Source organism: Pseudorasbora parva, chromosome 4 (genome assembly GCF_024679245.1).
Source record: "Pseudorasbora parva isolate DD20220531a chromosome 4, ASM2467924v1, whole genome shotgun sequence".
Lineage (NCBI taxonomy): Eukaryota > Metazoa > Chordata > Actinopteri > Cypriniformes > Gobionidae > Pseudorasbora > Pseudorasbora parva.
The window spans coordinates 20,240,527-20,384,705 of record NC_090175.1 but is presented as its reverse complement, the minus strand read 5'-3'; the positions used below and the strand labels follow the sequence as shown (position 1 = coordinate 20,384,705).

Sequence of the window (144,179 nt, the reverse complement as noted above, 5' to 3'; positions counted from 1 at the left end):
TTCAAATTAAGATCTAGCATCTTTTTTAACATGACATCATGACTTTGCGTAAACATACACGTCACTTTCTAAAGCCAAGTGGCGTGTTATCTGTGCGCATTTTGAGCTATCCGCGTGCATATCTACACCGTGTGATTCCACGTGAATCTCTACGCCCTAAACGAACCATTATGTGTGTGTGTCCACACAATGTAAATGGATTTATTAACGTACTAAATGATGTTTTTTGAAAATGTAAAAATGCAATTTCATATCTGCACAGTTGTCCATTACCGCATTTTACTGGATTTGTAATGAGCGTTTGTAAACATATTTTCCACCAAAATAAATGCTCGACTGCAGTTTACATCAAAATAAAAGATCACTCATTTATTTCCGGTGCAATCGTTTTACAATATATTGCTAAAACTCTCATAGGATTTATATTATAACTATTATTATTTTTACTATTATGGAGTGTAAGAGTCCCTTTAAAGTTGAGGTTTAAGTCAAAAAAGTTGAGACTTTTTCTTTGCTCAATTTGCACACTGAATATGGGTTTGAGCTCTGAATTTTGAACTCTTAAAGTGCAACAAATTAATGAATTTAACATTAAAATGCACAACATTTTAGCCTAGAAATCTAGACGCACCCTAGTGGCAATAAATCTAATCTGCCCGCGAGTGTCGTCTAGCAACTCTCAATACACTTCTGAGCTGTAAACGCCAAACTCTGGTCGGGCCAATCACATCGTGTATAGAGTTGGTGGTTTAACATAGTGACGGCGAGTTGCGCTAGCATGATACTAGTAAACACAGAAACTGGCGAACGGCGGTCTTTCGAATCAGCTTTGACCGCGACTCTGGAAGACTTTGGAGTTAAGCTTTTCTCTGAGAAAAGAATAAAGAACGGCACTGAAGTCATTCTTAAAAAGGGAAGATGGGTTCTGAGTTTTGCCGACCGGATACGGCGAAAGTTTCATCTGTCAACGAGTTCTGCTTCACCTTCGTTGCTCTGGTTGGTTGCTTTGCGTAAACATATATGCCACTTTCTAAAGCCAAGTGCTGTGTTATCTGTACGCATTTTGAGCTATCCGCGTGTAACGTTATGTCTACACCGTGTGATTCCGCGTGAATGTCTATGCCGAAACGAACCATCATCTCCGTCGGCGTATGTGTACGCCGTGTGATTCCGCCAACCTGATCTCAGAGAATTAATATTTATAGCCTAATTTTATATTTTGGAGCAACTAACTCCACTCCTACCCTAAACCTACCCACTCTCAACAATATAAAACGCGTAACAGGCAGATAAATGTACAGTCACATGTATTTATTGCAAAAACGGACCAAAAAACAGTATAAAAGTGTTAACTCATGTTGCATTCCAAGTCTTCTGAAGTCATACGATATCTTCATGTGAAGAACAGAGTTGATCTTAACTTTTTAGTCACTGAAATGATGATCGCGCCTCTTTGTGAACTGAACACACACACACTCGTTAATATTTCTGATTCAAATGATACACACAAGTTTAGAATGACTCGATCGGTCACGAGACACATGAGAGCCAATGGCATTTTACAATCAAAGCTGAAGTTATGACGCAGTTGGTCACAAGACACACGACAGCCAATGCTGTCAAACCTGACCTGACGTTTCTTCCGGCGGCAATATTTAAAATATATTATTAATCTTTGGCGGATGGACTCTATCGCTTTTGGGGATTTTCTTCACGCAAATCAATCGTTTGGCCTCGGAGCACTTGGAATATTTGTACCTTCTGAATAAATTATGCCTGCAGTCGTATCTGCCTGTTATATCCTGTTTTTTATAATACACAAATGGGTAGGTTTAGGGAAGGGTTTGAGTTAAGTGTTCAAAACGGGTCTAAATATCTGTGTGTGTGTCCACAAGGTAAATGGATTTATAAACATACTAAATTGTGTATTTTTGAAAATGTAAAAATGCAGAATGTTTCTTGTGATGGGTAGGTTTAGGGGCTGTGTGTGTGTGTGTGTGTGTGTGTGTGTGTGTGTGTGTGTGTGTGTGTGTTATGGGTAGGTTTAGGGGTAGGGGCAGTGTAGGGGGGGGGGCAGAATGAAAAGGAGTTGATAAACATGCTAAAAAGCGATTATGCGTCTTCATAGCACGCCAAAATGGCATACGAATTGGCGTGTCATACATACACCATTTCATGAGATCAGTCTGATCCCGCCCCTCGGAATGAGCCTTGTCAATCGTGAGTTTACAGACCAAACAAGTTTCAGTAAATCCTATGGGAAATACTGAGTATGTAAAAGATACTTAGATCTATAATTTTTTATAAATAAGTTTATAAATAAGAAATAATATTAATATTTCTATACGTTTACATCCCCCAGTACTTGTTGCAGTGTACGAATACTGGGTTAAGCAAAAGTAAACGTGTATAGTGCATTGTGTGACACTTCTTGCTTTCACAAAAAATAATAATAATGAGGGGCCTGTGCCCTGGTAGAGCTTAATGACTAGCAACGCCCCTGTGTCAATACATAACATAATTTACCTTGTCCCATTATTCTAAAGAACTGTAAATTGTATGTCATTGCAGAAGCATCTTCAGTTAGGTTGTTTAGTGTGTAAAAAGCTAATGTTGTCATCATACCTGCACAAATAGCAGCTGCAAGGAGGGTCCACGCACTCAGCATCTGTTTGAGAAATTATCTATTAGTATTGCAGATAGCTTCTAAAAAAAAACACACACAATACATTAAAACATTTACACAAACATATCGCTTCCTTCACTTCAAAAGGCTTTTATTAACCTCCTGGAGTCACATGAAGTACTTTTATAATGGATGGATGCACTTTTTTTTGGTGGGCTTCAAATTTTGGGCTGCCATTGACTGCAATTATAATGCTTGGATTAGCCAGGACATTTTTTAATATAACTCCGATTGTATTTGTCTGAAAGAAGAATGTCATATACACCTAGAATGGTTTGACGGAGAGTAAATCATAGGGTAATTTTCATTTTTGGGTGGACTATCACTATAAAACATAAAACAAATTATCAACATGATCAAATCTTTGCTGAAAAACCTGTTGTAGCCTACACAATCTTCTACATGCCTTCTGCCCTCTGAATGATAGGTTATAGTTTTTAGAAAGTAAAAAGCTTTATAGTATAATTTCAAAATTATATGTATACATATACACTGCCGTTCAAAGGGTTTTGATAAGATTTTTAATGTTTTTACAAGAAGTATCTAGAATAACTCTTCCAACTTTCTATTCAGCAAAGAATCCAAAAAAAAAAAAAACGTTTTACACAACTGTTTTCAACTTTTAGAATAATCATAAACATTTTCTTGAGGAGCAAATCAGCTCAAAAGAAACATGTGACCCTGAAGACTGGAGTACTCCAGTCTTCAAGGTTAAACAAATCTTCAATGATAAAAGTACATGTAAAAATAACATTTAAATTATTATTAATATTTCCGATCAGCATGTACTAGACTGTACATTTAAAAAAAAAAAAAAAAAAGTTGTTCAAATGTATGAAATTTGATACAACAAGCATTTGAAGAACATAATTATCTCTCGATCATTGCATTGCATTATGTTTTGCCCCACCCCACAAATAAAACTACAGAGCTTTGATCATAAAACTAAGCATTTAAAAACCCTCTTAGACGTACTATTGGGCAATATAGTGATTTTTAAATGCATTTTATGTAATATGTTATACCGTAAAAAAAACTATATAAAAAAAAACGAATTTCATCATATAAATAACAAATTGAGCCAAATTGAGAGCATTCTTCTGCAATACGGGAACATTTTAATCACAGTACAATTTATACCGTGTATATTAATTAAAATGCCTGGACAGAGTACAAAAGCTTCTCCTTTAGTGCACAGAGATTAGGTCCAGCCCACACAAATGGCTGCTAATGGTCTGCTTCTCATAAGGGCGTTAGTTTGAATGATTGGACCAGATCCTCAATTACATCAATGTTACGCGCGAATGCACGAAATATATTTAATGATGTCGAGTAACCTAAATTAAACATTTAACTTAGGTGTAACTTCATACTCGTGTAAGAGACGCAATTTGTCTTAATGTGATTGTACGATTTTGCTTTCATCATTAACAAGTGCTTCGAATCAAATATAAACCAAGAGCAGCGGGAAATGTTTATAAACACAGACTATCGATAGTCATCTTATAGGCGCCTGGTAAAAAAAAAAAAAAACGACTTTATAGCTATACGAGATCAAGCATTCAATTCTTGCGTTAGATTAGTTCAAAAAAATGTAGCGATTATAAACTACACGGAAAAAGATCAAAGCGTAGGCTACTTACAATTTCTTCAATATGATGGATGTTTCCGTTGTAAATGTCGAATTTAACCGTGTGCAGGGCTGGGAATGATGTTGTTGGCGTCGGTAGGTGTGTCCTGTAGTCGTGTAGAGTTTAACTCAACCCATCTGCTTTGTGGTCGTGCATACAAACCGCTCCGGGCACATTCCTGCTCTTTTGTCAAGATGTAGCCTAGATAGATGTGCGTGAGAAGGGTTTTGGATGGGTAGTTTATATGAATATAGGAAATGTCAATTATGGCAAGTAGCATGCTCATGCATGCTTTTAGAGAAATATAATCCGCAGCTTAACGTCGCGGAGTGCCGAACCCAACCTTTTTGTTCTCTTGTGTGGTCTGTGATATTTAATGACCGTTTCCTTTCTTTACTATGTTTGAATGGTTAAACTAATCGTTTTCTTATTGAGCTTTTGCACTCATCACTTAATTTTGTTTGTTTTTTAATTATTAAAAGCAGTACACCGATTAATTTTATTCTTTAAACCAAACTTATGCTCCCAAATATGGAGAAGAAATGCGGACCATCTATATTAGTGCTCCAGCCAGCTGTTCCTTCTATATTTTCCTCATGCAGGCTATCCCATTCAAAGCCTTTACGAAGAGCCTGGCAAGTCTGCATAAACAAACGCAACAGGAATACACCTCAGAGGCGTGGTTATGGGACCTCTCCCATCCCAGCATGCATCAGTCTTAGCTAGAGCTCATGCTCATATGAGTGCTTTGTGGAAGGGTTAGTCTGCACTGAGTGACCTTGTTGGAATACAAATTATATTTTGATAGTCAAGAAAGTAGTTTAGCCTACATGAAATGGTAAACTGCTTCTAATTTTGCGGAATATTGAAACTTTGAATAGTAAATCCCTGGTCCTTTTGGAGAGAAGGATTATTATTTTGCTCTCAGATCACTGCTGAATTTAAATTGCCATGCTATAGGCCAAGTCTCCCTTGTCTATCTGTATGACTTTCTCAACAACCCTTATTATTTTGCATAACTTCATACAGATAAAAGTAAGACTCAGAACAAATGTGCTTATTTGTTGTATCTCAAAACATATCTTTTGGGGGGACTTGCTATATTTATCCAATACACCAGCTGTTCTTATTAATATTTTTATATTGTTTATCACTGTTTACACATTGCAAGCATCCCTGGCAATGTCTCCCTGGACCTTTAATAACTTCTGCATATTTTTAAAATAATCTTAACAAAGTAGTCTTAAAAGAGATGTACGTCTTTCAGTATTGAAGTGATAATGACAATGACCAAGATTTACTGATAAGATTAAGGTAAACATTTGAATAATATAATCATCTGCAGGGTACACAATACCGAACAACCTTTTTGACTTTAACGCTGGTACTGTTCCATCATATATATATATATATATATATATATATATATATATATATATATATATATATATATATATATATATATATATATATATATATATATATATATATATATATATACAGGTCCTTCTAAAAAAAATAGCATATTGTGATAAAGTTCATTATTTTCCATAATGTAATGATAAAAATTTAACTTTCATATATTTTAGATTCATTGCACAACAACTGAAAAATTTCAGGTCTTTTATTGTTTTAATACTGATGATTTTGGCATACAGCTCATGAAAACTGTGGTGAGATCTGGTATTTACCTCATCTCCTGAGTAACCCTTAGAATACAATATTGATAATTGCAACTAAGTAGCCTTGTGCTGTCAGGTCAGAATTAGGTCTTAACCTACACTGGCTTGTTTTAATTATACCAGTGATCTAGGTGAACGACCTTCTATCATTATTTAAACAAAAGATAAAAATACTGGTTACACAATGATCAATATATTAGCAAAATATCAAAAGGTTACAGATTAAAAATCTTCAGCTATTCCCATCTCAACAGGGCAGTCCTGTATGAGTGGACGAATATAAAGGCTAATTACCTTGTTTGCAGTTCCAAGCAATAGATGTAAAAAAATAACTTGTTCTCATCAGAGCAATTCAAGTTAAAATAATACAGCAGAGCAATTTGAGCAAATACTCGTAGAGAACCAATTTCTCCACAAGGATACACCTATCAATCAAATCAAAAGATGCACACCGAACAGACAAAGAACAGTGATATTTATATAGAATCCTCTGCATTGATCTCTATGCAGTTCCTTCCGGGGGGGTTTTCAGCGGAACTAGGGCTGCTAGAGCTGTCAGGTGACTTGTGTTGGCAGATGGCGGTTTCTTCAGGTTTTGCCATTTTTGGACATTGTTCCTTCCCTTCCTTCCTCTTGGCTTTGGGTTGTGTCTCATATATCATATTGGGTTGTGTCTCATATATATATTTCACGAGTTCACACTTACAAATAATTCAGATAGAATAAATGGTATGCGTATTTGGCGTGCTGTCCGAGGAGAGGGCTCCGAGCTCGGTATTTGGCCCGAACCCAGAGTACTCCCCCCGTATTTCTGGTTAGGAAAGTTAACCAGGTGCGTGTGAGGTAGAAGGGGTGGTGGAGGGATGCTGCAAACTTTGTCAAGGAACGTTGGTGAGTTGACTGGGTATTTATGTGATCCTCCACTTGAGCTGATTGGTAGACATGTTGATTACTGATTGTTGACAGCTGGTTGGAATGACATTATGATTAGGTAGATCATTTGAACGTGCTATTCCCGAACTTAGTTTTTTAAGAAACATCATTTCACGAGTTCACACTTACAAATAATTCAGATAGAATAAATGGTATGCGTATTTGGCGTGCTGTCCGAGGAGAGGGCTCCGAGCTCGGTATTTGGCCCGAACCCAGAGTACTCCCCCAAAAAATTGCTACTAACATAGGACAGCAGCCAGTAAATGATGTTGATGCCCCCCAAAAGTTGCAGAGCATGAACTGGTGCTGTGCCAATCGAAGGGGGGGATAGTCACTGGATCGGGAGATCTTGTTCATTATTGTCTGAGGTTTGTATGGTCGTGATATCAGAAAGGTGAACCTCGTTGGTAGTCAGCTGGGGTGGTTGCGTGTAGGCGAGAGGAGATAGCAGTGCTGTGGCAGTGGAGACGAGCTGTTTCAGCATACTTTCAGACGTATCCAATGAGCTGGCTGTACAATGAATTAGGCTCCTGTAGGAGTTGAGAAGATGACACTGCTGTGGGGGTGGGACAAGTTTGGATGGAGGAACAGAACTCCTGCGGGAGTGAGGTTGGTGATACTGCTGTGGCAGTGGAGATGAGCCCTTTTAAATCTGCTTTCCAAACTATCCGAAGACCCAGTTGTACAGAGAATTGGGCTCCTGTGGGGTGGAGAAGGTGAGACTGCTGAGACAGTGAAACAGGTTTTGAAAAGACGTATCAGAGCTCCTGCGGGAGCGAAATTGACTATAACTGCTGCAGCAGAGGATACGAGACGTTTCAACTTGCTTTCCAACTATCCAAACGAACAATTTGCACGGATGATTGGGCTCCTGTGGGAATGGAGATGACGACATTGCTGTGGTATTGAAAAAAGTTTCAATGGAGTATCGGGCTTTGCGAGAGCTGAGCTGTCGATACTGCTGCAGCCGTGGAGACGAGCCATTTTAACTTGTTTTTCGAAACCAGTGAGCCGGGTTGGACGTAGAACTGACACTCCTGCGGAAATATGGAGAAATCACTGCTGCGGCAGTACAAGCAAGTTGAATGGAAAAACGGAACTCTTGCGGGAGCTGAGGCGGTATCACTGCTGTGGCAGTGGAGGCCTTTGGGTGGAGAAACTGGCTTCTGTTGGAGCGGAGGAGATGACACTTTTGCAGTAAAGTCGGTTGGAGAAACTGGGCTTCTGCTGGAGCGAATGAGATAACACTGCTGCGGCAGTGAGAACTAGCTGGATGGAAAAGCTTAGCTTCTGTTAGAACGGAGGAGATACTGCTGCGGCAGTGAGAGCCAGCTGGATGGGGAATGCTGAGCTTCTATTGGAGCGAAGGAGATAACACTGCTGCGGCAGTGAGATCCAGCTGGATGGGGAATACTGAGCTTCTAATGGAGCGAAGGAGATAACACTGCTGCGGCAGTGAGAGCCAGCTGGATGGAGAATCCTGAACTTTTGTTAGAGCGGGGGAGATACTGCTGCGGCAGTGAGAGCCAGCTGGATGGAGAATCCTGAGATTCTTTTAGAGCGGAGGAGATAACACTGCCCTGCGGCAGTGAGAGCCAGCTGGATGGAGAATCCTGAGATTCTTTTAGAGCGGAGGAGATAACACTGCCCTGCGGCAGTGAGAGCCAGCTGGATGGAGAATCCTGAACTTTTGTTAGAGCGGAGGAGATAACACTGCCCTGCGGCAGTGAGAGCCAGCTGGATGGAGAATCCTGAACTTTTGTTAGAGCGGAGGTGATAACACTGCTGCGCCAGTGAGAGCCAGCTGGATGGAGAATTCTGAACTTTCGTTAGAGCGGAGGAGATAACACTGCTGCGGCAGTGAGAGCCAGCTGGATGGAGAATTCTGAACTTTTGTTAGAGCGGAGGAGATAACACTGCCCTGCGGCAGTGAGAGCCAGCTGGATGGAGAATTCTGAACTTTTGTTAGAGCGGAGGAGATAACACTGCCCTGCGGCAGTGAGAGCCAGCTGGATGGAGAATCCTGAACTTTTGTTAGAGCGGAGGTGATAACACTGCTGCGCCAGTGAGAGCCGGCTGGATGGAGAATCCTGAACTTTTGTTAGAGCGGAGGAGATAACACTGCTGCGGCAGTGAAAGCCAGCTGGACGGGGAATCCTGAGCTTCTGTTAGAGCGGAGGAGATAACACTGCTGCGGCAGTGAAAGCCAGCTGGATGGAGAATCCTGAGCTTTTGTAAGAGCGGAGGAGATAACACTGCTGCGGCAGTGAAAGCCAGCTGGATGGGGAATCCTGAGCTTCTGTTAGAGCGGAGGAGATAACACTGCTGCGGCAGTGAAAGCCAGCTGGATGGAGAATCCTGAACTTTTGTTAGAGCGGAGGAGATAACACTGCTGCGGCAGTGAAAGCCAGCTGGATGGGGAATCCTGAGCTTCTGTTAGAGCGGAGGAGATAACACTGCTGCGGCAGTGAGAGCCAGCTGGATGGAGAATCCTGAGCTTCTGTTAGAGCGGGGGAGATACTGCTGCGGCAGTGACAGCCAGCTGGATGGAGAATCCTGAGCTTCTGTTAGAGCGGAGGAGATAACACTGCTGCGGCAGTGAGAGCCAGCTGGATGGAGAATCCTGAGCTTCTGTTAGAGTGGAGGAGATAACACTGCTGCAGTGAAAAATTTGAGGTGGGTTCCTGCGGGAGTGACTGGAGAGATGCTGCTACGGCAGTGAATATTATTGATTCATTTAGTGAATTTGGTGATGTTGAATTGGAGCGGATGTGGTGATCCTGTAGGATTGAGTGTATGGAAACAAGCTGAAGCTGAAACAATTTTAGCTGATGAGGGTCTGTTGGGCTTCTTTGATGTGGGAGCGATTGGAGCGGATGTAGCTCTTGAAAGCCTCTGACGACCAGCGACCAAGTTTTTGGATCTGGTGCTGGGAGAGACCTTTTTGAGCAGTTGTGGTTGCTGCACCTATGCGGAATGAATGGCTAGAAAAGTTGTCTGCCGAGATGCCGGATAGAATCAGTATAGACTTGAGGTGTTTTTGGAACCAGAAACGTGTGACAGGGCGGTTAGCATCGTCTGTGAAGAGTGGTTCAGATAAAAGTTTAGTCTGCAAACTTCTGAAATGTAGGTTGGCTAAAATGGATTGATACGGCTGGATTGGTGATGGAAGGTTGAAAATGTAAATGGATTGCCCTTTTTTCATTTGATCCGTCTTGCTTTGTTTGATGAAGTAAGAGATTGTTTCGTCATCTAGCACTGCTAGGTCTGAAATTATAGGATGAAGCTTTGGGTTGAATGTGGACGTGATGGTAATTTCTGAGCTTCTGAGAAAACCGGAGCAAGCCAATATGAACATTGCATCCAGAGTGTGGGCAGTATTGGTGGAGTGGTAGCCTTGGCGGAGGGTCAAGATACATTTGGTAAGCATGTCTAGAGTTATTGGTTGTCTGGGTGGGTGGGTTGAGTTTTTTGGATGCCTTTGATGAGCATGGATGTTTGTGAATTGGTTATTTCTGGAGAGGGCAGACCAAACACAAGTTTGTTGAATTCAGCTTAGATGACCCTTGATGGAGCTGACTTGGAGGTTCTTGATGCTGTTGAGATTAGATATGAATGAAGTGATGGTAAGCAAAGAATAATCTGGAAAATTCAGCTTGTATATGGAGTGAAAAGACTTGAAACAATTCCATGCAGTTAGGTAGGATTGAAGGGTTCTGGGGGAAACAGCTTGAAGGATGGAATTGAGAGAAGGGTCATTGAGGGGTCTCAATGGGTGGTTTATGGGAATATTAGCTCTCAATACTTTGGTACTGGGGTTGGGAATGGGAATGGGTCCGCCTCTGACGCCAACAGCCTGAATTTCTGTGAGGATCTGTGCTCTAATGTTGCTGGCGACAGGGGGCAGTTCCAAGGCTGTAGCATTCGGCGGGAAGGGCATCTGTGTTGCAGAAAACAGAGTGAATGGAGCACTAGTTTGGGAAAAAGTGTTAGGCGGATAGAAACCAGGGGCCGAAACCGCTTGCGGAGGCAACCTCTCGTTTCGGTCGGTCCCCGACAAAGGAGGAATGGGAAAAAAAAAAGGGGAAAGAGGAAAGCTAAGGAGGACAAAAAGCAGCTGGGCCTGCACCGCTAGCGGATGCAGCCTCGTGCTAGAGTTTGATGGTGGGGCTGCAGGCCAAGGGAAGGGGTTAGAGAAAGTGACAGGAAAAGGCTGTGATACAAAGCTTGAGCTGCTGGCGGAAGCGTACTTACGCTTAAAGGATTGCCTGGGGCAGAGGAAACTGGTATTGTAACCTGAGGTGCAATGCTGGAAACACCCACGGTCTCTGGCTCGGCGAAGCAGAGAGATGAGTTGGGCTGGGTGGCGGCGGCGATGGCAGCGGTGGCTGGAACTGGGGCGCGGCCCGGGCTAGCTGAGGGCCTGCTGCAGTGGCCTGGTGCTCGAGGAAGAACCAGTTCTGTGGGAGAAGGGGTCTTTTGAGAGTGTGAGTTCGGATCCTTTTGTTTCCTTGACCTGTTTGTAGTTTTTGAAGGTGGAGTGGATTTTGGAGATGGAGAAGCTGCTTGAAGTGACACGTACAGGTTGTATAATTTGGCTTTATTAATTCTTCTGGAAAAATTATCATCGGCACTGATTAAAACTTGTCTTAACCCAATCATAGGTTGTACTGAGGAGTAGGAGGAAGCTGGAGATGGTGGATGTCTTGAAGGTGGAGGCGATGGCAAGCCTCTGCGTCTCGGTGTACGGGATGTGGCTCGGCTGGGCCGACGGCCACGCTGTGTTGCTGGAGATTCAGTCACGGTGTCTTGTTGGGTTGTGGTGCTCCTTGCAACTGTGGGATGCTGTAGAGGATCTTCGTCAGATGGATAAAGTTCATTCTCAGACATTGCAATGGGTAGGACCAAATGCTGATTTTCTTCAGCTCCTGCGGAAGCATAAAGAACAACACTGCTTTGGCAGTGGAGAAACGGTTAGCCAGAGAAACCGAGCTACTGTGGGAGCAGAGGGAACAGCACTGCTGCAGCAGTGGAGAAACGGTTAGCCAGAGAAACCGAGCTCCTGTGGGAGCAGAGGGAACAGCACTGCTGCAGCAGTGGAGAAACGGTTAGCCAGAAAAAACTGAGCTCCTGTGGGAGCAGAGGGAACAGCACTGCTGCAGCAGTGGAGAAACGGTTAGCCAGAAAAACTGAGCTCCTGTGGGAGCAGTGGAAAAACGGTTAGCCAGAAAAACTGAGCTCCTGTGGGACCAGAGGGAACAACAACTGCTTTGGCGGTGGAGAAATTTGCCAGAGAAACTGAGCTCCTGCGGGAGCAGAGGGAACAGCACTGCTACAGCAGTGGAGAAGAGATTAGCCCGAAAAACTGAGCTCCTGTGGGAGCAGAAGGAAACACACTGTTATGGACACTGGATGAATTAGCCAGAGAAACTGAGCTCCTGTGGGAGCAAAAGGAAACACACTGTTATGGACACTGGAGAAATTAGCCAGAGAAACTGGGCTTCTGTGGGAGCAGAAAGAACAGCACTGCTGTGGCAGAGGAGAAAAATAGCCGGAGAAACTGAGCTCCTGCGGGAGCAGAGAAAACAGAGCTGCTGTGGCGCAGAGGAGAAAAAGATTAGCCAGAAACTGAGCTCCTGTGGGAGCAGAGAGAATAGCACTGTTATGGCAGAGGAGAAATTAGCCAGAGAAACTGAGCTCCTGTGGGAGAAGAAGGAACATCACTGCTGCTGTGGTGGAGAAAAAGTTAGATGGAACAAAATGGAAACGCATGTTTGTAATACCATAATGGGACTCTTATTTTGAAAGAGACCCATTTGGGTCCAACTCTTATTAAATTTAGCATACAACATTACAATATAATCACAATAAAGAAAACAGTCCTGGTTCATAAGAACTTGGCGCCATACATTGATTGTAAACGCTCTGAAACTGTAATATTCTGAACGCAACACGGCGCCACATTCAAAAGTTTAATCACAATTAGGAAGATGTGATGTATGTTTCTGTCTCCAAAATATAAGATGGCTTAAATAATCATTATGCTGTATTGTCAACATTTAAGTTACTTAGCCTCACGATACAATCATTCGCTTTGCGAGCGAGTAAATTTATTGTTCATCACCACGGCAAATGCACTTTGTGTGTGACAAGTTTCTGTCTGTTGTACACAGAGGCAGCAAGATCACAACAAAACTTGATGCGTGCCAGAACTATGTTATTTAAGATACATTTCTATTTCTTGGGACAGGAGCTGTTGTAGCTGTCCTGCTGCAAGTCTGTGCAGTGTGCACTCTTTACAGTGTCTGAGCGCTGCTCAGACAATTGACTCCTCATTGATTGAATTGTGGCAAAGACCATATTACACTTTGGAAAAAACAGGAATTCTTTTACCGTGATGTTGAGGAGCCATTGGTTTGAAATAATGCTGATGAAAAGCAGCCAAAATGGGCTTTAGGTAGCTTAGGAATTTGTAAGGAAAGTTTTTAGCATTGTAGCATAGCTTCGAGCAGCGTGTGGAGCCATGTTGACAGCGTGGGTAAAAAAAAGTGACCTGCCAGAATGCTGCAAACTTTGTCAAGGAACGTTGGTGAGTTGACTGGGTATTTATGTGATCCTCCACTTGAGCTGATTGGTAGACATGTTGATTACTGATTGTTGACAGCTGGTTGGAATGACATTATGATTAGGTAGATCATTTGAACGTGCTTCTCCCGAACTTAGTTTTTTAAGAAACATCATATATGTGTGTATGTATCTGGAAGTGTATTTATAAGTTCACAATACCTCTTAATATTTATTTTATGATCTTCCCTTACACCCCCTCTTGAACTGAAAAAAAACCCACTTTCATTTCCATTATTGTTATATTACTTTCTAGGGTATATTACATCCAATTTATCCATTTTAATGTTAAAAACATAGGCAGTCGTAATTACATAATCCAGACAACACTCATGAAATCGATACCTAGTAAAATTCTCTTTACAGAAGAACCCGATCAAAAGATTCCAGTACTGTGCCGACAGGGTCTTTGCCGTCTCCTGATGCCATGCCCTGCACACGGGCATCCAGAAGGAATAAGTTCCTTCTCCTTGGGGCCTGATCCATTGCCTTGAGGAGATAAAGCCAACTCGGCACAACTCTCGGCACCACTCGGCACCAAGCATTCGTCCATCATTCTCATCACCCATCAGGTCTGAGACAGACTCTGAAAACAGGGCTGTAGGATCCAGGACATAAACAAAGATTTTGGCCGTGACTTCGCGCCAATTTTGAAAACCCCCCAGAACTATCATTCCTGTCTCCCGCTGCGTCATAAAACGTAATATTTCTTATTTCAGCCATGTAATAACCCTTTTTTATGATACAATGCACAACATTTTTTGTATATACAAACATTTCATATATGTACTTAAATTTTCAATGGATAACGAAAACATGAACATTCATGTCATAATCTTTGTTTTAATCCTCCATTACGCTCTGTCCATTTTTCAACAGGCACCTAGGCTATTATATTACAAGATCATATCCAATAAAAGAAAATAAATCAATTGTCAAAAAATGAAAAATTTAAGTTAATTTGATTGTAAAGAAAATCAAAATGACATCATATTTTAAAATCACCAATGATCACTTATTTTCAAAATCAGTACGTCATCTATTGCTGCTTATGGCAATCACACTTATACTAATATAAAATGAAACAAATTTATGGTAATTTCGTAAAAAACAATAAAAAAATAAAATATTAAATAATGAAATTATAGAGAGAAAAGAAAAATGAGAGGAGAAAGAGAAAAAAATGTAATAAATTCTTTTTTCTTTTTTTCAATCCTTCATCTCTATCAATGTGGTCTATTTATGTTATCTTAAAATCACCAAAATTTTAATTTGCCCATAAACTTTTATAATCTGCTATAGTCATTTACGCCCACAATAAGTGAGAGCATAAATAACTCTATAGCTCCTCTATATGATGAGAACTGGCTGCCATAACAATCACTAGAAAATACAACACAGCTTTCTCACAAGAGGTCCTAATATGTATTTTCTCTGATAACTTAATGTGATCAGAAAAATATACGTCAGGATAGCAATTACTATTCCTACGTATTTTACCCAATTAATGGTAATGTGACATTTTGTAAAATTGTATACAAAGATGGCATTGGCAAAAATCTTTACTGCAAAAATGCCTCTTTGGCCAAATAATTTAACATATCTAGCACTATGCAACAGCTGCGATACTAAAATTAGAACTAAAGAACAATCGTTCAATATGTTGAAACGACTTATGTCTAGACTCAAACACATTAGAATTAATTGTTTGCGGTGATTATAGAAAAATTCAGAGAGCCAATCCATAATCAACTAGCCTAATAATCAACCATATATTAATACAAATTACACTCACTAAATTCATGTTCCCGTTAGCACCGAATACCCAGTAAGATCAAATGTTTGAGGAATTGAAAGCCATTGTTTTTTATAATGGCTGCTGTTGGAATTTGGAGTTGGTAAGGTTAGTCAAGACTTTGTTAGTACAGACACACAAGAGTTTCTTGCACCTTCAATTTTGTGGTAAGGTCTTACTTAACTTGTCACTTCTTATATGATATCTGGGGCCTCTCGTATAGCGGAAACTACAGTTTCAGGCCTCTTCATCTGATTTTTATTTGCTTGATGAGAGAAGTGTTTTCCGGTCTTTTACTGACCTATTCACTTTTGAAAGTCGGCTACAGACCAAGCTTAATTTGGAAAATTTGATAATCATAATTATGACTGTTATCACGAAGATAACAGCGAGGTAAATTATGACTATCTTAAAGGACAACTCCGGTGCGAAATGAACCTAGGGGTAATTAACAGATGGTTACCGAGTAGATTGTTCTCTGGGATGCGTTTTAATGAAAATCGAATGTAAAGAGTTTTATCTCTAAAAACAGATTAGCTTATAACGCTAGTCTATGCGGCACAGGGTAGACACAGGGTGGTACAATTAAATCACTAGTTAATACCACTAACAAGGCACAAAATAGCCTCACACTAACACGGTAGCATAATGAGGGTCCCTACATGCAAACCGAAGCATTGAGAACTTTGTAAGTCTACAAACAGTTTAATAAGAAGATACTTTATAAACATAGTGCCTTACGCGTTCACGGACAGGCGCCATCTTGGAAAACAGTCTCGACGAATCGAGCCACGAGCGCTGTTCTAAGTGAGCTGGTCGATAGGAATTAAGTTTGTGAAATGTAATAACATGGACATTTTTAGTTTTATTTATTTATTTTCTCTGTTGTGTTCAGTGTTTTCTTCTGGAAACAATGGACCATATGAGATTCCAAGTCACAGTTCATCACTTAGCAGAGCGCTCGTGGCTCGATGAGTCGAGACTGTTTTCCAAGATGGCGCCTGTCCGTGAACGCGTAATGTACTATGTTTTTAAAGTGTCTTTTTATTAAACTGTTTGTACTCTTACAAAGTTCTCAATGCTTCGGTTTGCATGTAGGGACCCTCATTATGCTACTGTGTTAGTGTGGGGCTATTTTGAGCCTTGTTAGTGGTATTAACTAGCGATTTAATTTCACTACTGTGAGCCCCATAGACTGGTGTTATAAGCTAATCTGTTTTTAAAGATAAAACTCTTTACATTCGATTTCCATGAAAACGCATCCCAGAGAACGATCTACTCTGTAACCATCTGTTAATTACCCCTAGGTTCATTTCTCACCGGAGTTGTCCTTTAATGAAGTACCAATGTTTCATTAACAAGTCCCATACAGAGACAGCTAACTCTTTAACATTATCGAGCACCCACAGAATAGCTTTTTCCTTCAGCCTCCAGTATATTGTAAACAAATTTCCTCCATATGGCCTTACCAATTGAGACGAAAAATCAGCAAAGAATACAAAACTAGGACCCAATGAAAGGCCTTCGAGGTAGTCATCGACTAAATTAAACATTCCTCCTTGTTCTTGTTGACTCTTTATTAAAGAAGAAAATGCACATTTCTTTGTTTGATTTTTTTGCTATATCATCACCAAAGGAGCCCCTGGTGCGATTGTACTAATCTCGCTACCTTGCTTTTCTTGTCCTATTTTCATTAAATCTTTAAATGTACAAAATAAATGTTCTTCTTTATGTAACCATGTTCGATTTGGGCTAAAAACTGCCCCAGGCGTTTTCACTGTCCAATGGTTGAACATATTAGGGTTACAGGTCTGCTCCTTTTTAAACCCACAAATATTTAGTTTTCTCATCTCTACTGAACTCAAACTTTCTAATCCCAAAATTCCAGAATTTTTGATTTCATTTTGTTTTTGTCCTTTCCATAATCATCAGGTCTTAAAGCTACACTGTGTAATATTTCCCCCCATCTAGCGGTGAAAAGGTATATGACCATCCAGTGAATATTAGTTTCTGTTCCTTTCAATTCCGATTTCGTTTTAACTCCTACGGTGGCCTATTTAGTCCAAGATTAACATGGCTTCCAGTTCGACCTCGTTCATGACTGCCATCGAGTGTTAAAACGCGAAAAGCGAAGCTTGATTTTACGGGTATGTCCCTCTTTGGCTAATGTACTTTCAAGATGGAGGGGCAACATGGCGACCAGCATTCGAACCCCTCACCCGTATGTATTTTCAATGGCATATTATAAACTTATGAAAATACTTTATTACTTGAAATAAGTAAATATACATTAATGAGCACATATATTTTTGAAAGAACTAAGTGTTTTTAGCTAAGAATAAACTAAAAAAGTTACACAGTGTAGCTTTAAACTATGCCTTCAGAAAGGACTTGATGTTCTAATATCAAAGTTATGATGATCAATCATTACTTTAAAATCTCTCCCCATGCTACCTCTATGATCGCTTAGTTTCATCATAGGTAAATAATATTTAGTACTCTAATATCCATGAGTTAACACTACCTTATTTAATCCTTAGTTTTTTCTATCTTTTCTATATTCGAAATTGAAATTGGGAATATGTCCTCGCTCTTACGGTTCTATCAAGACCCATTGCTACTGGAAATACATCCCAAGCTCGATACATTAAGTTTCAAAGTCCAATCCATCTTAATGTTTCCGTATACTTTCGTCATTATGATTTTTCCAGATTCCTAAATTTGTATGGGTCAAACGATGGGGCCTATTGATTTCCCTACCATAAAGAACCAGAGCAGATCAATATTGCTAGTCAGTTAAATAACATAATCCATAATACCTGACATATTTTCGAGCTCGAATAACAAATCCAGGCTAAATTGCAATATATGTCCAAATTTACCATAACTAATTTTCAGGCTTAGAGCTTAAAAACGTATTCTTAGTCAGATATTGACAATTTTTTTTTGCTTCCGCTCAACTCAAGTGGCAAAACCATATTTTCTCATGTCACCCAGTTTAATCCTTCATGGTCAGGTTTGGGTTTATTTTTGAATGCACACACATTTTTTACATATGATTTCAATCCTATAGGCCAATAACTCTTCTGCACTGGGTCGACCAGGTGTTTTTAGTAGTTTTTTTAATTTTTAATTTTATATCTAACATTTTTTTTCCTGCAGATCTAGCTTTACGCTTCTTTTTACTGCTTTTACTGTCTATATCCATAGAAATGGCCTTCTGTTATTGGTCTGTTATTGCCTTCCAGGTGTTCTGTATTACAGGAACAGCCTTTTTTGTCAAACAATCTCATTTTTCAAATTTTGATATTTTCAAAATAGGTATATTTCATATTTTAAACACCTGTAAGCTATAAGTTAGGTTAGTTATGTCCGAAAGATTATAAACCAAACCCTTCAATTTTACATGGGTCTGATTGAGGGCCTTTAGGCTCTTCCAATGTAACCTGGTGTTATTCTTTACTATTTTATCTCCATACAGAACTGGCCCTCTCATGGTACTAATATGTAGCCTGACAAGCCAGACCCAGATCAAGATGTTTGGTCTGGAAACTCACCATAGACAGGGCTCAATCCAAGGGGCGGGATAAACGGTTGTTAAACATTCACCGTATCTGGTCGGCAAAACTCAGAACACATCTTCCCTTTTTAAGAATGACTTCAGTGCCGTTCTTTGTTCTTTTCTCAGAGAAAAGCTTAACTCCAAGTCCTCCAGAGTTGCGGTCAGAGCTGATTCGAAAGACCGCCGTTCACCAGTTTCTGTGTTTACTAGAAGCACGCAAACGCAACTCGGCCGTCATTATGGCCCCGCCCACCAACTCTATACACGATGTGATTGGCCCAGCAAGAGTTAGGGGAATACAGCTCAGAAGTGTATTGAGAGTTGCTAGACGACACTCGCGGGCAGATTAGATTTGCTGCCGCTAGGGTGCGTCTAGATTTCTAGGCTAACTAATATGTTTTGTAACAAATCTAAAATGATTTGTCTATATTATTAATATTGCTCTTGAATATATCTCTTGTCCTACCTGGGCTATATATGTTACCCTTGAAAGTCACATTTTTTTCTATAACAAATTTTACTAACAACCTTTTCAATGTTAGAACAGGAAGCTACTCCTACTTCTCTGATTTGACTTTCAAGTGTTATGCCCAGGCTTACTATAATAATGACTATTATGGTAGACAATAATGCAGAAAACAGGAACAAACTTAAGGTTTTCCTTTCGTATCTCAATCTCCTGGGCTCCTTCCTCAGCGTACTTCTCTTTTCCCCATCTGGTCGCTGAAAACAGAGAATAGAGACACAAAATGACAAATAACCTAATCTCTCCCTAGTTTCTTTCTTAGCCAGTTAGACATTTTATTCAATGAGCTATGTTTAGGAATTACTGTTCTTTTGACTTTCTACCCCTCTATAGATCTTCCAATTAGTTAAAAAGTTATTAGTTAGTTAACAAACTAATTAGTTGAATAAGAAATTAGTTGTTAACGAGATCATAGCACACCCCTTTTGTCTGTTTTAACTTTTACTGTTTCAGAACCTGTAAATATTCTCTGAACTCGTGCTAGTATGGTCAAATTGGTTTCTCTGACATAGTAGCTATATTCTCTGGGTAAATATACAGGGAATACTTCCTGGAAAGACATTTCTTTTATCATATTTGTTATCAAATTATGTAACACTATTTCGCTATACTTTCCCTGCTCTTTACATTGTACCACACTTTCTCAGTCATCCAATGATTCTTTTACTACCTCCATCCAGAGCTCTAGGTAGATAATGTTCTGTCTAGAACTCCCCCTTTTCTGAATCTAATGGTAATTGTTCTCCACAATCGAACAGCCTATCCCATAAGAAAGGCTTTTCTTTGTCAGAGATTAAGGCTAATGGATTTACCTCCCATTTAGACATTTTTGTCTTTCATTAAATATAGTACCACTTTTGCCATACTCCTTTTTGACTGGTCACTATAATCCAGCATTTTGTTTTTTGTTTTTTGGAGCAATGCACACCTGATGCATTTAGTCAATGTCCTTGCTCATTTAAGAAACACTTGCATTCCTGGCCCCTAAGATTGTATTTTAACTTACAAACTACACAGTTTCCAGTGGTTAGTTCGTACTGCCAGACGATCCAATTTTGCGTTCGTTTCCTACATGCTCCACAGATTGTATTGTCTCCCAACGCACATGGGCCTACGGTCCTCTCATCATAGAACCACCTAGGCTCAATAGTCAACTTGGCTCTCACCCAAGCTTGACTTTGTCTGACTTCTCTGGGTCCCTCCCACAGGAAGTGGCAAACATCATGTCTGCCACAGATTACACAATCAGTTGGTTTTTGACGTGTAGAGTAAGAACCTTCTCTACACTCCTTAGGCCACGTCTTCACCAGAAAAGAATCACTAAAATCTTCACAGACTACTACTGCTCCTTCTCCTGGACATGTAATGTACTGTTGAATATACTCTGAGTTTGCTCATTTTAACCCTATAAAATGAATTAATAAATTAATATTAATCTTTTGCTACCCACAAGATTTCTGATTGACCAAATTCTGTTTGCCTCAAGTCTAACTGTAGTATTTGAGGTTATTTCGACCACTTTATGAAAACGTCCCTGTTTTTGTTTTAATACGATATAAACATTTTGGCCTACCTTAAACACAGTTTTGCTTGTGTCAGTCGGTTCAAAAAATTTGGCTAGGTTTTGAAACCCCATAATTTAAAAAAGAAAAATGGATGCATTCTGCAATTAGTAGTAAGACCCAGTCACCAAAACTTTGATTTTAGATAAACCAATTTTTTCACCTTTTTACACAACTCTCAGCTATTCCATTTGGCTGATACTTAACTGCCTTTATTAAGGTTATGTCCTGTTCCTTACAAAAATTTTCCACCATTAGGCCAGTTAAATTCTGTGCATTATCCCCACAGATTCGTTCTGGTGGACCTCTGTACTTTATCCATTTGTTTAAGCTATTTATTTTTTCTGAAAACTAGATTTTTGTTTGACTCTATTCCCCTTTGCTGGTCTATTTCTTTCTTGACCTGAGCTTTTTCTTATTCTTTGTCTTGTATTTGTTTCTCTGTCTTTATCTTGCTACAAATTTAGACAATTCTGTCCAGTCAGTTTCTGACCCCAAACTTGCTATCTCCCTGCAGCCTGCTAGGTCTACAACTATTTTTTTTAATTTGGCCAACATTTTTCTTCTGTCCAACCCTCTCTAGCTGTTTCAGAAAGATATATGGCCACAATCATGTGTTTTTTATAATCTCCAACTCTTTCCTATTTTCAGCTTCTTCATTTATCCCAATCACTTGTGAGTGATGGTCATTCAAGGTTTCCAGTCTTAAGAACAATCCATATTTAATCATTTGTTCAACAGGCTTTTGTTGACTTTCAATGTTCCCCTAATTCAGCTATAATTTTAGCTTTTATCATGTTATTATTATTTTGCCACTGGAAATCTCATAATCCGTAATTGTTTGGTTGAAGTAGTGCTGCTACTTTTGGCCTGTCTTGCAGGTCCCCACCTAGGCCTAGGAGTCCTAGCTTCCTCATCTGATTCTGAGTCTGCTCTTCCTCTTTCTCGCCTTGCAATGGCTGCCATAAGAGACATCTATTTGTGGCTAAAGAGAAAGCAATTTTTTGTTTCTTCTTTCCTCCTCACTGTCAGAATCTGTGTAACCAGATCTGGACACTCAGAAGATTCTTCTTCATCGTCTATTCTCTTTCTATAATTTTCCAATCTACTGTTGTCTTTACCATTTTTTCTTATTTCTTCTTTATTAATGTTTTGTTGTTTTCTAGGAGCTTTGCCTTTATTAGGCAGTGACTCCTGGTGAGTGGCCTCTCTCACTTTCCATATATAAATTTATTATTGGTTCCTTTCTGCCTTTTTGCTTTTCATTTAACATAAGGTAACACAATGATTTTTACATACAATCTAATTGTTCTGCTAACATATCTGTTTTTGCCTTTTGAGCTTGTTCCTGTCATATCCAAGATTTCATCTGCAGTAGGTCCACATGCTAGTTTTATTTTTATTTTTATTTTTTTTACCTGGTCCCTTAAAATTGGCTAGATGTTAATCTCTTGGTGATAGAACAAGACCAGAGCAGGTTAAAAACGTTCTGCCTCCCCCTGTGTCATGTTCTCTTTGGTGAGAGTTGCTTCGCCACTTTCGAGATTGGTTCATAGATTTCTTATAATTAATTCTCTTCCTACAAGTTATTTCCTCATCTTCCGTATATTCTGAATTTGATCTTTTGTCATATTCTTCCTCCACTTGTACTATGAACCTATCATTATTTTTTATTTTCAGTGGAGGTCGGATATGACCTAATTGCGTTTCCCACTTCCCATGATCCTCCCTCTCCCAAACTGTCACTGTCTCCAATGTGGTAACTATTTTACTTTCACTTATCTCCCCGACGATCTGGACTAATTTTCTTAAGCCTTTTGTTAGCATTTTAAAAATTATAATTATATTAAGGTGGTCAGTATTTACTCATTTCCCCCCTGACCTGCATCTTTTAGTCGCTTTGTCAATTTCTCTTGTGGGAGCAAAACGATTTTAGTTATCCTTTCCATAATTGTGTTTTTTGGTAATTCTCTTCATTGAGGTTTCTTGTTGGGTACTCTCTGGTCTCACAGCCATGCTCACAGCGCTGTCCTCGAGATTTTATTACCAGTTATTAACAAGAGAAATCTTTTTTCTCAGGCGTCCCCGAGATAGATTTCTAATGTTAAATGAGGAAGTCGCCTTCTCAGTGAAATTTCCTACCTTTGCTATAGAGCATGTAAACGAACGCTTTATTGATTTCGCTTTTTATTGTTCACTGGGATTCTTTAAGATCAAATTGCGCAATCCCGGACGAGCCCCCATGTGGTGAGATCTGGTATTTAACTCCTGAGTAACCCTTAGAAGTAGCCTTGTGCTGTCAGGTCAGAATTAGGTCTTAACCTACACTAGCTTGTTTAAGTTATACCAGTGATCTAGGTGAATAATCAGTCAACAACTCTTAAAATGAATTCATGCTTACCATTCCAGCAGATTCTCTTCCGGTAGGTTAGTTGGCCTTGTAAGATGCACTATAATGCTCTTTCTATTCTTACAGCACTGTCTTTATAAGCTGAAGTAAAAAACCTGAACAGTACTTTGTATTTATAAAAATAAAAATTTATTTAAACAAAAGATAAAAATACTGGTAACACAATGATCAATATATTAGCAAAATATCAAAAGGTTACAGATTAAAATACTTCAGCTATTCCCATCTCAACAGGGCAGCCCTGTATGAGTGGACGAATATAAAGGCTAATTACCTTGTTTGCAGTTCCAAGCAATAGATGTAAAAAAATAACTTGTTCTCATCAGAGCAATTCAAGTTAAAATAATAGAGCAGAGCAATTTGAGCAAATACTCGTAGAGAACCAATTTCTCCACAAGGATACACCTATCAATCAAATCAAAAGATGCACACCGAACAGACAAAGAACAGTGATATTTATATCCTCTGCATTGATCTCTATGCAGTTCCTTCAGGTTTTTTTCCAGAGGAACTAGGGCTGCTAGAGCTGTCAGGTGACTTGTGTTGGCAGATGGCGGTTTCTTCAGGTTTTGCCATTTTTGGACATTGTTCCTTCCCTTCCTTCCTCTTGGCTTTGGGTCGTGTCTCATATATATGTGTGTGTGTGTGTGTGTGTGTGTATCTGCAGTGTATTTGTAAGTTCACAATACCTCTTAATATTTATATTATGATCTTTCCTTACAAAACCCAAAATTCCTGTCTCAAAAAATTAGCATATCATGAAAAGGTTTTAACCTAATCATCTGAATCAACTAATTAACTCTAAACACCTGCAAAAGATTTCTGAGGCTTTTAAAAACTCCCAGCCTGGTTCATTACTCAAAACCGCAATCATGGGTAAGACTGCCGACCTGACTGCTGTCCAGAAGGCCATCATTGACACCCTCAAGCGAGAGGGTAAGAGACAGAAAGAAATTTCTGAACGAATAGGCTGTTCCCAGAGTGCTGTATCAAGGCACCTCAGTGGGAAGTCTGTGGGAAGGAAAAGTGTGGCAAAAAACACTGCACAACAAGAAGAGGTGACCGGACCCTGAGGAAGATTGTGGAGAAGGACCGATTCCACACCTTGGGGGACCTGCAGAAGCAGTGGACTGAGGCCCCGTCCACACGGAGACGCATTTAGATGTATACATATAAATTTTGTACCGTATCAGCGTTTCATCCACACGGATCCGGCGTTTTAGAAGCATGAATCCGAGATTTTTCGAAACCGGGTCCCAAAGTGGGTAAATCTGAAAACGATCATCTTCCGTCTTCGTGTGTACAGCGAATCCGTATATTTTCTGAAATGGTGATGTCATCACACTACGTCCGGCACGGTGAAAGAGTTTAGGGATACAACTACGGGCACTGGGCATGCGCACATCAATATTGCGTAATTTAATTAACGTATCTGCATTATTGTAAGGGTATGTTTTGGGTTGTGGTAGGTGTAGGCATTAATAAAACACATTTGTTAAGTAGCAAATGTATTTATTGTTATTTTATTGTGAGATTTTGCCTCACCTCCGACCACTGCTAATTGTTGCGAGATTCGACCCGGGACGAGCGCTGTGTGAACAAAAGCCGAAACTAATGCCGCAACGTGTACGTAGTTATCGTGCGACTCCTTGAGCTTGTTTTTTCAATAACACAACCCTGCAGTGCCAGAAGAGCTAGTCGGTGTTTTAAATGCAGAGAGTGTTCGTATACAAAATAAACTAAAATTAAACAAGCAGAAATGTGCGCAAACGACACAAGTTGAGACCATAGACCATAAAAAAAATAGACCACGGAGCTCCTTACTATCCGCGCTGAAAGCTGAGATCGCTCGCCGTTATACGTCACATCAGGATGTCATGTGTCAATTAGACCCGGGACCTTTATGGGTTGTGTGTGAAAAGCGCACATATTACGGTATTTTGCTGGCAGTGTGAATGGACAAAATCTAGCAGCCCGGGAACAAATGCCGGGTCGCATTATCCGTGTATTTGCCGGAATCGCAGTGTGACACCTGCCCAATTCTCAACCGATTCTCCTCTCACCACAACTCTATCTTTCTCCTCTGTCCATTTATACTTCCCCTTAACTCTTCCTGACCCCTCTCTCGCCTAGGCGGCTCGTAATTATACGGCAATAGCCCATCGTAAGAGTTGACATTTATCCCAATTGCAACCTCTTCGCTGTCTGACTCCATTACAAAGAGACGATGTTTACCGGCCGTTGCGTCACTTCCGATCAGAGCGTTTTTCACAACGGAAGTACATTTACTCACAATTTCTTTTAAAAAACTGTTTTAATGCACATTTATGATTAATTTCTTCACGCAAGTCGAGTTCCTATACTATTTATCTACACGTTCATTCACAGTGATCTTCAACTTGAAAGATGGGCTTTAAGGCCGCTATCGAAGCATCCTGGGCCTCCATAACACCTCAGCAGTGCCACAGGCTGATTGCCTTCATGCCATGCTGCATTGAAGCAGCCATTTCTGCAAAAGGATTGAGTGCATAACTGAACATTTGAAGGTTGATTTTTTTTTGTATTAAAAACACTTTTCTTTTATTGGTCGGATGAAATATGCATTTTTTTTTTAGATAGGAATTTTGGGTTTTCATGAGCTGTATGCCAAAATCATCAGTATTAAAACTATAAAAGACCTGAAATACTTCAGTTGGTGTGAAATGAATCTAAAATATATGAAAGTTTAATTTTTATCATGACATTATGGAAAATAATGAACTTTATCCCAATATGCAATTTTTTTTGAGAAGGTCCTGTGTGTGTATATATGTATACACACACTCACCTAAAGGATTATTAGGAACACCATACTTATACTGCTTTCGCCTTCAGAACTTCCTTAATTCTACGTGGCATTGATTCAACAAGGTGCTGAAAGCATTCTTTAGAAATGTTGGTCCATGTTGATAGGATAGCATCTTGCATTTGATGGAGATTGTGGGATGCACATCCAGGGCACGAAGCTCCCATTCCACCACATCCCAAAGATGGTAAATGGTAAATGGTAAATGGACTGCATTTATATAGCGCCTTTATCCAAAGCGCTTTACATTTTTGCCTCACATTCACCCATTCATACACCGACGGCGATGTCAGCCATGCAAGGCGCCATCCAGCTCATCGGGAGCATGCTGGGGTTAGGTGTCTTGCTCATGGACACTTCGACACTTGGTCAGGTGGAACCGGGGATCGAACCACCAACCTTTCGGTTTGTAGACAATCTACATGAACCACTGAGCCACTGCCGCCCCAAAGATGCTCTATTGGGTTGAGATCTGGTGACTGTGGGGGCCATTTTAGTACAGTCAACTCATTGTCATGTTCAAGAAACCAAATTGAAATTATTCCAGCTCTGGGACATGGTGCATTATCCTGTTGGAATTAACCATCAGAGGATGGGTACATGGTGGTCATAAAGGGATGGACATGGTCAGTATGCAAACGATGCTCAGTAGGCCGTGACATTTAAACGTTGCCCAATTAGCACTAAGGGGCCTAAAGTGTGCCAAGAAAACATCCCCCACACCATTACACCACCACCAGCAGCCTGCACAGTGGTAACAAGGCATGATGGATCCATGTTCTCATTCTGTTTATGCCAAATTCTGACTCCATCTGAAAGTCTCAACAGAAATCGAGACTCATCAGACCAGGCAACATTTTCCCAGTCTTCAACTGTCCAATTTTGGTGAGCTTGTGCACATTGTAGCCTCTTTTTCCTATTTGTAGTGGAGATGAGTGGTACCCGGTGGGGTCTTTTGCTGTTGTAGCCCATCTGCCTCAAGGTTGTGCATGTTGTGGCTTCACAAATGCTTTGCTGCATACCTTGGTTGTAATGAGTGGTTATTTCAGTCAAAGTTGCTTTTCTATCAGCTTGAATCAGTCGGCCCATTCTCCTCTGACCTCTAGCATCAACAAGGCATTTTCGCCCACAGGACTTTTCACACCATTCTTTGTAAACCCTATGGTTGTGCGTGAAAATCCAAGAAACTGAGCAGATTGTGAAATACTCAGACTGGGCTGTCTGGCTCCAACAAAAATGCCAGACTCAAAATTGCTTAAATCAACTTTCTTTTCCATTCTAACATTCAGTTTGGAGTTCAGGAGATTGCACACCGAATCTATCCATCCATCCATCCATCCATCCATCCATCCATCCATCCATCCATCCATCCATCCATCCATCCATAATATAATTTTTTAAAAACTTTTTTCTTTAACTTTTTTTATTTCTTCTGAATGTTACAAAACTTGGTGAAGTTTTTGGCACTTGATTTGTGAACGCACACACACACACACGGACATGATTCAAAAAGGTTAAACAGCCCTGACTCCGGAAAATTTTGTTTTGTATTGTTCGCAGTCATGACAGCAATGGAAATTAATAGGAGACAAATTTAATCTATTGGAAATGTTTGGTATCTGTGCACTACTGGACTTGTGATGAGTTTACCTGTTCGCCGTCATGATGTTTAATGTCCCTGATGGCTATCCCATTTAGTCACTTAGCAACTGTCTTTTCTTAGACAAGTAAAAGCTTCAACAAAAAATAAATAAGTTCCACTATTGAAAGACTGATTGAAAAGACACATTGTGTTATTGTCCATATATATATATATATATATATATATATATATATATATATATATATATATATATATATATATATAGTCAAGCCGTAATATCTACCTCTCCACACTCCTAGAGCTCAATGTGCTCTCACTTGCATTCTGACAGAACTTTAGAATCTGGAATTTGAATGAGTGAAGTCAACTTTCCTGTACTGTGACCACCCTTTTTTATATTTATAATAGATAACGTACTATCTACTAAATCTACAGCATTTAAAACTCGACTAAAGGTGATGACTTTTTCCAACACAAGAATATAAAGCATAGTTAAATTAAAGTTAGTGAGTTTAAAACAATCTTTTAATTGAATGTACATATTTACAGAATTCTTATATATATAACCAGACAAACAATAAATAAAACCAACTTTGATTGCAAAAGTTCTTTATTATCATTTTAAGGAAGAATTGTTTTTATTTAATTTTTTGATGCAGAGGAAATCATTTTATTCAGAAAGTTTTATGGGATGATACTCAGATAAAACTGCTCCATCTACTCCGGGTCTGCTTCCAGCATGTCATGACGTTTGAAGGCGCACATGTAGTTTTTCTTGGCATAACAATTGTCATCGTTCCACTTGCCAACCTCTGAAAATGTGACGGACAGTGAAATGAAGAGATTATTGGACCTTCATCTATCATTAGGTTTTTTCCAAACATCCATTGTCCTCACAGCATCAATCTCACTATAATACATCATTTAGCCAAATTACAAACTAAAATTCCATCCTTACCTTTCCAGTTCATCTCCACGCACTCCTCTTTGCTGGTGTACATGTTGTTTGGCTCACCACGTGTCCAAATTTGATAATTCCAGAAGGAACCATCAAGCCAAAAAAATTTACCAGACTGAGAAAGTGAGAAAGATGATTTAAGGTGCTTGGGTATAAACTAGTGGATGCATGTCAGTAAAGAACAGAAAATAAAACAGCAACCCAATCATTTTGCTTGGATCTTCCAATTTGTGAACCTCTTCATAGTTCTGTCTTTTTTACCTGAAAGAATTCAAAGCCTCCGAGCCAGAAGCGCAGGTTGTTTCGATTAAATTTTTTCACAATGCAGAGCAAGTAGTTATTATCCTTTCGACTATGCACTGACACCAGATGTGCACCAGGGACTTTGCGTCTGCAGCTAAACTGGATATGAAATAAGAAGAATATTTAATGACTGCTCATGGATTTTTTTTTTAATGGTGGAGTTAAAAATGTGAAGGATAACTTAAATGAAATCACTTTACTGTAGCAATAACAAAAACTAAAGAGTGCTACACCCTACTTCGGCTTGAGTGAAGTTGGCAGGTTTTTTGAAGTATTTGACACAGTAGCGGCCCACTTTAAACCAGTCATTGAAGCCATGCACATCACATTCTTCAGGCATACTGCACCATGTGACATTAGTATGGTCAACAGCAAAACCTAAAAACCAGAAACACACCCAGGACTAATTTACTACTTTTTTCTTTTTGAAGTGTAAACTTGTGATATCACTTTGTTTACTAATGCTGTCAAAACCAGAGGTGGACAGTTAGTGAAGTATTTTTACTTTTTACTCAAGTACATTTTTCAAGTATATGTACTTTATCAGAAAGGAAGCCCTGAACAGCCATGGATAATATTTTATTTTTCTGTCTAATGTCGTGATTGCTACTTACATTTCTTGTGATCTTGAGATAACAAAACTTGTTTTGTCATGATAACGACATAATCTTCTCTAAGTTACCCAACTGCACCAACTAACTGATGGGGTGCGGTATTGCCTTGTTGTATTGGTCCAGATTGAACGCATTGAAGACCTTTCGTGATCGTTATAATTTTTGCAGTACTGTGTGCATTAAGTAATTTAACAATTTTAAATGGTTTAATGTGACTATAGCAAGTGTTTGGTTTGAAACTGGTTGATAATGTATTTGGTCGATACATTTTGATGTCCCTGTATTCTGTTTGCACCTTATTGTGCGTCTTTAAATGCCATTTTAATCAGCAGCCTAAATAGCTGTTAGTCTGCCACATTGTGTCACTCAATGTAACCTATTGATAACAAATGTGATTTAAAGCCTATGTAAAGATGTATAGCAGCCTATAATTTAATTCATTGGTACTGTAAAACTATTGTATTTCTTTGTAACAAACCACACACATATACATAAACACTCTTCTTAACCAGCATGGATTAAACGTAAATTGTAATTTTACAAAGAGGAAAATAAAATGGGCTGAATCGAAACTTTAAGTTATTTTTAGAATGATTACAGAATAATCTGCCATCCTTTTGAAGGCACTCCCCCTGCTCCTTTGATAATTTAAACATGTTAATTACACAAATAAAATGTTTATTAAACAAAGCAAAGGTTTTGCTGAAAGATCCAGCACATGGTTTATCCGTCGATCAGACTCTGGGTGTAGTGCAGTAACAACTTTTGAAAATATAAAGTTGTGTTCACGAGAAAACAACTACTTTTGTAATCTCGAAATCACGTGAAAATTAAGTTGTGATCACGACATAAGACAATAAAAAAAAAAAAATCCATGGTCGTTTAGGGAATCCGTATCACGACTGTACTTGTTTGGAAAACTTTTACTTCACAAAATTCCAAAGTATTATGTCGTACTTTTTACTGTTTCATAATGAATATCATTTGATACTTAATTACATAAACCAATTTAGTGCTTTCTTACTTTTACTTACTTTTAAAAGTAAGTTTTACTTGAGTATACAAGTAAGAAAGTATTTTCTTAATGGCATTTAAGCCCACCAGCAACTATAGCTTCCACACATTCAAATTTCAAGAAAAAAAAAACCTGGGCAAAATAAATGCAGAACATGTTCACATAGGACACTATTAAACCATTCAGAAAAAAATTGGGCACAAATGGGTTAAAGTAAAAAAACAAAACAACAACTTGTATTTATGAAACATAGTGCAGTAAAAGTACGACATTATGCTTTAGAATGTTGCGAAGTAAAACTTTTCCAGAGAAAAACACTAATAAAGTACATACATGAAAAATGTACTTGATAAGAAAGTAAATATAATTCACTACTGTCTGCCTCATATCAGTGAGCATAGAAAATACTCCACTTACACAAAATGTATAGTGGTCACTTATTTTTTTTTAACAGTACAGTTTATTATTGGGGTAAGTTAAGAAATGGGGCTTATGTACACCCAATGGGGTTGATTTTAAAGAACTCTTTATGCCAAAAAGGTGCTGTATAAGGAGAGATGCCTTATATGATTGAGTAATACATTTGTGTTTTATAGGTTATATACTATATAACCTATAAAACATATATATATATATATATATATATATATATATATATATATATATATATATATATATATATATATATATATATATATATATATATATATATATATATATATATATATATAGAGGCTATATGAAACACCTGTCAGAATCTTTAGAAGCTAAAATTACAAAATCAATATATTGTTGAATTAAACATTACCTCTATCCATTGTTAAGAAGTTGCCACTCTCAAAGAGAAGAGTCAGCAACAGAACAAATCTTAAGGATCCTGATTTCGACTGTGGGGGGGAAAACAACATATATAACATCATACATAAATAATATATAAAATAGATACAAAGAGTGTGTTCATTCAAGAACATACTTACCATTGCAGTTCTTGCACTTTTTTCTTCTATCTGTCCTCACAGTAACCCTTACTCACTTTATTATATTCCATTCCATTCATTTTCACAACTCCTCCTCTTCTCTGAATTTAACCATCTTCAGTTTTTTTTATTCTTCATTACACAGGAAAGCATTTCACACATCTATACTGTAGTGCCTGAATTACAATTTACAGTGCATTGCTACTAAATTAACATTAATACTTCCATTATATCTTAATGTTAATCTTGAACAATAATATGTCTATGTTAAATATAATAATTAATTTTAAACACACTCAAAAGATACAGAAGAGACTGTAAAATATGTCACAATACTGTGTTAATATGAGAGAATTTTCCATGATTTTCAGTTTTTTTGTACCTGTATTTTGAATTACGCATTGTGTTGTGTTTTATAGGGTTAAAGAAAAATGTCAGTAAAAGATAAATTACCAGTACCTTTTCCATTTTTCTACGGATTTAAAAAAAATGTATTACAGAGATCAACATATGCATTCAAATTTCAGTGGATAAACATAATGCAGGGAATGAGAAGATTGCCGGAGAAGTTTCCCAATGGACTTAAACACTATTACAAAGTTTCGCTAAGACTTTCATTCACACCGGGTGTCAAAATTAGGGGTACAACAGCTGGGGAAGTACCCCTAAAAGGACATGTTTGTACCTTTATTACTCCACAAAAAAGTTCATATTAGTGCCTTAAGTAGAGGCAGACAGTAGTGGAGTATTTTTACTTTCCAAGTAGTTTTATTTTTCAAGAATATTTATCAGTGTTCTTCTTCAGAAAACTTTTACTGCTTCACAACATTCCAAAACATAATATTGTACTTTTTACTGCACTTTGCTTCATATTGAATATAATTTAATGCTTAATTACATAAAAATGTAGTGGTGTATACTTCTACTCAGGTAAAAGTAGCCTAATTAAAGTTTTACTTGAGTACAAGTAAGAAAGTACTATATTCTCTCTCTCTCTCTCTCTCTCTCTCTCTCTCTCTCTCTCTCTCTCTCTCTCTCTCTCTCTCTCTCTCTCTCTCTCTCTCTCTCTCTCTCTCTCTCTCTCTCTGTATAATATATATATATATATATATAAATTAAGAGTTAAAGGTAAAAAACAACAACTTTTATTTATGAAATGTAGTGCAGTAAAAAGTATAACATAATATATTAAGCTTTGGAATGTAGTGAAGTAAAAGTTTCCCCCCCAAAAAAACCCCACTTGAGTAGTATGTACTTAATACTTAGTATGTAAATAGATTTGAGAAGAAAGTAAAAATACCCCACTACTGTCCGCCTCTGACCTTAAGGTATGTATTTGTACTCTAGGGTACTAATATGCATATGTAGGAGTAAAAAAGGTACAAATGTGATCTTTTAAGGGTACTGGCCTAGTGACAAGCTGTTGTAAACCTTTTGTCTCTTGCTTTTGCACTAATGGTTCAAACCAAACAAGACAATACTGCAACTTATTCTGTAATTCATTTCCATGTCCCTTTTGCGATGTTTCTTTCTAACCCATACCGCCATTGTGCTTGGCTACACTATTTTTGACAGTGCCTTTGTCACACAGAGGCTTCTGATAAACAACCAATATCTGAAAGGCTACAACTTTACCAACCTAGAAAATAAAAAAACGCTAGATCTTTTGGTTGATAAGAGTTGTGAACTCTGTATCATCCTCCACTTTACACTGCCAGTTAAAGTTGCTGCATCTCACAGTCTGAATGCCTTTTTGTCTCTTAGGTCATAAAGGTCAAATAATTAAGTTGCATGATAAAGTTGGAAAATAATGATCCTGTACAGACATTCATTATTTCTTAACTTTGAATGTACGTTGCCATCACATTCACTGCGTTAAGTTTCTCTTCTATTAACTTTAGCATGATGTATTTGCATCTGTCACCTTATGTCAGGCACTTTGTATCTCTTTCATTTTTACAACCCCTCCATTTTCTCACATCTTGTTCTCAGTTATCACTCTTCATCACACATCAAAACCCCTTGAACAAAATGCAGCCTGATGATGAAGGGCTTGTATTAGAATGTAAATGCATTATTTTTTTGAAAATGTCAGTGACAGTGTCTTAAAAAAATAATTACATAACATTTTTCTTGTCAAATATATATCTTACATTATATAAACTAACATAAATAAATGCATGTTAACTGATTGCTAACACTTAAAGGCGTATATCCTAGGTGTATATGATATTCTTCTTTCAGATTAATGAAATCAGTTATATTAAAAATGTCCTGGCTCTTCCCAGCTTGGCAGTGAATTGTTGGGTCATTTTTGAAGTCCATAAAGGGGCTGAAAACTCATATACATTGAGTTAAATTAACTTATATTTTAGTGTTGTTTTAGTGTTAAAACTTATATTTTAGTGTTGTGTTGTTCAATTATTAAGAGTAAACTGAACTAAAAGATTTTAAGTTAATTTTATTAATTCAGTTTGAATTCAGGTAACAAATCTAACTAACTCTTAACAACTACATGGTTACTTAAATGGTTTTAGGAAACAGATTGCAGCAAATGGTTTAAGTTCATAAAACTCAAAGTGATTAAGTTACATAAGACTAAGCACGACCTAACATTGGTACAAAATGATGACAGAACAGGAGGGTATTTTTAAGTAATTTATTGAAATATAACATTTACTTCATAAATACAGTATGCCATATGTTCAAAAATATAACATTACAATTATCTTTTCAGACTTTTTCACCGAATAAAAAAGCACAAACATGTTTAAAAAAAAGTCATAACATTTAAATAACAAAACATATAAAATAAAAATGTTTTTATGTAAAAAGGTACATTTCCTCAAAAAGCAAAAGCACTGTATGCTCTTTAATGTACTCTAAGTGTATTGTACGGTGGCCGAGACAGCTCAACAAGCTGCAAATGAAGAAAGCACCAGCAAATAAAGTTAACATCTTCATCAGTTTGACAACACGTGCGCTGCAAAAGTTTACAACACATGCAAATTCAAAAACGCGCTGCAAATCCTCACAACACATGCAAATTCAAAAACGCGCTGCAAATCCTCACAACACATACAAATTCAAAAACGCGTTGCAAATCCTCACAACACATACAAATTCAAAAACGCGTTGCAAATCCTCACAACACATGCAAATTCAAAAACGCGCTGCAAATCCTCACAACACATGCAAATTCAAAAACGCGCTGCAAATCCTCACAACACATGCAAATTCAAAAACGCGCTGCAAATCCTCACAACACATACAAATTCAAAAACGCGTTGCAAATCCTCACAACACATACAAATTCAAAAACGCGCTGCAAATCCTCACAACACATGCAAATTCAAAAACGCGCTGCAAATCCTCACAACACATGCAAATTCAAAAACGCGCTGCAAATCCTCACAACACATGCAAATACAAAAACTGACCTGAAAGGTGAGGTTTTTTTGTTTACTTTTATATCATGATGGTATAATTGCGTTTGGATATTGTTGGCCTAAATATATTGTTACACTGTATAAAAAAGACCATGCAATCATACGTTCAGGATGTTTAAATAAACCACACTACGTCCATATTTTTTACAGTCTATGAAATAAACAAAACAAAAAAACTCAGAGTAAACAATAAGCAGGTAGGGGTTCGTCACTCAAAGGAGTCCCCTTAAAACATTTCCGTTGTGGTCTGTGTTATTTGCAGAACAAAGAATTTCACTGTTAGGTTTTACAGTGTATAATAAACCTTTTAGCTATACAGTTAGTTAAAACTGAATGCAACCGTCTTATAAACCGTTTGTTTTTTACACCAGTCCCATCTGCCCTTATATTTCCAGGCAGCTTATCTCCACACATTCCTCCTTATTGAAGATGTGGTTGGATTCACCAGGTGCACAAATTCAATGATCAAAGAAGGAACCATCAAGCCAAATTTACCAATCTGAAAGAGTTAGAAAGAGAAGAGAGGTTTTTCTTTTTTTTAAAAGAAGAATTAAGATGATGGATAGTGAGACACTACAGTGTATATGCAGCATGTCATTGAAAAACATTTTTATCTCTTCACTCCCTCCATTTCTAGGCCTATTTTTGGGTTTACTGAACTTGTAAAATATGAGGATTGCGTCTCACATTATTGGATAGAATTTTTCAAAATGTGCGTCCGCTCAGTGACTACTATGAGACACTTAAGTGTACAGTGCAGGTAAACATGTTGAGCTATATAGCAATGATTATTTTTCTGTCTGTATATATATTAAAACAGTTGTTTTCTTGTCTAATAAAACATATGATGTATTCAAGTGTCCATGTCCTGGTAAAGAAAAAAAAGGTAATCCAAAATTCTTACAAATTGTGCCTTTAACTTCATACTGTTGAGTAGGCCTATCTTGGTGATTGGAATAATGCAATAATGTAAGCCTAAATTGAAACTGTAGCCTATAAGGATTTCTATTTTTTTCTAGGCCTATTTTTGTGTGGTTGGTTATACAGGTCCTTCTCAAAAAATTAGCATATTGTGATAAAATTCATTATTTTCCATAATGTAATAATAAAAATTAAACTTTCTTACATTTAAGCTTCATTGCACACCAACTGAAATATTTCAGGTGTTTTATTGTTTTAATACTGACGATTTTGGCATACAGCTCATGAAAACCCAAAAATCCTATCTCAAAAAATTAGCATATCATGAAAAGGTTCTCTAAATGAGCTATTAACCTAATCATCTGAATCAACTAATTAACTCTAAACACCTGCAAAAGATTCCTGAGGCTTTTAAAAACTCCCAGCCTGGTTCATTACTCAAAACCGCAATCATGGGTAAGACTGCTGACCTGACTGCTGTCCAGAAGGCCATCATTGACACTCTCAAGCGAGAGGGTAAGACACAGAAAGAAATTTCTGAACGAATAGGCTGTTCCCAGAGTGCTGTATCAAGGCACCTCAGTGGGACGTCTGTGGGAAGGAAAAAGTGTGGCAAAAAACGCTGCACAACGAGAAGGTGACCGGACCCTGAGGAAGATTGTGGAGAAGGACCGATTCCAGACCTTGGGGGATCTGCGGAAGCAGTGGACTGAGTCTGGAGTAGAAACATCCAGAGCCACCGTGCACAGGCGTGTGCAGGAAATGGTCTACAGGTGCCGCATTCCCCAGGTCAAGCCACTTTTGAGCTACAGAGAAGTAGCACTGGACTGTTGCTCAGTGGTCCAAAGTGCTTATTTCGGATGAAAGCAAATTTTGCATGTCATTCGGAAATCAAGTTGCCAGAGTCTGGAGGAAGACTGGGGAGAAGGAAATGCCTGAAGTCCAGTGTCAAGTACCCACAGTCAGTGATGGTCTGGGGTGCCATGTCAGCTGCTGGTGTTGGTCCACTGTGTTTGATCAAGGGCAGGGTCAAGGCAGCTAGCTATCAGGAGATTTTGGAGCACTTCATGCTTCCATCTGCTGAAAAGCTTTATGGAGATGATTTCGTTTTTCAGCATGACCTGGCACCTGCTCACAGTGCCAAAACCACTGGTAAATGGTTTACTGACCATGGTATTACTGTGCTCAATTGGCCTGACAACTCTCCTGACCTGAACCCCATAGAGAATCTGTGGGATATTGTGAAGAGAAAGTTGAGAGACGCAAGACCCAACACTCTGGATGAGCTTAAAGCCGCTATCGAAGCATCCTGGGCCTCCATAACACCTCAGCAGTGCCACAGGCTGATTGCCTCCATGAAGCAGTCATTTCTGCAAAAGGATTCCCGACCAAGTATTGAGTGCACAACTGAACATAATTATTTGAAGGTTGACTTTTTTTTGGTATTAAAAACACTTTTCTTTTATTGGTCGGATTAAATATGTTAATTTTTTGAGATTTTTTTTTTTGGAATTTTGGGTTTTCATGAGCTGTATGCCAAAATCATCAGTATTAAAACAATAAAAGACCTGATATATTTCAGTTGGTGTGCAATGAATTATGAATCTAAAATATATGAAAGTTTAATTTTTATCATTAAATTTATTCCTTTCATATTGTATTTTTTTAATCAAAAGTAGGCTAAATCTTATGTGGAAACAAATAAACATTAGGAGATCATTTATTTGTTACTTTCAATATTTAATCATCATTCTATGCTGATTTCTATCATTATTTAGCTTCTCATTTGGTTTTAGAGATAAAATGGAGCATGTGCTCTTGGCTTGTGTGCGGTTGCAGCCTAATTCATTGGCTGAATCACATGGCAATGACTGGAGCTAAAGTAATGAGCGGCCACGAGCTCAAAGACCCGCTGTTTACATCGCAGAGCCTCAGAATAGAACCGACCATGAGATCAAATTGTGGATAATTCATTTTCCTAACATCGATCATCTCGGATTTATCGATTCTTGTCTCTCATATACGGTAAGATCGGCAGTTTAATGCGCATTTGAATTGAGCTTATGTTAAACAGAGCTCCTCATTGAAACCATAAATTGTAAATAGGGCATATTACATAAACGTATTCGAAGGCAAATGAATCGTTTGTTCAGTTCACAGTAATGTATTATGTTTTGTTTATGTTGTTACGCCATGTTGTTGCTGCAGTAACGGGACACTGCCGCTATTTTACTCTGCCCAACAAGACTGCATTAACGTTACGTCAAGAGCCTATTGATTATTCTACAGTTTCGAATAATTATCATAAAGACACACCATTTCGATTAAATATGCAAAATTATACATGTAAATACTCTCACCACTCTTTACACGGTCCTGGAAGACAATTAATGGGTCTCCTTGGCTTGTAAAGCTTTACTATCTGATAAATGCCTTGCTCCAATACCGTTTGTGGAGCTACTTGTTTATAAAGGGTGTGTAACTGTTTGAAAATCATCATTCAATGCTAAAAATCTTTATGAGCATTCATATTTTTATAGCATTTAGTATAGTTACATTTTAATTGCAGAAACAAATACTTTATTTAAATAGGACCCTGGTCCTATTAATAATCAGTATGAGATCCATATGATTCTCATGTGAAGTACTGATCACAGCATCTTAGATGAGTTTCAGATGACTCTTATTGAGGTTCTGTTTCTCTTTCATGAGCATATTCATCACGTGGGTCTGGGTGAATCCCCTATGAAGTCTTAATTAGATTACCAACTAACCACTGTCATATGCAACCCTTCAGTGCACAATCCTTTTTTGCATCAAAATTAGGAAAAGCACAAGCTACTAAATAAGTTGCGCTATGCCAAATAATGGCCTTTAATTTCATTGTCAAAATATATAGAAGCACACTTATCATTTGTTCTTAAATTTGTAAAATATGAATATGCTTATTACTTAGTTTTTGTACTGTAACATTGTATTGTTTATTGCTGAGATTTGTTCACATTATTTCAGGCTATCATGGGAAGCCTCTTCCGAAGTGAAGAGATGTGCCTGGTCCAGATTTTCCTGCAGGCAGGTTCAGCTTACAACTGTGTCAGTGAGCTCGGGGAGTTGGGCTTAGTCGAATTCAGAGACGTGAGTTAGTTTAATGGACACCACACCACTGAAAACAAATGTTGAGGTCTGTAAGATATTTTTATTTAATTAATCATTTTAATCAGCAGTGTAAATATTTCTAAAATGTAAATGCTGTTCTGTGGAGCTTTCATTTCCTCAAAGAATCAGAGTCAGTTTCCACAAAAATATTAAACCGTACAACTGTTAGATTTCACAATATTACAGTTTTTACTATATTTGTGATAAAATAATGTTTCCTTAACGTGCTATCGGAAATGTCCTAATTCCCACTTAATAATCGTGATTACAAGCTTGTTGCATTCAAGTGCTTTATTGTCGGAATAAACAGGAATCATAGAGGACACCAGGTTTATTATTGCCTATTTATTGGTAAAATCTTATTAAAACCAACATCATATGTAGTGTCTAATGCACTGACAGGCATATAAACCATCCAGATAGTCTGCTTTCTGCCGATTCTGTAATTTTGGTCAAATGCAGGCTATTTTTGCTATGTATCAAAAACATAAAATATGCTTCAAATGATTACTCGTATGTAATATGCACTACATTAATGTCAAGACAAGACGACCTAGCTGTTTTGGGGGGAAAACTAATAAATCATGTCTGTCACAACAGTAATTCACCCCGCCACCATGTTTAAAGTTTATGGCATGCCCATCTTGGGAATTTGGGTATGAAAATGATTTCCGAACGTCCCAGTGGTAAACACGTTCATGTGCAATTTTTACCTAGGAAACTCATATTTACAATAATTCCGATAGCATGTGAAGGTGAGCATAAAGAACTTTTTTTTTAATCTCACCAACCCTAAACCTTTGAACAGTAGTGCCAACAAAGAGAGCAAAGAGCCTAGACATTGGCCGGCCTTTCAAATATGAATTTTACAGATTAGAACAAAAATGTGTGCTCTAATCTGTATGTTTCCACTTGCTCTTTATCCCTCTTGTTCTGTCTCTCTTAAACTCAATTTTCTCAGTTGAATCCAAGTGTGAATGCCTTTCAAAGGAAGTTTGTTTCAGAAGTGAGAAGATGCGAGGAGCTGGAGAAAACCTTCAGTAAGTCTGCCTTTAAAACCAACCCCTATTATTAAGTAACCAGTAAATATTTACCTTTCAGTGACCAGCTATCCCTAGTTATTTCAGTCACTTTTTTATTTTCAGGCACTCTTTGACGCTTATCATCTGTCAAAGAGACCTAGCATAATCAGTGTTGCCTGGCTGTGCACATCCTCAACACGTTTCCCCTCCCCTTATTCCGTAGAATATCTGGAGCAAGAGATCAGTCGTTCTCTCTATCCTCCTCTGAAAGGGCTTCTTCCCACAGCAATGCCAATCCCATCAGCCCCACTGCCAAGAGAGCTGCTCTCCATTGAGGAGGAGAGCGAGAGACTTGCCAGAGAACTCAAAGAGGTGAGAGGAAGATAAGAGAAATAGGCTTAGAAATCATCCAGAAAGGAGATTGTGATAAACATGTAGTGCAAGTGGTGATCTTGACCCAGTTTGCATTTAGGTGTCAATGAACAGGGATAGTCTACGTAATCAGCTGATCCAGCTCAGCCAATACAGAGGGGTCCTGAAGCAGAGCATTTTACTACCAACCTCACAGGTTAAAAAAAAATCCAGTTCTTATCATGTTTACCTCCAAGAGGTGTCTCAGATGTTCACCAAACCTTCTCATAATGTCTTTAAAGCTTCCACCTCCAACTCTTGAGACCACAGCACTATTGGACAGCAGGCAAGATATTCGTTTGAGGTGAGGACAAGATTTGTCTAAAGGTGCAGTCACATTTACTGTTGCTCAGTGAAATCCATAGCCTAGAAATCTAGACGCACCCTAGCGGCAGCAAATCTAATCTGCCCGCGAGTGTTGTCTAGCAACTCTTAGTACCCTTCTGAGCTGTAATCGCCAAACTCTTGCCGAGCCAATCGCATTGTGTATAGAGTCGGTGGGCGGGGCCATAATGACGACGGCCGAGTTGCGTTTGCGTGCTTCTAGTAAACACAGAAACTTTCGAACGGCGGTCTTTCGAATCAGCTCTGACCGCGACTCTGGAAGACTTGGAGTTAAGCTTTTCTCTGAGAAAAGAACAAAGAACGGCACTGAAGTCATTCTTAAAAAGGGAAGATGTGTTCGGGGTTTTGTCGACCGGATACGGCGAATGTTTAATCTTTCAACAAGCTCTGTTTCACCTTCGTTGCTCTGGTTGGTTGTAGCGCTATCCTATCGCGTGCAGAGGGAGTTTGAAAGACAACCGTTTATCCCGCCCCTCGGATTGAGCCCTGTCTATGGTGAGTTTCCAGACCAAACATCTTGATGTGGGTCTGGCTTGTCAGGCTATGAAATCCAGTCATTTCAATAGGAATGCGCATGTTTGGGAATTTCACGCAAGGGTGAAAATTTCCCTGTTCAGATTTCACTCATGTTCAAGTTGGTCATGTGAACTTGCCATGTTGGCCAACTGAAAGCTGCTTGGTTTAAAAGTGACTTCTGTGTGAACTTTACACAAAGGACAATGGACCGTTTATATAAATATCACTAATGTGACCACACCTCAATAGAGAGAGGGCAGCTATCGTTTTAATAGTGATGCTTGCCTTAGCGATCTAGTGAAAGATGAAAATGTGAATGTTAACCCCCAGTTGGGTTTTTAGCAAACCGGATCTATATCTAATACACATAGATCTCTACCTGTCTTGATAATATAAAACTCCCAATATTAGAGTGACAATTACAGAATAAAATAAAGCATATTTTGCTAACTTTTGGAGCTTGGAAGGCTTCAGGAGTTTGAGCAAATTTTTACACCATATCACTGTCCTCTTCAGGGACTCAGAGCTCATTTCACAGTATGCATCTAGCTCATATTCATATTCTCAAATCTCAAAACTATAATTTTCAACAAATTCGATATTTTGATCGCTGACAGCTTTTGACCAGATTCACTATCAAGTAACACTGAAACTTATATTTGATTCACGTTCAGAATTTGCTCTGCAGTAAAACCCTGAGCCATTTCAAGTTTTGCTGATATTTTTCATTTAGCAAGTTTCAATGATACTTCAAATTCTTTTTTTCTTTTTTTTTACTGCCTGCTTGAAGGGTTACTTCAGCGATTAGCATATGGCTTTATATCATTAGAAACCCTGGAGTATATTCGAATGATTGTGCTCCGAATGATTGTCATGATTTTTGAAGATAAACGCGGTGGTGAGAAAGTGATCAGTGATTCAGTAGCAGTGGCTTTTGGAGTGGCCTCGCGGGGCAGCGAAGCATTCTGGGAATTGTTGTCTTTCATCCCCATGAGACAAAAATGCGTTTTCTGTCTTTTCTGTCTAGAAAGCACTAAATTAAAACAATATTTCACATTTCTACTACATCAATGACCCAGTTTAAATACAGATTAATCTTCCCAGCGATGAAGTACTCCTTTATCTATGAGTGTATCGTCACTTCATCATTGCGTATCAGACATTGCCACCTTGTGGAATATAGGTGAATTGCACATATTCAGTCATCAAAGATTCAGTTATTGGTGTGCAGAAAAATCTTTCACTGTTACACGCCTCGGGTCCTTAGTGACCCTATATTTTTTTTTGCACAAAAAATGAATGAAGGCAGTGCTTCCCAACCCTATTCCTGGAGGCACATTAAAAGTACACATTTTGGATGTCCCTTATCTGACCCATATATTTTTGGTCTTGGCATCTCCTTTAATGAGCTGATGAGTCAGATCAGTTGTTTGATGAGAAAGATTGGACAGCATGGCAAAGTTGGGAACTTTTTCCACCCTCAGAAGAAACCCCCAAACACATGGATTGCTCTTGAAATTACTGGTTTTCCCCTAGCACAATTTCACCAAACAACGGTAAATGTGACTGGCGTAAAGTGACATGACATTGGTGAAATTTTGTGGGCAAAAAAGGTCCGTTGTCAGTAATGTTTGAAGCACAGCTTGCACAGAAATTGCTTTCAAAACAAGTAGCTTTCTGTTGGTCAGTGTCGCAAATTTGTATGAACATGGGCAAAATCTGCACATGAAGTGTTTTTCGGGAAACTCCCGATCGCATGGAATTCCAATTGAAATGAGTTTGCCAGCAAAATTTTGCAGATCACGTAAATGTGAGCGCACCTTTTGGCAATAAGTTGTAATATTATTTTCACATTTCAAATGTGAACATTATATAACAAGACACTATTCATGTTATTGACATCTTTCCTACAAAGCTTTGTTGCTGGTGTGGTTCATCCATGGAAGGTCCCATCGTTTGAGAGGCTGCTATGGCGGGCCTGTCGTGGTTATATCATTGTAGACTTCTGGGAGATGGAGGAGAGGCTGGAAGTGCCAGACACAGTAAGAAAGTGTAACATTAAAATTAATCAGAAACTGATTTTGATTAAAAAGTCAATTGGTCATATTTTTCCTGCTCACAGGGAGAGATGATTCAGTGGACTGTCTTTCTGATCTCTTTTTGGGGAGAGCAGATTGGGCAGAAAGTAAAGAAGATCTGTGATTGGTACATTCATATCTTATTTAAATTTAATTATAGCTTACTATAGCACACTTTCATACTATCAAATTATTCCATTAATCCCACTCTGTCTTTTCCATGCATACATGAGTAATATATATTCTGCATATCTCTATTCATAGTTTCCACACTCATACCTTTGTGTATCCAGAGGGCTTGGAGGAGAGAGAAGTAATACTTCAGGGGCTGGAAAGCAGGATAGTTGATATCAAAACGGTGACCAAAATGTTCCCTTTATCCTTTTATTTTTTATAATTACAATCTCTTTGAAATAAGAGCTTACCGTGTATTTATATAGTTCGGACATACTTAAAATGTATGAATTTCATTACATTAGATAAGAATATCAAATGGCACTAATTTGAAAGAAAATTGTACAAGCACATTTTTTAAACAAATCATTGCACATTATGTTAACTTATTTTACTTTCATAATCTGATGTATTTACAAGTCTTACAGGTTATTCAACTAGAAAAATAATATTATACACTACCATTGAAATGTTTGATTTAAAAAAAAACTAAAAACTTTTACATTATTGCAAAAAAAAATTCAAATAAATTCTGTTCTTTTTTTACTTTGTATTATTCAAATAATTCTTGAAAAAATGTTTCATGGTTTTCATAAAAATATTAAGCAGCACAACTGTGTCCAACATATATATGTTTTTTGCATATTATAATTATTTTGTAATGATGAATTGATCTGTGTCATCACAGGAATAAATAGCATTTTAAAATAGTAAACATTTTTCAATCATTTTAATATTTCACAATATTACTGTTTTTGATCTAATAAATACAGTCTTACAAGAGACTTATTTCACAAAGATTAAATAATAGAGTATATTATTTGGAATAATGTGCACAAAAAGTGATATAATTTAGACTTTAGTAATAGTTTCAGGTCCACTCTTAAACTTGACTCTCGTCTGTCTGCAGGTGCTGTCTCAGACGGAGCAGTATATGCAGCAGCTGCTGTCTCGCTGTGTGTGTCAGATGCCACAGTGGAAGATACGAGTTCAGAAGTGTAAAGCTGTGCAGATGGTCCTTAACCTCTGCAGCCCTTCAGTGACAGACAAGTGTCTCATCGCAGAGGCTTGGTGCCCTGTGGCCAAATTGCTTCTGCTCCAGAGTGCTCTGATCGAAGGAACGGTGAGAAAAGGCCATTGTGGAAACTGTTTTTCATTAAATACATCACACAGATGTCAAATGATACTTTTAAAGAATTATTAAAGAAGATTTGTGGAGCATACACTTGATACTTTTTTAGATGGCTAAGTAATATAATAATGGACTGAAGGTCACTCATTTAAAGCAGAATTTAAAACAGTCAATCTCACAATAGCGTATTGTCTTTTTTCTATATCTTAGAGGAAAAGCGGTAGCAGTGTAGACTCCTTCTACAACCGTTTACCTGCACCCACATCTCCTCCAACACTCTTTAACACCAACACATTCACTTCCAGCTTCCAGAACATTGTGGATGCTTATGGTGTGGCCAGTTACAGAGAGGTTAATCCAGGTAACACACACACCATCACATGGACATAGTTACCTAAAGTTGCATTTAAAGGGATAGTTCCCCCAAAACTGAAATTCTATCATAATTTTCTCATCCCCATGTTGTTCTGAAGCCGTAAGACTTTCGTTCATCTTCAGAAAACAAAAGAAGATATTTTTGATAAAATCTAAGAGCTTTTTGTCCCTCCTTTGACAGCTACGCAACTACCTCTTTGTCTTTGATGCTTCAAACAGTTCATTAAGTTATGATAAAACTGAATACACTTTATACAGATACAGATATGATGAACAGATACTTTCAACTTTATACAGATATGATGAACAGATTTTATTTCTGCAGAAGCTCAAATGTCCTGTGCAGAGCCATAGAAAAAGAGAGTTGCAACACACTTTGATCTCGTGGTCACGTGATTCATAGAGCTCTCAATAGTTTCAAACAACTCCGCGCTGGCAATCTGTGTTAATAGGATTAAGCGGGATAGACAGTAGTTTCATTATATTTGCAGTAATTTCTGGCGAATATTAACACAATATGTGCATTGACTTCGACTAGGCTTTACAGTAGCATTTTATTCTGGGGAGAGAGAAAGAAATCATGAGAGTAACTGTTACATGATTTTTACAGCACTGAGTGTTGTAGCCAATCACAGGCATTTCTGTTGAAATAATGACCAATGATGTTTAATTTACCAAGAATGAGAATCCTCTCATTATCATTCAAAACAAGTTTTATACGGTCTCAAAATGCTGAATGAAATGTTTACATTTTTCACAAACTTCTCATTATCTACAAATCCTATCATCATAACAAATAAAGCACAGACATGATTTAAATAAAAATGTATTGTGAAGTTTAATCAGATGTTTTTGTTTTTCATTAGACTTTGTGATGTTCCCTACAATAAGCCTGTATTTAACACTTCATTACAAATAAAGTAACAAAAAATAGATATTTTAATGTTATAAAATGTAACGTTATATGTTGTTCCCTAAATGGGCGGACTTCATAGAAACACATTCGAGAGAATGATCTCAGAAAGACAAAGCTTTTGAAACATGACCGATAGCATCTGGATATAGTAGCTTTAGCAGTGCTTCTCACATTATCTAACTGCAGTTAAAATCTAGCGATCAATTATATAACAATAAACATCAGCTCTAAAGCACTTCATAAAATACATCTTCTATCAATATTCCTCAGAGGTCAACTAATGCCATAAAATATCAAAATATGAGTCATTTCGTCAATTTGCCAGCACGTGTGCTTGAGATACACAGAAATGGATGGGGTTCAATGCTGGAACTATTGGTTGTTTGCAACTATTGGTCGCTCCGTGACACGCTTTACTTCGGCATGGGAGTGTCTTAACTCTGTTCTTCAACGGCTCTGGTCCTGTGTAACACATGAGAACAAACCTCATTGGTTCTCGCACATCAAGAAAACATGCTTGAGCTTGCGTTTACCACTACAGATGTGTGAGTTGATGAATGTTTATATGTGAATAAAAGCCTAAATTAAATCTGTTAATCATGTAAAGCGAGCGAAAATTTGGATTAAACTTCTCAATACATATGGATTCATTTTACGACCTCTTCATGAACTCTCTGAAGCATCAAAGTGGTAGTTGCATAGCTGTCAATGGAGAGACAAAAAGCTCTCAGATTTCATCAAAAAAGATCTTCATTTGTGTTACAAAGATGAACGAAAGTTTTACGGGATTGGAACGACATGAGGGTGAGTAAATAATGACAGAACTATCTCTTTAACAGTGAATTATTGTTCTCCATATGAGAGGGTGTTGATTGAGATAACCTATAAAAACATTTCAACTGACTGTAAATGTCTTGTGTGTATTCCCTTCTCAGCTGTGTACACAATCATTACTTTTCCTTTCCTGTTTGCGGTGATGTTTGGAGATGTTGGACACGGTTTACTCATGACATTGGCTGCCCTGTGGATGGTTCTAGAGGAGAGAGACCCTAAAATGAGGAATAGCACTAATGAGGTTTCTTTCATTTTATACAGTACATTTCAAAATCTTTACAGCTACCATCAAGACTGAAAAGGCATTTGAATAGAACATACATTACTATAATTTTTTTGTTGAAATTGTTTTTCAGGATTTTAGACAATTCAAAAGAACAGCATTTAAATGTAATATTTTGTGTAACATTATAAATGTCTATACTGTCACTTTTAATCAATTTAATGCATCCTTGCTGCTGCTTAAAGTCTTTTTTTTTTTAAACAGTACTGTATCCATTTTTTTCTCATCACTTTCTGTAGTTAGTTATCCTATGTGTCTCTTTTAGATTTGGCGTATGCTGTTTGGTGGGAGGTATCTGATCCTTCTGATGGGTTTGTTCTCCATCTATACTGGGGCTGTTTATAATGAGTGCTTCAGTAAGGGACTCAGTCCTCTTTCCTCTTGCTGGCACCTCAAACCCATGATGCTGCACTATAACTGGAGGTACACACACACTATTACATCCAAGGCAAAGGTTAAATATAAGTGTGGCAAGCAGGACTAGACTGAAGGGCCATGAGAATGGGGCGAGGCCGGTGTCGTGATTTATAATGCGCTGCACCGGTCTCGTATCTCTCATGGAGATACATTATCAATCACACCACCGGCCTCGTCCTGCTTGCCACAATAAGGTCTGTGCCATCTAGAGTTTCATGACAGAACTTTGTATGAATTGATGCGATTAGAAATTTCACAAGGGTGAAGGAATTCCCCAGACAGATTTTGCCACGTTAACTAGCAGTAAGCTGCTTGTTTTGAAAAACTTCCATGTGAGCTGTGCTTTGTATATCTCTACAGTTTTGACAGTAGACACTGGACCTTTTTTTTACCATGAAATTTCGCTAATGTGACTACCTTGCTATACAATGTTGTTCGCTTTGACTCTGCAAACCATGGGCTGTAAACATTTTATCTTATCACTTATCAAGAGTTTTCCTAAATGGAAGTAAAATTTCTTAATTACGAGTTTTCGCTTAAAACCAATTCACAAAGCTGCTGAGAGCAACTTTTACTTAGAAATAGAGAGAAGTCTTAAGCTAAGAGAAAGGGCGTGGTTGACCTTGTTGTTATGGATGATGTCATCACGCTTACTAACTATGACCACAGTGATTGGCTAATGGGGAGGGATCTCTGTCAGTGATTTAAATATAAAAATATTTTGTTGAATGAGGTTTTATGTTGCTATATTCAAATAAAATGTTCAAAATAATGTCATATTTTAAAATAAAGAATTTGCCATATTCAAATAAAGATTTTAAAAAGAAGGCTAAGTGCCAATAATTAAACTAGTATATGTTTAGCTAATTGTCAGACTCTAACATGTCTATCTTAAGAGATTGCAGAATTCAAGGGAAAATAGTTTTATAAACAAAGTTTGTGAGGAGCACGTTCAAACTGTCTATCTAATCAGCGCGAGAGGAGGTATATACACAGCCAAGAGCCGACTCACGCCGTTTCCTGCATCCCTCCGCCACACTGTTCCTCAGTCTCGGTCTGCGATATGGCACAGAACTACGGCGCAGACTGTAAAAAATATGGAGGTAGTGTGCATGATTTCACCCATAGGATTCTGATAAGCCGTTCTGAAGCGTAAAGTATAGACGAGCTGGGCGTCGCCATCTTGCGAGAACGTCATTGCCTGTCACTCCCAGATAAAAGAAAATGGGCAAATGTGGGTGGAGCTGAGGTGACGCAATGACTATAGACTGTGGATAAATGGCTATACACCTGTCACTCAAAGTAACCACGCCCTTAATTATGCAGAACTTTAAAGGGGGGGTGAAACACTCAGTTTCAGTCAGTGTCATGTCAATCTTGAGTACCTATAGAGTAGCATTGCATCCTGCATATCTCCGAAAAGTTTTTATTTTTTTAATAATTATATAAGAAAGATGCGCTGTTCCGAGTCTTTCCGAAAAAAGCCGAGCGGGTGGGGGCGTGTCGTGTGAGCGGAGCTAAATAATGACGTGTGCAGCAGCGCGCTGTGTGTTGAGTCGAGTGCATCCCTAACAGCGGAAAAAAACTTTATTCAAAATAAAAATATGGCTTTTAATCGGATACAGCCATACATCTATGATCCGGAATCAGACCCAGAGGCTGCAGTTGAACAGGAGCAGCAGCAAAAACGACTAGAGCAGGACGTCTGTATGTGGTAAGTTACAAGTTATACACTAACTATATAATATGCTTAGCGGCTTGTGTTATTTACATATTTATACTTGAATTATATCGTCGTATTTTTGTCTTTGAAGGTGTACATGTGGGAAGTGCAGTTGTGCACGTGTGTTTGTGTGTTTACGCGTGGTTTGTGTAGACAGTAAGGTGACTAAAAGCAGTCTCACTCACCCTTCTAACGTTGGGACTGCTCCATCCTTCAGCATTAGGCGATTGGGAAAATTCGGCGTCGAGCTGGGCCTTGTTTATGAAACAGCGAACAGATATAAACATTCGCGCAACTCAGTTGCTGATCCGGAAAAGCAAATTACATCCACTGTTGCCTTAACGCGGGGTTTTTGGCGAATCTGTGCAGGACTGTCTTGGTCTGGCAACCAAAAACCCACTTTTTTGGTGACATTGTTATGTGCTATGTGTAATTGTCCCCTGTCCAGCATCCTACAAGCCCCGCTTTGATGGGCGTAGGCTGTTGCTTTCGCTCTCTCCCTCGCTCTCTCTCACGCGCAGGCTGTTGCTTTCGCTCTCTCCCTCGCTCTCTCTCACTCGCTTCCGGTAGAATTGTCCGTAAGGCCCATACAAGGAAATTCCGCCCCCACTAACGTCAATGGGGACGCATGATCTCAAAAAACTTGCCGAAACTTATGACTAACCGGAAGTAGTATTTTTGACAAAGAAATACTCCCATCAAACGTCCACCTTAACTTTTGAAACTTTGTCTATGTTTAGTATGGGATTCCAAGTCTTTAACAGTGTAAAAAGATCAGTATGCATGAAACAGCATTTCACCCCCCCTTTAAGGCTTTATATAATGTAAACACAAATGAGTTATAAAAAAATTCACCCCCCCTCACAGTTGTCATGAAGGTCAAAATTAGCTGTATAGGCCAAAACCACAATTTGTACCAGGCTGTAAACATGTTTTTTTCTGCTGTAAAGTTGAGAATTTTAACATGGGGCTCAATGAGATTCTGCTCCCTTCTGGAGCCTGTCCTCAGTGTCCTCAGTGGCAGAATGCAGTTTACATTACTTCCGTATTGGCTTCAAGAGAGATCGCAGGAGGTTGCCGCTTGGTCATAACAAAAAGTTAAAGTTCTGCATAAATAAGGGCGTGGTAACAAGTGGATAGCCATTTATCTGCCGATAATTATGCTCTGCTACGATTTTGTAGATGGCCCGTTTTCTCTGTAGCGCCACTTTTGACGACGTCCACTCGCTTTAGCCTCCTCACCCACAGGTTTTACTGGATATATTTACTTTTTTCTGAAGGAAATCGATACAATCCTACACCTTTTGCTGTATATATGACGGCGCAACCCCAAACACAACACATTTTCATCATAGTTTCAACTTTAATCAACAACAATGTTCTTAACTATGTAACCGTTTACAGTACCCGGCTGGATCTCTTCAGTTTGTCAATAGAAGCCGCTCACGTTCTGCCACCGGGAAGTATCCTGTTGCCGATTGTTTACAAACATTTTGAAATGGTCTATAGTCATTGTGTCACCTAAGCTCCGCCCACATCCTGCCTTTTTGCCCATTTTCTGTTATCCGGGAGTGACACCCGATGACTCGCTCGCAAGATGACAACGACCAGCTAGTCTCTACTTTAAGCTTCAGAACGGCTTATCGGAATCCTATGGGTGACGTCACAGACACTACGTCCATATTTTTTTACAGTCTACGGTCAGAACTCATTTCACACAGCAGGAGTTTGATTCACTGACAGGTTCAGATATTTAACATGCCAAATATCTTGCAGGCGTCGGCGACTTGTCTGCGATTCTCTCTGATCGCGTCTTTGATCATTCACACTGCATGATTGTCACTCGCGTGCACGAGCACCGATTTGCCTATGATTTCGGGCATTTGTCGCAGACAACCTGTTATTTATTTATTATTTATAATTTTATTTACTATTTATTTATTAGTTATTATTTTTAAGAGTTTCTCCTAAATCGGCAAGTTAGGAGCTACTTAAGGCTTGAGCCTTAAGATGTTTTGTGAATACGGCCCCATATCAGTTATCCACCATTTCAGGTTACCAATGTGCTCTCATTTTACATTCACTTTTGTCTTCTTTCTTCGGGGCTGGTTCAGTGATGAAACTCTGAGGAGCAACCAGTACCTCACTTTGGATCCAAACGTAACCTGAGTATTTCAGGGACCATATCCATTCGGCATTGACCCGGTAACCAGGCCTTTAATCAAACCCCGCTAGTGTCTCGCTCACTGTGAGGCTTGGGTTTGACTGTATCTCGTTCCCTGGTTCTTAGATCTGGAGCCTTGCCAGTAACCACCTCACCTTCCTCAACTCCTATAAGATGAAGATGTCCATCATCATCGGGGTCATCCATATGACTTTTGGAGTCTGCTTATCCTTCTTCAACTACATGTGAGTCAAAGTATGATTCATTTTTAGTCTTTTTTTTTTTTTTTTTTAGCCTTTTAATGTTATACTTTTTCCTCAGGTACACAGGGGATGTGAGCAGCATGTTTCTGGTGTTGATTCCAGAGCTAGTCTTCATGCTGTGTCTTTTTGGGTACCTTGTCTTCATGGTGGTGTTTAAATGGATTGCGTTTGGACCTCAGGATTCAGACCGCGCTCCCAGCATCCTGATCCACTTTATTGACATGTTTGTGTTTGGTGAGAACCCAGACAACCCACCACTTTATCCAGGACAGGTGAGGGACTCAATCAGTATTCACTGATTCTTTTAACTTGTTTTATATCGTACTACAGTTTTACTGCTGTCAGTAATAATCCATATCCTGTCACTCTCTTTAGGTGATAGTGCAGAGAGTATTATTGTGTTTGGCGCTGCTAGCAGTTCCGGTGCTTTTACTTGGAAAACCACTTTACCTGTATTTCAAGCACAGGAATAACAGGAGAACGGTAAGCAGGGGTGAAATTAGGCTGTTCTGGCATCTTTGATATAAGAAATTATATATATATATATATATATATATATATATATATATATATATATATACACACAAATAAAATAATTTACTTTGGCTTTACAAAGTAACTTAGTTGACAGGCAACATAGTTGACAATTTCTCCATTTTGACTTTTAATTATAATGGCAGGCTTTGTTTGGCCAATTATGTATCGCAACCTAGCCTGACAAGACAGACCCACATCAAGATGTTTGGTCTGGAAACTCACCATTGACAGCTCAATTCGAGGGGTGGGATAAAGGGTTGTCTTCGGCAAAACTCTGAACATATCTTCCCTTCTTAAGAATTACTTCAGTGCTGTTCTTTTTTCTTTTCTCAGAGAAAAGCTCAACTCCAAGTCTTTCAGAGTCGCGGTCAAAGCTGATTCGAAAGGCCGCTGTTTAACAGCCTCTCTGTTTACTAGTAGCACGCAAACGCAACTCTGCCGTTATTATGTTAAGCCCTGCCCACCGACTCTATACATGATGTGATTGGCCCGACCAGAGCTTGGTTTTTACAGCTCAGAAGTGTATTGAGAGTCGCTAGACGACACTCATGGCAGATTAGATTTGCTGACTCTAGGGTGCGTCTAGATTTCTAGGTTAATCGCAACATATAATAATATACCATACAATGTAACAGTTGATGGTCAATTAATATACACTCTGGCAGTTGGTTATTATATATAAAAATATTTTAGAAACTAAAATAAATTATAAAATTATAAAATAAATAAAGAATTAAAGGGCTTTTACAATTTTGTGTTTAAAATGTCCACTACAAAAAAAAATATCCATATGAAACATAAAAAACCTAATGCATGTACATATACTTAAGAAAAAAAGGACTTGATGTACTTACCAAAGAGGCGTGTCGGTCTTTTTCTGAAATGTGAGTGTTTTTGCAGTTTCTTCCATACTGTGTCCGATTAAAAAAAGGTCTTGACCCTCTTTTTCAGTTACAGGAAGAGCAGCAACCCCTAGTCACAGACACCAGCTCTATAAATGCTCAACTGGGAGACCTAGAGGGAGGAAGGGGAACAGAGGAACAGGTGAGAACATGAAAAGATCATAACACCATTCCTAACCTCCAATGAAGCATAACATTACAAGAGTCAAAGTGAGAGGTGAAAGGGTAAAATTCTGGTAGATTCAGAGTTCATTTTCCATTCCTCTATAGTAGTACTACTGAAATGCTGTATGTTTGTCTTTTTGACCTTTACAGGAGTTTGATTGGACAGAGGTTTTTATGAACCAGGCCATCCACACCATAGAGTACTGCCTGGGCTGCATCTCCAACACTGCATCGTACCTTCGACTTTGGGCCCTCAGCCTCGCGCATGCACGTATGCAAATAATCATAAGCATCCCTAAGTATTACATGTTCACTTATAGGTGAAATTGTCTGTTGTAGGTGCTTAGTTAGTTCTTTATTTGTGCATGTTAGAGCTGTCTGAGGTTCTCTGGGTGATGGTGATGAGAATTTCACTCTCGTGGCAAGGCTATGTGGGATCTGTGGTGCTGTCGATCATCTTCTCCATCTTCGCCATGCTCACTGTCTCTATCTTGCTCGTCATGGAGGGGCTGTCAGCCTTCTTGCACGCCTTGCGTCTTCACTGGTGAGAAAATCACACACAACGCAGTGATCGACAAGAAGGGCACAGGGTTGCTAGTCTCTCTAATTAATTGAACCTTACTGGTTAATAGCAACCCACCCTGACCTCTACTTAAAGGTGCACTATATAACTGTTCTGTTCCCTAGAGGGCGCCTATTCAAAACAAAGGTGTAGTTTGATGACGCCAAGTTTGAGCGCAGCATCTTGGGACATGTGGTCTTCACCTCACAGCCGGTGGAAAAGAATCGGGATAGGACTCTGGCAGAAATCATGTTGATGGATGCGGTTATTAACATTACTGTAGTATGAAGAAGAGCAGGACTGAGTGTTGCCGCTGGAGCGATTGTTAAAGGGTTAGTTCACCCAAAAATTTAAATCTATTTGATTAATTATTCACCCTCATGTCGTTGGACACCCGTAAGACCTTTGTTCATCTTCGGAACACAAATGAAGATATTTTTGTTGAAAGCTGATGGCTGAGAAAGGCTTCAGATAGGCCTCCATTGGCATTCAGTACATTCCCACTCACAAGACCCATTAAGACACTAAACACATTAATACAAAGTTTTTGTGCGCAAAAAAAAAAATCTAAATAATGACTTTATCCGCCAAGTTATTGTTTTCCGTGTAGGTCTCAGATGTGAACTCGCGATAGCGGCGCCCCTCCTCTTACGGGTCACGTATTGAATGGTGGAGCTGCGTCATATTCTCGCGCATGTATTGAGGTCACGCCAATATCTTGGAGGATAAAGTCGTTATTTTGATTTTGTGCGCACAATAACTTTTTTCGACGCATTGTAAAATTATTGTACAGGCACTGTAGTGAGATGGACTTTGTATCGATGTCTTTAGTGCCTTTATGGGTCTTGTGAGTGGGAATGTACTGAATGCCAATGAAGACCTATCTTTCTCAGCCATCAGCTTTCAACAAAAATATCTTCATTTGCGTTCCGAAGATAAAAAAAAGGTCTTACGGGTGTCCAACGACATGAGGGTGAGTAATTAATGAAATAATTTTAATTTTTGGGTGAACTAATCCTTTAATGGGATAAGCAACTCTCCCAAAACGCGCCTCGCGAGCAACGGGACTTTTATTATGACGGGATCGTCGTCAGGCGCATGCGGTATTTCTGCTTTTCCGGTCACGAGTAGGAGGTAACGCAGCTCTGTTTATCATATTAGATACATTTGAGTGTGATGAAAATGATGTTATGACGTTACTCTGTGCGTTTGCTCAGTGGATGCTGTGATACTTGTTCACACTGCTAAGACTAAAGCTGAAATAAAACCGGAAACCGAGGGTAACACAAATATGACGCAACTGACAGGCAACTCCCTCAGACACTATGCTCAGGCAGCCCGGCTCATTGGTTAAAATAGCAATTTTCTCACAATTTACAAATAGTTGAACACATTTAGGATATTGTAAGTACTCAACTGAACAAATTATATAACACTGGCCTAGTGGTTTCTGGATATTTTACTGCAAAAATACAACAGTGCACCTTTAATAGTTGTTAATCACTGTTAACTCCTGCTATAAACTTTAATTACGCCAAACAAGTGGGCTGCCAACTCTCATGGACTCGCACAGTTCTCACGCCACACATCCATTTTCTTAGCCTAACAAGCCAGACCCACATCAAGATGTTTGGTCTGGGAACCACTGACAGGGCTCAACGGTTGTCTTTCAAACTCCCTCTGCACACAATATGATAGCGCTACAACCAACCAGAGCCGTATCCGGTCAGCAAAACTCCAAACACATCTTTCTATTTTAAGAATGACTTCAGTGCCGTTCTTAGTTCTTTCTTCAAACAAAAGCTTAACTTCAAGTCTTCCAGAGTCACGGCCAAAGGCGATTCGAAAGAACGCTGTCCGCCAGCCATCTTCTTTGTTTTCAAGTAGCAGGGAATTCATGCGGGACCGTCGCAGCTCTGTCCTCATGTTAAGCCCGCCCCCCAAACGCTATACACGATGTGACTGGCCTGACTAGTTTGGTTTTTCCAGCTTACAATCCAACGGTGAGCGGCTAGACGACCTGACTGCAAATTACATTTGCTGCCTCTAGATTTTTAGGCTACCATTTTCTCACAAAAATTGCAAAGCAAAGAGACAAGACAATACATATGAAACAATATATGAAACTAAGTCTAAGTTTTTTTTTTTCTTCTGTTGATTTTATTACGAAATTCCAACAATTTGTTTTTTTTAAAGGTGCAGTGTGTAGTATTTATGAGAATATGTTGACAGAAATGCAATATAATATACATAACTTCCGTTATGTTTGCATGGCCTTTAAATGAGTAATTTCTATCTACATACACTGTGGTCCCCTTACAGTGAAATTTTGTGCCGCCATGTTTCTACAGTAGCCCTAAACGGACAAATTGCTCTACAGAGCGCTAGTCACTCTCTGCTCCCCCGACGACGAAATCTTTGTCCTGTCAGTCGCCGTAGCTTCTCTATATGCTTTGAAAAGGAGGGGTGAACGGATGGCGATTGCAATTCACAACCTCACCATTAGATGCTGCTAAAATGTACACACTGCATGACAGACTGTAGCACCTCTGTTTAAGCTGAACATGAACTGATCATCTTTTCTACTAGTTAAGAGTATATAAACACAAATGAACATCAAAAAGTATGTTGACAGTGTTTGGGGTTAAAAGTTGACCCAGAGACCAGATATGTTGAAAAGAAGACCAGGAGTCAGGATGTTCAATCAAATGAAGAGAATTCACTGAAGAATAGTTTGCGGTTTCATCAGTAGAGCCAGCGTTTGAAGGGAATGGCTTACATCATGACAGACAAATGGAATATTCCTTGTTGGCTAACAAAGTCTAAACAATGTGTCACGAGTGGATAGATGGGAAATGGTGTTGTTGTTAGGCAGGATGTATACGTCAGACAATCCCAAGATTGGGGTTTGTTGACCTTGGGAGGTCCTCGAAAGGCGCCGAGAGGTCTAGGGTGTGAGGAAAGACGGGTCCAGTCCATTCTACAGACCTACACAGAACATGTAACACACACACTTATGAGCCTGTGAGCTTATCAACAGGACAATATCAAAACAACCTGACAACACAGTCTCTCCAGAGAGAGCAGTACAAATAATATATTCTACTTCATTCTATAAAGAAATATAAAGAGGTACACTTCTATAAATGTGAAAAATCACAACTGAGATGAGGTCCTTAAGGATAACATATGATGCAGAGGTGAGGGTGTCGGCCCACCCCCTTAAAAGGATAAAGTAAAACTTGTGTAATTGCTCCGTTTCAACGAGAGAGAGAGAGAGAGAGAGAGAGAGAGAGAGAGAGAGAGAGAGAGAGAGAGAGAGAGAGAGAGAAGAAAGCAACTCTCCTTAAGAGTAAAAATTCTAATTTACTTTACAATTTGTTGCAGGGTGGAGTTTCAGAACAAATTCTACAGTGGATCTGGATACAAGTTCAACCCTTTCTCCTTTACATTACTTGAGCATCTAGAGGAAATGTAAATGTTCCCTGTAAAATAAAATATATATACTTCCTTTTGGAACTGAATGTGTTATCACTTTTTTTCCCCAATAAATAATATATAACTCTTGTTCCTCTATTCTAGGTTATACTACTCTTGATTAATGTACAAAACTTTGTATTTAAGGCACTTTTTGTGTTTTTTCCGACCCCTTTTTGACAAATCGCTTCCTGTACTCCTCAGTTGTAAGTTGTTTTGTATAAAAGCGTCTGCTAAATGCATAATTGTAAATGACCGAGTGATTTGATCACCCTAAAATTAAAATTCATCTTATTCATCCACTGTCATCTATTCGCTCTCATGTGGTTCCAAATTTGTATGCCGTTTTTTTTAACAAGTTTTGAAGACTGTTTACTGGACTCTGACGGCAGGCACAGATAAGCTAAAAAAATGTAATTCTTGGGTGACCTATCACTTTAAAATAAAAGTTTTTTCCTTGTATCAGGGATTGCAGAGGTCTTAATCACGAGCACATAATATGAATTACAAAATACACAATACTATTAAAGATTTTTATAAGTATGAAATTAGAATATTTGCATTTCTCAAGGTCATGGTTATTCCCGCCCCATTCACTACCTTTTCTGTCTAAATACAAAAGAAAACGACTCTTACCTGGAAGGTGCTGTGCAGTTAATATTAAGGCATTAGGAGGTTCCAACTTCCTACTGAGGAAAAATGAGAAGCTAATATTTAAAAGAATAATTAAATAGCCAAGAACTATAAAATAATATTAGCCATATATCATCTGATATAGTGAGATAAAGGTTTATGCATTGATTGCAATGTATTGGATATAAGGCACATATAAATATACAATTTTGTGTACATCTTGTATACATGTGCATATATGTACAGAAGTATCCAAAAGTCTAAGAGGACCAGTGAAAATGCTTTCATTTACTTTCCTTAATACAAAATCTAGTATACTTCAAATGGAGGAAAGGAAATCCCACCTTTTATACAAGAGGAAACATGGCGACAAATTTACTTGTTTGATTAGTGACCTAGAAATGACACTACGAATTCTATATCATAAATGAAGACTTTACATTTGTCTAAACCCCAAGACTAAATTTCACATTTTCAACATGGTTTCAGACTTTTGGACCCCATTGTAGATCAGCCACCCTTTTCTCTGGCCATATCAGTTGACCAATACTCCATATTCATTTTGAAAATATTTAAGTCATCTTGAAATGCATGACAAACTCGGGTTTAGGCAATCCATGAAAAAAATTAAGCTTCATGAAGTAACAATCATGTATTCTGGTGAAAGGCATTATAAACAAAAATCAAACACCTTGTTTGCTTTCCACTCTTTATTTTTCCAGCTTTTTCATGAAAAATAAAACAAAACAGAAAACGAACTAAATGAACACCAATTACCAAAAAAGTTATCTGAAAATAATTGCTATTGTGTTGCTACAAATTGCACTTAAATTATAGCTTTCCAAGGGTAAATGAACAATTTAGCCTAAACAGTGAGCAACCCTTCCCAGGACAGGAGAATGCAGGCAAATCAGCCATTTGAGATGACAGCAAGCAGAAGTACAAACCATCAGATGAAAGAAAACAAAGTTTGGTACGTGTGAGTAAAAACTTAGTGTGGTGGGTTAAGTGTCAAACATCCAGGCAGCAAAACCTTCAAAGAGGTTCAACTAACAAAATTTGCATTTAGACATAAAGTCACTAAGAAAGCATGAGTGAACGATCAGGATCAATATGCTGAAGTCTTTATGATTCAGATTCATCCTGTGCTGCCACTACATTCTTTGATCAACTAGTTGTGGCAGATGTGAAACTATCAGGATGTGCCTTGTCTGGTATTTTCTTCCTCCTTGCAGCTCATCACTGACATAAACGGATCGTCTGGCAAAACATCAGTGGTCACACCTGGACAGAATTCTCTGCTCAAACCTCAATGTCCTCATTCACCAAATCCAACTCGGACTGGATTATGAAGTTCAGTTAAGCATATCAGCAACATCTTCTGAAGAAGTCACTTTGGATAAGGCTGAATGCCCAGAGAAGAAGAAAAAGCCACAGACTGAATGAGCCCGAATCGGTCTCGTGGGTAGTGGGAGTAAAATCCTCCACTTTAATCACTGACAAACACCTCCTCCCCGTCAGCCTGTTTTTACCCTTCTTGTAAAACAGCGGCCATATCTTTCGACCCATCTCTTGTCTTCAGCCTCATCCTCCTGTTCAGGCTAGATCAGCCTGCATTGAGTGGGATGGAGCACTCGTGAGCTCACTTAGCAGAGCTGAGCGGAGACTGTGTGTGTATGTATGTATGTGTGTGTGTGTGTATATGTGTGCACGTTACGATATTCTCTGAATGAGTTTGTCCTCTGTCAGACAGAATAAGGTGCAGTAGGAAAGGTCAGAGATGAAGTTTTCACAGCCGTGCCGAGTCACGTTCCTACAGCCTCGGAGATCCAACAGAGCCAGTGCAGATAATCGCTTCATATAAGACAGACACGCATCTGTCAACTTATTACAACCTAGAGAGACAGAGAAAAGTCAAACCACCAATCAGTGAGTGCCCGACTGATCAAGACTTAAAGGGTTCGTACACCCAAAAATGAAAATTCTGCCATTAATTACTCCCCCTCATGTCGTTTGACACTCCGTTCATCTTCGAAACATAAATGAGGATATTTTTGTTGAAATCCGATGGCTCAGAAAGGCCTTCATTGACACCAAAGTCATTTCCTCTCTCAAGACCCATAAAAGGCACTAAATATGGTTAAAAGTCCATCTCACTTGTGGCTCTACAATAATTTTATGATCAACATGAATAGTTTGTGGGAAAAAAAACGAAATAACTACTTGTATAGTGATGTGCCGATTTCAAAACAAATCTTCAACCCGTTATTAATCAGTGTATGGTTTCATGATTCGGATTGCCAATGTCACGTGATTTCAGCAGTTTGACACCCGAATCGATACACTGATTCAGAACGGTTCGAAACTTTTGTTTCACTGTAGTGAGATGGACTTTGTAACGACGTCTTTAGTGCCTTTTATGGGTCTTGAGAGAGGAAATGAAATTGGTGTCAATGAAGGCCTTTCTGATCCATCGGATTTCAACACAAATTTCTTCATTTGCGTTCCGAAGATGAACAGAGGTCTTATGTGTGTCGAATGACATGAGGGTGAGTAAATATTGACAGAATTTTCATTTTTGGGTTAACTAACCATTTTAAGTACAATATGTCCATGTAATTTCTGTGTAATTACTGTTTGCAGGGTCTTTTAAAGATCAAATTAAAGACACACAGATAAACACAGATAAAAATTATCCATATAGAACACACCCATAAAATCTCACAATAAATACTTAAACTGCAAAACAGGGTAACTGCAAGTTCAACTGCACAATTTTCAGAGTAGTCAGTTGCTGCGGTTTTCAAAATGCATGAATTTACACAATGCATAAATTTACACACACACACAAAAAAAAAAAAAACACTAGAAGTGTAAAAAAATAAGATCACACGTGCGTCAGACCGGAGTTCTCGAGCGAGACTGAAATTGTTAATAAAAATGAAAGCTCGAAAGAAGCTTGTGATCCAAATTATCTGTGTGCTGATTTGCAGCAAAAAGGAGAAAGAGAAAAAAGATTATAGAAGAAATGATTGGGGAGACGCAAGGATTGTGTTCTGCAAAGAGAGCTGAAGGTAGTCAGGTAGAAGGTAATCATTTTGCAATGTGCTGCTGTTGGAGCTGGACAAGCACATGTTTATGCTTTGTTTGTTTGATATAATTGTAAATATCTAGAACTCTGCCCTTTCTCTTGTTTTTTTTCATTGGCTGTAGGTCATTGCCGATGTAACTTTCAGTCAAAACACATTTCACACAGCAGGATTTTGAATTGCCAACATGTCCAGACATTTATATGGGCATTTACAAGGCTATTTTCAGAAGATCAGGGGTACCTGAAAGATTGAGCTGTCTGAGTGTGTTGCGAGTGTTGCAGCCATTAGTGGTGAGCAGGTTGATGGACTGGTCTGTGAGCCCCTGGCAGTGGGACAAATCTAACCGGCGCAGTGAAGGCATATGTCTGACGATCATCTTAAGGGCAGAGTCACTCACGTCCAGACCAGACAAGCGCAGAGTAAGCAAACCTCTCAGTCGACTTCGACTTTCACTGCCTGCATGACAGGATAAAGAGATAAGTTAATGAGTCACTTCATCTCACACTGTACAATCCCAGTAATATTAAATATGAATGCCTCACCTGGCAGCACAATAAGGTCTTTTATTTGTGAATCTTTGACGCCTACAGCCCAACACAAGTCAAGTGTTCGCAAACTCGGACAGCTCTGCGAACTTAACGCCGACACGCATAATGAAGAACAACCTGACATTATAAGATCTTTTAAACCTGAAAGAGAGAGATTTTAGTCTTTATTTTAGTGCACTTATTATTTTACTTTTTTCCTGTACATATTTTAACTAATTTAAACTGTAAAAGGCTGAGATTTAGGTAAACCGTACTTGGGAGGTGATGAATGAGCCAGGCAATCTGTTTCTTTGATACAGGTGTCCAGGAGAGGTCAAGTGTCACAGGTTGTCGTTTAATGACAGCTGACAGAGCCTGAGGGCTGAGTGCCCGACAACGACTCAGATCTATTCGGGTCCATAAGCGCTTATCACAACACCTGCAGGAGGAGAGGATCCACAACAAGTGATCAGAGGAAATTCAAGCATTTAGCCTGGTATAGCACAAAGCAATTTATAAATGCTTATACAAACATTATTATTTTGGTGCAAATGTTCAGTGGGCTAAATATTTTAGCTTAAATGAACAGCTGTTTATGAGTCTCTGTTAACTTTGGTTGTCGCAGGCCATATTTACACTTGTTTTTTATGGAACCCATTCAATATGACTCCACGTTAATATTAATAATTCTGTTAATAAACATCTGGGGGATTTTTTTCTTTGCTTTCAAATATTATACCACATAGCTTTTATAGTTTCTTATTCATGAACAGATATATAACATTCTCACTTCATATTTGGTTAGATGTTTGCCACATTGCATTTTCAAATGCAATATTTAAAGGAAATGTATGTAAGATTGTGGCAAAAACTGGTACTGCAATCACTTTCAAATGACTGTAGAGCGGTGTAGGTGCGGCCTAAGGTGTTTTCCTCCTCGTTGCTCATTGCATTAGGGCTGAATGATTAATTAAAATTAAATTGAAAGTGCGATCTACTTAGTTAAAAACGGAGGAAATCCTGGTGCTGTTTTGAATGTTTTGAACATTTTATGAGCTCTTCATGAGTTCTCAGGGGGTAAAAATAATGCCATATGTACACGCATAAAATGATGGCGAACCTTTGGTTCGGTAACTTCAGGGTCACTGTTAAAAATACCAGTGTGAACGCTAAGCAGACCAGGACTATATGCTTTGTTTTTGTTTTTTGTTCCGGACCAAACTAACTACAAGTGTGAACGTTATCTAAGACGTCATCTAAACATAACTAAGTAGATCGCACTTTCAATTTGATTTCAATTAATCATTCAGCCCTAATGCAATGAGCAACGAGGGGGAGAGGACGCTGGGGTTATCCGTTCGCCGCTTCTCCACCCGGATCAAGGTAACTATAATGTTAGATTTAGATTTTATTATTTTATGACTGTGGCCAGTCTAATCAGTCAGAGATATAAATGGGACTGTTGCAGACTTTACCGTCTAACTTTAGTGCTAACCGGCCAACGGCTTTTTCCAGCTGTCTAACGTTACATCACCAGTGGTCTCGATCTCCCTAGTAATGTCACAGATAATTGTTTGGTGCAGAGTTCTTTTTTTTCTGCATATTGCCTCTGTGGTTGGTGGTTAAAGATATACGTGAAGTTTGTGTGGTTGGCATAATGAACTACTCGGCCACTCAGCTGATTGAATATAACAGCTACAATCATGTTTATCAGTCATTCAAGAATTTGGACTCCTACGATGGCCTCGATGGCCCCCACATGACTCCTACGATGTCCCCCACAAAATTAAAATAAAACTGTGTACTACACTTACCACTTGTACCAAGCCTTGCAGACTCTCATACACACAGCCAAGTCTGTCCGGCCCAAGTAGCGGAACACTGATACCCAAATGTCTTTTTCACAGCCACGCTCATTTCCTACATCACGAAATGAGGGATGAGAGAGGAGAGAAGGAGGAGAAGTGGTGACGGCTGGAGGAGCAGGTGGTGGAGAAACAGAGGAACGAGAAGACATAGAGGAAGGTGATGCTGTGTCTCTGTCCCGACCGTCTTGGTTGGAGTTCCGTCTTGTGGGACGGCCGGATGTGTGGGCGCTTTTTGACTGAGAAAGGCCATTCCCAGCAGGTGTCGAGGTGCTGTTCCTGAGTCGGGTCCTGGGTAGCGTTTTGCGCTGGATGAAGCCAGGACCGCTAGGTGTGCGGGGAGACATAGCCGCCTCAAGTTTGGGTACAATGGACCCCGGGTCACGTTTGGCCTTTGGAGGACGCTGGAGCGTCACAGTCAGATAGGAATCATTCAGCAGATCATCATTCAAGTCTGAGACAAGTAAGACGGGTGGATCAGGATCAGAGTCTGACTGATTCTCTCCATCCTCATCATCTTCCTCTCCTCCATCATCTAAGTCTTCCATCTCATCATCCTCTCCATCAAAGTCCTGGTCCTCGCTGTCTTCCTCATCATCATCATCCTCGTCGTCATCATCGTAGTCATCACCTCTCTGTCTCCGTCTCCTTGAGCGATGCTCCTTTTCTGACCGACCATGATGCCTCTCATCATCACTGTCATCCTCATCATCATCTTCCTCATCATCGTCGTCGTCATCATCATCGTCGTCATCATCATCATCGTCATCCGTTTCATAGCGTCGTCGCCTCATCTGGGATCCTCCCCGTAACCTAACCCGACCCCCTCTCTCCCCTCTTGCACCTAGTCCTCGCCTCATTTTCAGCGAACTAGTTGCCAAGCTCCCTCCACCTCGGCTCCCTCGATGCGAGGAGCCTCTCCAAACACCTCGCCTACTAGCTCCGTAACCTCGACGGGATGAAGAGACCCCGCCCCGGACTGATGGCATCTTGCCACTATCTCCATCGTCATCGCTGCCCGAATCATCATCGTGTTCCATTCCATGTCGTCGGTAGATCTTAGCCACGCGAGGATCCAGAGATGAAGATTTGCGTTTCTAAAAGAGAGAAAAGACAATGTAAGAGACACAATAAATAAAAGAAAGGGAAAAAAACATGCACTAAAGAGACCTCTAATCTCTAATAAACGACAGACAGGAAGTCATTAATTTCCAATAGAGAGTATGGAAGCTAGCCTGGTCTTACCAGACTCTTGTACATTTCATTAGTACATGATTAAATATATATTGCTCTTGTAAATACTTTTAAGTCTAGAAATGCATCCAAATAACAGAAAAGAGCAACTGTACAGTGCTCTGCAGTGGTCAAAAATGATTATAAACAGTGAATTTAAGTTATATATTTTTGAAAACACAGAGATGTGGATTCGGACAGCTATTACATCACCACACGACCTTGGTGTTTGTCAAAAAGCAGTAGGTAACTCGGCCGGGGATTTTTTACATGGGTAGAGGGAAACGGATGGCAATAAAATCACTGACTAGCCGCTGTAATGATGGCAATACCTTCCAACCCCACGAGCTTCAGCAACTCATCACTAACAGAGCGAGCTGGAAAATCAAACTTTTCCCGAATTCACCCTGTTGGGGAAGAGGGCCACCAACAAACCCCAGGAAAGACTATTTTATTTTTATTTCAGTAATTGCTCCGGCTTTAACTTCTGGATATTCGGCTGCGGTGCCACAACGGAATGAATGGTTTAGTTCGCTGCCACTTCATCTGCACAGAGTCTGGCCACTCTCCACTGACTCCTTCACCACTAGCATGTTTCACACATATTCCGTCTGCAGACCAAATGCAGTGGGGCGTTGTGCTGTGCGCAACTGATCCAAAGTTGTAGTCAGTATACAATTATTTAAATGTTAAAAGTAGTAAACAATAAATTGCATTTTAATGCACCTTTCATTCAATTTTGAAAATAATTTAAGCACTGATAAATACTAACTTTCAACAACAACAAAAACACTTACATGTGTTTTACCGCCCTCCAATTTTATCTGCAAAACAGAAAATCATACTGTGGTTAATGTGAACTTGAAAAGAAAGAACAGTGATAAACACATCAGGATCACTATATGGAATCACACAGGCTGCAAACACAAAGCTTATTCTGAAACCCTCAGTCAGTCAAAGCAATGATTGGGCATGATGAACAGGGCAGGGTGGGCCAAAGAGAGAGCGAGAGAAGACAAAAAAGGTGAAACAAATTAGAGGGAATTTACTGCAAGAGATAGAGAAAGCAGAGAAGAGAATACAGAATAAATGCAGATCGAAGCGGCTGTGCATGCGGCAGCAGTGGCGTGAGTAAGGCGGAGCCTCTCACCCTCTTCCTGAGCCGCTGCTCAGGGGCTGCTGCTCGCTTCTGGAGCGACCCGTGAGAGAGAGAAGAGGGGGGCCGCCCGACCCCGTGCCATGCCCCGCCCTCAACCCCTCGCCCCCCTGACCCATCCTGTGCCGTGATGTCATCACCGCTGCCTGACGACTGGCACACAGGAAAACAGCCATTACTGTTACACACGCACATCGGAGTGTGTACAACACAGTAAGCTCTTGGCATGCATTTGTCTACATGGTGTGAATGATTGTGTATGTATGCAGGCTTGCAAAAGCTAGTAGCATTAGAACAAACACTCAAACCCTCATAAAAAAAAAAAAAACATCTGGGTTTGGGTGAATGTGCTGAAAATGTGTTACCTCAGAATCCGTGTCTTTGCCAAAAACACATTTGGGACACTCCCAGCAGCTCGGTAGGTCTTTGTTCACCACTCCCTCCCCAGATGTCTACAGAAACAGAAGAAAACAGTTGAATTTCATGTATGGGCACTTCTCCTGGATGAGCGCGTGCGCACATCAAACAGAGCAAGGGCAAGAGCTTTAAGGTTATGGAAGCCGTTGGCAGCGCTGTCATTTTGTTTTTACACCACAAAAAAATCACCAGTATCACTAAAGAAAACGTGTGAGCCTGTACAACGCACAACAGCGCCACATTTTACCGCGGTTATATTCAGCACGTTACAATTCAAATGCGCGCATCTATTATCAATTATTCCGGCTGGATCTCTTCCCTAATCATCCCTTCCATTACATTTTCGTCTTGTTTTTATTCCTTTTAGTGAAAAAATGTAATTGATGAAAATGACACAATTAACACTGATGTACCCAAAATCAGTACAGCATATCTGTCTTTTATATCTGATAAAACTAAACACTATATTGAGATATAAAGGATGCAATACTATTCTATAGGTACCCAAGATTACCATGAGATGGGCAGAAACTGTCCATGTTATGTACCCTTTAAACTTTATATTCATCAGTACCTTTTGGGTGGCGGGGGAACGTATCTTTTTCCACAAAAATACTAAGCAGTGCAACAGTTTTCAACTGTGATAATAATTAGAAATGTTTACTAAGCAGCAAATCACAAGATTGGGTAAAACCAGCTTGATCTGTCGGCTGATTTGATTCCCCCTACAATTCAGTCCATAGAAACCTGTACATTCATTTCTACTGCTTCTGTTACACTTTTGCGGGAACCAATCGCAAACTGGCTTATCCACCTGGCGCGCTATTGGCAGGTTTAACACGATGATGGATAGAGAAGTGATGGGTTGTTACCCGTTGATCATGCCCCTTGTGGTCTGATTGGTTGAAGGTAGGGATGGGCATTTTCCCAAAATATTGTATTCGAATATTTGGGCTCATGAAAATCAAATATTTGTTTATTTAAATTAGGTATTTTGAGAAAATAAGACTTTTTTTTTTAATCAACATTTCTGAATAAGCTTATGATTAGGCAATGTACACAACATGCTTACATTATATCTTATGGTTTTAAAAAATGTAAAAGTATGTCTAATATATTATATATATGCCTAAAGAACAAAAGCATTATAAGCTCAAGCAGCACGAGCAGACAGAAACACTAATAAATCAAAGCACGCCAGTTATTGTGCAGAACGTACACACACACGTCGGTATTTGGTTGTCGTGTTTGTATTGTTTCACATATTCATGTTGAGAGAAATTATATTATTATTGTAGGATGATATTGTTCTTGGGTGAGAAAATGCACCACTGACGTTGCACAAAGATAACGGTTAAGTGAAGTTTGAGTAAAATTCTCGTTGTGGTGGTGATATTATAACTCGGTTTCATTAATTGATTTTATCAAAAGTAACTCCATTTTGTAAGACCATTTTTAATTTTTATCCAAGTAATTCCAAACATTGCGAGGCAGGCAACAACATTATGTGATCATATACACTCAACTTATTTACCCGCTCCACCCAGTGGATTTAGTTATAACTGTGAGATTTAGAGGGATTTACCATGGAATCACTACAGCCACCAAATGAACGCAGTAAAATTCAAATAGTATTTATAGGTTTTCGAATATTAATTACAGAACGAATATTTGACTATTCGAATACCCATGCACACCCCTAGTTGAAGGACTATCCAATTGCATACAGAGTCATTCAAATAATGCCAGTTGGTCACGCCTCGTTGTGCAGTAGAAAAATACAGAGCAGGCTCCCCAGAACAATGTTCAATTTTAAATTGAGCTTGGTCTGCTGATAACCAGACAAGCAAATCCGCATATAAGAATGATTTCTGAAGGATCATGTGACACTAAATAATTCAGCTTTAGGAACAAATTTTGATTTTTAAATGTATTAAACAGAAAACAGTTATTTAAATTGTGAATTAATTTATACTGTTACAAAAGATTTCTATTTCAAATAATGGTGTTCTTTTTACATTTATATTTATCAAAGAATCAAGAATTTGTTTTTAATCAGTTTCCACAAAAATATGAAGCATACACAAATGATTTTCAACATTGATAAAAAAAAACAACTATTTTTGATAATTGAGCACCAATAATAAGATAATAACTGAGCACAAAATCTGCATTTTACTATGATTTCTGAAGGATCATGTAACTTTGAACACTGAAGTTCATTGAAGTAATGATCCAGGAATAAATTACATTTTCAATTATGTTAAAATCCAAAACAGCTATTTTAAAGTGTAATATTTCAAAATATTACAGTTTTTACTGTAATATTTAAAAATCTTAATGTTTCCAAACATTTGACTGGTACTATATTGTCTTTTTTAAAGACTGCATTTAATTAACACTTATGTCGCTTCATTAAATTGAGGTTCAAACACTGGGGTCTTTAATGGTGTCTTCAGTACCTTTCTGAACCTTGAAAGTGGTATGAGGGACAGAAAGCTTTAAACTCTCCTAATCCTTTAAAACTCATGGCATGGTAAAATTTCATCAAAAGGTAGGTAGGTCTGTCATTGAAGGTGGCCACACTTTACAAAGCCTCCAGTCACTATGCTCACCAGATAAATGTATCTGAATAAAGGATTTTGAGAAGTGTATTGAATTGCTTTGGTAACAAAGTTTGTACCTTCAAACAGCTAGGATGTGCTATCTGAGCACAGTTGGAGCACTCCATGAGCTCTTCACTCGTCTCCTGGTTTCCCTCCTCACAGATCTCACAAACAGCAGACAGTGGCAGACCAGGCTATTGAGAGAATACATATAAAGGTAAAGTTATAATATATGCCAACAAAGGAAGGCTACATTAACAATGCACAATGTGAAAACACTCACAGCGAGACACTGGCGCAGTACACAGGTCTGTTTGAGTTTGCCTGGGCCACCGAATTTCTTCATGTCTCTACAGAAGTTGCAGTCTCCACATTCTGTACGTAGACAGGCCTCACAGCGTTTACAGCGCACGCGGCGCCGTCGCAGGACCGACATATTGGAGGCTGGTTTCACTGGCCGTGAAATAATAGGTGTGGTTGCCAGCTTGGGACGAATGACAGGTGGAGGGGGAGGAGGGGGCTGGTACCAGGGGGGCTTGGGAGAGACAAAAAAAAGAGAAGTAAGAACTGCAGTGTGGTGGGTTTAGAATAGAATATTCAAACAGAAGAAAAAACAAACTACAGATTTTAGGGTTTTGTTTTAAACAGTGTGCATCAAAAGTAATAGTTAAAGGGGTCATGGAATGCTCGGATTTCATGGGTGAGCCATAAGGAAGACTTGAAAGTAAACGCCCACGGCTAGGATTGGATAAGCTTTGCATATTATAATTAGCTTTGGCTCCCCCGTGAGTACACGTGAGGGATAGGGCTGTGTATTGCCAAGAATCTGGCGATACAAAACGTATCACGATACAGGGGTTACGATTCGATATATTCCAATATTGTAAGATTTTTTTTTTTTTTTTTTTAGAAAGAATGCTTTAAGAGAATAAAGAACACAACCATATGTAGAAAAGTAATCATTTTATTTATTTAATACAGTATAATTTATAACACAAATCAAACACTATTTTGTGCAATCTAAATAAAGGGAAATAGTAAAGTGACAGCAGGACTCTTTATGTACATGTTTTAAAAGCTCACAGTATAGCAGTTTTTCATTTCTAAACTATTTAGCAACAGAAAGTGCATAGTCCATTCTTTGATTGAATGACTGTTTGTTTTATATTTAATACTGTAAAGCTATTTTCTTTAATGAAATCTATTGTATAAAGTGCCATTTCAAGTAGGATACTGAACTGCAGAGCTGGTGCATCCATATCCACATCGCTAGGATCAGATGCTTCCGTTCTGCTGCCACAACTGTCAGTTTTGGTGTGTGTTTATTTTGTTACTGAGAGGAAAATGTGCTATATTCTATCGAAGCGCTTCTCAGCAGTGAGGATGACGTCATGATGTTAAACGAGCTCTCAGATTCAATGTTTCCCGAGTCAGAACAATGACTTGGCCTCAGCATATATTAAATTAAAAATCAAGATCAAATAAATTATTAAAACAGATAATACAATAAAAATATTCCTATTTTTAATTAAATTCATTATTCCAATCATTTCATGTATGGCATAAAATAAACCAAATAACAAAAACTGCACAAAAATAAAAATTCTTGTGCTTTCTGTAAAGTCAATTAAAAATACATAAGGAAACAACTTCTTACCCTCTTTGGCCATCTGACAATGGGTTTTCCAGTGTAAGAAAGTTTAGGGATGTCATTGGCATGTTCTTTTAATAACGCCTGAAAAGGAGAGAAAAAAACATTTATCATCACATATGACATCTTAAGTGGTGTTCACACTGCCATCGACACGCAGCGACAAAGCAACATGATTCTATTTATTTTCAATGGAAAGCTGGTGGTTTCCAGCAACACAAGTGACCATTGACAACAGGATGTAGGCATTCCAGCAATGCGACAAGGCTGAGATACATTTAACTTTATGCAAATGAATTGCATTTTTCAACAACAAACAACAGACAGAATCGTCACTACATCCTATTGTGAAGTGTCAATGGCAAGATGGATTTTTTTTTGTTTTACTTAAATTGGTAAATTTGATGTTTAACTTAATATGGTTTGTTACGTTATTTAAATCCTCTTATTATAAGAAAAAAAAAAACAGGACAAGTTAACCTTTTGCTACATTTTTGAATTGTATTCCTTTGCTGTTTAACTGTACCCGAGTCCTAAATTCCTCTGGTCCATGGAGCGGATGGCCGCATTCCATGTGTCAGCAAACAAAGGGAGAGGCGGTGCTTCAGTCTCCAAACTTGTGCTGTTCCAGATGAAATTGAACTGTACCATCATGATCAGATTTGGAGGGGGGATTTTATTTTATTCAGTTTATCTTTTTTGTTTTGTTTGTTGGAGTGGCTTCTTATATTGTGCTTTAAGTAGTTGGTTGTATTATGTTAGATATGATAAAGTGTATATTTTTGTTGCAAGTATTAATGTTGTTTGGGATTTAGTTGGTAAATTATTATTTTACCTTTATACTTTTTGGAAGAGGCTAAATTAGTATATCTAGCAGTGGTGAAAATATCATAGTCAGTCAATGCTGTTCAGACATAACATCATGACCAGCTGACCTTAGTTATTTATTTATATATATATATATATATATATATATATATATATATATATATATATATATATATATATATATATATATTTTTTACTTTGTTAACAGGGGAGATTTATTTTATCTATCTTTTTGTCAACCAGTAGTGGAAACGCCCACTTAAAGAGGTGGTCTGGGGTTTGTTTTATGTGAACTCCGGCAGTGTTCGCTACTGATGTGAACGCAATCGTACTAAATTGCAGAAGCGAACCGCTATTAATGACATACGAGTTGATAAAAATGTGTGTTTCACTCATTTACCTGACGAGCGTCACTGACATACTGCAAGCAGAGAGCTGTAGATCTAATCTCTGCTCATCTTCAGCGTTCTTTAGAGCATTTGCGGTGTATTCGCGGCATATAGGCGCAAGTGCCATTACATACAGAAGCTTTTGTAACAAAACCAACGGTTCAAAAACAAAATAATAAAAGTGACGGGAGCAACGCTGATTCATAACCGTTTGAATCTTTATTTGAGGATTAAAAAAAAAAAAAACACGGAAGAGAGGACAATGCTGAATAATGTCATAGTTTTTGTTATTTTTGGACCAAAATGTATTTTCGATGCTTCAAGAGATCATAATTAACTAACTGATGTCACATATGGACTACTTTGATGATGTTTTTATTAGCTTTCTGGACATGGACAGTGTAGTGTGCATACACTTAGATACTATCTCAGACTAAATATAAAATATCTTAAACTGTGTTTCGAAGATGATCTGACGGGTGTGGAACGACATTAGGGTAAATCAATATTTATCATTATCATATTATCATTATTTTGGGTGAACTAACCTTTAACCACCAGTCACTGGCAACATGCAGTGACAAAGTGGCAGAGTGAATGCAGCTTATAGCAACAAAATAATACATAAAATATACATTTAATAAAAAAAACCTGTGATACAGCTACACAAATAACACCAGCAAGTACATCAGAATGACCATTTCCAAAAACAAAAGCATAATACACAATGAGCATGAGTCCTGACCCGTATGTCGTGTAGCAGGGCAGCAGCATTGTGTATTCCTGAAGGCACACACTTCTTATGTGAGGGCAGTGACTCCAACTTCCCTATCAGGTTCCACAACCCCTCCAGCTCAAAGGGAGTCAAGTGAAGCTTCACCCCTGGCCCACTAGGTGGAGAGGGAGCACTGTTGTCATCTCTTTCCTCTTTAGTGTGGCCATTTAATACCTCACAGCTTTCCTGCTTCAAACCTATGTATTAGTATCAGAGAGAAAGAGTTTAACTTATGTGTGCTCATTACAAGCAAAAGTATGTGGATGAGAATCTGTTGTTAATGTACTGACCGATGCCCAGAGAGTATTTCTGGAACTCGGGGATGAGGTACGATGTGTTGGTCATGCTGTACAGATAACGCTCCAACACGTACCAGCCCATCTCATAATAGAACGGATACCGGAACTTCGCAGGCACCTGAGGAAGACCGTGACCATTACGATTTTCCGTTACATTATTTTCAGATACATACATATTTTCCTACCAAATTTCCAATAATTATGAGAAAAACATCACATTCTCATTACCGTAAAGGAGTAAGGAAAATCATCCTGTCCAGACACAAAGGTTTTGTTTTTATTAAAATCAGAAAAAAAAAATCATTACAAGAAATACTGCCAATATTTTTTGTACCATTAAAATGTAATTATATATATATATATATATATATATATATATATATATATATATATATATATATATATATATATATATATAGGATTTAAGTAACAAAATTATATATTTCCCTACTTTATTAGTATGAGAATTGAGGTATGATTAGTGTCATTAAGATAAGGTATCAAAACAAAATGGTGCAAAAAAAATTAAAAATTACAACAAAAAATAAAAAAATATATTAACAAAAATCACATTCAAAAATCAGGAAAAAAAAAATCTAATGCAAAATGTATTTTCTTTTTAACCCTTCTAAATTTAGTGTCAAACATGACCCAGACATAATCTCAAAAGAACAAACAGACCATAAACAGATATTCACGTTATAAATGAACTGAAAAATGGCAACAACTGTTGTAAAATGTTGTGCTCACCCTTGTCCTGTCCTCAATGCTGGAGATGTGCAGTTGCATGGGAATGTTAAAACTATGAAGAAAATTCCCACCAAATACAAGCGTGTCCATTGGTGTATAAACCGCATGAATCCAACCTAAAACAAAACATGTAATTAAGTTCACACTTGTAGTTCATTTAGTTTGGTTCGTTTGGTCCAGACCAAAAAACAAAAACAAAACATATAGTCCTGGTCCGCTTAGCGTTCACACTGGTATTTTTAACAGCGACCCTAAAGTGACCGAACCAAAGGCACAGGGAAATGGTAACAACCTGATTGGTCGGCTTATATGACGTAGGAGCTCGCTTACTGAACATTCAAAACAATGCTGTGTGCTAGATTAAACGCCATCATTTTATGCGTGTACATGTGGCATTATTTTTACCCGCTGAGAACTCATGAAGAGCTCATAAAATGTTCAAAACATTCAAAACAGCAGCATTTCCTCCGTTGTGCAGAAAAGAGCCGGGCGTCTCTTATTCAAAAGAGATGGCAGTTCCATCGTCTGTACTGTCAAATGGGCAATACAGGTCCTTTGATGAGAAGAACCAGGTATGCTTTTTGTGCGTTTTTTCTAGCATTTTCGAAACATGCTCGTCGGACCAAGTATTGATGAGGCACTTCCTCGTTGCGCCACGTTTGCCCTCTAACGTTAAAGTTATTCATTTTGGATACACCGATCTTTCCGCGTCGTCAAATCAGCTGACTATGCGTTGCATCTTGTGACATTATACGTCCGGTTTTTGGTCCGTTTACATGTCTTTGGTCCGTGTTGCATTCATATATCAATCGAACCGCACCAGAGTTTGTTTATAAGCGGACTGAGACCCATCTTTTAAGCGGTCTCTGTCCGATTGTTTGTTGGGCACCAGGGTTCAGATGGCAGCGTTCACAGATGTTCAAATGAACCGCACTAAACGAGTAATCGCACCGGGGTTCGTTTTAATCGAACCAAACATGACAAGTGTGAACGCACTTAAACTTAAACTAGGCCTGTCACAATTCCTTGATTAAATTCAAGTACACAAAAAATAAAAAAATAATAATTATAATTGATTGCAATTTACCAAGGTCGATTAACCAGACAAAATACCGGAAGTGCCGCATTGCACGGATACGAATCCATAAATCACATTATTAGACCATTTAATTATATATTACACCATTTAAAAATCCTAATATGGAATAGTACTATTGTGAAATCACAAATGCTGTAGTGTGCGTGACGTTGTGGGTTTGTCCAGTGGCTCTGCACACAGTAAAAGCTGTTCAACATGAACTCTCTGCAGTGTGTTTGAGTTTCCAATAACGTGCATTTGGGAAAGTCTGACGTGCTTTGTGTTTCATAGAGAAGTGCTGCTCTGTTATTATTTTCAGGCTTGGGGCGCATCAACAGCTTGGTTAAACTCTATCTTAGCATAAGCTGTGAGTTTGGGTTGCTTATAATGTTCATCTGGGAACACAACATGCACCATTTCACCAGATTTGTAATGTAAATAATTTATAAACCTGCACTTTAATATGTTTCTTAATATGCAAAATGTTCATTGTGATTTCAAAGAAGAACTTTGAGAGAAGTAAAAGAAGAAGTGAAAGAAGTTTGAACTAACTTAGAATTTATATGGTTTTAATGTCCGCATCTTATTTAAGAAAAAAAACAGTAACTATAGCATTTATACTGTAAAGTGGCAAAATATAAAAATATAAATATACATAATTAAATGTTGCTTGGCCAATATTAAACAAGATTTTGATCATGTTGTAAAGTGTAACAACAACCACCACAAGGTCAAGGCCCCCTGAAGCCTAAAATTAGGGCTGTCAATCTATTCAAATATATAATTGCGATTAAATCGCATGATTGTCATGAGTCACATTTATCAGTTCTAAACACTCTTTATCAGTTCTGTACCTTAAATTAATACTTTTCAAGTTTTTAATAGTCTAATCAACATGGGTATGGACAAATGTGTATGCTTTATGTAAAGGTAATGTATGTTTTATTATTAGTGAAACCATAGTCAACAGAGCATGAAGACTAGACATCTATAAAAGGTCATAGAATACATAATGTACATAAGTGGATTATGTTTATATTATGTATATTATATTAGGTATTTTTACAGTGATGTTCAATAAACCATACAATTACTTGCTTTTGATACTTTATTTTAACCAACTATTATTGACTCACTAAGTGCCTCACACATGCACTTTCTTAAGCCGACAACGCAAGAGGCAATGTAAATGCAGTAACCCGCTTTCTTTTATGGGGGTAAAGGTAAAAACGGCTTAAGCATAAACTAGGGATGTGCGGTATACCGGTAATGGAAAAATACCGGTATAAATTTTATTTTAAACGGTACTATATCATGATTTTGCTCATTTCAGTATATGCTGCTGTTCCGTAGTTCACCGTTAGATGGCAGTGCGTGCTACCCAAACTAATGCGGAAACGAAAGCGAAGCATTGAGAACTTTGTAAATGTACAAACAGTTTAATAAGAAGATACTTTATAAACATAGTGCATTACGCGTCTCGACGAATGGATCCACGAGCGCTGTTCTAAGTGAGCTGGTCGATAGGAATTAAGTTTGTGAAATGTAATATCATGGACATTTTTATTTTTTTTTATTTTTTTTCTCTGTTGTGTTCAGTGTTTTCTTCCGGAAACAACGGACCATATGAGATTCCAAGTCACAGTTCATCACTTACGCCGCATTCACACGGGGCGTAGGCGTTAACGCTTGACGGAGGGCGTGGCTGAAGCTGGGTGCTGACGCGATCGTCATAGTGACAACAGCCAATCACATTAACTTGCCGCTTGGACCAAAACACAACACAAAAAAGCGCCTTTTTTGGTTGTATGTGCGAGTGCGATTGCCCGTGTAGCTGTTGTCAGCGCACTGCACAGGTGCACGAAGCTGTTAAGTACATTAAATCCTGAAAAAGCGCCGACAGCGGGAAGAATATCACGTAGTGGTCCAGGAGCTGCGTCTGGATTTTTAACGGTCTATGGTCTGGATGGTTCACGGAGCAGTAATGAACGCAATTGGCTAGCGTCTACTGAGGATATTTGCATACGGCGATCTGATTGGATGACGCCTGCGCTGGCGCTTGAAAAGTTGAGAATTCTTCAACTTCTGCCGCTTGCAACGCGAGTGAAGCGCCGCGACGGAACCCACAATTCAGTTCGGCAACGGATGATGTCACCCATTCAAAGTAAATGGGAAGCGTTAACGCCTACGCCCCGTGTGAATGCGGCGTTAGCAGAGCGCTCGTGGCTCGATGAGTCGAGACTGTTTTCCAAGATAGTGCCTGTCCGTGAACGCGTAATGCACTATGTTTATAAAGTATCTTCTTATTAAACTGTTTGTACTCTTACAAAGTTCTCAATGCTTCGGATTGCATGTAGGGACCCTCATTATGCTACCGTGTTAGTGTGAGGCTATTTTGAGCCTTGTTAGTGGTATTAACTAGCGATTTAATTGTACCACCCTGTGTCTACCCTGTGCCCCATAGACAAGCGCTATAAGCTAATCTGTTTTTAAAGATAAAACTCTTTACATTCAATTTTCATGAAAACGCATCCCAGAGAATGAGTAATTTTAAGGCTATTGTTCGCTTTGGTCTTTTTATTACCACATAAATTATTTGATTACTCGTTTACCAAAATAATCATTAGTAACAGCCATAACTTAAACTAATCATTCAAAACTCAAACCATGAAAATATCCTAATCTCAGATATTCCAAGTAAATATGTACACAAAACACTCTAGTTTTCTCTTCATGTAAATGAATGTGTGTGCCTGCATATGCTTACCTGATGGAATAATGAAAGTGCAGCCCTGCTTGAGCTCAATCCTCTGGCAATCAGTGGCCTTGTCACCAAGGAAAATGTCACCTTGTTTTCCTGACAACACCCAGTTCTCATAAAGCTCCAGGTTTTGTGCCGTGGGTGGGATTAACCAAAACACCTGTAACAGACACATGAAATCAGGCTCATCTATTCCAAAAAACATTTTGGGCATTTTGACAGCAAACTGATAATCAGATATAAAGCCCAACAGTTCCTTTGGCATTATCAATGAGCTCAAGTGTCTATGCTAAACTTGTATCACAATGATTTCAGCATGCACACTACCGTTGGAGTCAGTAACTTTACAATAAATTCCACTTTGTTAATATTATTTAATACATTAACTAAAGTTAACTATGACCAATAATTTGTTAGTTATTTATTAAACTTTGTTAACGTTAGTTAATCAAATACAACAGTTTATTTTTAGTTCTTGCTAGTTCAGGACCAATTTATCCTAATTCATATACATTTCAATGAAGTTATAACAATATAAAAACAGATAACTTTTGAATTTAATAAACAGAAAAAGTTGAAATTAACATAAGGTTCAGGTAAACACATTTAGTTAACTACTGTTAACAAATAGAAAATTGTTGTACAATTTTACCATAAATTATTGACAAAAGTGACAGACTTTCACATTGTTAAAACATATTCTATTTCAAATAAATGCAGTTGAACTTTCAATACAAAAAAATCGTGATTTTTTTTTTAAATCAGTTTCCACATATGAAGCAGCAACTGTTTTCAATAATAACAAGAAATGTTTCAACAAATTTACTGACAAAAAAAATAAACATTTGACATTGAAGACTGGAGTACTGATGCTAAAAATGAAGCTTTTCCTTCACAGGAATAAATGACATTTTAAAAAAGATGACCGCTATTTTAGTGTATTTCTTAAAGGGGGGGTGAAATGCTGTTTCATGCATACTGAGCTTTTTACACTGTTAAAGACTTGGATTCCCATCCTAAACATAGACAAAGTTTCAAAAACTAATGTTGGACGTTTGATAGAGTATTTCTGTGTCAAAAATACTCCTTCCGGTTTCTCACAAGTTTCGGGGAGTTTTTTTCGAGTATGGGTCTACTTGACGTTAATAGAACGGAAGGTCCCTGTATGGGCCGTACGGGCTCTTCTCCCGGTAGGGTGCGCGCGCGTGACTAGAGCGAGAGAGTCGTCCGTGAACACTTATGACGCGTCACGCTCCACTTTATTCCTATGGGTGAAGTCGAGCGACTTCAACGCTTCAACACAGCATTCCGGGAAGGCAGCGCTGCATTTGAACCGATTTGAACGCAGAAATGACGGGAAGCTTCACAACAATGTTTCAGTCGCGTCTCAAAGTGGATTTACACGCCACTGCTGTCACAGGACCACCAAATCATACCAAAGAAGTGTGTTTTTGACGGTTGTTGATACATACCTCTCTCGTCTCAGTGCGTGAACTTAATCTCTCTGACACGCGGTGACGATCTGATAGCATTTAGCTTAGCCCACTAAGCCAGGTTCATTCAATATGGTACCAAACAGAGATCAAGTTAGAAGTACCAAACACCTCCATCTTTTCCCTATTTAAATACAGTTACACGAATAGTTGAACGATCAAGAATGGTGACAAAATAAAACGTGGTACTTCTCTAATCGGATTAAAAAGGAGAACTATAATGTATGGCGGATTAGCACTTCTGAGAGTACTTCGGCTCGGCGCAGTAAAAAGTCCCGGCCGACACATCTTTCCTCACACCTCCCTCTCACTCTCTCATTTCTGTCAATAGGGAGACGTGCAAGTTAAACGCAGAGATGAAAACAGCGCTCTGTCATCAGCATTTCATTGAGTGACACAAACATTAATTTTGATACCGTACTGGATGAGATTGACTCTGTAAGAAAAATAAAACAAACTCGCGAATACATCATAGCTATTATAATGTTTGTATATTCCAAAGAATATTCACTCTTTAGACTATTAAACACATAAACCTTTTAAAACTGTTAATTAAAATGAATGCTTATATTTATGCTCAGTTATGGGGAGTTGATAGACTCAACTCTCATTTATTTATGTTCTCCACTTGAAAACATTAGACTTTATAACTGTATTTTGCCTGTTGTTAATATGGCTGTATTTATAAATAAAAAGGTGAAACCGCATTAATGTTAAAAAGACTTGGCACTGTATTTTTTTAAAAAATTGCATTTATTGATGTAAATGTCTTTTGTTCTGTATGTAAGGGAGTGAAACTATTGGTTATAAAAAATCAATATCAGTTGATCACTAATATGAACATATTTTTCTGACCTTGCAGCCCCGCAGTATGTGGTACCACACAGATGTGCCTCCAAAGTCTATGTGGAAATCTGTGTAACAGCCCTGCACACTCATTAGGCAGTACCTGCACACAGAACAATCTAATTTAAAATGGGGGAAGAGGATAATTTTGTTCAAATATAACAATAAACAAAGAGCTGTGTGAGAAACGGGACATGAAGAAAATGGAACAATACAGAAGACTTATTTCCTGGTAATAATGGCATTACCTGTGTGTCTTTTTTATGCAATCAAACAAAATGATTTGAGCAAAAAAAAAAAAACTATTGCAATTAAAACAAAATAGAAGATTGCAAATAAAAGGATAGTTCATCCAAAAATGACAATTCTGCCATCATTTACTCACCCTCATGTCACTCCAAACCTGTAAGACTTTCATTCTTCTTCAGTACACAAATGAATATTTTGTTTTTGATGAAATTTGCTTCTGCCCCTCCATTGACAGCTACACACCTACTATTTTTATATTTAGGCAACGTGGGGAATAGGACGCTGGCGTTGTTTGTTCGCCGCTTCTCCACCCACAAATCATGTTACTGTACTATTAGATTTAGATTTTATTTTATTTTCTTATGTTTGTGACTAGTCTAACAGTCAGAGCTACAATTGGGACTGTTGCTGATTGCTGGCAGCCACTGAGAGGACGTTGTTCGCCATTCACCGTTTTCCACCGCGTCTCTGATGTTTATGTTTGAATTGCTGCGGTTGGTCAAATTAACATTTCTGAGAAAGTCTGCGCTGATTGGTCAAAAAAAGTGAAATAGAGCAGCAAATTTGTCACCTGTGTAGAGTTCAAGAGCTCAAACAGAGATTGGTAACTTGTTTTTTTTTATTATCAACTGTATTAATTAATTATTATAAAATATAGGGGTGTAACAATATATTGTTAAATGATATATCGCGATATAAAATTGCGACGATATGCATCGTTGACGGAAACAATATGATTTGTGATAGAGTTGTTTTATTCAAGGCTCAACTTGCTGTATTTATAAGGTATAATTCCCCCCAAAAATGTAAATTATGTCATGTACTCAGCCTCATCATGTCATTTTTTTGGTTCAACTCCAAACACAAATTAAGATATTCTTTATGAAACCTGAAAGATTTCCATCCCTCCATTTAAAGTCCATTCCTCTTAAGCTAAAAAGAAATTCCAAAAAATGTCAAAGTATCCTAAAAATAACTATTCGAGTAGTCTAAACCAAATCCAAGTCTTCAGACATGATGGCTTTTTAAGATGAATAGATTTACAAACGAAGCATGTAGGCCTACTGTACTAAACTCGGAAGCACAAATTATTGCATGATGCACGAAAACAATATGAGAGTGAGTGACAGTTAAGTGACATTTATTTCAGTGACATTATTAAAAGTGACAATAGGGGAATATTTGTGGGTCCTGATTAGGGTTGGGCATCGTTTTGATTTGAACGATTCTGATTCCCATTCCGATTCTTACTTTCGATTCCGGTTCTTTTCGATTCTCGATTCCGATTCTTTGAGGGGTGGAGTCAAAACATGTCACATCGATATTCAATGCTATTTCCAATACAACGGGGGAAAAACGCTGCATATAATGTCAATTAGATATTTTTTATATACATTTTTTTTTGTCTGTCTTTCGAAAGTCTAGGCAATCAAACATTTCTGAAGAGATCACTTTATTTGATAAAGCTTTTAAGCTTTTTCTCATATATAAACATTGATCAATTACAATTAAAATTCTCACAAATATTTGTTAACTCAATGTATTTTTTACAACGGGGTAATTGTGTTGCAATAGTTTACACACAGCACAAGTAAGCTCGATTTTGAATGGTAAATTGAATAAACAAAGATACATATTACAAAAAATAGCACAAATAAATACAATAGAATAAAAGATATAAATGAAATGGACTGCTTTATTTTTTCAGGTAGGTCTAACATTCAGGTAAAAAACTGAATAAAAAAAACACAAAGTGGCTACATAAAATTTAAAATAACATTGGATAATGTTTTTGCAAAAAATTAAATAGTTTCATATAAAACCATTAAAGTTAGACAAGTTGATCAGTCAAGAGCAGTGTGATCGTTTGTCTTTTTGTAGTTTGACTTTGAATAACAAATGACTGCTGTCCCTTTAAGAACTGCCGCACTCATGGATCCTGAACACTGCTCCTGTTACTCATTCTTCATTTCTTCCTGAATTGTTTAAGACTGTGTTTACATACTGTTCAAAATGTGCACCGAGAATTTGTTTGAGTGTATTTGACCAATAATAAGCTGTAAAAAGAAGGGAATATTTGCACTTGTATGTCAGGGGCGGCTTTATTACGGTAGGCTATGTGAGCTTGAAATCTGCGGGGATTCGTAGAATTATGTGCAATCCCGCGCGAAATTCAGACCGATCACACACTAACACTAACACGCTGTCGTAAGGAAAAGTCCAGCAGAACGAGCGTCCGTCGTGTTCAGAGGTTAAGCGGCTGAATGAGAATATGCGGCTGCGTGTCAACTCGCTGTCGGTCAGAGAGGAGAGGAGAGGAGAGCAGCTGGGATCGATTGTGTAGGCTGAGCAGGCTATCGTATCTTTTCAGATATTTCAGTATCGATATTTTTGACAACACTAGTTGCACTGTGCCGACCCAGGCTTTTAAAAGTGAAATAAATCCACACTTCAGAGCCGCTTACCGGGCTTCCATGACTAAAAGAACAAGCGGGCGCGCAAGCACCGGAAATCAGGTGGCCATGGAAACCAAAACTTGCGCGCTTGGAACCGAAGATCGGAACCGAAAATAAATTTTCTAAACGATTCCAAAGGAATCTATATTTTTTAAACGGTTCCAAGTTAGAACCGGTTCTCGATGCCCAACCCTAGTCCTGATAATAAAACAATATTATTTTGATTAAAAAAATTATTTTGGCTTAAAATATTGCGATACACATCGTATCGTGAGTTCTGTTTCGTGATGTGTATCGAATGGTGGAACTAGTGGTGTTACACCTCTAATATATTAAGACTATAAATTCTGCATAATTAAGGGCGTGGTCACTGAGTGACAGGTGGATTTCCACTGCTGTCACTACTAGTCAGTCATCACACCACCCCAGCTCTAGCCACATCCCGCCTTCTTGCCCATTTTCTTTTATCCAGGAGTGACGATCTGCCAATATGGCAATGGCGACTTTAGGCTTCAAAAATGCTCTTCAGAAACTTTCAGGTGACATCCATATTTTTTACAGTCTATGGTTGGTAGAGTCAAATATAATAAAACTTTGGATTTTGTTAGTGCATTAGTGTGCATCATCAGGCCAGTGTCATATTTAATTCTCCCTTGAGCATGGCTGAGAAAGACTGATCCAAAATGACTTGGCTTATTCAGCCGTGTTATGTTAAAGGATAGTTCACAAAGCAGACAGAGCAACCATTGACTGCAAATAGTAGAGGAAAAAAATACTATGGTAGTCAATGGTTGCTCTCTCTGCTTAGTTACAAACATTCTTCAAAATATCTTATTTTGTGTTCAGCAGAACAAAGAAACAAAGGTTTGGAACAACTTGAGGGTGAGTAAATGACAGAATTGTAATTTTATGGCGGGACCAGGTAGTGGACAAGGCGGAATTATTACACTAAATGAGAAAGACCAATAGAAACAGATCTGTCACTCTGGTGCTCATGCTGCATTCACATGTTATCAGAATTATCGTAAATACGGGTTTCCTAAGAACAAAATTGCCCATGAATGCCCTCTGATGTCTTCTTTACCACTGGAAAGTTCAGAAATAAATTTGATACCCAAAATTTCTGAGATATGGCGTGCCATAAACTTTAAACATGGTGACGGGGTGAACTACTGCTGTGGCATGTGTGATTTTATTAGGTTCTTCCCCTCCAAAAAAGCTAGGTCTTCTTGTCATGACATTAAAGGTGGAGTAAGTGTTATTTCAAAACCATTTTAAAAACAGACTTGGGCCGAGACTAATAACAAACTTGTAGCCAATCAGCAGGTAAGGGGCATGTCTAATAATGATGGTGAGAAGAGAGCGCTCGCTCAGTGCATGTTATTATTCAAAACACAAGACACAGGACAGACATTAGCCGAGAACTAATATATGCTGGCTTTGCTTGAATATGCTCGTGTGTCATGTTCACTTGTTTGTGCATTTGTGATCATTACTGTTGCTTACTTTCAGCGATGATAAAGACCCTCACAAAATGAGTCAGACAAGTAAGATACTATATCCTAATATGTTTGCTTCCTCTTTTCATGATCTATATAACCCCAATCTGGTCATAATTGTAATATTGTTAGCTGGACTGTCCTGCTCTTGTAGGTCCTATCGAGTTGTTCATGAGAACTGTTTGTGTTTTGTGATCGCTATAACTCTAATCTTGTCATAAATGTAATAATTTCATTAGTTAGACTGTCCTGCTTGTTATAATGAGAACGGTTTGTGTTTTTGTGATGGAAGGGGTGACTTTTTCATTGAAAATTCGACCTGGATTAGTAACAAGCAGATTCTGCCATAGTTGTTGCCTGGGTTACATATGAGTGGGGCGGAGCTATCAAAATAGGGTCAAGACCCTTTTGGGGGTAGGGGCGTGTTTGTTTTGGTGATTTGAAATATCAACAACGGTTACCAGAAAGCACTTACCCCATCTTTCATGTAGTGCATATTTACATGTACGAGTAATCATTTGAAGCTTATTGTATGTTTGATACACAGCGAAAATAGCATGCCAAGACCAAAATTACAGAAAGCAGACTATCTGGAATGTTTATGGTTGCGCATTAGTCTGTTTTAATAAGATTTCACCGATAAATAGGCAAGAATAAACCTGGTGTCCCGCATGATTCTTGTTCATTCCAACAACAAAGCACTTGAATACAACAAGCTCGTAATCACGACTTCTAAAGTTGGAATTAGTTTTGATAGCATGGGAAGACAGCATTAGATACCGCCCATTGGAATGCAGCTTCACTTGAATTCAAAACGTTTCAACTTGCAAGCAAAGTTTTTAGGCTCAAATTTGTGCATGCGTGATAAACTGCACAAAGAAAAACAAAGATTTACTTGCACTATAAAGAGCACCATTTTTAATTTCCTAATTAGTGTAATTATTTAGTTAGTGTACTTTTTAAAAAAAAAATTCCCTCTTAAGCAGTATGTTTGATTGCAAAGAAAGACACAAAAGTAACTCCATAGGTGAACAGACCCTTTTTGTTTTAACGCCTTCACAAGTTGTGAAATGAGATCAAGAATGAATAAATACAGACTATTTTGAAAGATCTAAGAAATGCTCACTTCTGCACTTTGGGGTATTGCATGTCCGTGATAGAGTTTGTGGAATCTCTTTGCCTTTCTTTTAAGTGTCGTGGCCACATGTTGTCCACCCAGTCAATCATGTCCACCTGTGACAACATGGACAAAATGTTGGCTATCAGACTGGTCTAAATATTAATATTTGTGGCACATCAAAGCGTTGAGGTACCTACCGTGGCAGGTCTTTTGACGAGGCTCTCTAGTTTAGTGTGGCTAAATTCAAGGCTGATAACATTATAAAGCTTCTCTCTCTGAGAGGGTGGAGTCTCATAGTAGCGCCTCCACTGGGCCATTGACATTTCTGTGCCCTTCTGAGTTGACACATCCATCACGTCAATCATCCGCCGACTTCCTGTTAACAAAGACGAGCAGGGAGGAGAGGATGAAGCATCCCAAAGCAGCACCAAATTCAGCATTTCTACCACAAAAACACTTACCTACAAACAACTTCACATCATTCACACTGAAGTCTGGATCCGGCATTCTGAAACGGAGGCAGAGCACATGTAGATTAGATTGAAATGTAAAATTGTATACATATCCTGAAATATGAGGCGGAGGAAGACACAAAACAGCAATACTAAAACCAAAAATCTGTAATACTCAAACAATATGTGAAACTCAAAAGGGAGATTTCTGAATAAGAGAGTAAAGCACATTACAAGAAAAGACAAAAAAAAAAACATTCACAATCTCTTACTTGATGCCAAGTCCATCAGGTCTATCAAAGATGATGGGGTCCCGGAGCCCATATCTCTGGACGTACTCATATGTGAGGTCTGAAAAAAACATGCAAAATTAAATTGCACTCTCCATAAAGATGTGTTTCTTTGATGAGTTCCATAAGAACTGCAACTCTTTATCACCTTTGCCCTCCATGCGTTTGACTCGGTCAGAGCTGAAGCGGCTGCTGTGCAGCTTCTCCTCCAGATCGAAAGTCCTCTTTCCATCGATCTCGTCGTCGGAAATGCCATCGTCTTGGTAACGCCGCCGCGTGCCAGACCGCTGTAAGACAAAGAAAAATCAAACAATGAAAAAACATTGCCAGATCAACACCATTTCTCTGCATACATTAATCACTTCCTTTTAATCGTGTATTGTATAACCACCATAGCTTCAAAAACACACCTACACTAGGCTGACAGTTGCACTTGCCCACAATCTCACACATTACATACATTAAATAACTCACACCCATCACGAGCACTAGCCCACACACAGAAACTACTAAACATCATAAATCAAAATCTTATGAGAGTCCGTAAATATGATCACAAAACTCCCATCCTACTTGCACTGGCTTCCTGTTTCATCCCGAATTGACTACAAAATCCTCCTGCTCACACATAAATGCATCACCGTACCATGCACCACCATATCTACAGGAACTCATCCGTCTGAAATCCTCCACCCTCAGATCATCAGGCCACCTGCTTCTTCAAGTCCCCATCACCAGGTTTCGTACCATGGGGGATCGAGCTTTCTGCTCGGCTGCACCGCGGCTCTGGAACCAGTGAGCTGAGAGCAGTACAGAGCCTGGACCAGTTTAAAGCTGAACTGAAGACTTTTCTGTTCAGAAAGGCTTTTATGTGTTGATTATTTGTATTATTCTATATTTTTACTACTAGTACTATTGTTCCCTTTTACATTGTTGCATTTTGAGATTCTTCAGAATGAAAAGTGCGTTATAAATAAAATCTATTATTATTTTATTATTATAAATCATGCTGATGCACAAGGATTCACTGTTGAGAGTCTTGGAGCAGAACTGCTGGTGTTTCCAGCAGAAAACAACAAATGGCCAAATTCTCTTTTCTGCTTAATATAGCATGTTTACATCCTTAGCTTACAGGTGAGTAGCAGTATAGTACAGGAAGTTTATTTAACAAGCTCTGTTCAAAAAGGTAGCAATGTATCGTTCACAGAGAAGGAAGCTGCATTAATGATTGCATTTAAAACAAGAAGTGATGCTATCAAAAATGCCAATTTTTCACGTGAATGTCAATTATTTCTACAACATACATCATTCAAAAGTCGTTTTTTATGTTTATGCTCAAGACTCCATTTATTTGATAAAAAAATATATAGCAAACAGTAAAATAGTGAATCAGTCTCACATGATCCGTCAGAAATCATTTTAATTTGGTGCTCAAACAACATGTTTTCTTATTATCGTTTTATAAAAAGTAGTATCTGATATAATGCTAGTTTGCAGTTTTAATTATGCTAAGATGCACCCCTGCTTACCAAGAGCAGGTGAGCAACACATACAGGCACAGAATGAACAAAACAATAAGACCCTCCTCTGCTCGCCCTTGCCTCTGCCCTCTCTCTCTGGTGATGTGGAACCAATCACATGCTTCCAAAAGCTCTATCGTCACACCCTCTCAAAGACAACAAGAGGAAAAAAGAGAGGGGGTAGAAAGAAAAAAAGAAAAATCAATGAAATGAATTGGGCATGATTGTGCAGTATCTTAGGAAATGTTCTCCAAATCATTTACATATCCTGATTGAACCAGTCACAACTCTATGAACCAAAGCCCTTCATGTTAGCACACAAAAGTCCAAGCACACCAGTCAATCATTGGTCTCATTACTTTGTATCAAGATAAAAAGTCTCAGGAGGACCTGTTCTGTTCCAATACATAAATTATGTCCTGTCTAGTTGCTTTTGAAAATTGCTGTCACAAAGTCACCATGTACACCATAATCCTATTCTAACCAATCATACTGCAGGGTACAGCCCAAAATGCAACTGTAAACAATCACAATATTAAGAACAGACATTTTTAAACATGGAACTGTCATAAAGATCAATCTATGCTGTCATTTCTGAGTACTTAGGCACTTGTGCCCATCCCTAGTCAATGATGCTGCAGTTTTCCCAGGTTCTGGGCCTGTGCGCAAACCCTGCCATTCTGTCACTCTCTGACGCTGCATCATGCATCTTTCAATCTCTTCCATTCACAACAGATCAAAAGATCTCAAAGATCTACAAACGGTCATAACTCTAAGCAGCAATGGTGAAAGAGTACAACCTGTACTAATGTATCCCCACATTGGAGGGGGATCAAAACAAGAAATAGAACCTTCTACAGATGAAATCAATCAAGATGACGTGGTGTCTGCAACTGATGCCAGGATTAAAACCTTTTCTGTGCCGATCCGCATGCAGCTTTCGCTCGCCCTCTCTCCAGGCAAGGCCCTAGACCGCAGTGCGCTAGGAGGAAGCCCTTGTGGAGGGCAATAAGACACTACACACCTCGCACCTTCAGTGTCACATCTTCATCCCTCTGCTGGCTTTTCCTCTTCCTGCCTCTCCGTCTCATCAACAACATCCCCCCATCAACAAGTGTAAGGATCTCCTGTCCGTTCTCCATCCTTGCATTTCTTCCCGTCTTTCAAAATGAGAAAACCTGCTGTCTGTTCTCCTCAGTCATCCTTTTGCCTCTGCAGTGCTCCCTCCCACCCACTCCTCCCCCCGTTTCCGCATGTCTGATCACGTGGTCTGCTAAACCAATCTAATCGTTCATCCTCCCCTTCGTTCATCCTGGTCTCTACAAAAACAGTCTTCACACAACAATCTCTCAAATCCTGCTTACTCTCCATCACTGTCCCACTCTTCAGAAAACTACTGGGCAAATATTACAACCAAACTAACACTAATTTAAGATCATCTTAATGTTATAGATGAACTTTAATGCATCTATACATCTTGGCTGAGAGATCTTTTAATTTATGTGCTACAAATCCTCTAAAACCCAGCCTTACAATAGAACCAATGTGTGGAAACGTTTCGGCATGCACAAGTCATTGTGTGTCAGCAACTAACATTTAGCATCTATACAACTGAGGTATCCGTTGGGGTTAATCCAAAAATATATTAATATATTAATAAGCATATGGAGTGAAAGTGACATGTCAGTTTGGATCCAGAGAATTTGACCACTTAAACTGAAAGCAAGATCTTTATTATAAATAAAAAACAATATAAAAGAACAGAATATGAATAAGTGATTTATTGAATTTTGTGGTATAGATGTTTTACACAATTTGATGATGCACTGGAAGCTGGTTGGGATTCAAAACGGGCAGGTTTTAACTCCATTAGAAAGTAAACTTCATTAAGACTTTAAAGCATAAGAAAATAGTCTTAAAAATAAATATATTTAACTTCTTGATGAAGACAGATATTTGCAAGATCTTTAATGCTTACAGAATCTTATAGCTGTGCGAACTAGTAAATATCTAGGTGTTTTTCTCAACATCATTTATTGCAAGGACACCTTGTGAGCTTACTCAGATTCTTATTTTACAGATTCTGTTATGTGACAATCGGAATGTTAATAGATTAAAAAACTGTAAGGGTCAGTTATTGCTTGCATATGCTGGTCACGTGGTCCTTCTGTCAAAAGCCAGCCAAGATTTCGACATCTACTGTATTTATCTTTCCATGAGAGTGTCAAACTTGTAAAAGCTTTTAAGAAATCTTTAAATGACGTTATGAAATCTGCTTTATATATAAATGTTAAACATCTGGACGCATTAAACCGATACGAAGTAACGTTACTGAAAATAAAAGTCGCACCTTGCAGATTCTTTATCTCACTCAAATGACAGGACTAGCGAGCATGGCTACAAACATTTCAACTGGAATTGAATTCATCAGCGAAATGCTCTCAATTCAGAAACTCCATTGCAGACTAACGTTACCATCCTGAGCTAAACATTTTATTTTCCAAGTGTCTAGTGTGCTGTACTTACCAGTCGCTTGCTGTAACGCGGTTTGTGATCGTCCATTGTCAGAATAAAGACTCACGCGCCGCCCGCCAGTGCACGGGCGAGTCGCGAGCCCGCGAACGTGATTCTGTCAGTTTATCCCGTTAGAAATAACAGCCACAAATGTGCTCCATTGACACTTTATTAGTGTCCTTTTAATCGAAATAACGATACGTTACATGAATACTGCCTGAATAAAAGAATCGCTGTTTTCAAATAGTTAAAAACTCGGTAGCAGCTTCATTCACATAAAAGCGGACCTTAAAGCTACACAATGATTGTATTATATTCTCACACCAACGAGAATAAAACAGCAGGTCATAATAAAAAGCTAGGTTATCAAGCTAAGCGCTGCTGAGGGAAGAGTGAACGAGCATCAGCACCAGCTAACCAACCGCTAACCAGCCTGCAAACACTACGCGGTGGTAAAAAAGAAACGAAAAAAGATATTAAATATCTTACGATATGGGGTATTGTTTATACATACGGCGTATATGTACAACGTCTAACATTGCAGTCACCCATTAACGAGTGAGGCGAGAAATATTATATATTTCGAGCGTATATTTATCGAGTAAAATACGCTAATCCCTGTTCAAGTTTCAAATAAAACCACATTTCCACAAGATTTAAACTCGGGCTCACAGTGGGGAAAATCCAGCGGGTAAAATAGTCCACGTGTATTGTTTACTATTCAAATGTGCACTCCGACTAGACTAGTAACTTTTCTATTCTAAGTGAAAGTAAGCATTATTCTGAAAGCTCTACTGTGTGAATTCACGACAAAGTTAATGTAGTAGATCATTCGCCGCCATTTTCACATCGTCACAAAAACACCACGAAGTAAGCCCCGCCCATTACAGATTTAGCATCAAATCACAGACACATGCGACGCCATCGCTTTTACTCCCATTGGTTAATGTTGCTGTCATTCCACGGGGAGGCGGTACTATAAGACAAATAATAGTACAAGTAACCAGACGAGCCATCCTCTCATTGGCTGGAGTTGCACGCCCATCAAATCATCTAGGCAAAGATTGGTTTACATGTGCTTAAAGCCTCGCGTTGCCAACCAATCAAATATAAAAGATCAATACACTCATTCAGTTACTAAAATGTCCGCAACCAAATTGTTTTTATTTTTGTTTCTCATGCGCGATGTGATTAGTAAAATATAGCTTTTAAGTACCTTAGATCTTACGTGGCTTGGCGTCCCATCGCCGGCGGATGTCCAGTCCATGACTGCATATAGCTCTGGCTTGTGGCGTCTGGTGAAATAAATCTACATTTTCTTTCGAATTAGCCGAGTTTAACTTCACATAAGGTCATCGTGAAGTCCTTGACATTTCTTTGAGTCCATTAAACTGTCTTGAAATACTTGAATAAATGTACACATTGAATTATCATCCGCAATCGACCCCAGGTAACTCCGCATGGTAAAACTTTTCGATAACCCCAAATCGATCAGGAAGTAGTTGCTGATTGGTCAGCCACCATCGAACGCGTAGCGATTCATTGGACTAAACTTCTGTCGGTAACCAAACGTCACAACCAACAGCTGAAAAGTTTCTCGCATAAATAAAATTGTATGAAGATTTGGTTTTTTTTAAGCACTGATGAAAGAACGAATAAACGAGATTTTATACACCTGGTTATTTTAATCACGACTTCTAAGTCTAGACAATAACTCAAGTCAGACTACTGTAAAAATTAAAATCCGTTGCCTCCAAAATATACAATACAATACTATTATCACGTACATAAGAGAAAAATGAAGAAATAAACTGAGTTTATTATCAATACTATTCATCTGCACTAAATAAATATCGTCAGTAACAACAGAACAACTCTCATGGAAATTATTTAGACTAATACTAAATTAAAAGATAAAACATGATTTAAATGTTTAAGTTTTTTCCAGTAAGGACTAATCGGGCACAAAATATTTGACATTGGTAGTGTAAAATGTTTCATCGGTCAGTTAAAAAAAAAAAAAAAAAAAAAAAAAAAAAAAAAAATAGGCCTCAAAAACAACACCTTCTTACTTATCTGTTATAATCATATATAGGCTTTATCATAAACTCCCATAAAACAATTACATAAATTAAAGGGATTTGTCATCATTTACTCCCTCTCAAGTTTTTCCAAATATGTATACGTTTCTTTCTTCTGCTGAACACAAAATAAGTTATTTTGAAGAATGTTCATAATCATACAACCGACGGCACCCATTGACTTTCTTAGCAGGAAAAAAATACCATGGAATTCAACAGCTACAGTCAACTTTTTGGTTACTAACATTCTTCAAAATATATTATTTTGTGTTCAACAGAAAAAAGAAACTCATACAGGTTTTGAACAACTTGAGGTTGAGTAAATGACAAAACTTTAATTTCTAGGTGAACAATCCCTTTAAAGCTATTTTTCATATCACAGTCCTAAAATTGACAGATAGCTTGCACATCACATTATACTATGAAGCCTCTAACAATACAAGGCCAACTGATAAGACAGTAAGAAAGTAAAAGACAAAATGAGATAAACAAGCACGGGAAAACATGTTGTGCCAGTAGGGATGTTTATGGTTCACTGGCACTAAGATGCTTCTCTTGATAGAGACTCTGGATTTGGTGGACCAGACAACCTCATCACCTGGAAAAGACAGGATATTACTCAAAAATAGTCCACCTACAGTATTATTATAGTAAGTAGTATTATGAATTTAGATTTATGAATGCTTACCTTAAAGTTTATGTCAGCCAGCTGTACACCAGAGAACCACAGATGACAGCAAGAATTGTGCAACACAGCATGATCATCATCTTCTTCTACAAAGGTGGAAATGAGCAGACAGTGATAATAATATATAGGATATAATAATAATATAAAGGAAATCAGAAAGGATGATTGGGAAGGTGTAGACAGAGAATAGACATATAGAGATGGGGATGGGGACATACATAGAGAGAAGGAAAACAGAAGAAACTTGTTGATGAAAGATAATGAACAATAAAACCTGCTGAGCACAAAAAAGCTGCTTGAGAATCATACAATTAGTCTACATTTTATTAATAAAAATAAACTATAAAGTGAAAGTGTTATTTTTATTGTATTGTATTTTATTTTTATTGTATTGTATTTTTATTGTATTGTATTGTATTGTATATTGTATTGTATATGTGACACAATTGTTTTACTCCTCATAATTGCCAAGCTCACCCTGCGTGCTTCCTGTTGGAACTTGGCAGCTTTTTTAGTGTCAGCGACTGCTCTTTCCACAAATCCCACTGACTGGTCCATGTTGCTCTCAATCCTGTCAATCATACTTCCCTGTTGACAGATGAGAATAAAATGATAAGGATATATAACAGGCCGGTGTTTAGCCAGCAGCTATAATAACAAGGTCTCCAAATTGGGCAAATATCTTTGCTTTATTCTCCAGAAAAGACAAACACATGTACCTGATTCTCCACCAGCATTGCAATGTCCACAAACATGTCATGCAACTCTTTTATGCTGCTCTCCAGTCGCATAATATCTTTGTGTCGTGCCTCAATCTCACTTAATGCCTGTTTTGATATCCCAGAGTCCATAATCTATAGAAAAGAAAAAAAGAGTTTTTAAATAATAAACACACACTACTGTTCAAAAGTTTGTGGTCAGTAAGAGTTTTTGAATGTCTCTTATCCTCATAAAGGCTGCATTTATTTGAATAGAATACAGCACAAATTGTAATATTGTGAAATATTATTATTATTTAAATCACTTTTTCAATTTTAATATATATATATATATATATATATATATATATATATATATATATATATATATATATATATATATATATATATATTAATTTCTGTAATGGCAAAACTGACAATTCAGCATCATTTCCCCAGTCTTAAGTATCACACAATCCTTTAGAAATCATTCTAATGATTTTAGAATCATACAGACATACAGACATCTCAAAAACATACAGACAAACTATGTTGTTTCAACAAAATATCACACACAGAAATATACTGAATAGTACTCACTCCTGCCGTGAATACTGCAGCGTTTCCTCCTTCCAGCATTTCCTCCAGTTCCTCGTCAGTAGTGACTTTTCCAGCTGTAAGACAGAATCCAACATTAGCCTTAAACTTTATATAACATTGCGAACACTGATCTTTTGATCAATGAGAAAACTGAGAAAATGTGCTGCTTGTCACTCACTGATCTCCAGCTGTCTTTGGATGCGCCCTTTGCTCTTGTCTTTAAACTCCATTTGGGCTTCATTGTATTTGGTCATCACCTCCACAAACTTCTTAGCAAGAATGGCATGCTAAAATGTAGGGGATAAACACTGTATGAATACAAAAATAACTTCTCTTTGAAATCCTTGTGGGCTTGTGATATAGTGTTAGTGGTTACCTGAGATTTCTTTATCCGTATATCTGCTGAAGCCCTCTCCTCTGTGTTAGATGCCAAGTTCTGCTCAATGCCTGTCAACAAAATATATAAAATCAGAAGTGCTGGATTGTCCAGTTTAGTTATTGATCATTTTCATGAACAAGCAATGCAAGAGCTGAAAACTGACTTTTGAGTTTGTTGCGAGCATTGTTTGCCAGTTTCTTTATCTCATTAGTAACTGCCTCCAAATCATCCTGTGTCTCTAGTTGAGAAATGAGATGAGAGATATTTAAAGTATGAACACGGCGGGGAGATGACAGAAAAATGATAAATAACTTGAAAATTAAAATAAAGGTAAAAATGATTCGACTAACTCTGGTCTGATGTAGGTGCAGAGAGGATGACAGAATACAGTCGCTTTATCTCGCCTATATTTTCATCAATCTTGTCTATACTGGTGCGTATTTCCTCAATCTGTATTAAACATACAGAAATTACAGAAAATGTGACCTTCAAATGTCTGTTTTCATTTTCATCCAATGTAGTTAATTCACATATACCTGAGCGAAGAACTCATCCATAAATTCTTTATTTTCCACTGGAATTTCCACATCATCAGGAGCTTGATCCGACTTCTATTTTGCCATACAGGAACAAAGCAGAAAGTTTATGAACTTGACAGAAACAGCATTTTCTCTCTGTAAAAACATATTAAACCAGGCTTAACTGGTTTAAGCTGGTCTTCCAGGGTGGTGTTTAACTGGACGTCCAGCTGGTCTCCCAGTATGACCAGCCAACAGACGTCCAATATGGGAGACTTACTAATATTAGCAAACAACTAAGATTTTTTTTCAGCAACCTTTATTTGTTTTTATTAGTAAACATAATAGAATTCATTGCAGCTTATCCTTAACATTTCAACAACATTTAATTTTTCACAGAATTTACATGGGAACAGATATTGTTATTGATAATGATTTGAATGCTCACCCATCTCTCAATTATCAATGTCAGACACGTTTCTACGTGCTTGAATGAACTGTGATGGCAGTTCCCAAGTAAAGGTCAAACCGAAGCAATTCAGTCCCCAGACCGCCGTTTGAAATCATAACTCATAAGAAAAAACGTCTTACCGCTTTTAGTTGTTCCAGTCGATCCTTCATCTTCGGTTCAATGTATGAGACTTACAATCTTTAAAATAGCTTGCTGTAATGGTCAATATAGAAGCTAAAAGATCCCAGAGACTTTTCAGACTGGATAACTAGAAAACATGTCAACTACAGTATGAATGCTCCCAGTTAAGAGTTCAAATAGAATCAGGATTGAGGTTCAGGATTAACGTTTTAGACAAAAAAAATATTCTCTGTTAACTCCAAAAATATTCTTTTTTATTGCAAAAAAACAAACAATATGGCAGTATCGCTTCTGTCTTGTAGTTGTCCTAAGCCTATCCTCTCAGAGAGGATTAGAGCAACAGTTGTATGCCGGGTAGCTAATCTTCCTCCACTGAGGTGCTTTTGTTTCTCCATTAACTCTCAGATCGATGCAAACTGCGCTTGACAGATCGCACGCTGACGACGTGCTGGCTACAGGACTTCCAACATACTGCAGGACTAAGGGTGACACTTAAAAAGTAATCAATTCAAACATAAACATTTAAATAAATTATTCACTTTTTAAAACAAAGTACTGTACTATACTGTTTAATTCATGTTTTAAAACATAGTTAAATATCTATGTTTTTATTGTAAAATAGATTGCCATTTTTTAAAATTATTTAATACCATCCAACAAAAAAGTTGAGGGACTTTTGAGGTAGGCCTACTAAAAAAGAAAATCTATTTGCTTTTTAAGCAGTAAGTGCAACTTTTATTTATTTATTAATAAAGGTGCCAGGAAGAACCAAAGAGGGGGTTCCCTGAAGAACTGTTTTGTGGACAGTTCTTTTTCTTTTCTACCAACAAAAACATCTCCAAAAGAAGTCAAAGCATCAAGCTTTTGTGTGACTCACAAATAAGTATAAAATACACTAAATAAAAATGTTTCTAAACAGTACCAAATTAGGGTTCTTCAGTTTCTAATAGCATACTCCTTTTGTTAGATTCCATAAAGATCCTCAGCTGATTGTTTTGATAGATCTGCTATGGGCATTAATGCTATATTGTACAGCAGTAGCAATAGTTACACTGTAGTTAATGTGTGTTGTGTAGGAATCAGCAGTAGCAAGTCCCATACTTGAAGTTACTCTACAGCAGAAAAGTAGCAAAAAGGAACCTTATGCAAGTCCTTCAGAATTTTAAACTAAAAAGATAAGTCATGATTGGTAGGAAACAAGTTACAATTTGAGAGTTCAAATATATAGTCATTTTATGAAAGAAATCATTTACCTGTTGAATGCCGTAGTTCTGTGTAGTTAGATGGTTGAGCTCCAGAAAATCAGTAATGAGGTGGCTTTGACAATTACAGAAATTTGAAAAAGAAAGGAATAAAGAACCCAAAAATCTAGCACAGAGAATATGTGGCAAGCAGGATGAGGCAGAGGGACTGTGAATGGGGCGAGGCCGGTGGCGTGAATGACGGTCCCTCTGCCTTGTCCTGCTTGCCACAGAATAAGTTTAGTATACAGTTCTTCAGGACAATACGGTTCTGTTATTACATGTAAAGAAGCTTTATTTTTTTTAGGTGTTTATAAGTCAAAAATAAAGATTTCACATTCCATTAAAAAGACATTCAAAGGAGTAAAACAAAGATACATGGAAACTTCCTCTTACATATACGTCGCTATCCAAAATATTGCAATATAAGAAGAGGCACGAGATTGTGAAAGATTTGGACAGAGCATTAATTTATTATATATGGTACACAAGTATTTAGTCTTTGTACAGTTCTCACAAGGACAAATAAAATGTTTTACCTGTAAGGATACAATGTGAAAAACTCAACACTTGCTGAAGTGTTTTTTGTGTGTTATGACTCTTTCTTCATTTAAACCCACTGGATGGTCAAAATATGAAAGGAAGGAAGAAAGTGGGGAGGGAGGATGGATTGACTGCGCAAAATGAGAATATAACATTAGCCTCAAAGTAGTGCATCATCCTCTGTGATTTTAAAGAACAACTTGGTTCTCCTGCCATTAGATGTTTTATTACAGAAATGACCTTAACAGTTTATGTGTGAGGTTGTGTTGAATGTTCAAAGTCATAATGAAAGCTGTAGATGTACAGAGAAATGTTAAAATGTGAAGTACAACTTTAAGGCTGCTGTATTTTTATTCCCGATTTGAACGTGTGAACTTTATTTCAGAACCGAGCATCCATGTATTTCCAAGTTGAAAGTAATCAAGTATGTGCATCTTCAAAAAAATAAAAAAGTCAGTCCCTGGGCATTGAAAATGTGCATTCAGCACAGCTGTAACTGTCTAAAACCAATTATTCTTATGCTATTGAAACTGTGATTATTGGTAAGAGAGCATGTTGAAGACTATATAGTCACTTTGTTGAGATGAGTCCATGAAGCGTGTTTATCTGTATAGATAGTCAGCTTGAATGTTGGCAGCAATCTCAGCCTCCCACTTATCTCCATTGTTGAGGAGCTTCTCCTTATTATAAAGCAGTTCCTCATGAGTCTCTGTGGAGAACTCAAAGTTGGGGCCCTGAAAAGACAGAGGAGTAAAGATAAACATTAACTTCAGTGAATCTGGTCATGTACAGTGTATGGCGAGTCAATTCCTGCAAGTGTGTATACCTGCTTATTTTCTGCAATAATTGCCCATGTACCCGCTCATGCTGTACAATATTTCTCTAAATAATTCAATGCACACAATTTAGAAGCAGATACACTTTTGAAAAGTTTGGGGTCAGTGATATTTTTGGTTACACTTTATTTTAAGGTGATACAGAGTAATACTAATACATGTACTTGCTATAGAGTTATGGTTAGTTACTTGCAAATATGCATGATTTACTGTTATTGCTATAGCAAGTCACCTTAAAGTAAAGTGTTAAAGCTTCTTGTAAGGAAGGACGTCTTGAATCAGTACAGATACAGAAAGTTACGAAATATTTCAATTACAAATAAATGCTGTCTTTTTGAATATACTATTCATCAGTGAATCCTGAAAGAAAAAGCATCATATAAATCATATTTGATTTCTGAAGAATCATGACTAACACTGGAGTAATGATGCTGAAAATTCAGTTTTGCCAGTTTTGAATGTATGAAATACATTCATTAAAAAAAAAAAAGTAATCTCACAATAGTGTTTTCACTGTATCTTTAAATGAAGAAATGCGCTTGGGGATTTTCTTTTACAAAAATCATACTGATCCCAAACTTTTAAAAGTATAATGTATTTTCATTTAGTTTTTTCTTACTTTATTTTTATTTTTGTGCTGTGCTGTATTATCTCTGACAGCTCTTTACACACATTTTGTGAACTCTTTTTAGATCTCCTAAAAAACAGTTTGCACACCTCTGCTTTAAGGCACATTGTCTGATGACAAATTTAAGAACCTGCTAAGTGACGGGTATTGGAAAATGTGTGCTGCTAGATGTTCACCTCTACAATAGCATCCACAGGACAAGCCTCCTGGCAAAAGCCACAGTAGATGCATTTGGTCATGTCTATGTCATAGCGTGTTGTTCTCCTGCTGCCGTCAGCACGAGGTTCTGCCTCAATTGAAATAGCCTGAGAGAGAATTAGGGGCTTTCATTACTTTTATTTTCTTGTAATTACTCTTCCTATTCACATAAATGAACATACATGCAATAATTGGTTGTCATTAAAGTGTCATGATATATCCGGATGAACAAGGGCAGACAAAAAGATAGTGTACCTGAGCTGGGCAAATGGCCTCACAAAGTTTGCATGCAATGCATCGCTCCTCTCCAGAGGGGTACCTGCGCAGCGCATGTTCGCCACGAAAACGGGGCGACAGAGGGCCTTTCTCAAATGGGTAGTTGATTGTGGCAGGTTCACGGAAAAGATAGCTCATGGTCATTCCCAAACCTGCATCAACACAAATATCAGGTGGTTCCTACTTTTTAAGTTATTGGGATCATTTGTGTGAAGACTTTATGGAAGATAAAAGGCTTATGTTGTTACTGACCTCTGAACAGCTCTGTCCACAGAAGAGTCTGAGCCGCACGGTCCGTGATGGACTTCATATCTGTGGCTTCTTCCTGATTATTGACATACTCTGTGCATAAGAAAAAAGTATTGAAGCTTGTTTCAACATGAAAAAAAAATTAAATTTGTTAATTGGGACTTCATCTTGCAATTTAGACTTTTTTCCTTGCAATTGCAAGTTTGTGTCTCACCAATAGTGGATTTTCTTACAATTCTTCCAATATTGGTGAGATATAAACTTGTGAGGGGGGGAAAAGTGAAATAAAAAGTCTCAATTATCTTATGCTTCCATAAAAAAAACAATGTGATGGGAAAAGGTTTATTTATTAAGAACATATATAGTACTTACTAATCCCTGCTCTGTGTGCTGATAAGCTCAGAGGACGTGCAAGATTTTGACTGGCCAGAAATGACCCTAAGGAGTAAGCACATGACATCTCTCACCAAGAGTTTAAAATTGATCACTACATGTTTAGACATACAAAAAAAAAAGTCTATATACACAAATACCACTATATTCGTATGCTTTTTCATAAACCCACCTGGCCTGGATATGGTGTAGACCACACGTAAAGCCGCAGACATCTCAGTGAAGTGCACTGTGGGCAAAAGGGACAAGATTTAGGCAAAATGGGATTGTGTCATGTTTATTTGTTCAGATTACAACACTAAACATTCTGGTTATACAAAATGTCACAAAAATGCCTGCTCACAATTTTTAAACATACATACATACATACATACATACATACATACATACATACATACATACATACATACATACATACATACATACATATATATATATATATATATATATATATATATATATATATATATATATATATATATATATATATATATATAAAATGCAGTTACACAAAATAGTGTGCCATGAATTACTTTCCCCTTACAGAACGTAAACAAGAACCCAAACCATTGGTTCCGCTTATATCACGAGGCAGCAGATACATTAATATGGTTAATTTGAGAACCAAAGATCACTAATTAATCTTTAGACAGCATGTAACACGATCATTATAATGCATAAAGTTTGGACTGCAGCAAGTGGCTTAAGCACAAACACAAGCACGTTCGTTAGCAAACTAATTAGCTTTCTACACATTCACTACACCGCTTCACTAACATATCAATGTACATATTTAATCTTTGCATAATTATCTATAGCTCAGTGTTATTTATTCGAGGACAAACGCTGCCCGTGTGGTGTTTTTAACACAGGCTGATTTCTCAAGGACTTTCAATGACTATACCGCTATTAATCGTATAACCTTTAAACCAATATTTGGCTTCTTAATATAGAATTGTTTATATCGGTTGCAAAAAATGCTTCACGTGCTCATTCAAATAATGGACAAAGAATGTAGCTTAAAACTCAATTCGCACTCACCGGACAGTCGCTATTTGGCCTTCTCAACCAGAACAGCGGACGACTGAGGAAATGCACATGGAGAACGCCGGAAGTGAGATTTTCGTACAAAATATAAGACATAATTATAAATAAAGATACAAATTTATATTGTTAAATATATATATATAAAAAAAAATTAAGATAAAAATACTTTTGTTATCATATTTGTATTGTTTGACTATGATATCATAAAATATTCAATAATGTAGTTTGCCATATTTTAGAGACACTGTAAAATATGATTTTTTTAATTAAAATGTCTTAAATGATTCTTTACTCAAACATGTGATATGTTATTTATTTCTTCAGCATTGCATCATGTAAGTAATGTGACCGTTTTGAAAATAGTTTCAAAGCTGATGTTTGACACTGTGGGTTCTGCAGGTGTTTAAAGTCCTAAAAGTAATATTTCCGTGTGAGATTTCTCTTATAATGCTCTGTTACACACAACCATTAGTGCTATCACTGTGAAAAGGGCTGAATAAGTGTTCAATGGTTAAAGCTTAATGAAGCAGGATAAGTTTAATGAAAGAAAGCTGTGACGTCTGTCGTCACATAATCACCATGTTCCATGCTCTCGTATATCATATCCAGAAAACAGCCGTGTGTGAAGCTTTCCTTTTTCTAATTGTTGGTTTTATTTGTAGGTCTCTGCTTCGGTGATAAAGTAAGTCAATCACTTTTACACAAAATGCTCTGCAATGTTCTGTGAAGGATAAATTTAAATTAAATGTGATGTGCTGTTTCATAAATAAAGGATCTGATTGATGGTTCCATGTTAAAGAAACTTTAACATCCATGGAACCTTTCTATTGCACAAAACGTTATTTATTGTGGGGGAAAAGGTTCTTTAGATGATAAAATGTTCTGCACACTATGAATTGTTTTCCAACTTTTTAAAGATAATCACTGAAAGGTTCTTTGACAAACTCAACATGTTTCTTTTATGGTATCACTGTGAAAACTTCCTTTTGGAGCTTTCAATTTTGCTTACTATTTAAACTTCATTGCTAAATTGATTCCTGATTCCTAGAAGCTGTGAAATTTTAAAAATGTATCTTATTCCTTTCAGTGAACACTTCAAATAATTTAACGCAATCGGAGGATAATTATTGGTCCAGAATTGAGAAGTCTGTTCTCGCTCCCATTCTCACAACCGAGATGGTACTGGGTGTTTTGGGAAATGGGCTGGTTTTGATAGTTAAAATAGTGGTAAGAATAATATATAATGTTATGGATATTTGCCATCTATAATGTGTTTCTCCATAGATGCAAACTAATTACCTATTTTATTTTTTGCTTTATCGCAGCGTAAAGACCATTATCAGTGTATTTACTGGCTGCCACTTTTCAGTCTCACGCTCTCAGATTTCTTCTGCTCCATCCTCATAATCTGTGGCTCCCTCTTAGCTGTACTGAGTGACGGTCAGATTTCACCATGGTGTGAGATGGTGAGCCTGCTAAAGTTCACCTTCATCACCTCCTCCATTGGAAGCATAGGTATGGCTGACATTGAACAATTTATGGAGTTAATTATAGGGGATATCTTCACAAATACTGCTTTCATTGTCATTAGCAATAAAGGACAATAAAAACACCTTTTGTACATCTGCAGACAGGTGCTTTGGACACAGGATATTATGAGGAAATAAGAAATAAGCTTGCACACAACCATAGCTTTCATGAAACCAAATATTTAAAAGTAATGTGACCTTCTTCAGATTTATAAATTGCTGTTTTTATTTAATACTTCAAGCAATAACAGTGTTTGGGATTTTTTTCTTCTTTCATTATAATAATACAATTTAAAAAGGGTAGCCTACTTTAGTTTTGATTTTTGTTTTGTTTAAACTAAAGTGGATTAGAATTTGAGAATTAGTTTGAGCATTATTTTTTTTTTTTTTAAATCTATAAACATGTATATGATTATATATAAAATCTACATTTTATAATAAATTTATAATAAAATGTTTTTTTATTTGGTTGTTTATGAAGGGTAAACTTATATGATTAAGGCACGGCTTTGACGTTTAATTTGGAAGATTTTTTTTATGTTTATTTTTTTATTTTATTAAATTGAATTAGAAAACAGCGTTTTTCTGAGAACTAAACTCTGTGTTTTAGACCTTAAAAAATCTAAATGATATTTTAAAAAAATGGCAAAATTATACCATTCTTTTCTTCTTTGTCCTTAGCTTGGGACTTTTTCTTATTATAATATTTTGTTAAAATATAATTAATTTTTTTATCTTTAAATGTAAAAGTTTTCAAAATATTTGAATATTCTGAGCCCTAAACTCTTTGTTTAATTATATATATATATATATATATATATATATATATATATATATATATATATATATAATATAACGTTATGTCACAATTATAGCATTATTTTCTTCTTTCTCCTCAGCTGTTCTCTGTGTTCAGAGATTTATGGGCATTCCTTCCAAAGGTAAAGGCCTGTCTGTTCTGATGGCAGTTGCATGTGTGGCATCATGGTGCACTGGAGCTATATTTGGAGCAGTGCCAGTAGTCTATGCCTGGATAAGGTGAGCTTGAGTAAAGATGCTCAGAGATATACTCCATATGTATCTCATTACTCCTCAACGTCCCATGTTCAGGTATGATCCAGCCGAAATGCTGTGTGCAGTGTTCTGGGAAAGCAGTTACTCTGACATGCTGGTTTACATCCTCTGTGCCTTCTCCATCTCCATCTTCGTTCCTTTCCTCCTCATACTCTGCTGCTCCATCCTGACTTGTGTTGGCTTTAGGAAAGACTCTTCCAGGTTTGTGGAGTTCGAAGTAGTGAACACAGAAGTTTAAGAATTTTAGGGTAATTTTCTGTGATATCCATATGCATGTTTTATCTGTTTTGTGTAGCCAGAATGACCTGTCCTCTGTCACGCCACTGCTGGTGATCTTGTATTTATTCTGCTATGCTCCATTTGCTGCATCTGAGGTGAGAAAAGTCTGTAAGAGTGGAATAATATTCTGCTGGGTGTGTTTTTTTCACATTAATTTGAATGTAATTGTGCATGTTAACAATTCTGCTCCTTCTTGTTGTCCTAGTTGGTTCTCCTTGGAAGGCTTGATCTGTCCCCTTCCCCTGAATGGCTGAGATCACTATCATCAGTAATGGCGTATCTGGACTGCTGTTTAAACCCATTCATCTACTGCACAAATAAAGATTTCAGAGAAGCAGTGCTTATACTGCTGTGGAAAAAAAGGAGATCCACTTTTTCAGAGCCAGTGCTGACTGGCATTACAAGGATTGAAATATGACGATTATTTACAAGCAAGAAGGTCATAAAAAAATTTTTTGTGCAACACTTTTTGTATCATATTGTAATCATATTGTGATTGTTAATTGTTACAAATTACACTATGTCCATGTCTATATGTGCTGAGATACAAATATTGCAGTGTAGGTGATATGTTTTTGCTCCAGAATTTTTTATAATGCAACAAGTTAAGGCAAAAACAATACAAGGCTATTCATATGTATATTGTGCATTTACATACATTTTTAGTCTTCAACTTGAAAACTGGAAAATGAGACATTGTGGATATTATGAACTTGCAAACTTTTAGTAGTTTTGGATTAAAGGGTTAGATCCCCAAAAATGAAAATTCTGTCAATAATTACTCACCCTCATGTCATTTGACACCCGTAAGACCGCCATTCATCTTCGGAACACAAATGAAGATATTTTTGTTGAAATCCGATGGCTCAGAAAGGCCTTCATTGACACCAATGTCATTTCCTCTCTCAAGACCCATAAAAACGTTGTTACAAAGCCCATCTCACTACAGTGGTTCTACAATAATTTTATGAAGCGACGAGCATAGTTTTTGTTCGCAAAAAAACGAAATAATGACTTAGTGATGGGCCGATTTCAAAACAAAGCTTTGAACCGTTATGAATCAGTGTATCGATTCAAGATTCGGATTGCGTGTCAAACTGCTGAAATCACGTGACTCTGGCGATCCATATCATGAATCGATACAGTGATTCATAACGGTTCGAAGCTTTGTTTTGAAATCGGCCCATCACTATATAAGTTGTTATATGTTTTTTTTGCGGACAAAAACTATTATTGTCGGTTCATAAAATACTTGTAAAATCACTGTAGTGAGATGGGCTTTGTAAAGACATCTTTAGTGCCTTTTATGGGTCTTGAGAGAGTAAATGGCATTGGTGTCAATGAAGGCCTTTCTGATCCATCGGATTTCTACAAAAATATCTTAATTTGTGTTTCGAAGATAAATGGAGATAGCTTGACAAACCAGACCCACATCAAGATGTTTGGTCTGGAAACTCACCATTGACAGGGCGCAATCTGAAGGCAGGAATAAACGGTTGTCTTTCAAACTCCCTCCGCACGCGATAGGATAGCGCTACCACCAACCAGAGCAATGTGAAGCGGAGCTCGTTGACAGATTAAACATTCGCTGTATCCGGTCAGCAAAACCCAGAACACAGCTTCCCTTCTTAAGAATGACTTCAGTGCCGGTGTTTGTTCTTTTCTCAGAGAAAATCTTAATTCCAAGTCTTCCAGAGTCGCGGTCAAAGCTGATTCGAAAGACCGCCGTTCGCCAGTTTCTGTGTTTACTAGAAGCATGCAAGCTCAATTCTGCTGTCACTATGTTAAGCCCCGCCCACCGACTCTATACATGATGTGATTGGCCCGACCAGAGTTTGGTTTTTACAGCTCAGAAGTGTATTGAGAGTTGCTAGACGACACTCAGATTTACTGCCGCTAGGGTGTGTCCAGAGTTCTAGGCTAGAACGAAGGTTTTACGGGTGTCGAACGACATGAGGGTGAGGAATTTCCATTTTTGAGTGAACTAACCCTTTAAGTTCTTTGAATTAAGACTTACTGTTTAAATTATATATATATATTAAAACTGTAGATCAGAAATTGCCATTTATGTAGGCCTACATATATTATATACATTTCCGTGCAGTATACACAAACACACATATATTGATTTAGTAATATAATCAGTGTTTGGGAAAGTTACTTTGAAAAGTAATGCATTACAATATTGTGTTACTCCCTTGGTACCTAAATGCATTACTTAGTTACGTTTTTAAGAAAATAAATGTGTTACGTTGATTTAGCAATACTTTTTTTCACCTGAGTGTTGCTTGTTTTTTCTTTCACACCAAAAGGGAAAAAATAAGCCTTAGGTATATGGTTTTACTGAATCATTAAAGGTCAGCAGCAAGTTTGGTCAATAAAGTGGGCTTGAATGCATAAAAATATTTGATTTATTTAATTATTGGAGGTTTGCATAGAAATCTGATTTTGCATTTCAGATTTTATTACAATAATTTTGAGGAATAGTGAATCGTTTAGTAAATGCACCCTCACATTTAGCCTAGAAATACAATAATCATCATGTTTACATACAACTGTGCAATTACTATTTGTCTCAACATTGGGACAAGAGAGCTGTCAGTCAATAAATACTTATTTGAAAAAGTAACTCAGATATTTTGTTCTAAATTACTTTACAAGGTACTTGAAAAGTAATCTGAATACCTAACTCAAGTTGAAATGAGTCACCCCCAGCACTAAATATAATACTGGATTATACACGATTCAGTCAGAGTATTTGACATAAATAGCTCATGTTTTTGTGCAATACCAGGAAGATGAAACTGGAAAAAGAAGAGCATCAGATCAGTTTGTCAGTTTACAAACTTGTTGATCACAACTTTGTATAATCTGTAGTCTGTCAGTGTGACGTTACCGTTAATGACAAATAAGACAAATATAGTATATGTTCATTGTCCTATTATTCGGTTGTACTGAGTTCACACAGTAGGCCTAAGTAGTGATTAAATGTCATGTATATTTATGAAGAGCGTTTGTGTGCATTTTCACCAAGGCGAGTGAGAAAACAAAAACTGTAATGAAACTGCAGAATGTCGCAAACTTTGGACCAGAAATGTCCAGTAAGATTTTGAAACACCCAGTACCCTGCAAGAGAATGATCCAGAAGCTTCAGAACCACGAAACCAGCGCAGGACAGCACTGCCAACCAAAGATAGCGCATGGACTCCGTATCTCCGTGACGCATTTGCGCTCGAGCGCCTTTGAACATGGCGCAGGCGATGTGACAACCCAGTGCTAACTCAAACCCTCGGTCGTGAAAGAGCGCCAGTCCATAGCTGAGGATGGAGCACGATTCGACCATTAAAGCGTAACGAGATGACCAGCCTTTGTCAATGACATTGCACCAAACCAGCACCCACGCAAAAATAGGTAAAGTGAACCACTGGTCCAAAACAGAGGGAGCGCGCCGCAAGGTGGCCAAGCGGATCCACTGCACCGGTCCATACGCGACTGCCATGAGCGCAAACACGTCTTTAGTGTAAGCGGCTGCTCTGTCGTCTTTACTGTCTGACATCCGTTGCAAGATCCAATAGATTCCCAAAAATATGTATCCTGAATTTATCAGACAGTTAAACGGCATGGCCAAGAAGGCAGGTAGATAGTCTACTTTCCTCTCCGCATAGTGATCATAAGTGACATCCACCAAAACTTCGTCGAAAATGTGAGTGTTTGCAAGCGCTATGCAAAGCAGAAAGGGTACGAGAACGTGGGCGACCGCTGACATAGTCATTTTCAGACCAAAGAGAATCCCGTTTAAAGCGACAACAAGAAAACGTGGGATATTGTATACAAAGTACAACAGTGGTTGGTTTCGGTTTCCGCTATCTGGATCACGTGACAACTACTTTCATTGGTTGCACAGTGAACTTGGAACCCTCTGAATTAACATACAACCATTTTACTCCTATTTATTTATTTATTGCCTTTTCCTTGATGACTTTTGTCCAAATATGCAACAGAGCACACTAATAGCATGTAATAGCCTACAATAGGGCCTACCAGGTATAGGCTAGCTACTTTCACCAGACTGTAAAAAAGATTGGTTGGTTGGAATGTTCTCTATTTGTTCTCTATCTGGATCCTATTATTCAGAATGTTGGTGAAATCACTGAAATTACATATGAAATTACAATGGTTATATGGCAACAGGTTTCCACTTGCAAAAATGGAAAGTGGATATGCCTATGTACGGTAGAGTGACAAAATAAGATGTACAATGTTTTGTTTTTTGTAAACAACTTTTGAAAATGCATAATGTTATGTAGTGTGTGAAGTATGACGTTTGACAAAATATCTCAACTTTGTCAATTAACTTATATCAATTAACTTTGTCAATTATTTCACAGCTTTTTTTTGTGGAACATTTTTACTGAAATGTGTCCTATGGTGTGACATACAAAGGATTAAATATGCACTATGTAGTATTTTTTTAGTAAAATATCCAAAAACCACTAGGCCAGTATTATATATTTTGTTCAGTTGAGTACTTACAATATCCCAAATGTTTCCAACTATTTGTAAATTGTGAGAAAATTGCTATTTTAACTAAGGGCCTGGGATGTGTCAGCATAGCGTTTGAGCGAGTCACCTATCAATCGCGTCATATCTGCGTTACCCTCAGTTTTATTTGGCAGAAGCGCTTTTCTCTTAGCAGTGTGAACATGTCACAGCAGCACCGAGCGAACGCACAGAGTAACGTCATAACATAATTTTAAACACACTTAAATGTATCTAATATGATAAACAGAGCTGCTTTACCTTATACTCATGAAAAGCGGAAATAGTGCGCGCGCCCGGCGACCTTGTCCCGTCCCGTCATAATAAAAGTCCCGTGGCCTTTTGCATAAAGCTGGTTTCAGTTGTTACCCAGGTAAGTTCGAGATTAGTTTGAGCAAACTCTGGTTTTTCGGGCTTAAGAAGGTGGATTGGTTTTTATCAGTGTTCAGCACCATGATTTACACTACACTGCTAACTGGCTCTGGAGCAGGTTTTATTCTGGGTTAGAGATCGCTGCAAGTAAAGACGCAATAAAGCCACACATCCTGTATCTCTCGTTCCAAATTAAAGCAGTTTATAATTAGCCTGACAAGCCAGACCCACATCAAGATGTTTGGTCTGGAAACTCATCATTGACGGCTCAATCCGAGGGGCGGGATAAACGGTTGTCTTTCAAACTCCCTCTGCACGCGATAGGATAACGCTACAACCAATCAGAGCAACGAAGGTGAAACAGAGCTTGTTGATAGATTAAACTATCCGGTAGGCAAAACTCTGAATATATCTTCCCTTCTTAAGAATGACTTCAGTGCCATTCTGTGTTCTTTTCTCAGAGAAAAGCTTAACTCCAAGTCTTCCAGAGTCGCGGTCATAGCCGATTCGAAAGACCGCCGTTTGCCAGTTTCTGTGTTTACTAGAAGCACGCTAACGCAACTCGGCCGTCGTCATTATGGCCCCGCCCACCGACTCTATACACGATGGGATTGGCCTGGCAAGAGTTTGGGGATTAAAGCTCAGAAGGGTATTGACTTGAGTTGCTAGACGACACTCGCTGGAAGATTAGAGTTGCTGCCGCTAGGGTGGGACAAGATTTCTAGGCTAGTTTATAATGAAAAAAAATGTTGAAATAAAATTGTGCATCTTTTGGTGCTAATTATTTATTATATTTATATTATATGAATTATAATCACTTTTAATTCATATATGTTAATATAAATATTATATTAATTGACAAGTAGCCAAATAGTCATATAAATATAATACATGCATTAATAATTATTTTAAACAACATGTATTAATTTGAGCTTTTTGTGAACCTATAATTATTAGGCATATTTCTTTGATTCACATCATCCATTGATATAGCCTAGTCAGATATTTTTTAACTGCCTTCTCAATCTTTCTCTGCAGCAGCAGTGTTTATTCCTGCCTTGTAAACACATTTAATTTCATAATAATTTTCAAAACAATCTTTCAATTTTTAGAAGAGAAGTGAATCAAATGGACACTGTGATTGGCTGTTTGTCACACGTGTCACACTTTTAGGTGCACATGCTTGATAGTTGATCGCTAACTCTGAATTAAACCTGACAGAGAAAGTTCATACCAAGCTTTGAGAAACGGTTGAACTTGATCTAAACCAGGTTGGATTTTTTCTGGATTTGTCAACTCTAAACCTACTCTGAAACTCAGAGTTTGTTTAGCTAGCTTCATGCAACAGGCCTCTGGTGTTCGCGAGCCGTGTGTTTGTATAACAATCGCTCCAGCGGCCGTGCTCAGCTCCACAACACTCGGTCCTGCTCTGCTTTACACTACAGTAACGTCAATAACCGCATCCATCAACATGATTTCTGCCTGATTCCTATGTTCCACCGGCTGTGAGGTGAAGACCACATGTCCCAAGCAGGCCTGCAGAACCCCTCTCAGAAACTGAAGTTTTCGAGCCTCCATCGCCCTCCAGTGACCGGTCCCAGTATAGTCGCCCCTCTGTGTTTTCTAATGGATGCGAGGCAAACTAAACAATAAAATTACACCTCAAATATTTTTTCCCCAAAGTTAGTTTAGTCATTGAAGGCCGTTATCATCACGATGATTTCATTTCAAGTGTTCGTTTTAAAATAAGTTTAGTTTTACTTAGTTATCTGATGCTATAAAAACGGGGTGTGTGATGTCATGATTGACAGCTGAGATCGACGTCTTCTCTGAGTGAAGTTGCCACTGAGGCACTAACAGACTTTTTAATTGGATTTTTGGGAGCAGATTGGAGCTTTAGCTTTAATTTCTACATTTCCATAACTGTTTATTTCACACCAACATAATTAATTGTTTTGCATCTGTGAGAGTGTGGGCGGGCTTTTGATATTGCGACTGTACTTCCTGCTCTACTTCCTGCTCTCTACTGCGCAACTCCGTTCCTGAAATCGCGTGCAGACTCAGTCCCAAAATGTCAGCGGCGTGCAGGCCGTCTGAAAGCTTCAACTCTGGCAAGTGGAAACGGATGATGTCGAGTCGTCCATATTTTTTTACGCTCTATGGTCCAAAGATGCTGCACTCAAACTTACCGTCATCAAACTACACTTTGCTTTGAATAGGTGCCCTCCAGTGGACGGAAAGTTGCATAGTGCACCTTTAAGAATACAGGAGTGATGTAAAACAGAAATTATCACTTTTATAGTGGTTCCAAAATAGTTAAATATTTGAACAATTCAAATTGAGAGAGAATCTTATGTGCACCACAAAGCATAACAAACTGCAGCCAATAGCCGAAAAGAATGATTTGGGATGGAAATCATTCTTGTTGGCTGGAGAACTGTTTGTTATGCTTAGTAGTCCAGACTGCAACCTGTGGCCTGTTGCACAAAGCTGGTTTCAGTTGCTACCCAGATAAGTTCAAGATTAGTTTGAGCAAACTCCGTTTTTTCGGGTTCAAGAAGGTGGGTTGTTTTTTAACTTACACTGGTTAGAGATAGCAAAGCCAAACTGGACCTATCAGCAGCAAGTAAAGACGCAATAAAGCCAAACCCCCAATTTACAATTTGTTGTGTGTGTGTGTGTGTGTGTGTGTGGGGGGGGGGACATTAGAGACAAAATTGCCCATCCTTTGGCGCTAATTATTTATTATATTTATACTATACAAATTATAATTACTTTTAATTAATATAATATACTCATATAATTATTATATTAATTGAGAAGTAGACAAATATGAATATATACACTGTAAAAAAAAGTCTGTAGAAATAGGGCAATATGTAGGCTACTGTATAAATAGGAAGACATTTTTTTATTGTTTTTTACAGGTGTTTTACCTGTTGTTTGAAATACACTTTGCATTAGTTTGTGTTTTAAGGGTTAATGGAAATTTCCATAAAATTACTGGATAATGTACTGGCAGAAAATTTATTTTTTACAGTGAATATATAGGTCCTTCTCAAAAAATTAGCATATTGGGATAAAGTTAATTATTTTCCATAATGTAATGATAAAAATTAAACTTTCATATATTTTAAATTCATTGCACACCAACTGAAATATTTCAGGTCTTTTATTGTTTTAATACTGATGATTTTGGCATACAGCTCATGAAAACCCAAAATTCAAAACTCATGAAAATCTGAAAAAATTAGCATATCATGAAAAGGTTTTAACCTAATCATCTGAATCAACTAATTAACTCTAAACACCTGCAAAAGATTTCTGAGGCTTTTAAAAACTCCCAGCCTGGTTCATTACTCAAAACCGCAATCATGGGTAAGACTGTCGACCTGACTGCTGTCCAGAAGGCCATCATTGATACCCTCAAGCGAGAGGGTAAGACACAGAAAGAAATTTCTGAATGAATAGGCTGTTCCCAGAGTGCTGTATCAAGGCACCTCAGTGGGAAGTCTGTGGGAAGGAAAAAGTGTGGCAAAAAACGCTGCACAACAAGAAAAGGTGACCGGACCCTGAGGAAGATTGTGGAGAAGGACCGATTCCACACCTTGGGGGACATGCGGAAGCAGTGGACTGAGTCTGGATTAGAAACATCCAGAGCCACAGTGCACAGGTGTGTGCAAGAAATGGGCTACAGGTGCCGCATTCCCCAGGTCAAGCCACTTTTGGGCTACAGAGAAGCAGCACTGGACTGTTGGACTCAGTGGTCCAAAGTACTTTTTTTGGATGAAGGCAAATTTTGCATGTCATTCAGAAATCAAGGTGCCAGAGTCTGGAGGAAGACTGGGGAGAAGGAAATGCCAAAATGCCTGAAGTCCAGTGTCAAGTACCCACAGTCAGTGATGGTCTGGGGTGCCATGTCAGCTGCTGGTGTTGGTCCACTGTGTTTTATCAAGGGCAGGGTCAATGCAGCTAGCTATCAGGAGATTTTGGAGCACTTCATGCTTCCATCTGCTGAAAAGCTTTATGGAGATGAAGATTAGATTTTTCAGCACGACCTGGCAAAGTCTGATTTATATTAACTATGGAATAAACAATGTTAGAGGCCAATTACTTTTGTCAGTTTCAAGTTATTTCAGAGAAAATTGTGCATTCTTATTTTATTTTTTTGTGGAGGGGTAGGCCTACCAACAAATTTGAGCACACACACACACACACACACACACACACACACACACACACACACACACACACACACACACACACACACACACACACACACACACACACACACACACACACACACACACATAATTCATAATTCTTTTAAACGTGCATTCATTTGAGCTTTGTGAACCTATAATTATTAGGAGGGCCGGCCCAAGGCATAAGCGAACTAAGTGGCTGCTTAGGGCCCCCCTTGGCCACCAGGGGGCCCTCAAGAGCACATTAAATGACCAAGGGGGTAATCTAGCACTCGGAAAGCGTTCCACCCATAGGGGCGGCCATTGCTAACCAAGCCATCACCTGCTGTTAGCATCCCATTGACTCCCATTCATTTTTGAGTCACTTTGACAGTGAATAACTTTACATCTGAGGCGTTTAAAGACTCCATTTGTCCATTGTTTATTTATAAAGTAACACAACAATGCATAAAAGGCTCCATTACCTTGTATCTTACACTATCGCCCCGTAGAAGCTGTTTTTTGTAAAAATAGGCTAAAGATAGTGTCATAACCAACGCGACTCTATCGCACAGTTGAGAAATTACCGTATAGACAGGAGGAGACGCTCAGATCGACTTTTCGGGCACTTTCGGGGTCCTTATCATGCTTGAGGATGCTAAACTGCGAGCAGCTTTTTGATATCTCAAATGGCTTGGTCGTGGCGAGGAGACAAATTTATGGCGAGAAATGGGAAACAGGAAGTGTGTAATAAATTCTGCATACATTGACTGATTTTGATGAAACTTCTTGCATATTGTAAATGGTATTGCCATGGCAACACGTCAAACTATAACATTCTTTTTCACTGCTTTTGAGACTCTTAAAATGCTTCAAATTACATGAAACTCGACACCCACATCAGACATGCTGTACGTACAGTAGATATGGGCAAAGACTTAAAAACGGGCATGATGGAGGAGCTCAGTAGCCATCTTTTGACAAAAGTAATGCACAGAAGTGGTGAAAATATACATCTGATATGGGTTTCAGAATTAGGTGTGGCAAAATGGTTAGATAGCGCTACCTACAAAATTTAAATTAAGCGTCATTCGCGCTACGTTACATGTATGAGTATGAAAAATCGGTAGACGCATTCAACAGCCTAATACCTACAAAAAAGACTCAGGCGCCAAATCTGAAAAACCTTCAGGAAGTTAGATATTTTAAATTTTCTTTGATAAATTGGTGCAGTTTTTGCCATTGCCAGACGTTGTACAAACTCCTCCTAGAGATTTAATCATATAAACATCATATTTGCACAGTCTAATCTAAAGGCCTTTGTGGCGTTAAATTTGGAAGATCTTGAGTTTTCCCTGAAGGGTGTGTCCGTGGCGGCCTCACAAATGTTGATTATTCGCCATGACACAGGAAGTTGTTGTAACTCAGGCATACAATGTCCATACAATGGGGATGGGCTGATTTCTACCTGCAGCTTACTAAAACCATGTGTGTGTGTGTGTGTGTGTGTGTGTGTGTGTGTGTGTGTGTGTGTGTGTGTGTGTATGTGTGTGTGTGTTGAGCCACTCTTCTGTCTAAAAAGATAACCTCTCATTGCTGTGCTTTGGCTTGCATTAAAGGATAAAACATATATTATTCTGGGTTTGAATAAAAAAATAAATCTATAAAACCAGTTCATTTGTAGGGCATTGACAATATTGTTTTATATAATTAGTTTAATAATTGTGTTAATACAAATAATTATTAATAAAAAATATATAAATATATAAAAAATATTACTAACAATAGAAAAAAAACACATTTGAGTGTCTTTTTCAAAAAAGTAGTGTGTGTAACTTAAAAATAAGAAGATTAATGCTTTTTGTTTAAGGACAAAAATGAGAACCAATGAGCTACCAGTATTTAGAATAACCAGAAGGTGGGAGTATAACCTTATTTAGTAACCAGGTAGAATATGTCCTTGAGAACACTGTTTTGAAGATAAAACTATTGTTGTTATTGCAAAACAGTGTTTTCAGACAGTGAAATAAAAACAATGATCTCCCACTGTTTAGATTTTGTGTCTGTCATCCCCCCCCCTCTCAGGATCACTCTATGCGTGTGTGCGTGTGTGTGGAGGGGGTCTCTCTCACTCTGTGTGTGTGTCACCTTGTCTCTTGTTTTTTCATAATTTAACCCTTTCATATCATAGGCTATTACAAATATATATAACTTTATTGTGAAAATAAGTAAAAAACAAAAAGATATATTATATATTTAATTAAATACTGGTCTTCTGAACTTACAAAATTTTGAGCTGCAAAAAATACATTTGCACATAATTGAAAGTGACCTATTATATCCTAATACTTTTAATTGTTTTCTATAACATGGGCTTTAAAGAAGGTCATGTGCTGTTTGCAAAGATCACGTATGACACCTCTTTAAACTAATTATTTATTGATAGAATTCAAATGCACAAATAACAAAATTTAATTTCACATAATTTTATAAAAGTGTCTGTTTATAATAAACTTCCAAAAATTATATGCATGCATATTACTCTTACCTGACACTGATATTAAAATCATTGTTGCGGTTTCTGTGATTTGGCTTAATTTCTTTTTTAATTTTTATTACAAGCATGCTTTTTGCTGCATAAGACTGGTGAACAAACAGAAGCTACTGTCGTGAGCGCTGGGAAAAAAGAACAGCAAGATCCAATTGCCAAATAATAAAGATTTATTTCTCTCAGTAAGGTAACAAGAACAGTCTTTCACAAGAAAGTCAGGTAGATCAGTCTCAGGTGGAAATGTGACAGTGAAGCAGCGCAGTCCGTGCGGAGAGCTGGCAGACACAGATGTTCTGTGAGCAGGGAGACAAGGGCAGACGCGGTCGGGCGGAACCGGAACCGAGGTGAAGCATTCCCACGAAGAACACAAAGGAACCACAAGACACACTGCAACGATCTGACAACAGACTGAGTGAGTCACAGGAATGTATAGGCCCGGTAATGAGGTGCAGCAGGTGAGAGTGATCGGTGATGAGTAATCAGTGACCATGCCTCCAACAACACCACACAACAAAGGCAGAAGGAGACAGTGAATTCATGAACCGTGACAGGGTAGGTTAAAAACACATAAAGACAAGTGTAAGGATAATACAACTTCGGCATTTGGACAGTATTCTGCACTCATTTTAAAATTGACATTTGACATCATCAGAGATAAAATTATGAAATAAAATGTAATTGATCTCATAGATGTGACTGTTGTGGTTCCTGGTCATAGCAGCACCAGTTGCTGCAGTTAATGAGGTGAATTCAAATTACTTTGACATAGTCCTTTTATTTTTTTCCATATTAAATGCCTATTGCCTGCTGCACACAGTTAAGCTGATGCCACAGGGGTGGCAGTGCCACCGGCTTGGGCCCGTCATCGCTGCTCGCAGCTTTAATTTATGTTTGAAATCGCAAACTACAAGATGTTACGTTTTCTAATATATGCACGGATTTATTCTTACAGTGCGCACAAGCGACTGGACTATAGCTTGATTGTCAGGGTTCAAAGTCCAAAGTGCGAGAAAAATTAAATAAAAATCGACGCTTAAACAGTGCTACTCGTCAGTTTCCAGGTAGGCCTAACCTTTTTATGAATGGATAGATTTGAGAATGTGATTTGGTTTAGTGCAAATATCTTATTTGACATGCTGCATCATGTTTTTGTTCACAGTAAATGCTTCTCAAAATTATCATTTTTTTGGAATGCAAATTCGTTCTTCATAAAAAGCCCTCACAAATTCGTAATGAGAATCATTTATAAATATGTTGTTGTCAACAAATAGAACTACTAATGTGTTCCTGTGTGTTTCTGCCAAAAATAAAATCTGTTGAATGTTTGAAAGAAATTTCTTGTTTTAAAATAAGTCTCTATTATTGTGAAATAATCTCTCATAGAAAACAGCTATTTTAAATTGCAATAATATATATATATATATATATATATATATATATATATATATATATATATATATATATATATATATATATATATATATATATATATATATATATATATTCATGTGATATGAATATCAAGTAAATTGTAATGTGTTCCTGTAGCCTAATCAAAGCTGAATTTTCAGCATCATTACACCAGTCTTGTCAGTGTGTTTTGGTTGCAGTTTGTGGAGTTTAAGAGGACTGCAGGGAGGTTTTTTTTTTACAATGTGTTCAGGGGACAGGCAGCTAGCAGATAGTGAGGAGATGTTTGCTCTATGTGTGTTACTTTATAAGTTGAGACAGTCACACCATAGTACAGTTTTGAGATTTGACTCAAAAAATGTACAAATCTAAAGACAAAAGCTGTGTTTGTATCAAAAGGTCAATGTTTAATTTACTGCATTTTAATTAAATGATGATATAAATATAAATCATGGATTTGGTCTGGGTGTGTGTATGAGCACATCACATGTATAAGTCTAGATATGTGCACATTCACATGAATGAAAGACATAATTTACACTCAAGGATGTAGGCCAAAGAGGAAGCAGAAAGTCCCTGCAGGAATTTCTCACTTGACTTTCCTGTTTGTCAAGTTTACTTGACCAATGTTACTTAAAGCTGGCCAGATCCTCCTCCAAAGACAGAAACCTCATCCAAAAACCCTTTGGCATTTCCAGTCAAGTCCAAACAATGTTTAAATGTTTCCTGCTTACATGCAGTTCGGTAAAGATGTATGATTATGAAAAGTAACACAACATCAAGACACATTCTGATGTTCAGAAAACAGGTTTTGGCAGTACAGAAATGTTAGACTATAAAAGGAAGTTAAAAGACAGAAAAGGCAGTGACTAAGAGAGGGAAGCAAAGAAACAAGGTGCTCCGCACAGGCTGCACAACAGTTTTGCTAGAGCTATAGACTCTGGATTGAAGAAAAGAGAAAATAAGTTTTGGCACACTTCAAAATGATTAAGCCCTTCAGGATATGTAAAGGATAACCGGAAATGAGAGACTATGGAGGAACAAACAGCAAAGGTATGAAAAGATTGTTAAAAATAAGATTGCAAAAATGCATTTAACTTCTTAAAGACCACAAAAAGATAAAATATGATATACAAGGTTTCTATGATAGCTATTTAAGAGTAAATATGCTCTGTCTCTATTGTACAATCTCCAAAATAAGTTTAAAAGAAAATTAATGCTTCAAAAGGTAATGGATCACATAAAATCATTTATTTTATTTTCATGCAGAGCGATGTGAGGGATGGTGAGCAAAATGAGGTCCCACTACTGGAAGCCATGCTGCTAAGACTTATGAGTCCAAAAACAAAACATCCAAAAATAAGTGTGTTTTACCATTCTCTAGAGTCTAAAGAACATATAGCAAAGGAAGACGGGAACGATTTGGATAGCACAGTCAGATCTGATGGTGATGAGGCACAACCAACAAGGAGTTCCAAGCCAGAAGATGGAAATGAAGCGGTTGAAGAGTTCAGAGGGCCTCCAGATATGTTTAATAAATCTGAGAATAAGAGTTTTCCTCCTGTCTCTTTATCCATACAAACACAGGCAGCAGACTCAAGTCCAGGGCCAAAAGAAGGTGAATTGTCATCGGAAAATAAAAAAGAAAACAACCAAGAGCCTAGCGTGGAGGAGCACACAGCTGGTGCCCCATCACTGCTTAACAATCCGTCTCAACAATCATCTGCACACACGTCTCACCTCTCGATGTCCTCAGAGAGATGTGACACTACACAGATGGAGCTTAAACATGAACAACTAGATGATAGTACCTTAAAACCAGTCGGTATGGACACAAACAGTGTTCTAACCCATCAAACTGCTGTGAACCTTACAAGCAGGACAGCAAGATCATCTTCAGATCCAGTAGCCCAGAAGCGTAAGGAAGAGAGACCCCTCTCAGCTCCAAGTATTTCAAACCCGCAGGAATGTGAAAACATGGCAAATACAATGAAACGGTTCAGCAAAGCTGCTTTGGTTTTGGGATGGGAGGATTCAAACATGAGTTTCGGGGGGATGGAACAGGCGAACTCGCTCCCCAAAATGCAAAAGAAGGGAGTGAAAAACAAGATGAAGAATCTTACTCATAAATTGATGGAGAAGTTGAAAGAAAAACAATATTTGGAGGATGACAGCAAGAGCATTCAAGACAGTGGGGAAGAAGCAGCAAAATGTGTATGTTTATTTACTCACTTTTATTCTCATACATCTAATATATGACAGATCTCTTAAGTTTAATTAAAAAATTTTGCTAGCTTATTTTAACTATTTCTCTTTTCCCTGGGCTCTTTTTTCAAACTTAAATTGCACTGAATCACCATGCAGCTTAATTCAATGGAGATGGAGATGGAGATGGAGGTCGAGGCTCCAGATATTCCACCACCACTTCCGCCAAAAAAAGGGAAATATGTTTTCTTAGCGAGGTGGGATATGCTATATTTATATTTAATTGTGTTATTTTTATATGTGCGTATGCGATCGTATTGTCACTCACTTCAGCGATGATAAAGACCCGTTCATTTCCACACTGTATGGAGCATCTAAATCTCCTCACTGTCTCAAGTGTCAGCTCACAAAATTTGTCCCACAAGTAAGATACTATATCCTAATATATGTTTGTTTCCTCTTTTCATGATCTATATAACTTATCAGGTCATAATTGTAATATGTATTTAGCTAGACTATCAAGCTTATGTACTTTTGAGTTGTCATTAGAGCGGTTTGTGTTTTTGTGATCGCAATAACTCTAATCAGGTCATAATTGTAATATGTTCGTTAGGTGGACTGTCGGCTTGTGTTTTTCCGAGTTGTTCATGAGATCGGTTTGTGTTTTTGTGATTGATATTCACTTTTTCATTGAATATTCGACCTAGATTAGTAACACACAGATTCTGCCGTAGTCGTAGTCACAGAAAAAAAGGCGTTTGTTGGGTACAATTTGTGTTATTTTGGCAAGGTTATCTGTTGAAATTCACATTCCTTGGTCTATATATCACATAAATAAAGTCGCTTCAACCCGCGGACATGAAAAACAATCCTCGAGAAAACCGCAAACTTGGCAACACAGTGCAGTTGAGTTCTGTTGACATTTGACAACTAACTGTGTGTTCACACCGCCGGCGGCGAGAGCGGCAAGGTGGCCGGAAGTCATTCATTTTCAATGGGAGCCGGGCGGCGAGCTCCGCCGAGAGCGGCGCGGCGCGTCTTGGACGATTTGGGCGTCGAGGAGACACGGTTCGGCGGCAACCAGTCAGAATGTAGAAGTGCTCCGCTTGAAAGAAATCCAAAGAACGCAGGCCTGTAAACGTTGTTTCCGACCACATTAGTTCCCAAGCAAAATATAAGAAGTTGGTCATTGCTGTGCGGGTTTCCCTATCATTTATGACGAGATCATTCATAGTGATGTGTAATTTGTTAAGAAGTCGTGCAACACTATTTTATAGTCGCTAGAACGCTCGTTGTTCCGCGGGTATGCAATTCATTCTTACTTTCACATTTAAACAATTTCATGAGATTAATTTATTCCCTACTTGTAGTCAGTCTCTTTAAATACAGTTTAAAAAAAAGAAAAATCAATCGATCTACGTCAGAGCGGCAGCGCATTCACGAAGCTTTCTACAGCGTGTTTGGCAGGGCGGCAAGAGCAAATTTTGACGCTCTCGCCGGCGGCGGTGTGAACGCATGGTAACTGATTGGTTGTAGATCTATCCCATAGAGTTCTTTTCTTGAAACATGTCCCATAATCACAGCCCAATGGAGCAGTTTCAGACTCATAGTGGAAATGCACGTGACGTCACCGTCAGCTGGAGTGACTTTGGTTACGCCTTACTGAGTGGCAAAAAGACAGAGGCAGCATTAGTTTACTGCGTGAATGCAGAGAAAACACACAAAACCAGGCTCGGTGCCGTAGGTGGGGTGGTGGAGTAGGCTTGTCCATGGACCCCAATGGACATCGCTGTTTCAAAGTTGAGATGGACTTAATAGCGTGTCATTTTCTCACTCAAACCACTGCCACCTGCTGTTGCTTCTGGAAAAGCTGCCCATAACTGCTTGTCTAGGATCTGTAATTTTCTATAAGAATTTGTAATAATAGCATATTAGCGAAAAGAAGCTACCAAAAGATCCATGTGTTTTCGCTTTGGTGAGTAATGTAGCCAATCACAGACATGTTTGTAGATTTCTACAACCCAGTTGGCCAATCACAGGTGTGAATTACCGTTGAACTACCATTGTTGAATTTGGAATCCACTCACTGCACAAGTGTTTTTCCAGGTGCTGAGTTCAGTTACACATGCATTAATCCTCTGTAAGTGCAGACATTGGGAAAATAAGAGATTCATAGTATACCAGCTTCACAGATTAATATAGTGGAACTTTGTAAGATTACGTTTATTGAATGAGTGACAGATTTGAGTGATTATAAAATATATTACCACATACACTGACCCATCCGCATATACATGCGGGATTCACTCGATAAATGTGATGACTGACAGTAATAAATAATCATGTCGAAATCAGGCTCAAAAAATGTCAGAAAAACACGATTCCTGGCTGCATGTCGATATGGATCACTGAATCTTTGGTAAGTTGTAAGGAACACTATTTCGAGCCCAACCTTTAGTTTAAACTGATAATTGTTTGGTCTACTCGCGGTTTCCTCTAGTAACTCCAGTCACGCAGCAGCTCTTCTGCCACCCAGCCCCGGCTGAGGGGGTGTTCCGGCGGGAAAAAGTGACGTCAATGCATACCCTCTATTCTTAAAAAATTAAGAAATGTACTGTATTTTAGATGAGAAAAGGGGGATTCTTCATCGTGTTTAATAATGCCTGTTTTGTTATGTTAGAATTATTAAAAGTGTTTAAATGACACTATAAGGTTCCATTGTGGAGAAGAGTGAAACTTTTGCTTAGGCTGAAAACTTGTATGATAATGCTGCCATAGAAAAGCATAATTCCTAATCCAAGGTCATGAACAGCTCCGAATGTAACGTCACATGTTGTCATCTTGAGACTATGATAATTACAAAATGTAAATGCAGCGTAAACTCTGCAGAAAAGTGGACCTCGAGGGCCAGAGTTGAGATATAGACACTTTAAATCAGGGGTGGGGAACGTTGCTTGTGTAGGGCCACTCTCTTGCAGAGTTTAGCTCCAACTCTGAAAAAACACGCACCTGCCTGTAACTTTAGTAATCGTGAAGACCTTGATTAACTTTCGATTAGGGTTGTAGCCCTTCAGGATCAATGTTCCCCACCCCTGATTTAAATGTTACATGCACATTCAATTTTTGTTTTGTTTTATTTCTTTAAAAAGAATAAAATAAAGCATTTCCTTATTTGTAGCATTACCAAGTCCACCTATTTATAACTCATTTCTAGTTCTGTGACATTCCTTTTATGTGAAGTAATGGAACCAATCATACATCCATGTTATAGATCTGCTTTTGCTGCCCCTTAAAAACTAAGTCCACAACGTAACCTCCTCAGCATGAAAAATCTTTTAAAGTGTAGCCTATGGTGAAAAATCTGTTAAAGGCTAAACAGGGGGAATAGCCTCAGGTAAAATCTCAACTTGCACACTATTTCCCCTGTTAAAAACTGTATAATTTTTTGAGGGAACAACAAATGGTAACACTTTATATCAATAGTCCACTTGCAGTGTTTCCCCAACCTTGTTCCTGGAGGCACATCATGGGTGCATCTCAATCCGCTCCCTAGTTCAGTAGTCAGGACATTGTTCAGGGAGTCTGCCATTTTGAGGGCTGCATCAATCGCAGATTTCGCTCCCTAAAATATACCACAATGCACCTTGAAAACCAAGGAGCATCGATGCTCACTATGTAGAAGCGACCTTGGGAGCTGATTGTGACTTCTCATTTCTTATTTGTGCATCCTCATGTCCTTTCCTCACGTCTCAGGTCCACTCCATTGGATGTAAGGGAAGGATGCAAGGAAAGAAAATTAAGGACAGGGGAATTGAAAGGAAATCATATTTGTACACTGGAATATTCTTGATCTCTCAAGCTTCACTTCACAGCGTCATCAGCTGTTGAGATGTCCTTCAAGATGGCTTTTTTGATTGGTTTCCGGGTCACAGGCAGGAGGACAGAGGAGTGGGGAAACTCATCAGCTCATTAGAAGAGACTCCAAGACCTGAAATGAATGGGTCAGATAAGAGAGACATCCAAAAATGTGTACTGTTGGTGTGCCTCCAAGAACAGGGTTGGGAAACACTGCTTTAGACATTCTGCTTAAAGGTGTACTATGTAGTATTTTTGCAGTATCTACTAGGCCAGTATTCTTACAATATCCCAAATGTTTCTAACTATTTGTAAATTGCTGTTTTAACCAAGGAGCCGGGATGTATAAGGAAGTCGCCTGCTAATTGCGTCATATCTGTGTTACCCTCGGTTTCCAGTTTTATTTGGCAGAAACGTAAGCAGTCTTAAGAAACTCTTAAAGACACGTAAGAAACTCTTAGCAGTGTAAACAAGTGTCACAGCAGCCGCCGAGGGAACGTACAGAATAACGTCGTAACATATTTTTAAACATACTTAAATATATCTAATATGATTAACAGAGCTGCTTTACCTCATACCCATGACCGGAAATATACCATAACTTTTCACACATTCAGATGTATGTAATATGTTAAAACAGCCCTGTGTTACCCCACATATGCATGAGTGGAAGCGGTCGTCTGCTGCATAATAAAAGCTCTGCGAAATCAAATCATCAAGCTACGCCTTTGTTTTGAATAAGCGACCTCTAGCAGCAAAAAAATACATATTGTGGCTTTTATATCTGCTTACACTTTGTTTTGATGCTCCCCAACATACATTTCTTACATTTATATTTGTTTAGTTAATAAAAAATACAGTCTAATATATCTTGTCTTTCCGAGCAGAACATTTACCCTAAAGGACTTCAAACTCAATCTTGAACCAATCAACTTAATGGAAGAAATATTCACAGGAAACGAATGGCTCAATTACCTGCCCAGCAAAACCGGTCCAGTAGAGAATGATACTAGTGATCAACCAATGGCATATGATGTTCTCCAAAAAGAACAAGATACTCAGCTCAATATTCCACGTTTGACACCACAGCTGGATCAATCAGAGGTCTCAAAGAACGATCAAGATCATGTTAGTGATGCTCAACAGGATAATGTTGCAAAAGTGAACAGTGACTTGCAAGTGAAACAAGATTCAAATACTTTTGCTATTCCTAAGGCAATGCTAGCAAATAATGCAATAAAACAAATGGTATCTGGGATAGACTGTAAGTCAAAGAAAGATGACATCTATGATTGTTTGGACATGTATATTATTCCCAAAAATGATTTACAATTAAAGAAAAGAAAGTCATTGGATGCTCCGCTGATGGACTTTTCAGCAATCAAGGTGGGAAATATTTATATTTCTGTCATTAAAGGACAACTCCGGTAAGAAATGAACCTAGGGGTAATTAACAGAGGGTTACCGAGTAGATCGTTCTCTGGGATGCGTTTTCATGGAAATCGAATGTAAAGAGTTTTATCTTTAAAAACAGATTAGCTTATAACACTAGTCTATGGGGCACAGAGTAGTGAAATTAAATCGCTAGTTAATACCACTAACAAGGCTAAAAATAGCCTCACACTAACACAGTAGCATAATGAGGGTCCCTACATGCAAACCGAAGCATTGAGAACTTTGTAAGAGTACAAGCAGTTTAATAAGAAGATACTGTTAGGGGTTAACAGCTTATGACCCAGGACCAGTAGTGAAGAAATGAAGACAAAGTCAGGATTCCAATTAAATAAAAGAAAAATTTACTTAAGAATAGTTTGCAGTGTCAAAAGCAGAAGCCAGCTTCAAGTCTCACAAGGAGTTCGTAGGCCGCGCTCCCTCTCTCACCGTCTCGTTGCCTCGCCCTCTCGTACATACAATTGTCCCAACAGTTATACCGTTTTCAAGGTCTTATCCACGTCATTACTGCGATGTGGATGGTTCTGATTGGCTCAGAGACAATGCACAGTCATGGTAAATTTCCACTCGAGTCAGTTAATCTGATGCACGTTTCCACTGACGTGTCACTTGTTGATGCTCTCACCCAGAATTAGGCCCGTAGTGACCTTCCAGATCTGGAGCAGGCGCCAGCTTGCCCAGAACAACAAGTCCACCCATCTCTTAGGGTGCCCATTGAACACCATTCTGATCTGTAACATAGAATATTGCGCACATACACAGATACAAAGTCTCTCCAAGGTTGGAGCTGATTAAGCTCCAGTTCTAACTAGTTCTTACCAAAACATACTGATAACATGTGCTTTCTTTTAGTGAGAGGGACACACAATAGTACAGGCAATATTCATCTTGAGTGTTTAGTGTTTCAGTAAAAGGAAATATAAAAGGAATAAAACATAATAAATTAAATGAAAGACAAATCCATATTTTATATCTGGAAGCCGGGCTAAGTGAGCAAACGCTGTTACTGCACTCCTGACATGTTAGGGGTGTGTGATACCTCAAATCCAAACACATAACCTTGTTGCCAGTGTTTAGTGACACATCACACATCTCTAGGCCAGACCCTCAGTCACTCCTCAGAGACCAAATACACACTTTAGAAAACAAGAAACTAAAACAAAATCATAACTGGATAGAACCATTATAATAATATAGGATACATATTGATTAAAGTTTTGATTATAAAGTTAATTAGGATATAAATATATACAGGTATATTGAAGCGGCAGTGGATTTCAAAATCCCCCCTTCAATACTTAATAAACATTGTGCATTACGCGTTCACGGACAGGCACTATCTTGGAAAACAGTCTCGACTCATCGAGCCAAGAGCGCTGTGCTAAGTGATGAACTGTGACTTGGAATCTCATATGGTCCGTTGTTTCTGGAAGAAAACACTGAACACAACAGAGAAAATAAATAAATAAAAATAAAAATGTCCATGTTATTACATTTCACAAACTTAATTCCTATCGACCAGCTCACTTAGAACAGCGCTCGTGGGTCCATTCGTCGAGACTGTTTTCCAAGATGGCGCCTGTCCGTGAACGCGTAAGGCACTATGTTTATAAAGTATCTTTTTATTAAACTGTTTGTAGACTTACAAAGTTCTCAATGCTTCGGTTTGCATGTAGGGACCCTCATTATGCTACCGTGTTAGTGTGAGGCTATTTTGAGCCTTGTTAGTGGTATTAAATAGCGATTTAATTTTACCACCCTATGTCTACCCTGTGCCCCATAGACTAGCATTATAAGCTAATCTGTTTTTAAAGATAAAACTCTTTACATTCGATTTTCATGAAAACGCATCCCAGAGAACGATCTACAATGTAACCATCTGTTAATTACCCCTAGGTTCATTTCTCACTGGAGTGATCCTTTAAAGTAACTAGGTTATTTTAAAGACTGCTATTTTACATTGATTTTAACTGTAACAATATAAAGTGGAATAAATGACAAATAATATTTTAAATATTTTTAGAAATATTTTTCTCTCTCTCTCAGTCATTTGAATTGCTGGACAACTCTGCTCTCAAAAGTCGAATCCGTCTCAGCAAAAAGAGACCCCACAAACCACCCAAAAAAGGTGAGAAAATGCTCTGAAGTTTTGGTGAATGTTATTAGGAGAAATGAATGTGCAAACCTCTTACATATTTGTTGCTTTCCTTTTTTTCTCTCAGTAAAAAAAGAAAAGTCAAACACCATATTCTACAACATTCCCGGACACATCCTGAATGAATCCCTTGTCAGTGGATCTCTACCATTTACCAGCATCCCATTTTCCAAATCTCCTCCTCATCATTCACCACTATTTCCAGATCACACCTGACCAGTCCCTCTATGAATGCTACATCATCTGCTCTTATCAGGTCAATAAAGTCACATGCAGACATTAATATATGAAACCCACAGCAAAGCACAAATCAAGGGTAGCGTCAGTTCTGGCAGGTCACGTTAGTCAAGCTCGCATCAGCTGACCACGTCTACTTATAGGAATACGACATCTATCACATCACACATATAACCACCTTCAGTATATCATCAGCTATCATGTTTCTCCAGAGCTCATTTACCCTCCTCCATCCCCAGCTCCTCCTCTCTTCCATTCAGGATTTGGTATTCTGATTCCCTTTGAATCAGACTAAATTCCTGAATTATGCTATACATTTTAATATTGACATTAATGATATCTGCAATACATTGTTGGTTTTGTTCTATTTACCCTAGGTTTCTCGCCCAAAAAAGAAACATCAATCCGAACTATAGCTGTGTCTCATTTCATTAAATTTCGCAGGCTTTGTCCTCCGGAGGACACCTCCTGTGAAGGATGCGGCATACAGAGTGTCCTCAATCAGAATTTAAACAAGATGTCCTTTGTAGGACACACAGACAGGAAGTATCACGTTGCTATGCCAACATGTTGAGCCTCCTTGCGCTCTCACACCAGTTATATGAATAACATTTGAAAATGCCTATGAAATGTTTCTTGCCTTGACAGCAATGTACTGTTCTTAATGTTTAAAAAGCACTAAACAGTTGTAATCCTGTTTACCACAACTATCTGTTTGAGGTAATACAGCTTAAAAAACAAAAACAAGCTTAAAACTAATTACATTTAAACACCCACATCAACGCTTGCATGTATCTGGCAGTGGTGCCGTTTTTTCATTAAAAAAAATATGACGGTTGTCGACGCAAAGAATTGTGGGTTATCTGCAGCAGCGAAGGCTACACCTCATACACACTCCGAATTCCTGTGAAAGAAGGGCGCATTCGAAGGTCGCATTTGGAGTGTCCTACTCACTTTTTTTAAATGAGACGGCCTTATGACACATGCAGCCTTCGAATGCGACCTCCGGAGGACGCAACCTTCCGAAATGAGACACAGCTAGCATGCTAATTGTCAACCAGCTTTGATGATGCTGGTCCTGACAGAAACTGAGAAAGACCATATTGTATTAAAACTATTTCTTTATTCAATCAAGTAATGAGATCATTGTATTAATGTTATTTCTGGTTTTATACTTCCTTGACAGAGTAAAGGACACTGTGACTATAAAAAGGACACAATGTTGCTTTTTGGTGGAAAAAAGTGTTTTACTGAAAAACACTTTACTGAATTGACAGTGAGTTTGGATTGCACTGATTTAAGAAGGATGGATAATGGTGGCGATGTCCTATTTTACTATTTGCTAGAAAATAACTCAACTTTTTCATTCACCCTAACAATTATTTTTATAATAAAAGTCATAAATATGAAGATTTATCATGTTAATATAGGCTAAACTGAATTTTGTATTATTAAAGCTAACAACTCTTAATTCATAACTGCTGATTATTGTAAAGCACAGTAAATCATATAGTCTTTTTCCATATTATAATGCGATTTATTATATAAAATAAGCTATTAATTATTGTTTCCCTTCCATCCCTTTGCTTTTTATGTGCCTAATGTGAGAATTGATCAATCTAATGAAAAATTAAAACCTAACTAAAGGATGACTTTGAAGTATTCAAGTATTACTTAATCAGATAAACAATAAATAAATAAATAAAATCAACTGATCAATTGATTGCAAAAGTTCTTTATTATCATTTTAAGGAAGAATAGTTTTTTTTTTTTTTATGTGTGTTTGATGCAGAGAAAATCATTTTATTCAGAAAGTTTTATGGGATGATACCCAGATAAAACTGCTCCATCTACTCCGGGTCTGCTTCCAGCATGTCATGACGTCTGAAGGCGCACATGTAGTTTTTCTTGGCATAACAATTGTCATCGTTCCACTTGCCAACCTCTGAAAATGTGACGGACAGTGAAATGAAGAGATTATTGGACAGTCATCTATCATTAGGTTTTTACCAAACATCTATTGTCCTCACAGCATCAATCTCACTATAATACATTCTTTAGCCAAACTTCAAGTTAAAATTGAATGTGAATATCCTAATATATTAGTTTTTTTTTCATCCTTACCTTTCCAGTTCATCTCCACGCACTCCTCCGTGCTGGTGTACATGTGGTTGGGCTCACCACGTGTCCAAATTTGATAATCCCAGAAGGAACCATCAAGCCAAAAAAATTGACCAGACTGTATTATAAAAAAAAAAAAAAAAAAAAAAAAAAGGAAAACAAGAAAAAACAAAGTCTGAAGGTGTTTGGGTAGTGAGAATCTAGTGGGTGCATGTCAATGAAGAACAGAAAATAAAACAGCAACCCAACCATTTTGCTTAGCTCTTCCCATTTGTGAACCTCTTCATACTTCTGTCTTTTTTACCTGAAAGAATTCAAAGCCTCCGAGCCAGAAGCGCAGGTTGTTTTGGTTAAATTTTTTCACAATGCAGAGCAAGTAGTTATTATCCTTTCGACTATGCACTGACACCAGATGTGCACCAGGGACTTTGCGTCTGCAGTTCAACTGGATGAAACAAGTAGAACATTATTATTTTTTAAATGGTGGAGGTAATAATGTAGAGAATAATACAACTGAAATATCTTTAATGTAACAATGTAATAATTATTCTCAAAAGTGCTACCTACCTCGGCTTCAGTGAAGTTGGCAGGTTTGTTGAAGTATTTGACACAGTAGCGGCCCACTTTAAACCAGTCAGTGAAGCCATGCACATCACATCCTTTAGGCATACGGCAGGACTCAGTGACATTAGTATGGTCAACAGCAAAACCTAAATCACAGAGTCACACACATTACTTTGAGCTCTAGGCATTTTAAAAACATATGAGTAGTTTTTGTTGTGTAAGGGTAAACTTGAAATACTCAGAACAGGCCATATCAGTGAGCATAGAAAATACTTTATAAACAATATACACAAAATATGTAGTGGTCATATGTTTTTTGTAAAAATTTGCCTTGCCGTCAATTTTTGACTGTAATAAAAGGGAGTTATCAAAAGGGGGGCAAGGCAAGGCTAAGGGATAGTGTACAGTCAGCTGATTATTAATGCAAAACAAAACTCTTCAAGGTGAAAGTCTCCAGCTTATTATCTAGCTACTTGCCACATAAGTAATTAATTGAACACAAAATATTATTTTGACATTTTATTTAAGATGAAGCATGGACAAGACTGCAAAAGGATGATTGCCAGTGCCAAGTAAATGTAAAGCAGATAATGAATTTACACAGTCACTGATATTAAGTTGTTGAGGTAATTGTTCAGTTATTGAACTAAATTGCCACAACCGAATTGAGCTGAATTAGAATACTTAATTACTTCAACTGCTTTATAGAAGAATTTGAAATTGTCTGGTATTTAAAGTATATTGAAAGGTTGCATTAATTATGTTACTTTTTTGTTTATTATTGTGATGCTAATTTGAAACAATTTCTATTTTTATAATTCCTATAAAGTGTTGTAAAAATACAAGTTACAAAGATGGTGATCACCATGAAGTGCTCTTGTTAGCCACCAGAGGGCACTCTAGACCAGACTTTTGCTACTCAATCAAGGACTACATTTCCCATAACTCACTGCCCAGTCTAATCATCCATGATTGTCTTTAGCTGTGTCTCATTAGCCTTATTAGCTCACCCTTTAAGCCTGGTTACACAGTCACTCTTTGCAAGGTCTTGTATGTGGTCACATGCCATTTCTGAGTACTCTGTTTTAGGGTGGTCATGGTCATGGTCATGGTCATGGTCATGGTCATGGTCATGGTCATGGTCATGGTCATGGTCATGGTCATGGTCATGGTTTTGACTTAAGCCTAGTTCAGACTGCACGATTTTCAAACTCGTCGGGTCACTGCTCTTTTCATACTGCATGTAGTGATGGCCAAATTAAGCGTTTCAAAGCATTATTGCTTTCTGATACAATTGTGTCGAAAATGGTTCATTACTCGAAGCTTCATTCAGATAGAAATTGCAGCACCATCTGGTGAAGTAGCCTAAATGTAATGCAACAAAGCTGACAACCATAAAATGCAAGTAGGCTTATGTTCACGCCCCGTTTGTTACGGGTTTACCGAGGCGATCGAAGCTGAAACAGTGTTAGTGCTGTGAAACTCATTAGGTGAATTTTACAGATACTGATGAATTTCATGTGTTCACCTTGATAATAAAACATCATCATGATGTGTGTGTGTAATTATTTCTTTAGACAAGGACAGAAGATCAGAGCAGCTTTAAAAAGCTGGAAACCATGACAGAAATTCTATTGGTTTCTATTAAAAATACCAATAGGAACTGTTGGCTTTTACAATTTAAACCACTACAGATTTTTTTTTCTCTGTGTGTGGGACATATTCCATTAGGATGTGATGCCCCCACCAATAGAACCCAACACATATCAGAAGAGACCCGCAGAGACCACAATAATTCCCATTACAACCAATAAAATTCCCATGAAAACCATTAAATGCAATAGAATTTCAGTAAAAGTGTTTTTTATTTATTTATTTTTTGTTTTATTTATTTATCATGGCAGTATCATGTGTGAAAGCACATAAGAAATACAGCCGGCAGGTTTCAAACCTGTCAACACTGTCAAAGCAGTCAGATGGTTCACTACAGGAGTGATGCAGTGTGTTTGCTTCAGAAGGCATTTTCACGTGACTAGTGACGTAATGATACAAGCTCCGAAGCAGTGGTTCATTGCAAGGACCGTTCGAGTTTGAAGCAAGCTTCGGAGCATCGGTGTCAGACGTAACATCACTAACTGCATGACTATCTGGGAAATGTTAGTAGACTATCTTCTAACATTCACTCACTGCTGTGTTCATACTGACCGATGGATCGGCCACAGGGGGCTTCAAGCTACATGACTGTACAAAAGGAAGAATCGCAAACAACTCTCTCTCTCTCCGGTGTGCAAACTACGTTTCTAAACTACAACTGCGATGTGACAAGTAAACAATCTGAGATCACACGTGCATCAGACCGGAGTTATTGCGCGAGATTTGGAATTGTTATTAAAGGAAGTGTATGTAAGATTGTGGCCAAAACTGGTACTGCAATCAATTTCCCCTCTCCCCCTCCCCCTGACTCGAGGTTGCCAGATTAGCTGCAGGATCCAGCAGGAACGTTTGTAGCTGCAGCTGTGGTAACTACACTGTAAAAAAAGAAAAGAAATTTTGAACTTTTGCAGTACAATCGACTTGGATGTTTAAGTTATTTCAACTTAAATTATGTTAAACTGACTTTAAAAAATGAGTTACTTCTTGTATAACTAAAAAAAACAAGTTTAATCTTTCTTAACTTATTTTGACGAGTTAACACAATGTAAAAACATATGTTTTCATAACTTATTGAACATATTGAAACCAATCCAAGATCAGGTTAAACCATAGATTGTAAAAATTAAATATGGACGTAGAGTCCGTGACGTCATAGGATTCTGAAGAGCAGTTTTGAAGCGTTTAGTAGAGACTAGCTGGCATCATTGCACGTCACTTCCGGATACCAGAAAATGGGCAATAAGGCGGGATGTGGGCGGAGCTGAGTTGATGCAAAGACTAACAGACAGCGGATAAATGGCTATCCACCTGTCACTCATAGTGACCACGCCCTTAATTAAGCAGAATTTTAGGGCTTTATAAATTGTAAAATAAAAAAATTCATCCCCTCACAGTTGTCATGAAGGGCAAAATTAGCCGTATAAACCAAAACCACAATTTGCATAAGGTTGTAAACATTATTTTCTAGCCTGACAAGCCAGACCCACATCAAGATGTTTGGACTGGAAACTCACCGGTGACAGGGCTCAATCCGAGGGGCGGGATAAACGGTTGTCTTTCAAACTCCCTCTGCACGCGATAGGATAGTGCTACACCAACCAGAGCAACGAAGGTGAAACAGAACTTGTTGAAAGATTAAACATTCGTCGTATCTGGTCGGCAAAACTCAGAACACATCTTCCTTTTTTAAGAATGACTTCAGTGCCGTTCTTTGTTCTTTTCTCAGAAAAAAGCTTAACTCCAAGTCTTTCAGAGTCGCGGTCAAAGCTGATTCGAAAGACCGCCGCCGTTCGCCAGTTTCTGTGTTTACTAGAAGAGCGTAAGCGCAACTCTGCTGTCATTATGTTAAGCCCCGCCCACCGACTCTATACACGATGCGATTGGCCCGACCAGAGTTTGGCGTTTACAGCTCAGAAGTGTATTGAGAGTTGCTAGACGACACTCGCGGCAGATTAGATTGCTGCTGCTAGGGTGCGTCTAGATTTCTAGGCTAATTTTTTTCTGCTGTGAAGTTGCGCATTTTAACATGGGGCTCAAGGAGATTCTGCTCCCTTCTGGAGCTTGTTCCTAGTCGCCAGTCAATGATTTGCAATTTAAGTTATTTACTTAATGGCTTCAACAGAAACTGGGGGATGTTGCCGCTTGGGTAAAACCCATAGGGTTGAACAAAAAACACTTGTTCAATTGTTCTCAGTGACTCCACATGATTCATGGGTTCACAGAGAGCATCGCCTCTAGCAATGAACCATTGACATTTCCAACTGTTTCGAAACGTTTTGTGATGAACAGTGATGATGCAACAAAGCCTTGTTTACTGAAATCCTGTGAGTTTGGCAGTTTGGTATGCTCCGAACCAATTGATTCGAAACAGAGGATTCGTAAAGCAACATGAAGATTCATGAAGCAGTATTTTGAAATTGCCACCACTACTTAAATGTAGCTTAAGTAAGTTAGATGTAGCTAGGCTTCCTCTGAATTTATAGAGTCAAAGTCGTTATGTTAAGGCCTCCGTTCACTGAGCCCAGTCAGGGTGCTATGGTTGCTAGTCAGTCCTCTGTAGGCTAGAACGTCCCATTTAACAATGCTCAGTCTGAACTTTGCAGCCTTCAAAGGCGTGGCAATTAAAGTCAGAGTTCTTCGAAGGATGCATTACTCTGTCCAAATCGGATGTAGACAGTGTAAGCATTCACGCAGCTTCTGACACAAATGTAATTTATTTGTAATAAATATTTTAAGTTTGCTATTTAAAAGTGTTATTTATATGTTGAATTATGTTTTTTTTAATTTGATTTCATAAAACACACACAATGTGTGACAGCAGTATGTGTAGAAAGTTAGTGCACTCCCCTGAGCACAAGTCCTCCACCTTCGGTGCTGTGTAAGCTAGGCAAGTGTTAATATTTATTTTGCTGTCGACCTGTTTTATTGTATATGACAGTGTAAACAACTCAATAACCCTTTGGTCTATTGTATTATAATACCCCCCATAGAAATATTAGCTTCTAAGAAAATATTAGCTTGGCTTCTTATGAAGCCCGAAAAAGGTTCACAAAGAGAAGCCAGTTGAAGATGAGAGAGTTTTGGTACTGTATTAATTAGTGTTTAAAATGGTTTTGCGAGGAAGGTCATGTCTGCGATTTGTCTTTGGATGCATGTAGGTGGAGGGCTTGAAAATATTTTTAAGGTGGGCCCACCAGAAAATGTGTTGAAACAACTGCTTTAAGGAATGGGTTTTCACTGTAAAAAAATATTGTTGGTTTAACTTAAGAAATTAAGTAACCTGGTTGCCTTAATTTTGAGTTTACTAAAATTAAACTGAGTTGATAAAATGAAAGAAATTGGTTTAATAAATAAAATTTCAAAATATTTTAAGGTTGTCGATCGATTCTCAAAAATGTTCATAGTGTTGACTCAAAAAATTTATTTCAATTAACTCAAAATTTTAAGGCAACCAGGTAACTTATTTTTAAATATATATTTCACAAGTTCACACTTGCATCAAATTAAATAGAGTAAAGATAATGCGTGTTTTGCGTGCTGTCCAGGGGAGGGCTCCAGGCTCTGAATTTTTGCCCGAACCCAGAGTATCCCACCCCCCTGTGATAAAGATACTCTAGAACTAGACTGTAATGTATTAATGATTGTGTTGACATCTGATGAGAGTTTAATTAAAGTGAGGACATGGGATGGTGGAGGGATGCTAAGGTAAAAATGGTCAACAAGAGAAGGTAAATCTGTTGTATGTGTACAGCTCTTATCGTTGATTAGCTTTATGTGCTCCACTTGTGTTTAATTAGGTTTAATTATCTGACGTGCTCCACTTGTTTAAATAGGTTACGTTATCTGACATGCTCCAATTGTTAATTAGCTTTGATTAGCTGACGTGCTCTATTGTTTAATTGGTTTAATTATCTGAATGAACTCCTCCCGAAATTAGTTTATAAAACTTCCTTTTTTTTACAGTATAATAGGTACTTTTTGGAAATTTCAACATAAATGTATTGTTGTATGAATTAAATGTACCTCTCTCCGTCGTTAAGAAGTTGCCACCCTCCAAAAGAAGAGTCATTAACAGAACGCTAATGAATCCTGATTTCCACTGCGAGAAAAAAAACATAAGTGAGATGATTATAACCATAATAACTTCATTTAGTTAATTTGGATGACAACTGCAAAAAACACTTATTGTAAAATCAATCACTTTTTGTTTCCACTGTGGCAAGATAGTTTATTTGTTTGACAATGAGGGTGATTAAAAGTAAAGTAAAAGAAGAAAAAACACCATGTTATATTTGTAATAAATTATATATTTTAATACATCAACGTCATCTGGATAATGTTATCCTTTGAGGGAGCCCTCACTCACAAAAAGGTTGGAGACCCCGGCCCTATATATGAAGTGTTCATTTAAAGTCATTACTTACCATTGTTGTTCTTGCACGTTTGTCTTCTAGCTGTATTCACAGTAACCCTCGTCTCACCTTATTTTATTCCATTCCATTCCATTCATTTTCACAACTCCTCCTCTCCTCTTCTCTTCATCTTCTGTTTTTTTTTTTTTATGTTTTTTTTTTTTTTTTTTTTTTTTTACACAGGAAAGCATTTCACAAACTGGAATTACTGATCAATTCACAGTCCACTGTAGTAACATTAATACTTCCATTATATCTAAATGTTAGTCTTGAACCATAATAATAGTAATAGTTTTGTAATCTAGGTCATGATGCATTTTTTAATTGATTTAAACTAAACAAGACATAGAACTTATGGTTGAAAAGAGTTGTGGTATCTCAGTGTCATCCTCCACTTCACACTTCCAGCCAAAGTTGTTGCATTTCACAGTCTGAATGACACTTAATCTGATCATAAAAAGACTAAGAGTCCTTTAATGGATAGGAATTCATCAATTTGCATGATAAATATCCTATAGGGACATTCATTATTTTTAATCACACAAACTTTAATGTAAACACTTTTTTTCATAAAAGGCACAGAAGAAGGTTTGATGCATTTGCATTTGTCACCTTATGTCAGTCACTTTGTATCATTTTCATTTTTACAACCCCTCCATTTTCTCTCACGTCTTGTTCTCGGTTGTTCATCACTCTTCATCACATATCAAAACCACTTGAAACAAACGTGGTCTGATGATAAAATGCTGTTTGTATTAGAGCACAAATGAATTACTCTGCAAGAAGCATTAGTTCTTCTAATTTCATTAATCAGGCAAAAAATCAACTGGTCATTTTGGTTGCAAAAATTATTTATTATAATTTATTTAGAAAGTTTTTTTTTTTTATTGTTGTTGATGCAGAGAAAATAATTTTCATAGGATGATGTTTAGTTAAAACTGCTCCATCTACTCCAAGTGTGCTTCCATGATGGCCTTTCGTTTGGAGGTGCAGATGTAGTTTTTCTAGACAAAACATCACTTTATTTGGCATCATCTGATTGGATTTCTGTAACTTCTGCATTGTGTCTTACAGATAAATAAATAATTATACAACGTGTTACATTCTAAAAATTAATAAAATAAAGTGGAATTCATGTTAACTGATTATTAACACTTAAATTAGTCCTGTTAACCAAACATTAACCATCCCACTTCCTTACTTAAAAGTATTGGCCTTAGATTCACTTTACTTTCAGGAATAGCTGAGAGCTTTTCTTTATTTTACAAACCACAGCCTCTGTGTCACTCTAATAATTATTTTGGCTAAACAGTTAGTTAAAGCTGAAAATAATGTCTTATGATCCATTCTGGGTTTTTTTCTTCTTCACCAGTTCCCTCTATTCTTACATTTCCAGTTCATCTCCACACATTCCTCCTTAGTGAAAATGTGGTTGGGTTCACAGGTGCACAAATTCAAAGGAACCATCAAGCCATTTGCCAGTCTGAAAGAGTGAGAGAGGTTTTTTTAACAGAAAAGTAAAACTGATTAGTCTGTTAAATCAGAAGAACTAATTTTGTACTAAATGCACTTATCCGGAAATAGTGTTGAGGTCCAACTAAAGATATACAGGTGCTGGTCATATAATTAGAATATCATCAAAAAGTTGATTTTTTTCTTCTTCTTCTAATTCCATTCAAAAAGTGAAACTTGTATATTATATTCATTCATTACACACAGACTAATATATTTCAAAGGTTTATTTATTTTATTTTTGATGATTATAACTAACAACTAAGGAAAATCCCAAATTCAGCATCTCAGAAAATGTAAATAATTCTTAAAGGTGCCCTAGAATGAAAAATTGAATTAAACATGGCATAGTTGAATAACAAAAGTTCAGCACATGGACATCACATACAGTGAGTCTCAAACACCATTATTTCCTCCTTCATATGTAAATCTTGTTTGTGAAAAACATATGTTCCAGGCTGTGCAGGGGACGTGGGGACTTTTCATACCCTTCCCACTGAACAAAACTGTCAACAGGCATATTTATCTATAACCGGATACCGCAACAATTTAATTAAAAGTTGTTCGTTTGCTCGGCCCATTTCAACACGGACAGTTTTTCTAACTTGGACAATAGCAGGCTTCACTCAGCGTCTGATACTGGAGAAGCGGCAATTCAAACTATATCTCTGTGAGCAGTAAGTAGTGATTTTATCCACTTATTGACAGTCTAAAGAATTTCTGATTAAACTGGAAGTTTCTTAGTGAGATAACATGAACGATAATATCATCTGTGTTGTCTAGATCCAACGCAAGATGCTAGTACAGTAACAATAGGAAACTAATATTCCTCAGTATGATAAATGTCAAAGGTTAATATTATTTCCTGCCATGGGTGTTGTCATACAAATCTACAAAATACAACCGTAAATGCATATGGCAATCCCTTTTGTTGGATAGAATTATAATTTAGCCCATATGTTATTTTCTTCAACAACATATAACGTCTCGGTTACGTATGTAACCCTCGTTCCCTGAAGAAGGGAACGGAGACGTACGTCAGAACTGAACCGACGAATTGGGATCTGACTTCAGAGACCTATCCACTTCGAGTGTATAAAAACGAGCCAATCGGAGATTGGCATGTGATCCACACATTCCACGCTCCGCCCCGCAGCGTGGGTATAAATAGGAAGTGGAATGGCAGATCAATGCTTTTTTCAACTGAGGAGCCGAATACGTGACTGGGCTCCTAGCTGAAGCACAGCACCTGGCGACGGGACGTACGTCTCCGTTCCCTTCTTCAGGGAACGAGGGTTACATACGTAACCGAGACGTTCCCTTTCAGTCGGTCACGTTCGACGTACGTCAGAACTGAACCGACGAATTGGGATCCCTCTGGAAAACGCCAGGATGCTGGCCCTTCCAGCGTCCTGCTTGAGCACACTGGACCGTCTAGTATGGTACGGAAGTCAGGGCTCCAAGCAGGGAGGTCAGTCACTGCTGTTCTGCAAGACCCACTTAGAGTGACCATAGACCGCTGGGAAGTGTGCTCTTCTCGGGAGAAGGTACACTGCGGGAAGGAAGGAGTAGGAGAGTGGGAAGGAGTGGTGGCGGAATACACATAAGGACTAACCTGGCAGGGTAGTGCAACATATGGCAGTCTCTGGGGTGGTTCCAACCTAATTGTAGGGGGGAAAGAACACGCCCAGAGACGACAGAGTGGGCTCTGTCAAGGGAAAGACACGGGGCTAGCCCGAAGGGTAGCAGGTACCGTGGAAGAATACACATATGGGGTTACCGTGAGGGAACCGCTACATATGGAACCCAGCCTACAACCACGTTCCACAAGCATACGGGTGCAGGCCTAGCGTCAGATGGTCCGCAACGTCTGACACCGCATGGGGTGACGGAGGAGCTCGACAGGGTTAGCCGGTTTCCCGGGGAACACAACTGGAGACAATAAACGCATGAATCCGGCCCAGAGGGCGGGAGTGGCGTTGCAAGCTGACACTTAGAACGGGCACTTAGCGTTCCTGGCCACCAGGGGCGAGGATGCGGGAAGATACCGGCTCTACACGTGGGCTATAAAATCTAGCGAACGTGTTAGGTGTCGCCCAGCCCGCAGCTCTATAAATGTCTGTCAGCGAGGCGCCTTGAGCCAGCGCCCAGGAGGATGCTACACTCCTAGTGGAGTGAGCTCGCAACCCGAACGGGCAAGGCACGTCTTGGGACTGGTAAGCCAAGACTATAGCATCCACTATCCAGTGGGCTAACCTCTGCTTGGAGACAGCCTTTCCCTTCTGCTGGCCTCTGTAACAGAGGAAGAGTTGCTCTGAGGTCCGAAAGCTTTGGGTCCGGTCAATGTAAGCGCAAATTGCGCGGACCGGACACAGCAAAGCCAGGGCTGGGTCTGCCTCCTCCGAAGGCAGCGCTTGCAGGTTCACCACCTGGTCCCGGAAGGGAGTGGTAGGAACCTTGGCCACGTATCCGGGCCTGGGTCTCAGGACAACGTGAGAGTTACCAGGCCCGAACTCTAGGCACGATTCGCTGACCGAAAGTGCGTGCAGGTCCCCTACCCTCTTGATAGAGGCCAATGCAGTCAGGAGCACTGTCTTCATTGACAAGATTTTAAGCTCAATTGACTCCAAAGGCTCAAAGGGAGGGCTCTGAAGTGCTCTGAGCACTAGAGCTAAGTCCCAAGAGGGTATCGAGGATGGACGAGGAGGATTTAGTCTCCTCGCACCTCTGAGGAACCTGACGATTAGGTCATGCTTTCCTACGGACTTACCTTCAACTGCGTCGTGGTACGCCGCTATTGCGGCGACGTACACTTTGAGGGTGGAGGGAGACAGCCTTCGCTCCAACCCGTCTTGCAGGAAGGAAAGCACAACACCAATCGAACACCTTCGGGGGTCTTCTCGGCGGGAAGAGCACCACTCAACGAACAGGTTCCACTTCAGTACATAGAGGCGCCTCGTAGAGGAGGCTCTAGCTGAAGAGTTGGTATCTACGACTGCTTGTGGTAGTCCATCTAGAACCTCCGCGTCCCGTCCAGGGACCAGACATGAAGATTCCAGAGGTCTGGACGTGGGTGCTATAGAGTGCCCCGTCCCTGAGAAAGAAGGTCCTTCCTCAGGGGAATGGGCCAAGGAGGGGCTGTCGCGAGGAGTGTAAGTTCTGGGAACCAGGTCCGGTTGGGCCAATACGGCGCAACTAGCAAGACCTGCTCCTCGTCCTCCCTGACTTTGCACAGAATTTGTGCAAGAAGGCTCAGAGGGGGAAACGCATACTTGCGTAGGTCCCGGGGCCAGCTGTGCGCCAGTGCATCTGTGCCGAGGGTACCCCGGTCAGGGAATAGTACCACTGGCAATGGGTCGAGTCCGGAGAGGCAAACAGGTCTACCTGTGCAGCTCCGAACTGGTCCCATATCAGCTGGACCGCCTGGGGGTGGAGTCGCCACTCTCCCGGAGGTGCTGGCTGCCGAGAGAGCTCGTCGGCTGTCTGGTTGAGCGCACCAGGGAAATGAATGGCCCGAAGCGACCTCAGCTGCTTCTGACTCCACAGGAGCAGGTGGCGGGCGAGTTGGAACATGCGACGGGAGTGTAGACCACCCTGACGGTTGATGTACGCAACGGCCGCCATGCTGTCCGTACGGACCAGTACATGCTTGCCACGTAGCAGCCCCTTGAGGCGGCGCAGTGCCAAGTGTACTGCTAGCAACTCGAGGCAATTGATATGCCAATGCAATTGCAGTTCCGTCCACAGACCCGCAACTGCATGCCCATTGTACGTGGCCCCCCAGCCCGTGGATGAGGCATCCGTGAACAGCACAGCATGCCTGGACACTTGTTCTAGGGGCACCCCGGCCCAGAGAAACGTCGTGTCTGACCAAGGACTGAAGGTTTGGCGGGAGTACAGAGTCACTGGGACCCGGTACTGGCCGCTCCGCCACGCCCACCTCGGGACTCGGCCATGAAGCCAGTGTTGGAGCGGTCTCATATGAAGCAATCTGAGCGGCGTGACCGCGGCTGCAGATGCCATATGCCCCAGGAGCCTCTGAAAAAGTTTCAGTGGGACCGCTGTTCTGTCTTTGAACATATTCAAGCAGTTCAACACCGACCTGACTCGCTCCTCTGTGAGGCACGCAGTCTGGTTGACCAAATCCAGCTCCATACCGAGGTAAGAGATTCTCTGAGTAGGACAGAGCTTGCTCTTCTCTCGGTTGACCCGAAGGCCCAACAGGCTGAGGTGACTGAACACCATGTCCCTGTGTTCGTACAACTGCTCCCGAGACTGGGCGAGAAAGTTGAGACCGCGAACGCCACGTTCTCGGATTGAAACAATGGCTGCCTCCGCAATCTTAGTAAAGACGCAAGGCGACAGGGACAGCCCGAAGAGCAGGACCTTGTACTGGTATGCCCTTCCCTCGAACGCAAAGCGTAGGAACGGTCTGTGTCGAGGAAAAATCGAGACATGAAGTACGCGTCCTTCAGGTCGATCGCTGCGAACCAATCCTGGAGACGGACGCATTGAAAAATGCGTTTCTGCGTAACATCCGGACGGGAGCTTGAGCAGGGCCCAATTCAGGACGCGCAGGTCCAGGATTGGCTGTAGCCCACCCCTTTTCTTGGGCACGATGAAGTAGGGACTGTAGAACCCCGTCTTCATCTTGGCTGGAGGAACCGGCTCGATTGCGTCCTTCGCCAGTAGGACCTCGATCTCTGACCGCAAGACTCGAGCGTCGCTGCTTCGCACTGAGGTGAAGAGGACGCCCTTGTACTTGGGTGGCCGGCGAGCGAACTGAATCGCGTAGCCGAGTCTGATGGTACTGATGAGCCAACGGGGCGGTCGAGGGAGCTGTAGCCACAGCGCGGGACCAACAGTACCACAGACATGCCCGGGGTGGGGCAGCGCAACGGAGTGCTCTGGCTCGACTCGGGAGGCCCGGAGGCGTCCTCGAGCTCACTCGGCTGCTCGCTGCCCGGAGGCAGAGAGATGGGAGAATCAGACCCGACTTGGGAGGCCCGTGGGCGGCCCAGAGTGTTATCTGAGTGTTCCCGGGAGGGGCAGATAGTGGGTGAGAAGGCCAGAGGCGTCCTTAAAGCCCACCCTGCTGCCTGCTGCCCGAAGGCAGGGAGGTGGGGCACTCAGACGCTACTCGGGAGACCCGAAGGCAGCCCGGAGTGTTGTCCGAGTACTCCAGGTTGGGGCAGAGTGTGGGTGAGAAGGCCCAGGGGCGGTCTCGATGCCCACACTACTGCCCCCTGTCGAGGGAGGGGAGGAAAGAAGTAGCAAGCCCCGGTGGCGTCGCACACTTCCAACCTGGCCCTCTGAGGCCCAGAGAGAGAGGAAACTGCTCTGAATATGTGGGTACCGCTGGACTACGGAGAGCCAGTGGCAGAACGTTAACCAGTCAGGGCCCCCCGGTCCTCCTCCGGGGGGGTGGGGGAGGGATACGAATATTACCTCCCACCGAGCAGCTCCTGTTCTCCCCAGCCTGTCCATCTCAGGGCCACGTCCCCTTGCACTTGCCTGCCGGTTAGCGGGGCCCTGGATGGGTTGGGCGCCTCCCCCGCGCCCGGCACCCTGCTCCTCCAGTTGAGGCTGCTGCTCGGCTCTAGCAGGGTGGAGGCGGACGCAGGAGGGGATGCCCTTGGCGACAAGCCGGCAGAGGCGCCGCGACCGACGACCGAGCAGCTCGTCGTCGGCATCCTGGTGCAACGCCTCCGTCTGCTTCTGGGCCACCAAGAACTGCTGGGCAAAGTTCTCGATGGCGTCGCCGAGGAGGCAAGCCCGACAGACAGGCTTTCCTTACGCATATCTGCCGGGTTAGCCGGCAGCCCTGTTCCTGGACCATTAGTGTGGATATCGCCTGACCCAGGGAGCGTGCAGTGATTTTCATCGCCCCTAGGGCGAGGTCCAACACCGCACGCAGTTCCTGCACAACCGTGCGTGCAGGGCAGAGGGCAGTGAGAGAGGGAAAACAATTATACATTTTTTTTTTCATTTTTGGCCCTTTTGGCCCTCCATATTTCCCTCTCTCCGATGCAGCAATTGACATCTGTCCTCTGCCAGAGCAAAAAATGAAACGCTAAGACCCTTTCTCTTTCAGGATCAGCGATTACATCTCTCACTACAAGCAGGCATGTGAGACAGTGAAGGTGGCCGTCAGAACGGCACACAGCGCACTGAACGCTCAAGCCTCAATGAAGAAGGCAAGGCGAACAATGCCCTGATGTGGTCATGTTCTCATGAAAGAATCCGTACCACCCACGAACAGAGTCTCAGCATGCTTTTGATGCGATAGAGGAGTGGGGGCCCGAAGGGGTTTACCCGGCGGGGAATTTCAACTGTAATCCTCAGGCCACCAGCGCTTATCAGCCAAAGTAGTCCTTTTTCCAGTAACACCAGAATATGAACTAGATCGGGGGATAGGCGAAGGGACTCGACCCCATCTGAGGTTTCATAGTCTCGGCCGCGCATCTAAAGCACCGACTGACACGCGTCGGTTGCTGTGACAACCACCATTGTCAGCCGGCCGCTCGACGGCACACGGCGCGCTGAACACTCAAGCCTTTTATGAGAAAGGGTGAGACGAACAACGCGCCGACGTGACCATGTTCTTCTGCGAGAACATGAATCATGCCGTCAATGAGGACAGGAAACAGTTGCATTCCAGGAATGCACGGTTTGAATGACATCTTGAAAAAGACGCAGGGTCAAACCGTGTTGCTCTTTTAGAATGGAAAAACTGCTCTTTTAGATGTGCTGAAGCACTCAGGGAGATGACCGCGGTCAGCACGCAGTCCACAGTGCAAGCCTGCGTGTGACACTCAAGGGAAAACGCCCAGCGAACCAACAATAAAGCTCTTTTTGAATGCAAACGATTGCAACGTCAAATCGGTCTCTCACTGAAGCGCCGTTTCACCCGCACTGGCAGTTCTCCTTCCTCTCAGAGAGACTCAATTTACACACTCTTCGTGGCCACAGCAAACACTACTGTTCGGCTCCGAAGTTGAAAGCATTGATCTGCCATTCCACTTCCTATTTATATCCGTGCTGCGGGGCGGAGCGTGGAA

The 144,179-nt window shown here is 38.8% G+C and overlaps 10 protein-coding genes across 19 annotated transcripts in view; 3 read left to right on the top strand and 7 right to left on the bottom strand.

The window, feature by feature from the left end:
• Positions 1–6,680, bottom strand: part of wu:fc21g02 — an 18,050-nt gene extending 11,370 nt beyond the window's left edge. The window contains exons 1-3 of the mRNA XM_067441219.1: positions 6,294–6,680; positions 4,330–4,518; positions 2,626–2,668 (exon numbers count right to left, since the gene is read on the bottom strand). Of these exons, the coding sequence (XP_067297320.1) occupies positions 2,626–2,668 (43 nt within the window). The 5' untranslated portion in view covers positions 4,330–4,518; positions 6,294–6,680. The remainder of the gene's footprint in view (positions 1–2,625; positions 2,669–4,329; positions 4,519–6,293) is intronic.
• A 21,771-nt stretch (positions 6,681–28,451) lies between these two features.
• Positions 28,452–31,803, bottom strand: LOC137073085 (lectin-like). Its single transcript, XM_067441241.1, has 6 exons — positions 31,727–31,803; positions 31,558–31,636; positions 29,359–29,498; positions 29,079–29,219; positions 28,818–28,932; positions 28,452–28,671 (listed from the first exon to the last, which is right to left on the bottom strand). Exons 1-6 carry the CDS (start codon positions 31,727–31,729, stop codon positions 28,577–28,579), a joined length of 573 nt encoding a protein of 190 aa, XP_067297342.1. The 5' UTR covers positions 31,730–31,803; the 3' UTR covers positions 28,452–28,576.
• A 5,946-nt stretch (positions 31,804–37,749) lies between these two features.
• On the top strand, positions 37,750–58,010 carry tcirg1a (T cell immune regulator 1, ATPase H+ transporting V0 subunit a3a). Its single transcript, XM_067441202.1, is given in 21 exon segments — positions 37,750–38,121; positions 39,109–39,231; positions 40,214–40,292; positions 40,498–40,646; positions 40,747–40,842; positions 40,928–40,989; positions 43,462–43,588; positions 43,669–43,751; positions 43,889–43,982; positions 44,709–44,921; positions 45,141–45,291; positions 47,157–47,296; positions 47,604–47,761; positions 51,593–51,683; positions 51,769–51,887; positions 51,964–52,177; positions 52,281–52,388; positions 53,394–53,486; positions 53,660–53,780; positions 53,882–54,053; positions 57,459–58,010. Coding segments are annotated over 20 exon segments (2,478 nt in total). The 5' UTR covers positions 37,750–38,121; positions 39,109–39,114; the 3' UTR covers positions 57,550–58,010.
• Positions 58,011–58,868: 858 nt separating this feature from the next.
• Positions 58,869–91,525, bottom strand: kdm2aa (lysine (K)-specific demethylase 2Aa). Of its 9 annotated transcripts, none has more exons than XM_067441180.1 (23): positions 91,264–91,525; positions 86,162–86,300; positions 85,996–86,074; positions 85,733–85,779; positions 85,469–85,647; positions 85,278–85,384; positions 79,957–80,050; positions 77,615–77,768; positions 73,770–73,885; positions 73,248–73,271; positions 73,011–73,137; positions 72,691–72,917; positions 70,735–70,812; positions 69,361–69,612; positions 69,155–69,271; positions 66,420–66,506; positions 66,049–66,207; positions 65,696–65,722; positions 63,615–64,762; positions 62,076–62,239; positions 61,816–61,962; positions 61,514–61,729; positions 58,869–60,076 (listed from the first exon to the last, which is right to left on the bottom strand). In XM_067441180.1, the coding sequence occupies exons 1-23, from the start codon at positions 91,312–91,314 to the stop codon at positions 59,895–59,897; spliced, it is 3,921 nt and encodes a 1,306-aa protein (XP_067297281.1). In that variant the 5' UTR covers positions 91,315–91,525; the 3' UTR covers positions 58,869–59,894. The 9 variants fall into 9 exon arrangements, with proteins under 9 accessions (XP_067297281.1, XP_067297282.1, XP_067297283.1 ...); XM_067441181.1 differs by having other exon boundaries at positions 91,276–91,525; XM_067441182.1 differs by lacking the exon at positions 91,264–91,525 and adding an exon at positions 90,060–90,901.
• A 1,017-nt stretch (positions 91,526–92,542) lies between these two features.
• Positions 92,543–95,887, bottom strand: stx3a (syntaxin 3a). The gene is made up of 11 exons (XM_067441227.1): positions 95,603–95,887; positions 95,030–95,104; positions 94,844–94,943; positions 94,657–94,731; positions 94,491–94,561; positions 94,293–94,401; positions 94,115–94,188; positions 93,536–93,670; positions 93,294–93,404; positions 92,817–92,902; positions 92,543–92,726 (listed from the first exon to the last, which is right to left on the bottom strand). The coding sequence occupies exons 1-10, from the start codon at positions 95,630–95,632 to the stop codon at positions 92,825–92,827; spliced, it is 858 nt and encodes a 285-aa protein (XP_067297328.1). The 5' UTR covers positions 95,633–95,887; the 3' UTR covers positions 92,543–92,726; positions 92,817–92,824.
• A 1,406-nt stretch (positions 95,888–97,293) lies between these two features.
• On the bottom strand, positions 97,294–101,099 carry ndufs8a (NADH:ubiquinone oxidoreductase core subunit S8a). Its single transcript, XM_067441236.1, has 7 exons — positions 101,009–101,099; positions 100,140–100,196; positions 99,947–100,012; positions 99,578–99,667; positions 99,305–99,477; positions 99,028–99,156; positions 97,294–98,121 (listed from the first exon to the last, which is right to left on the bottom strand). The coding sequence occupies exons 2-7, from the start codon at positions 100,180–100,182 to the stop codon at positions 97,990–97,992; spliced, it is 633 nt and encodes a 210-aa protein (XP_067297337.1). The 5' UTR covers positions 100,183–100,196; positions 101,009–101,099; the 3' UTR covers positions 97,294–97,989.
• A 311-nt stretch (positions 101,100–101,410) lies between these two features.
• Positions 101,411–104,777, top strand: si:dkey-9i23.8 (type-1 angiotensin II receptor A). Its single transcript, XM_067441226.1, has 7 exons — positions 101,411–101,696; positions 102,102–102,241; positions 102,340–102,529; positions 103,443–103,581; positions 103,654–103,818; positions 103,913–103,991; positions 104,102–104,777. Coding segments are annotated over exons 1-7 (927 nt in total). The 5' UTR covers positions 101,411–101,695; the 3' UTR covers positions 104,315–104,777.
• Positions 104,778–106,289: 1,512 nt separating this feature from the next.
• tmem187 (transmembrane protein 187) lies at positions 106,290–107,928 on the bottom strand. Its single transcript, XM_067441229.1, has one exon. It carries the CDS (start codon positions 107,666–107,668, stop codon positions 106,898–106,900), a length of 771 nt encoding a protein of 256 aa, XP_067297330.1. The 5' UTR covers positions 107,669–107,928; the 3' UTR covers positions 106,290–106,897.
• Positions 107,929–117,836: 9,908 nt separating this feature from the next.
• si:dkey-9i23.6 (uncharacterized) lies at positions 117,837–128,492 on the top strand. Of its 2 annotated transcripts, none has more exons than XM_067441207.1 (6): positions 117,837–118,005; positions 118,337–119,166; positions 119,317–119,414; positions 123,900–124,398; positions 126,511–126,592; positions 126,687–128,492. In XM_067441207.1, the coding sequence occupies exons 1-6, from the start codon at positions 117,975–117,977 to the stop codon at positions 126,833–126,835; spliced, it is 1,689 nt and encodes a 562-aa protein (XP_067297308.1). In that variant the 5' UTR covers positions 117,837–117,974; the 3' UTR covers positions 126,836–128,492. The 2 variants fall into 2 exon arrangements, with proteins under 2 accessions (XP_067297308.1, XP_067297307.1); XM_067441206.1 differs by having other exon boundaries at positions 118,222–119,166.
• Positions 128,493–128,581: 89 nt separating this feature from the next.
• Positions 128,582–135,694, bottom strand: LOC137073086 (galactose-specific lectin nattectin-like). The gene is made up of 6 exons (XM_067441242.1): positions 135,619–135,694; positions 135,218–135,293; positions 129,545–129,687; positions 129,282–129,422; positions 128,981–129,095; positions 128,582–128,801 (listed from the first exon to the last, which is right to left on the bottom strand). Exons 1-6 carry the CDS (start codon positions 135,619–135,621, stop codon positions 128,707–128,709), a joined length of 573 nt encoding a protein of 190 aa, XP_067297343.1. The 5' UTR covers positions 135,622–135,694; the 3' UTR covers positions 128,582–128,706.
• Positions 135,695–144,179: the final 8,485 nt, after the last annotated feature.

What these genes read in the sequence shown, in the direction of transcription:
- LOC137073085 (XM_067441241.1), bottom strand. An exon ending in CTTCTTAACAATGGATAGAG is followed by an intron (nt 29,499 to 31,557) that starts GTAATGTTTAAT and finishes TCTGGTTTTTAG; the next exon opens with GTTTTGCTGTTGACCATACT. An exon ending in CCAACTTCACTCAAGCCGAA is followed by an intron (nt 29,220 to 29,358) that starts GTAGGGTGTAGC and finishes TTTCATATCCAG; the next exon opens with TTTAGCTGCAGACGCAAAGT.
- kdm2aa (XM_067441178.1), bottom strand. Translation starts at nt 88,675, where the DNA reads ATGGAGAACGGACAGGAGATCCTTACACTTGTTGATGGGGGGATGTTG. An exon ending in TGATGTGAAGTTGTTTGTAG is followed by an intron (nt 85,648 to 85,732) that starts GTAAGTGTTTTT and finishes CTTTGTTAACAG; the next exon opens with GAAGTCGGCGGATGATTGAC. An exon ending in CAGACAGCTCAATCTTTCAG is followed by an intron (nt 60,077 to 61,513) that starts GTACCCCTGATC and finishes CTGTCTCTCTAG; the next exon opens with GTTGTAATAAGTTGACAGAT.
- stx3a (XM_067441227.1), bottom strand. Translation starts at nt 95,632, where the DNA reads ATGAAGGATCGACTGGAACAACTAAAAGCG. An exon ending in CTGCAGTATTCACGGCAGGA is followed by an intron (nt 93,671 to 94,114) that starts GTGAGTACTATT and finishes TCTTTTCTATAG; the next exon opens with ATTATGGACTCTGGGATATC. An exon ending in TCCAACAGGAAGCACGCAGG is followed by an intron (nt 92,903 to 93,293) that starts GTGAGCTTGGCA and finishes CCACCTTTGTAG; the next exon opens with AAGAAGATGATGATCATGCT.
- ndufs8a (XM_067441236.1), bottom strand. Translation starts at nt 100,182, where the DNA reads ATGTCTGCGGCTTTACGTGTGGTCTACACCATATCCAGGCCAG. An exon ending in GTGGACAGAGCTGTTCAGAG is followed by an intron (nt 99,478 to 99,577) that starts GTCAGTAACAAC and finishes GTGTTGATGCAG; the next exon opens with GTTTGGGAATGACCATGAGC. An exon ending in AGGCCATTTGCCCAGCTCAG is followed by an intron (nt 99,157 to 99,304) that starts GTACACTATCTT and finishes ATTCTCTCTCAG; the next exon opens with GCTATTTCAATTGAGGCAGA.
- si:dkey-9i23.8 (XM_067441226.1), top strand. An exon ending in GTAGTCTATGCCTGGATAAG is followed by an intron (nt 103,582 to 103,653) that starts GTGAGCTTGAGT and finishes TCCCATGTTCAG; the next exon opens with GTATGATCCAGCCGAAATGC. An exon ending in TTTAGGAAAGACTCTTCCAG is followed by an intron (nt 103,819 to 103,912) that starts GTTTGTGGAGTT and finishes TGTTTTGTGTAG; the next exon opens with CCAGAATGACCTGTCCTCTG.
- tmem187 (XM_067441229.1), bottom strand. Translation starts at nt 107,668, where the DNA reads ATGACTATGTCAGCGGTCGCCCACGTTCTCGTACCCTTTCTGCTTTGC.
- si:dkey-9i23.6 (XM_067441206.1), top strand. Translation starts at nt 117,985, where the DNA reads ATGGAGGAACAAACAGCAAAG. An exon ending in GGGAAGAAGCAGCAAAATGT is followed by an intron (nt 119,167 to 119,316) that starts GTATGTTTATTT and finishes ATCACCATGCAG; the next exon opens with CTTAATTCAATGGAGATGGA. An exon ending in TGGACTTTTCAGCAATCAAG is followed by an intron (nt 124,399 to 126,510) that starts GTGGGAAATATT and finishes TCTCTCTCTCAG; the next exon opens with TCATTTGAATTGCTGGACAA.
- LOC137073086 (XM_067441242.1), bottom strand. An exon ending in CCAACTTCACTGAAGCCGAG is followed by an intron (nt 129,423 to 129,544) that starts GTAGGTAGCACT and finishes TGTTTCATCCAG; the next exon opens with TTGAACTGCAGACGCAAAGT. An exon ending in CGTGGAGATGAACTGGAAAG is followed by an intron (nt 128,802 to 128,980) that starts GTAAGGATGAAA and finishes TCACATTTTCAG; the next exon opens with AGGTTGGCAAGTGGAACGAT.